At 43.5% G+C, this 144,179-nt stretch overlaps 1 protein-coding gene and 1 long non-coding RNA gene across 2 annotated transcripts; both read right to left on the minus strand.

The window, feature by feature from the left end:
* Nucleotides 1–1,369: 1,369 nt before the first annotated feature.
* DKK2 (dickkopf WNT signaling pathway inhibitor 2) lies at nt 1,370–58,784 on the minus strand. The gene is made up of 4 exons (XM_083456845.1): nt 57,582–58,784; nt 9,862–10,012; nt 8,225–8,374; nt 1,370–4,696 (listed from the first exon to the last, which is right to left on the minus strand). The coding sequence occupies exons 1-4, from the start codon at nt 57,840–57,842 to the stop codon at nt 4,446–4,448; spliced, it is 813 nt and encodes a 270-aa protein (XP_083312971.1). The 5' UTR covers nt 57,843–58,784; the 3' UTR covers nt 1,370–4,445.
* An 11,301-nt stretch (nt 58,785–70,085) lies between these two features.
* Nucleotides 70,086–75,444, minus strand: LOC310685145. The gene is made up of 2 exons (XR_014515097.1): nt 75,377–75,444; nt 70,086–70,229 (listed from the first exon to the last, which is right to left on the minus strand). It is a non-coding gene; the product is annotated as an uncharacterized lncRNA (long non-coding RNA).
* Between the last annotated feature and the right edge of the window lie 68,735 nt (nt 75,445–144,179).

Genomic DNA, 144,179 nt, shown 5'->3' on the forward strand with positions numbered 1-144,179 from the left:
CCTGTCCCACTTTCCAGCCATCTGAGAAATGGCAACAGGACAAAGCCTCTGATAATGATTGTACTTTTTGACCAAACTTACGTGGGAGAAGGCAATTCTTCCAAGTTGCCCACTCCCAGAGTTTATGACTTTATATAGCTAGGGACTCAATTCACTGAATCGTGATTGGAAATGCCAGTGCAATTTGAATGGTGTCAGTTACACCCTCTGAAAAACAGGCCCCAGACAAAACGTATCTGCATTTTATAAATTTGATGAATATTGTTTGCACAGTCTATTGCTCACCATACAGCTGTCTTGTAATATTTCCCTTTGTCTCATCTTCATCAAATTAGTTACTGTAGAAATCAGTCTGTGTTGGGGATGATCTTCCCAAACCAAATAGTATATGTTTTGCATTTTTTTTTAAAGTTAAACACAGCTTTTATGAAACTTGGGGGTTCAGTTTGAGGGAGGGAGGATGATGCCTGACATAGAGAGAAGATAAGTCTCAATGATCTGATTGTGAGTTGTTTGAAGTGTGCAGCCTGTGGGCTAAATCCTGATGGGTCTTGCTCTTGTGGGTTGAAGTCAGAAAGAAATAAGGCCCCTTTTTCTTCAGAATCAGATGCATTCCATATGGCAATACTAAGGGGGGCAAAGATAAGGGGGGTTGTTTGTACAAATATTTTGCACAAATATTTCCCTGGCCTTGATGTTAAAACATGCTTAAATTCTGAGCCCAGGGGTACACTTAAAAAGATGGTAAACAATAAATGATGTTTTCTTATTTGCAACTGGGGTTATCTGAAGGAAGTCCATGTTTGTTTGGGAATTAACAACAGCAGTAGGACGCGTATTACTCCTGTCCACTCTTCTCTGTTGGCAAGAGGAATTTCACAAGCAACGAAAGCTTCAGCCTTCCAGCTCAGACTTCCTATTTAGATGGGGCGGCCACGTTTCTAGGTGGGGCATTTGAGGGAGGGAGGTGGGAAGGATGTGAGGGCCAGATCAGAGAAAGGAAAAGGCCCTCACTCCTCCTCCATGCAGAGAGTATGTTAAAAATCTGCTGACTGGCATAATTTGCTCCTCAGTGGGAGAGAAATTGGATTAAAACAAAAGAAAACCAGAAGAGGACAGAGGAGAGGAAGGCTGTTCCTATCATTTCACTTCCACCCTGCCAAAACCAGCTCAGTAAGTCATTGGATTTGTCCACTTTCAGTTCTTCCTCCCCAACCGGCAACCCCATTTTAGGCTGACAGCTCAAGTGATCTTTGTTTTTTAATTGTTTCAGCAGTGGAAGAGGACTCTGTGGGTACAGGGAGGGCCTCAGGTGCTGCATTGGCAACGGCCCGAATGTGAGGAAATGAGCAAAAAATACAAAGACAAATGTGGGCAAAGGGACATTTTAATATATTTAATCTTTTTATACATTTCTTTCTAAATTACAAAGTCGACAAGTTGCAAGTATAGTTTGCTGCAAAAAGCTTTCTGTACGAAATATCTTCTATAAGAAAATACATCTCATTAAACATTTCCTGTAAATAAATTACTTCAGATGCTAGTTCTTGCAGGAGAATTATGGGAAGGACATGCAGAAGCCATCAGATAACGCTTAAATGAGTGGGAGCTTTACTTTGGCTGCACTGAGGGACACCGACTCCTTCCTGTAGTCTCACAGAGGCAAAAGGATTTCAGATACGCACTTCCATCCCTTAAGGGAGGTCAGAAATGAAAATGTCTTATTGAAACTGTACATTTTTCCAGCCTTAGTCTTGTTTTCATTGCAGTAGAGCCGTGGCAGAAACCTGTAGTTCTCCATGTGGTGCAGTGGGGAGGAAATTGGGGATTTCTACCCCTAGGCAGCACAGAGACAATGGTAAGAGAGGTGGAAGAGGTTTCCCACCTCTCGATTAAAGTAAGCCAATTACAGTTTCCTGTACTCAGCCTTAAAATAAGTCCCAGTGAGATACAGAATTAAGCCTTTGCTTTTTGGAGTTTACATAGTCCTTTGTAAATAATATTATTATTTAGAAAAATATAACCATGGGCATACTAATCTTAGTTAGTTTCCTCCTGTTCTTAGCTACTGATATGTTGCTATCAACAGGCAAACTACATGTTTTACACAAATGCTAGAAATGAAGACCTAGCTGTTTTTCAATGAAAAACAGAACCAGAAGGCTGAATTTTCGAATGAAGTTGTGCATGGAAAGAGAGAGGTCAATCTGCCATTTTCCCACCACTGTTTTCTCACTCAGTATGCTCCCCAAGCCGCTGGTCCTCCAAATGTTGCTGGACTTCAACACCCATCAGCCCCAGACAGCATGGCCAAGGGTCAAGGAGGATGGCCACTGGTAGTCCAGTAGCACTAGGCAGGCCACAGGTTCCTTGCCCTTGCCTGAGACAGTGTACATTATCCTGAATATTGTGCAGTGGTGTTGATACTAAGGCCTGAGGTCAAAGGGCTGGACCCAGGATATATATGCACTATGCTCTTAAAACTATTTCATTGGCATGGCTTTCTTTGAAGTCCATCAAAGTAGAATCTTAGAATAATTTTCAGCACTCTCCCTAAAGGACAGTTAGTGAAGAAGCCACAGCAAATGGACTGGTTCAAATCCAGTTTCTATTTGTAGTGTAGACACATGCTCCTAGATAATTTTAGGTACCTTCCAACCCTGTGGTTTGATCATGACATGATAAATCATTCTCCTTATTCACAAATATATGAGAGTTACTTTAAAAAAAAAATAGAGATAAAGAAAATGTAGCATAAGGCTTGCGTTTACTGAGAAATTTTGATACTGGTTACAAATAGACCATAATTTTCATGGCACATTGTCATAAGGTGGCTACAGGAAGCCAGAAAAATATGGCTTATGGAAAGTGAGATAGCCAGGGAACCCCTTTTTCATTAGACTGCTTCAGATACTTCATTTTCACATAGATACGATCAATCACACTGCTGTTTCAAATGGCACATGGTAGCAGGAAAAACTCAGTCTAACACACACAGACACACAGACACACACACACACCCCACTTCTGAGTAGCATTTAAAAAAGGAATACCATTCTCTTCTCCAATCAACAATATTTCCTGGAGAGTGATCCTACCCCTTTTCAAGGCTCCAATGCTTACACAAATAACACATTTGAAAAATAAATGAGTATAGTAAAAGAAAATGCAAGAGTGTTAGAAGGGTGGTGGTAGAATGACTGAATAGGTCACCATTCATCTTTGTCAGTCCATTAATACTGTGGCGGTGATAGTGAACACTGGTATCCACTACAGTCAATGGGAATCCAGTAGCAAGTGATAATATCCACATTCCAAATATTTGCAAGTCTGAGTTGTTATATTGTATCATGTGATGTCTTTTGCTGATCACACTTTGGGCCTCCATGTCCATCTTGTTTTCTTTTCATTTCTCCCCTGTTGCAGCTGGCATAGGATGCTTCCATTTTAATGACTCCAAGCCATGGAAAATCTGTACTGAAAGCCCTGTTAATGCTGTTATTTAGTAGTACACACAGTCAATGGACGCTGGATGCCTCCGCCAGAGGCAAAGCTGAAAAATAGTTCACAATACAACCCACAATTCCCCACTATTTACAGCTAGCAGCTCAGCATACAATTCTGCTCAGAATGCATTCATGGACACTTTGCTTTTTTCTCTGTTAGCCCCCTGTGTGCTAGCAGTAAACTGAGACAAAAAGAAGCCATTGGCTATGAAGATGAAATTATTTGGGTGTTGTGGTCCAAATGCTTAACAGTATGCAAATCGAAAACATCATCCCTGCTTTATTACCTCTGTTCAGGGCAGATTTTGCCAAGCACGTGTGTTGTGTGTGTGTGTGCGTGTGTGAAATGAATGAGATTTTCCCATTTGCACTGCAGTCTTCCATATGTAGCCCTTGTTTGGCAGGAGAAGATTTCTCATTCAAGTGACAGCCTTGGGTTGTTCATGGGTAATGTTAACAGATAAAGACATGTATGGTAATTTTCCCCTTGGCCTCTGATAGCTTCAGTTTACTAACATGGTTTTTTGTTCAGTACCCAAGAAGGTGCCGATAGAAAAGTCATTTGGCAAAGCACTGCTTTGTGTTGTAAATATGTCATATAGCAATATTTTACAATCATAATGGGGGGGAACCTAACCACAACCAATGTGGAGAATTCACAAAGCCATACGTCAAACATGAGTTAAATGTCAAATGTCTTTTCCACAAATGTCTGGCAGCATTGGCAGAGAGGCACCACGTCACAAATCAAAGGCCAGCTGCCACCGTATTCACCTCCAGGGCAGAAATATAATTCAGTTTGGGGTGTTGTTTCTTCCCACGACAATGGACACTTTGGCAATTTGTTTCTTATTTACAATCCTTGCATTCTACGATGCTGCAATGTGTACATTTTGCCAGTTCTTCACGGCCTGTGAATGACAGTCTCCCAGTCCACCATCAGATCTTCTGGCACACGTGAAGCCTCGCTTTGGAAGAGTAAGTGGCGTCTTTCCAGATTTTGCATGACAGCCCTTTGGCACAGTCACATCGCTGGAAAATCTCCAAGCCGTGGGACCCCTTCTTGCGTTGCTTGGTGCACACTTCCCCCTGGTGCAAGACGGGCTTGCAAATTTTGGTCCAGAAATGGCGAGCACAACAAAAGCCCTCAGTGCAGTCGGAAGACCTTAAGCAGGAGTCTCCTTCGTGGCCTAAAGAAAGCAACTGAATAGTTAATATACAGGGAAGAGCATGGAAAGGAATCAAACGTGGGCTTTCTAAAAAAAAACCTCACAACACAATACAGTTTAGGGAGAAACAATGCCAGAAGTGGGACCTGCAATGAAATTTTGTGCTGTAGGCTTACCCACCAATGGGAAGGCTCTAATTTGGATGACTTTAAAGAGGATTAGACAAATTCGTGGCTTCTGGCATGAATAAGTAAGTGTGTCTAGGACTGCAACCTACTAGTCCAGTCCTATGTATGTAGGTCACTAATTATTATTATTATTATTATTATTATTATTATTATTATTATATTTATATTTATATTTATTTATTTATACCCCGCCCATCTGGCTGGGTTTCCCCAGCCACTCTGGGCATCTCCCAACCAAATATTAAAAATAGATTAACAACTTTCCTAAACAGGGCTGCCTTCGGATGTTTTCTAAAAGTCAGATAGTTGTTTATTTTCTTGACATCTTTTGGGAGGGCGTTCCACAGGGTGGGTGCCACTACCGAGAAGGCCCCCTGCCTGGTTCCCTGTAACTTGGCTTCTCACAGTGAGGGAACCGCCAGAAGGCCATCGGAACCGGACCTCAGTGTCCGGGCAGAACAATGGGGGTGGAAACGCTCCTTCAGGTATACTGGGCCGAGGCCATTTAGGGCTTTAAAGGTCAACACCAACACTTTGAATTGTGCTTGGAAACATACTGGGAGCCAATGTAGGTGTTTCAGGACCAGTGTTATATGGTCTCGGCAGCCGCCCCCAGTCACCAGTCTAGCTGCCGCATTCTGGATTAGTTGTAGTTTCCGAGTCACCTTCAAAGGTAGCCCCATGTAGAGCGCATTGCAGTAGTCTAAGCAGGAGATAACGAGAGCATGCACCACTCTGGTGAGACAGTCCACGGGCAGGTAGGGTGTCAGCCTGCGTACCAGATGGAGCTGGTAGACCTGCACCTCCATGGACAGCTGTGAGTCCTAAATGACTCCCAGGCTACACACCTGGTCCTTCAGGGGCACAGTTACCCCATTCAGGACCAGGGAGTCCTCCATACCCACCCACCTCCTGTCCCCCAAAACAGTACTTCTGTCTTGTCGGGATTCAACCTCAATCTGTTAGCCACCATCCATCCTCCAACCACCTCCAGACACTCACACAGGACCTTCACTGCCTTCACTGGTTCTGATTTGAAAGAGAGGTAGAACTTTCTTCAGTGGGGCCTATCCAGGTAAGTGTGCTTAGGACTGCAGCTTTGATCAATTAAAAAGGAACTCATTTTTTCCAGTCATATTTATGAAGGAAACTCATTGCTGAACGTATGTATTGCTATCGCTGTATATGAGCATCTGATTAATTCAGTACGCTAGAATGGAGTAGTTCTGCATCCTGTGAAACTAAAGATTACGAAATGCACATTGCAAAACATTCACATGGCATTTTGGGGTTTTGAGAAATATGTTATAACCCACCCCGAACATTGTTTTTGCCATGGAAGTATGGGATATAAAGAGTTGTAGCCAAAGTTAGTTCTACTGAGAGATGACGCATTGAAACTACTAGACGTGACTGAGGTTCACTAATTTCAATGAATCTTCTTGGAATTGGATTATCGTTGGATGCAACACTCATAAACAAGCAAACAAGCTTCCATTGCCAAGGCACGGGACTTCATAAAAGTGGGGAGGCTTCTTCTTTCAAATCAGGTGGCCACACAAAGTTAAGATCTGTCTCTGCAGCGGCACTCCTTGGGCTGTTCCAAGTCATCGCCCTCTTGCTTGGTGTGGGTTGTCTTGTTTATGTACCAAAGAGGTGCATTACAAATGTGTCATTTGATCCTTTCAAGCAATGTGCTGCACGACTTTTCCACAGTAAATACCGTTTACTGAAAAGGGGGGAGTGGGAGCATGCTGTTTTAATTCTTAAAAGTACACAGAGGAACAGAACGAAAACATGGGGAAAAGGGAAGGGAGAGAGAAAGAAAAAAAAATCCTAGCCTAAACAAAAGGCTGCAAATAGTTACATAGGTGGCTATAACTGCAATCATATGCTCACTTTTCAGGACATAAGCCCTGTAGGATGCAGCAGGGCTCTCTTCTGAATAAATGCATTTGCATTGCAGGACTGCACTTTTAGGTCATTGTGGACACATTTCCAACCACCCAAATTCTGTGGTGTGCACTCACCCTTCCTTGGCTCCTCTTAGACACTAACCAGTTTATTACAGTATAAGCTTTCATACTCAAAGGTTGTGTTGCAGTACAACACAAGCTGTTACTAAGGATTTGAGCAATGGGTTCTTTTTGGCTTGGCTAACTCCTAAACAGCATCTTAAAAAGCAGAGACATCACCTTGCCAACAAAGGTCCGTATAGTTAAAGCTATGGTTTTCCCAGTAGTGATGTATGGAAGTGAGAGCTGGACCATAAAGAAGGCTGATCGCTGAAGAATTGATGCTTTTGAATTATGGTGCTGGAGGAGATTCTTGAGAGTCCCATGGACTGCAAGAAGATCAAACCTCTCCATTCTTAAGGAAATCAGCCCTGAGTGATCACTGGAAGGACAGATCCTGAAGCTGAGGCTCCAATACTTTGGCCACCTCATGAGAAGAGAAGACTCCCTGGAAAAGACCCTGATGTTGGGAATGATGGAGGGCACAGGGAGAAGGGGACGACAAAGGACAAGATGGTTGGACAGTGTTCTCGAGTTTGACCAAACTGCGGGAGGCAGTGGAAGACAGGAGTGCCTGGCGTGCTCTGGTCCATGGGGTCACGAAGAGTCGGACACGACTAAACAACCACCCCTAAAAAGTAGTTCACCATTGTTCGTGTTCTTCCAATGGCATTTTTTAAATCCCTTTCTTTAAATTGATTTGTTTCTAACCTGCTTTCGGTCTTACCGTGCAATATAGTTTTTACTAATCTTTGAATTATTGCTTCTCATTGCATTCATTGTCTTTAATAATTTCGTAAGCAGCTAGAATTTTTTTGATAAATGATAAAAATGCTTCAAATAATTAAATAGAATATATGAGCAAGTGCCCAAGACCATTCATGGAGTGTGATTTGAACTCAAAGCTACGCTGGTTCACCTGCTCAAGGGAACCCATTGCCAACTGATGTCATGCCCTCACCCTGATGCTCCTCCTCCATGTTTATTGGTTTGTTTACCTGCTGTCTCTGAGTGAGTGAACAGTGACAAGAGAAAGGTAGAAGAGGGGGAGCCAATATTTGCCTTCCCACAGAGGAAGAGGCTGCAGCTCAGTGGTAGAGCTGGAAAAGGCTCAGGTTGGAAACCTTGCAGACCCGCTACTAGATAGGACAACACTGAGCTCAGTGGACCAGTGATCTGACTTGGTATCAGTCCCAGAGGATTAGTCCCAGAGGAAGAGGGCAAACAAAATGGGAAGCCAGGTACAGCCATACTGCATTCTCTAATGACAATGTCAAACATTTCACAGCAGAAAATCTTTCAGAAGACCATCTCCTCAAGGCAGTTTATGGACAACACGGCCTTACCCTTTGTGTGTGTCAGCTTGGTCTGCCCTTTCCCAAGATTCTGCCATCCCAAGTCCTTAGTGGGATAATGATTATTTTTCTTGTTGCGAGGTACTTCCAAGGCTGGGATGTGGGGAGTAAGAATGCTCTCAGTTACTGGTATACAAATACCTAGAAAGATGAACAGAATGAGTTACAATGGAAGGGCTCTTGGGGGGATAATATGGCAGAGGGCAATTTTCACAGAATGACACAGAGAAGAGCCTCTTTGCTGAAAGAAAGCACACTTATTTATTTTCCTATACTGTCATTTATTTATTTTTTAAATGACAGTATAGGAATCATAAAATATCAGGGTTACACCATTAAAACCCTACAGATAACCATTAAAGTGGATGGCTTGCTAAATAAATAAATAGCTAGCTAGCTAGCTAGCTGCAAAGGCATAAAAAAGTCCTCAAGAGACGCCTGAAAGTCAAAAGTGAGGATGCCTGTTGAATCTCTGCTGGAAGAGTATTCCACAGCATGAGACGGGTGGCACTAAATCCCCAACTTAAGTCCAGTCAGGTCTCTTTAACATGGCAGACTTATTTAGTGTTAATGTTGTCTGAAACACCTGGAGGGCACCACGTTGACTACCCTTGGTATGGTAGATCGTTTTGTATTCGGTATTTCCGCAGTGCTTCACCCAGTCTTGTAAATGCTGGCCAGTATTAAATTTTCCCATCTGGCAGTTGGGGGTATTGAGAGGCTTGCCTAAGGCAACCTCATGAGTTTGTGACTGAGATGAGGTTTTAATTGTTAATAATAATAATTCATTTAAATGCTGCCCATCTGACTGGGTTTCCTCAGCCACTCTGGGAGGCTTCTAACAATTATAAAACTACAGTAAAGCATCAAACATTAGGTCTACAGGATCTGTCTATTGATTCACCTAACAATCAATACATAGGTACTTATATTTGGTATTTCAAATTTGACAAGCTAACCTTTTTTAAAAAAATTAAAAGGTTAATTTTACTTTGTTTTACCGTTGGCAAATCAACAGGGCTCGTCCCTTCACTAAGTCCGTCTCCAGTTTGAGAGAACATGCTTTCTTGCCTCCTTGCTGCTGAGAACCCTGCCTTAACAGGGTTTCTAATACAGAGGAGATTAGCCAAATGCACTTAACAAGTCCCATTCAGACCTTCATGTTAAATAAGTGAAGGTCAGGGATGAAGGAGACTCACCTGTCAGTACTGGGGGCAGGGTTGATGCATTCACCCCATCCCTTCCCACTTTAGCCCTCACATGCGCAGGTTGAGCACCTGAAGAGCGCTTATATCTACGATTGTTAGATGAATCCACAGACAGATCATGTAGACACATGTATTTCAAGTACACTTAATTAGTATATTGATTGTAAAATCCGATATTGATCATTTTTATTGTTTATGTAGAGAGTTATGCAGAAATTCTGGTTTAATATGCTGGCTATTTGCCATAATCAACACTGACTGCCCGATTGATCCTGTAGACATCTGTTTTTGTGGTTCTAGACTTCCCTACTTATTGACTGTGCAGTTCTAGAGTATGTGAGTTGAGCGTCGACTGACAGTTAATACATTGAGCCATTCATGTTGTTAAAAGGGCGTCAAAGTGGTACATATAGTAGATACCATTGTTGCAGCGGTTCCCAGGGCAGCACATGCCGTCTCTGTGACAACGCTTCTTTTTCCTCCTACAAATCATGCAGGCAGACGTCGCTTGATGGGGACTGTGGCAGTATTTCCCAACTTCACACTCCTTGTCATTGGTGCAAGGGTAAGCCTGGGTGGTAGGAAGAAAAGAATGCAGTGATTCATTAATAATACCTTGCCAAATATAAAATGGAACAAATGAAGAAACAAGTTAGAGTACAACCCAGGGTAATTCCAGATGTGAAACTTGAATGGCATTCAAACTGTAAAAGTTTAAAGGCACTCCAAGTCCTCGATTTATGACCCTGTAATCTTTATTGGTCATAACTGATGGCACAAAAACTTGCAGTCCAAAAGTATCCTATGTATTAGAAGACTATCAGAGATATGGAAGTTGCATTGGATCAGAAAGCCATTCAGGGCCAGATGGATTGCTGTTTTACTGAAAATATGTACCCACAAATATTTTTGGTGTCCCTTTGTGTTTCTCCAACCAATGGAAGGCAGACAACTTGGGCTGAAAGCATCTTGTCAAGTGGCAAGACTCATTTGCTCTCAGAATTAGTCACCAGTTAATAAATCCATTTAAACCAGAACATGACAACAGGGAATTCAGAGTCCTGTCCTTAAACACACACACACACACACACACACACACACCATGCTCTTCAAATGGAATAAACAGTACAAATTTCACATGTTTCTAACTATTTGATTCAAACTCAAATCTCATGGCTTGCTTTGATAATTTGTACATGGAGGGTAAACAGAGAGTGTCAAGTGGTTTTTCAGAGAATAAGACATATAAGGAAGAAAATCATTCCAGGTTACATACATGGACAGGTGTTGCAAATGTAAGTTGTGTTGGTCATTTCATATTGCTTATATTTTAAAGATAAAACATTACCCCTATGTACAGTACATTTGAACAGATTTCTTTGTATGCATGAAGGCATGGGATGCACGTGAAATACACAGCAGGATCAAAGTGATTCCTACTACATTGGCCCTAAAGGCAGGAAAAAAGAAAGTTAATTGTACATGTCCCACTGAAACTAAGTTGTGGTGATAAGGGACTTTAGAATGATATGCCACACTTTCCTAGCAACTATGAAGCCTTATGCTGTATGTAGTCCTCAGAAGCAAGTCCTCATGCCTTCAACCAGGATTACTCCAAGGAAAGTGTGTGTGAATTTTCAGCCTTTGTTCAGCTTGTAGAGCATTTGGCTTCCAGCAATAATTTTATCCCAAAGACTCCTGGCCACTTATGCTGCCTAGCTTTCCAGGAACAAAGCAGGATCCAGGAGAACCTTAGGATTTGAACCTGCTGTGACAGAGGGAGCACCTCCAGTGGTGGAGCAAGCCGATTGGGCGCCTGGAGTGGTGTGCATCCAGGGGCGGGGCCAGCCACCCGTGGGGTGGGGCAAGCTGGGGCAGGACACTCCGTGGGGCCTCTGAGGAGTCTGCCTGCCTCCTCCCACTCAGCCACCCTACTGCTGGGAGGGAGGCAGTGGGTGGACCCTTTGGGGCAGCGCAGAGTCTGTGGGCACCCATGCCACACGTCACTCCCAGGAGAGACATGTGGCTTGGGCGTGTTGCAGGCCCTACGGTGAGTGCCACCCGGCATTTTGTCACCACCCCCCTCAGAGGTAACACCCAGGATGGACCGTTCCCACCGCACCCCCTTCCTCCGCCCCTGAGCACCCCACCCTGTGCAAACATAACAACAATACATTCACAGGCTTTAGAATTTCCCATCAGCTTCATTTGTGTCTTGATTCAGCTTCAGATCATTTAGCCTCGTCTATTCATCATCATTTTCAGACAGAGGATTAAGATAACAATACCTGAGTATTCAGATAAAGCAATACAGAGCAACTGGTGACTAAACTATTTTATGGCAATATCCACATGCATGGAATGTGAAATTTACTATTTATTTGCCAGCAGGAAGTTAGCAAGGAGCCATCTTACAGTTTTTCCACAAATCTTTAATATCTGGATAAATTAACAGAGCTCCCATTATACAGCATGCCTATCATTCAAAAGACCATAAGTAATCAGGTTTCTCTTTCGTGTATTTGACATGGTTGATCCTAGCTGGCCCTGATCTATGTTTAGAAACAAATGACAAACCACAAAAGCTTTGTATTCAAAGATGAGTACTTAAAAGCTACTAACGTTGCGTTGAAAATGTTATTAATCAGTTAAGTTCCAGCGTTTTACCCTCTTCGGTTTCTGTACATGGAAATGCCTCCTAATGTTCTCACATAAATCTCCTCCTCTACCAACGAGCCCCATTTTGGCAAAACATTATAAAGTTGAAACACTTATCTGAATTTATTACAGTGTCTTTGATCTAGAAAATTTGGCAATGAGAACCAGTGGGCTTGTGAGAATCCCAGCAGGGTGCTTCTTAATTTGAAGAGAGCAGGAAACACTATGAGGAGAGTGTAAGAGACACCCAGAAAATTCATTGTATATATATATATATATATATTAAAAATAGAGTGTTTTTAAAAGATAATCTAATTACCATAGTTTCTTGGGTTGTTGGCAAGGTCTTGTCATTAACTCAAGAAGCTGAAAAGACTAGATGGATAGATTTTTTAAAAAAATGTGTGTGTGAATGAAAGAAAAATATCGGGGAGGGAGCCTTAACTTTACATTACAGATTTCATTGGTTTGTGTCACTTTATGACCCCCCTCCACTCTCTTAACAGGGTGGAGTTTGATCTATATTCCAACAATCTGCCTGTAGATGCTGGATTTAAGAGAACCAGCTGTTCTTTGGTGGTGTCTCAAACTACTGGGAATATATTAATTTCTCATGAAGCATCTTGATATTCTCATGCAGCAAAAGGAACCACTCCACATACAAGAGCTCAGCCATCAAAAGCTATAAATCGTGAAAAATTCTGTCCGTCTGTCCATCCCCCAATAACCATAAATGAGCAAGCACTGCCCTGTTATTGTCTGCTGGGTTCACATAGCTAACTTTATGGCTGGAAATGTACCAAAGAGAAAGCCCCACTGAATTTGAGAAGATTTTCTTCTTACTAAGATCACACTGCAAATTGTGTGGCAATATTGGGAAAGGGCTCTCTGTGACTATATAAACTTAATTCTATCGAATATTTAGCACCATCCTGTTGTTTTGGTTTTTGTTGTGCTCTTTAAACTCTATTCCTGTATTACTCACATGTAGGGCATTTCCATGGTGACTATGGAGCAAGGCAGCACTTTGAGCCCTGTCCCCAATATAGAAACTTCTTTCTGCCAGTGGAGTGTGCTTGTCTGCTGAGAAATGCCAACACGTGAAGACCCACTTGCTCCTGTGTAGGGACTCCACACAAACAAGACACCCATGCCATACCTTTCAACACAGGTGTCAACAAGGTGGCAAACCAGGGCACTGTCTTCCGGGACTGTGCTCCCATGTGAGCCACATGACCTGGGTGAGATTGTGGGGGGCCCCCTGAGCAGGTTTGTGAGAAACTGCAGCTTTGAAGTGGACAGTTAGTGAGTTGGCAAGAAGCCAAGTTAAGCAAGGCTACGTGAGAAAGTCTGCTTGGAGAAAGGGGAGCCTAGCAACAGGTGATGATTGGCTAAAAGTTTTCCCTTATAAGCAGCATGACACAGTAGTTTGGTGTTGGAGTTCAGAGGTTGGTGTGTCGAGTTTGAATCGAGTCTGTGTATATAGTAACTTGTACAAAGCTGTGCTATACTCTGTATATAATAAAAGCAAATACAAATCAAGTTACCGGTCAGCAAGTTATGTTCCTGAGTCATCATCCTGGACTACACAGACTAAGCAGCAGGTAGCAGAGAGTTTTGGTTGAGATCCATCAACAGGTGAGATGGGGAGGCTGAGCAGCTGTGGAGGAAGCTGCTTGGGTGTCTGGGGTGGGGCAAGAGCGGGGTGAGCTGCCCATAGGGGCGGGGTGCACCGCGGGGCCTCCGAGGGGTCTGCCTGCCTCCTCCCACTCAGTTGCCCTACGGCTGGGCAGCGGGCGGACCATTTGGGCAGTGCGGAACCTGCGCGTGCCCAAGCCACCATGTCTCTCCCAAGAGAAACGCGTGGCTCGGGTGTGCTGCAGGCCCCATGGTGACTGCCGCCCAGTATTTTGTCACCCCCCTCTGTGGTGACACATGGGGTGGACCGCACCCACCGCACCCCCCTTTCTCCACCCCTGCCCCTAAGATGGAAAGAATATAAAGTCTCTACCAGAGAAGAATGGCAAATTAAATTGTTGGACTATGCCGAAATGGCAAAACTGACCGCTGTAAGCAGTTGAAAACACTAGCAGTATTGCAACAACACTTGTACTGTAATGAGAGATATGACTATAAAGGAGTATGGATTATTGAAAAAAGATGCAGTAGAAAAGGTTTAACAACAGAAACCATGGAGGGGAAGGTGGGAAGTCCAGAGATTCGGAGGGATCTTTTAATTGTGGATATGTTGTGGTATTATTATAATTTTAATTTGTATATAATAATAATAATAATAATAATAATAATAATAATAATAATAATAGTTTGTGCCCCCCCCCCAAAAAGCACTTTTTTGGAGCAAGTTTGTGGTGCCCAAAATGGCTGCCATGCTCTCACATGAAAAAGAGGGAGGATGTCCCGGTTTTCCTAGGACAGTTGAGCAGTATGCCATGCAACCAGATAAGACTATAAGAAGGGCCATGCTACATTGCCTTGCTGGTCCTGTGTTGCACCTTCCTTGAATGTTTCTGACTAGCTGGATGAATTCTGATCACATCACTTGATTGCCTGAATGGAGCACAGAGACAGGATGTAAGCGTGGATAAGAACTAGCCTTCTGTACAAGGGTAAAATTCACATTTATTTATCCACCCATTTTTCCTCTTGTCCACCACTGTCATGTCGACCCCAGAAGGTTACCCAGAAGAGTGCATGGCCCTTGGGCAGAAAGAGGTTTCCCACCACTGCTGTGCAGTCAGAATTAGAAAGATCAGAAAGATGGCAGGCCTGTTCTTGACATGGCAAGACTATCCCCTGTGGCAGACCTTTCCCGTTCAGGTCACTTGACATAAACCTTCTGAAAATATCTATGGAAAGATAAAGACACCAGGCAGAAAGATAAATATTTGTGAGGGAGATGTGTTAGGAAATCAACTCTCTTAAAGTGGTGGGTTACAAGTTCTGCTAGTGGGAACACATAAGCTTTTGAGCTTCGTGGAGATCTTTTCCAACAAATCCAACTGTTGTTATTGCTAGTATTTGGAAATGGAAAATAGATTGGTTCATTTTACCACAGACTGGCTGCTGCTTGCATCCAGGACTTCTGGCTTTGCCTTATGACTTTATAATTTCCCTGGGGTATCCTTATGGTTCATTCAAAGCCCTTGATATTGCAAGCACAACTTAAGATGCTATTGCTAGAGGCCCCTTCTTCATTTTATGTCTAGGTCTCTTCATGACTTGGCTGGCACACAATATTCCTTGAGGAATGATCCAAAGAGTACATGCCATGGCACAGAATGAGAGAAAAACTCCCCAGAGACTCCCTGGAAAGCTTTTACTTCGTATCTGTATTTTAAAACAATCAGATGTTGGAGTCTTGTCTCCCTTGCTAGAACATGAGGAGTGTTTGTGACATACTTCAATTATAAAGAGCTTGCAGTGAAAGAAAGCGTATTTGCAAGAACAGTGAATTCAGGGTGAAGTCACAGAGCTCCCCACCCACCCATTCACCATAACCCAGCCAAAAAGTCAGAATCATGTGAGCTGTGTAAAGGCTTCCTCATGGATTAGATTACAAGTTATCCCCATAGGGGCAGACTTTGGTCTTTCAAATTTCAGCGGCGCCCTGTGTGAGGCCAAAATTTGACGCCCCCTGCCTCTTACATTCTGTTCTGCTCAATCCACTACATCATAGTTGCAATGCACAGTGCAGCAGAACTGGTCACACTGCCCTAAATTCGCCTCTGATCCCCACTTAGGTCACCATCCTATACTCATGGAGTAAGTCCCAATGAGAAGACAGGAGTGCCTGGCGTGCTCTGGTCCATGGGGCCACGAAGAGTCGGACATGACTAAACGACTAAACAACAACAAGTCCCAATGAATTCAATGCTATTTATCTCAGAGTAGACATACAGTCGTACCTTGGATCCCAAATGCCTTGTGAGTCGAACTTTTTGGTTCCCGAATGCCGCAAACCCAGAAGTGAGTGTTCTGATTTGCGAATGTTCTCCGGAACCCAAACGTCCGCCACGGCTTCCGCAGCTTCCGATTGGTTGTAAGAGCTTCCTGCAGCCAATCAGAAGCCGCACCTTGGTTTCTGAACGTTTTGGAAGTCAAACAGACTTCTGGAACGGATTCCGTTCGACTTCTGAGATACCACTGTATGGGACTGCACTCTTACCCCAAGACAGCCATGTACACATCGCTAAAAAAGAGGAAATGTGTCACCAAAAACAATAAGAAGAAAGAGGACACAGATTCGTTTTGGAGGTCCGTTCTTAACCTGAAACTGTTCTTAACCTGAGGTACAACTTTAGCTAATGGGGCCTCCCGCTGCTGCACGATTTCTGTTCTCATCCTGAAGCAAAGTTCTTAACCCGAGGTACTATTTCTGGGTTAGCGGAGTCTGTAACCTGAAGCGTCTATATCCCAAGGTACCACTGTACAGGATTACCTTCAGACGGCTCAGGGGTCAGATAACTCCATACCCTCCAACATTTCTCCAATGAAAATAGGGATATCCTAAGGAAAAGTGGGACATTTTGGGATCAAATCAGAAACTGGGGTGGTTTCTCTAAATCAGGGATGCCCCTGGAAAATAGGGACACTTGGAAGACCTGGCAGCTTATTAATCAGTTTTCTTAAAGGAATATAAAGTAATAAGGAATTTGCCTCTTATTATAGGAAAAAGTAGGGAGTGTGCTTAATGGTTTCTGGAGACTGGAGGTGACATGTTGACAAAGTACCAAGTGAAAATGAGTCTGTTGATCTCAGTTTTGCCTGTGGTGGACATTTATTCCTCTCACAAGACCACATTGCTTCTGATAAAACTCAGCTATTTCCTGGTTTTCGTACAGGGAAATAACATAGTTACTGAGCCACAAAAGAACTGACTGGAAACCACTGTGGTTTGTCTAACTCTTATTAGCGGTACGTGATAATTACTTGAATGCCCATGTCTAGTACTATGACTTAATTCCAAAGGACAATCAGGATGACAATCAAGAGGAGTGCTCCTCTTGCCGTGGGTTGCCTAAATAAATCCTCCCAGGAGAGAATTCATGGCCAGGAGAAAAACGAGAGGAAAAGCAAACAGGAGCGAAATTATGTGTCCCTTAGATTCTGCAGAGCTGATCACAATTTTTGGGATGCATTTTCAGAGTATGTCTGTACAGCGCATGTTGTTAGAAGCATCAACTCCCACCACCATCATTGTCACCGACAGTCACATAATGCTCTGTTAATACCCACTGTGACAAGAAGACTTTATCACTTAATTTTATGTCATGTCTGAGTGCTTCACCAAAGAGTCACTGAAAGATGAAGCTTGTCTGTGCACTTTGTTCCCCATCCAGGTTTTGTTTCTTTTAATAATCTTACTGGTCTTTCATCTCTGCTTTCCCCCTCTCCCACCCATCCCCCATCTGCTAGTTAGCTTTTTAGTTTAATCTCTGAGTGGTTATTTATCATCTGGCCTAGAGTTAGATCTGGCATTTTGAACAGTCAGCATGCCGCTTTGGGAGAACATAAGAATGAAAGGACAGCTCTGCTGGATCAAACCAAAGACCTACCTAGTTCAGCATTCTGTTTCCCACAGTGTCAGCCAGATGCCTCTGGAGAATCCATACACAGGGCTCAAAGTCAGTAGCCCTGATGTTGTTCCCCAGTGACTAGCGTTGGAGAAGTATACAAAATGAGGACTAATAGTCACGGAACAGTAGTAAGGTAAAGGTAAAGGGACCCCTGCCCATTAGGTCCAGTCATGGCCGACTCTGGGGTTGCGGCGCTCATCTCGCTTTATTGGCCAAGGGAGCCAGTGTACAGCTTCCAGGTCATGTGGCCAGCATGACTAAGCCGCTTCTGGCGAACCAGAGCAGCGCACGGAAACGCCGTTTACCTTCCTGCTGGAGTGGTACCTATTTATCTACTTGCACTTTGACGTGCTTTCGAATTGCTAGGTGGGCAGGAACAGGGACCGAGCAACGGGAGCTCACCCCGTCACGGGGATTCGAACCGCCAACCTTCTGATCAGCAAGTCCTAGGCTCTGTGGTTTAACCCACAACACCACTCGCGTCCCTACGGAACAGTAGAACTCCCGTGAAATATCAGGTCAAGCCATCAAGTCAGCATCAGTTCCAGGTTTTGCAGAATACAGTGGTACCTCAGTTTACATATGCTTCAGGTTACATACGCTTCAGGTTACAGACTCCGCTAACCCAGAAATAGTACCTCATGTTAAGAACTTTGCTTCAGGATGAGAACAGAAATTGTGCTCCGGCAGAGCGGCGGCAGCAGGAGGCCCCACTAGCTAAAGTGGTGCTTCAGGTTAAGAACAGTTTCAGGTTAAGAGCGGACCTCCGGAACGAATTAAGTACTTAACCTGAGGTACCACTTAGGCAAGATGCTCTCAGTGGGGCTCAAGCCCTGTATACCCCCATCCACCTGTCTTTACAATGAAAGCTGGGACAGCTCAGTTGGTAGAGCATGAGATTCCTGCATTGCAGAGCATTAGACTAGGTGGCCCTTGCAATCCCTTCCAACTCTACAATTCTATGTTTGACATAATTTGTTATTTGGCTACTTTGTCCAGTTCTGAGTGCCTCACTTTAAAAAGGATATAGCAACATGGAATGGATCCTGAAGATGGCGATGAAGATAGCAGAACTGAAAACAAATCCTATGAGGAAAAATGTGGGGTTTTTGTTTTTTAAGGAACACGGTGTCCTTAGTCTGGAAAGGAGAAGCTAGAGAAAGGATACGATAGCACAAAGACCTGTCCTCATTTACCTCCAGAAGGCAATACTCAGTGTTTGCTGTTGAGCTCAGGTTCCGCTTACAGGCTTCTCATAGGTATCTGGGGACTCCGCTACATTAGTCAAAAAACAGCATTTTAAATGCTTTATATACATGCAACACCAGATGGTGCTGTAGAGCACAAAATTTTTCTATGCAATTTCACATAGGGGTTTTTTTCTTTTGTTATAAAGATTTAATTTAATTTATGACAATTTATGCTGGACAAGATGGGTCACTGCCTTCATCCAGCAGGCTCTTCTTATGATCATATGTAATGGGCTTAAAGTTACACAAGGGTAAATTTCAGCTGAATATTTGGAGGAAATGGCTTGACAATAAGAGGGGATGGAACCTATGGTGGAACCTATTACCTAAAGGGGTGATGGGCTCACCCTTGCACAAGGCTTTCAAGCAGAGGCAAGGCCACAGTCTGCTGGAGATGCTTTAGTTCCGGATTTCCTGCAATGAGCAGACTGCTGCAGTGGTGGCTGGTGCCCATGGAGACTGGTGGGGTGGAGGGCAAGGAGGGCAACACTAATTCGGTTTTTTTTCCACCATCCTCCCTGCTGAATTCTACAAGGAGCAACACTGAGACTTAGGGAAGGAAGCTGCTAGGCATGGCCACCTCCCCCCCCCACACACACACCTTGGCTGATTGTAAGAAGGCAGGAAAGTAGGTACTGGCTGAGGGCAGACTGAAGTCAGTAGGGCAGTGCCCCATTTCCCCTCATGGGCCAGCCTCTACTAGACTCTTGGACAAGATTGCCTAAAAGGCCTTGGACAGCTCAAAGTTTTTATAATGTGAAATCTTTTTCAGCCTGGGGCCCATATTTCTCTCTAGACAACCTCCCAGTAATAGTAATAGTAATTTATTATTTGTACCCCACCTATCTGGCTGGGTTTCCCCAGCCACTCTGGGCAGCTTCCAACAAAGATTAAAAATACATTAAAATGTCACACATTAAAAACTTCTCTGAATAGGGCTGCCTTCAGATGTCTTCTAAATGTCAGGTAGTTGTTTATCTCTTTGACATCTGATGGGAGGGTGTTCCACAAGGCAGGTGCCACTACCAAGACGGCCCTCTGCCTGGTTCCCTGTGGCTTAGCTTCTCGCAGTGATGGAACTGCCAGAAGGCCCTCGGCGCTGGACCTCAATGTCCGGGCAGAAAGATGGTGGTGGAGACACTACTTCAGGTATACTGGGCCCAGGGTTGCATGGTAGTGGTGGGCAAGACCAGAGGCAAAAGCAGGTGGAACAACAAATGTGGATTTTGTGTGTGTGTGTGCAGTAGCCAGTATTGTACATGCCTGGACACACCCATATACATCCACCATCCAGACAAGCAAGCAGCATGATCAAAGGGCATATTCCAGTCAGGCAAAAACTCTTGGGGTGCAAACCAGCACTAATGAGAGGTGTGGCCTGGGGAGATTTCATGCCCTCCAACATCCCACTGATCAAAATTGGGGTGCTCGTTTTTGTGTGTTCCTTAGATCTTGTGGGAGCACGCAAGAACAAAAACCAACCATATTTTGGTCCAATGCTCTGGTGTGAGCCAGCTGATTCACACAAAAGTATGAGACCAAGATATGAGCATTGTTTGGTCTGGCACTCTGGTGTGAGCCAGCTGACTTGTGATAGAGCAGCAGACCAAAATTAGGACATTCCAGGATCCAATCAGAAGCCAGGATGGCTTCTGTAATTCTGGGGTGTCCTGCTCAAATCAAGGAGGTTGAGGGGTATGAGATTTCCGAGGGGCAGCTAGAAAGGCTTCGTGAGCCGCACTCAAGCCCTGTCCTGAGGTTCCCTAGCCTTCCTAAACCCTTTTAATGAAGAGGTGAAGCTCAACAATCTTCTACAGCAAAACGAAGAATAGCAAGATCACAATGTTGATGTTACACTATACTGGCACTGCTTATGTTCTCCCACTCTGTGGTCTGCAGCGCTGCATTTCACTTTTCAACACTACAAAATCTTTCCTCAGACACCTTTATTTAGCTAGGCATAGATAGATGGAAGAAACAGAAATCTAAATGAAACCACAACGGCCTTTGTCCCTGCTTCTCAACAAGAGGAACTCACAAAATGCATTCCAGGCTAGTTGTACACATGGGAGATTGTTGTCACATAATCAAGTCTGGTGGTGAAGCTTTTTGGCAAGGTAATGAAGGTGGAATGGGAACATGAGAATGTAGTTTGGAGAAATCACAGCTAGATAAGTGAAACTCTGAAATTAAAGAGCAGCAAAACTGACACACACATGTTTATCGGCGCTCTGTGCAGCATACTACACAATTCTACCCATTGATTCCTATTGCAGCCCTGCTAGGCTGGGAGATGGTGACTGGCTCATAGTTCACTGTGCTTCATGGCTGAGAGTCGGACACTAGACCAGGGGTAGGAAACCTTTTTCACCCCAAGGGCCTCATTCCCTTCTGAACGACATACCAGGGGCCAGTGCTGGGTGGGGCCAGAGACAGAAGTGAATGGAGCAATAAATATATATTTTACGTCTGTACAAGTTGGAATACTGGTCTGTCTGCCTCAGTTTCTTTACTGGCTAGAAGTGGCTTATCTAGGGTTTCAGAAATGAGTTTTTCAAAGCCTTACATGCAGAGGTTGGGGACATTCTGTCTGCAGAACATGTGTTCTGCTGCTGAGCTACAGCCCTTCTTAGCCCAAGGTAGCCCACATTGGGATATAAATGCAATAATTAAAAGCAGGTCATTTTAATTTTATGTTAATAATGCTAATTATAATAATTATTTTTGCATTTCAGTTGCCATGGTTTTATTAGATATTGTCTTGGGTTTTTTTTATTAGTGTTTTTAAGTGCAACATTTTACTGGGTTGCTTTAAGTATTACTGCCTGTCCTTAGGCGCCAGGGTGTTTCAAATACATTCAATGAATTAAAATGTGGAAATACTGCCCGATGTCGCATTCTGATCTCGACTGCAATGGCTCTTTTTTCAGTACACTTCAGCCTCTGGTCTTTTACAATAGCCTTTTGATCTGCTTCAGCCTACTGGCTTCCTCAAAACAATATTCCTTGAAAGTTCTGTTTGGGAACCTTGTCTTCCCTCTTGGGTGTCTTTGAAACTAGTCAACGTTCAGTCATTTCTTCTTTAAAAAAGCACAAAATCCTCTGGGTTTGGCACAACATCAGACCAAGGGTTGTTCCTTTGTAGAATAAATATCCGTTGTTGTTGTTTTGTTTTCACACTGGTCACTCTTATTGTCCGGTGGGTGGCCCAATTGTCCATTCATCCTTTTGTGCTTATTTACCACCCCTCAGACAACACTGCCTGAAAGAACTCAACTGCCGCATTTTTCAAAACCAAGGAAAGGTTATTGTGATGCAATTTCATTCAAATGTGCTGCTTTATGGATCCCCAAGGAAACAACAGATCAGAGAAGGCGAGATCAGCCTCTTTCCATTCTGTACCAGTTTTATGTAGCTCGACAAGTCCATTCCATCTACTTCTTTTTCAGATTGTTAAAAAAAAAAAACCAACCCACAACACCACCTTACATTTTATTTGCCTTTCCCTAATTTTTCCATTCTTTCCTTAAATATGTATTTTTGTATTCTTTTCGGTGTGTTTGCCCATAAAAGATGTCTTACTGTATGCATTTTTCTGTAAAATATATGTGTTGTATCCAATGCCAGTAATACTCAGAACAGACCCATTGAAATGAATGACTTACTTAGGTTTTTTCGTTTCGGTTGGTTAACTTGGGCTGGACTTAGTTGGGTAAAAACCCTAGCATTTTATGTGTGTTTCCTTAAACTAAAAATGCCCTGTAGAATTCAGAAAGTAATTGACAGCTGGCTTCTGATACACATACAAGCCCAGGACCTGTGAATTTGGTCACTCGCTTTTAAATGCAGAGTGAACTATATTTCTCCCTCCATTTCTTACAACAATCTCTTGTGAGGGAAAGTGTATATAGATCACCTGTGTAAGGCAATAAATAAAAGATTTGGCTGGATCCTTAGATCTAAAGTGCAGAGCTAAATACACTTTCCAGCAAGAGAGAGACCCCAGCTGAGTTTTAGCATCACAAAAGCAAGCAGTAGTATAGCATGAGGAAAGCAGGTTGTTAGGCCTTTTAAATATCCTGTTTAGTCCGCAACCAGAGCTTCCCCATTTCTACTCCTCTTTTCATTGAATAGACCAATTTTAAAATGCTTACTGTGAATCCTGCCACCTACAGAGGCTCCTGTATGGAGAGGCAGGAATTTTTTATCAATTTCCCCTTGCCCTGAAGCCCCTCATAACTATCTGTTTTGGATGATTCCTCAACCCTCTAGAGGAGCTTTTCAGAAGATCCAACCTAATATCCTTTCCTCTGAACCAACAGCTCACACAAATTGTACTCTTTTGTACTATATGCAGCATTGCACATTCTATAAATGACCACACTATATTGCAGTATCTGCACAAGAGTAGATGCTCAATAAAATTATCTGTTAATAGAAAGGGTCTAGGCTGTGCATCTGTGATAGTGTACACTATAACATACATCTAATATACCTCTTTGTCCTGGCTTTTGACACTTGAGATGTATATTTTTTAGAAACCACCTTATTTCTGTAAGTTGTTTTAAACTGTTTTTAATATTGTGTTGTAAAGTTGTGTTTTAATGTCATAACCTGCCTGGGACCTCAGGGTGAAAGGCAGTTAATAAATTAAATTATCATCATCCTCTACATTATTCATGGTTTTTTGTGCAAATGTCTATATTCCCATGGTATGAAAATCTACTGAATATAAAAATGATAATTATCATGGACTAAATGGCTGAGATCAGCAGCAGTGTTGAGCTGGAACCCACGTGGTTTTCAACAATTTCAGTAAGAAGCGAATTGAAGATATTCATTGTATTTTATTTTTTTAAGGAATCCTGACCATATGGGGGGAGAAACCAGTGACCAAATTCCAGTCTCCTTCCAACCCTTCCTCTGCTGACTATTAATTCTGCATTACAAAAGGGGCAAAAGGTCATAAAAGTTGATGCAACTGATTATGAACTCTCTTGCCAGTTCTGAAAATTGTCAAGGAACGCAAACCCCAGAGACACATTGACTTCTCGCTTTCAGTGCCCAAGGCACAAGTGCAGCCGACAGCTTCCTTCCAAACTCTGCTAATTCCAAATTTCACACTCTTGGGATAGTTGAATGAACGGGAATGCCTGCTACAAAGTCAGACTTCCTAATACAGGAAACGGCTGCTGCTGAGAGGCACGTCTGTAAATCCTTCTTCGGCACTGAGTGTCAGATATCACGATTCATTAGTAATGATTTGTTATATTGTAAGACATCCGTCTCACTTTGTATGTGTAACAAAGCGAGTGAAACACTGATTGCTCTGGGGGCAGGGGGGCAGAACCCACATTCGCTTCATTGATAAAGTACCTGAAGGTCTCTGCTCTTTGATATTCAGGGAAGGTCCTCAAAACTCAATGCTCCTATCACAACCGCAGGCTAAGGCAACACATGGTCCAAAGGCTTAGAAGCATAGAAGCATTATAACTGTATAGTTAGAAGGGACCCCTCTTCCAACCCCCTGCAAAGCAAGAATCTCAACTAAAGTATCCATGACTGATGTCCATCCAACCTTTAGCTGATTAACAATCTACGGCCTTTGGTATATGTTTGTGGGAGAGAGGTGTTATTGTTTTTGTTTTGACTATTTATTTGTGCCTTTACCTTGTATTTTTGTGTTATGAACTACCCTGAGATCTTGCGAGGAAGGTTGTATATAAATCTAATCAATAAAAACAATAAACATAAATAAAGCCTCTGCTTAAAAACCTCCATCTTGCTCCTTCTTCCACATGACAACCCTTTAGATGTTTGAAAATGGCTATCATTCTCCTCTCAGTCTCGTCTTTTCCAGGCTAGACAAACCCAACTCCTTCAAGCATTCCTCATAGGGCTTGGTTTCCAGACCCTTCATCAGCTTGGTCACCCTCCCCTGTACACGTTCCAGCTTGTCAATATCCTTCTTAAATTGTGGTCACAAGTATTCCAGGTGTGGGCTGACCAAGGCAGAAAGAATAGAGTGGAACTATCACTTCTCTGGATCTGGACACTATACAGGACACTTACTGTTGATGCAGCCTAGAATAGCTGTTGACTTGTGTTAAGCTTGTGGTCCACAAAGACCCCAAGATCCTTTTTGCATGTACTACTAGCAAGCCAGGTGTCCCTCATTTGTCTAAGTGTCACCTTTCACTGCTTTCATACATCAACCAGCTTGCAAGCTAGATGCTCCAAAGGGATGGGACAGGAAGAGAGCTGTATCTCAGTAATAGAACATCTGCTTTGCATGCAGAAGGTCTTAGGTTCAATTCCTGGCAGTGATAGAGAATTATCCCACCCCACATCCATGATACAGTGGAGGAACCCAAAACAAACCAGTGAGAACTGAGCAGGATCAGTGGACATAGAATGGTGGCTGATAAATTGTAGAAAAATTGTATATGCTAATGTATATGTATAGGGACAAACTTAAAGTTTTGCATCCTCTTCCCTTATATTTAAATTAGATTTGGAACAGGCAGCCTTTCAAAAAGAAGGCACCTTTAAATAGAGGACAGTCCTCTGCAGAATAGGACTAATAATAACAATAACAAAATAATAATAATAATAATAATAATAATAATAATAATAATAATAATAAAATTATTTATACCCCGCCCATCTGGCTGCGTTTCCCCGGCCACTCTGGGCAGCTTCCAACAAAATATTAAAATACAATAGTCTATTAAACATTAAAAGCTTCCCTAAACAGGGCTGCCTTCACTCTGTTTGGTCATTGTTTCTGGTCACTCTTTTCACTGTACTGTGGAGACATGTCCCATATCTCATTCCCTGATGCAGAATCTCTTTGTTTAGATCTAGAGACCCATTACAACAATCTAGCTGGTGTAACGAACATTCCTCTCAGATATTTTCACTTTAGCCTCATATTTTATGCACGCAGAGACACTGAAAATGCTCATTGGTTACACATTCATTGAGGAATGCACAGTAGTATCCTTATCTGTTAGATCGCATACAGTTTAAGAAGAGCTTTGGGAAAGCTCAAAAGAAAAGCAACAAACAATGGCTTTCATGAGAATCCATTAGACTCAAATCTTGCTTCCAAACAATGATGAGGCTATCCACAGCTGTTGGATACTTGCAGAAACTCTGGGAAATAATTTGTTCTATAGAGTCAGGCCAGCACTTATATTGCCTATCCTGGTGGGAGGGAAATGATACAAATGAATGGAAAAGTTGTAGTGGACCGACAAAAGGACCTCACCTTGCCAAAATCAAAACTATGTTATTAACTGACTTAGCACTGGAAAAAGCTAAAGAGTCATGGTCTGGACCTAACAGAGCCAGTTGCATTGGCTTCCATAGGGTAAGTTAATGAGTTCTAGCAATACAAGCAAAGCCCATTCGTGTGGATAACAGCTTACAGCCCTAAAAATGTAAAGAACACCAACCATATTTCAAACCTGGAAGCATTAATTTGCTAGAAAGGGATAGACTTGGAAATGTTCAGTTCAAAAGCAAGCATTGTCATTTGGGGGCTTAGAATCATTGGGAGTCTTTTAATTAACAAAAATGGGCAGTGAATTACATCTATGGGGTGGAGGGGGCAATGGTCAGTGATTAAATCTTCCAGAATAAAGTATCTCTTGCTCTGTCCTGTTACATAGAGCAGTTCTGATAGAGAACAAAGCAGTAACAATTACATATTTTTATGATACTTCATGATCTCACACTCCTTTATATGCTTATCCCCCCCCTCCCCATCTTGTGATGATGTTAGATACAGTGGTACCTCGGGTTACAGACGCTTCAGGTTACAGACTCCGCTAACCCAGAAATAGTACCTCGGGTTAAGAACTTTGCTTCAGGATGAGAACAGAAATCGTGCTCCAGCGGCATGGCGGCAGCTGGAGGCCCCATTAGCTAAAGTGGTGCTTCAGGTTAAGAACAGTTTCAGGTTAAGAACGGACCTTCGGAACGAATTAAGTATTTAACCCGAGGTACCACTGTATATGGCTGATCGCCGAAAAATTGATGCTTTTGAATTATGGTGCTGGAGGAGACTCTTGAGAGTCCCATGGACTGCAAGAATATCAAATGCATCCATCCTTAAGGAAATCAGCCCTGAGTGCTCACTGGAAGGACAGATCGTGAAGCTGAGGCTCCAATACTCTAGCCACCTCATGAGAAGAGAAGACTCCCTGGAAAAGACCCTGATGTTGGGAAAGATGGAGGGCACAAGGAGAAGGGGACGACAGAGGACGAGATGTTTGGACAGTGTTCTCAAAGCTACAAACATGAGTCTGACCAAACTGCGGGAGGCAGTGGAAGACAGGAGTGCCTGGCGTGTTCTGGTCCATGGGGTCACGAAGAGTCGGACAAGATTAAACGACTAAACAACAACAACCACCGCTGTATATATGAAAGGAAAAGAGGTGGTGTTTAAGGTTCAGCTATGCTCAGATCCTGAACCTGAAGTCTCCTGAGATGAGAAGCAAACGTAGATGCACCCTGCCACAGAGCTCCACATTGCTAGTTACTCGGACAATCCAATAGATCTGAATATTTTGGTCCCAGGTCTGGAGGTCTTGGGTTCTTGGGTTCTTATGTTGCAGGAGCAAGAGGAGATGACAAGCCAGGTAGGAATGCCAGAGCTGCTACCTTAGCTGCTCCTCAGGTTCCTCAGGAGGAAATGGAATCACATGGAAACACCTGCATAGATCAGGGCCTGAGAGAGAGCAGGGAAGGGGGTGGAGCCTCCACCAATATAAGGGTGAGCTGCATCATTATTGAAGCAACAGCTCTCATCATAGATCCAAGCTCCTGCTTGACCTGTGGAAATGGATAGGTGGCAATTGTATTCCAGCCTAGATGACAGCTGGCATGAGTCCAACTTTACAGAGGACACCTTTCTCTCTCACTGAAGGGATTTCCAGTCTAAGCCTGGTTTCCAAATAAAGACCCCTAAGAACCCAATGAATGGAGAGCAGGGGCACTGAAGTTGCCTATCAACTTGGCAGCAGACTAAGCAGATGGACAGGACACCAGAACACCATTGTATTTCTGTTTAAAGTATAGTAATCATTTCTACATTTGCATCTATATATGCAAATCAACATATGCAAATTATTATGCAAATCTTTGTCCTTTGGTCCACCTCATTTTGGATGATGCCTTTCTTCTTTGGTGACTAAGTGGTCACCTAATCTGGATATAAATACCTTCAAATCCAGGCCAGTCTCCTATGTCTCTGCTTGATCAGATCTACTTTGATATCTCTCTAGCTTTGCCTGAAGTTGTTAAGCTATTTTTAATGAAATTTGCCAAACTCTACACTTCCAACGTGGGTGGCCATACGTTCAGATTTCCCTGGACATTTAAGCAATTTTCACCTGGACAGTGTTTATGAGGGTCAAATACCGGCTATGTCCAGGGAATTCTGGACATATGGCCACCCATGTTCAAGCCCTGATACTTTGTAGGTGAGGACACCACAGACTAAAACTGTGACTTGATCCACAGGGAAAATGGAATCCATGAGCCATTGAAAACTGTTCTCTTGCATGTTCTCCACAGCTTGGCTTGAATGGATTAACAACTTTGTTGTTGTTGTTGTTATTGCCAGATATGTTGTAATGGCAGCTCTAAATTTTGGTGTGGGACAACTTCTATGTCCTTGTTATCCAGGAGGTGTAAAAGCTTACATCCAGGAGGTGTAAAAGCTTAGGGGGTTTCCCCCTAATAAAGTACATATTGCACATGAAGTGGGGGAAAATACCCTTCTTCTATTTGCCATAAGAGCTTCCTTTCTGGGTTTGTTCACTAGGGGTGCACACCACATTTGGACAAATCTTGAATCTTCAGACAAATTCAGGGCTGGTCCAAACCAAAGCAGGCTTTTCCCAAGCACCCTGCAGGGGTCTGTGAAGCAATTTTGGATGCTTCAGAGGATTAGACATCGAGAAGACTGCTGCCAGAACAGAAATCTTTCTCCCCAAGGCTGCCATATAAGAAAAATGGCAGGGTTAAGGAGAGGAAGAACAGGGAGCTCTTTTGTGACTGGTGCCAAATCAGGGTCTGAACTGAATTTTGTGGTCTGTGCACACCCCTGCTGCTTAGCACATATCCCAAAAGAGCTTGTGCTGAATGGAGGTGGGAAGCTGAGTAGGGCAGAATCTCAACCTTATGTGCACCATGTCAAATTGGCAATACATTCTTCCATCCATGCCCTGCATATTAAATGCAGATTTTATTTCATCATCGCCCCAACCACATGTGCTTGGAAATAATCCCCATTGACTTGAATAGGATTTACTTCCAAGTAAGTGGGATGAGGATCACAGCCGTAGGATTTTTCCCCCCATTTCATTTCCTTCTCTCTGTTCGAAGCCATTTTCTATGTATTTTTTCCCTTTTATGAGCTACCAAATTACATAAGACCAAATGTACCTATTTAGTGAAAATGGTTTCCATTAGTTTGTAACTTTAGCCAAACATTGTTTTCTTTTGAAGGAAGATAATGGAGAACAGGTGGGGATGTTTAGCATCAGGCTGCTGTTTCTAGTATTACATATCATCTGGGAGTCACCGGCAATCTCTGAAAGCTGTCAGGGCTGCTCGAGAACAAGTATGATCCAGAGCACATTCCATACATAAAAAGCCTTTTTGAAAATTTAAGTAGGTGAGACAGGAGAAAACTAGCTGGTTGGCAAAAGGATTTTAAAGTGTCCTTGGTCAAGGTCAGGCCTTCCTTCTGTACTTAAACTGGTCTCCAGTTCTGCAGAAGCATCTCAACATCCTTTCAGAGATGTAACTAAAATAGATCACTTCATCTTTTGCAACATTGAATTTAGAAACGTGACCAATATCCATGCTACCAATGTGAATGTAGCTAGATTGATGGTCTCCGAAGAGGAAGATCATTTGAAAAAGGTGACTGCAAATAAAATCATCTCCTTGAATGCTTTAAGAAGACTAATCCATCAAGCCCAGGGAGAGGTGTGTGTGCCATTTCAGCCATGAATGGCATCTTTGTTTTCACTATGCTGCTAGTATCCCTTGCTGTCAGCTTTTGGCAGCTTCAAGTAATTGTCCAGCATAACCCATTTTTCATTTCACTTTTAACTTATATACTTACTGTCTTTCTGTTTTGCTAAACACAAGGCAGTTTACAAGCGGGAGGTATGCAACAAAGATCGCACACCTTATAACAATCTGATCCAATACAAATAAGTCATAATAAAAAAAAAATATGAATTGAAAATAAGCAACTTATATTGAACAGAGTAATATTCAACAACCCAATGGACTATAATAGTACACAATAAAAAATAACCCTCAAAATATTAGCAAATACAAATTAAACAGAAATTCATTCTCAACCACTTCAATAAATCATTACTAAACTATAACCAATTAAAATAACAAGTCACAATACATAAAATATGTTAAAAAAAAAACCACCCACCAGGGCTAACACCTGCCCTAGATCCCACCCACACACCATAAGATGGCCCGGTCTTTGAGCCATGTTTTAAATTTTTCCACAATTCCCCCAATGTAGCATAACTCCAAGGCACTGTGAGGAATAAAAAGGTGGCTTGTAGCCATTTGCTGCTGACTCCTTGCTGCTAAGATCTGAGTGCGCAGCTGATAAGACCCAGGATACTAGTCAGTTTGCAGAGCCCAAGCAATTCCATATATTAAAGTGTTGTGCTGGTGCTGGAATAGTTACAGCCCATCGGAAATGCTTCTATGCTGGCTCAACGTACTATTTAAGCTGCTTGCCTAAAAATGCATTGTGCTAAGAAGATTGGAAAATGCCTTATTCCAGAGCAGCCCATTTCTTAATGGAGCCCAGTATTGCCACCCTGACTGACGGTGGATCTGCAAAGACTTGGGCTGAAACCTTTCTCATCAGCTGCTACTTGATCCTCTTCACTGGAGATGCCAGGCGTTGAATCTAGGGTTTTTGCCATACAAGACATGTATTTTATGATTGATCTCCAGAAAAACTTGAAAGCCCCTCTGACCTTCCTGGTGTTTCTGGGAATTATTTCTGAAAACAACAGCTTTAGGACCATTACTTTTCAAGCTATAGCACGATGTCTTTTTAAAAGGAAATTTTTCTGTGTCAGTATTGTAAACTGCAAAGCCACAGTTGCGAGAAATATTTTGAGCATTGGTAGAACACGAGGCATGGAAAATTACAACCCTGATGTTTAATCTACAGAGCATCCATCATGAAAAGTGGGCCATCAATATATACAATGCATAGGCATGATTATAGCTCTTTAGCCTCAATATTGTATAAAGACTTTGGTGTTTTTCTTTAAAAATTACTGTATAAAGATTTAGTTCAGCTGGTTTTGTTCATCATATGACATATTATGGCATATGATTAATCATTAAAATTCTTGGTTGCTACCATTACTTGATGAAAAGTCAGCATGAAAATGTAGGTGGGAGTTAAATATTAGGCAAAACATATTGTGAAATCTGTAAACCAGTGATTCCCTGTGTGCTAGTGCACTCTAGCCATAAGAAGGACTGAAATGTGCTTTAGGTACTTTTAATTACCATGTTAAATATGCCCACCACTTTCTGCTCCTTGGAGTCGGGAGATCTCCCCACATGCCCCACATGCCCTTTCTCATGGCCAAGATGGGAAATTCCAAGGAGGAACTGGTGATGCAGCCCTGGTGCCCTGATACTATAACAGTCAAGTTCTGGTTGCTGAAAAGCTTCAGAAAAGGTCAACCAAAATGATCAAGGGGTTGCACCAAAGACCCAGCTCCTGCCAACCTAGCAGTTCGAAAGCATGCCAGTGCAAGTAGATAAATAGGTACCACTGCAGCGGGAAGGTAAACGGTGTTTACGTGCGCTCTGGCTTCCATCAAGTTGTCCCATTGTGCCAGAAGCGATTTAGTCCTGCTGGCTACATGACCTGGAAAGCTGCCTGTGGACAAACGCCAGCTCCCTCAGCCTGAAAGCAAGATGAGCTCCGCAACCCCATAGTCACCTTTGATTGGACTTAACTGTCCAGGGGTCTTTTTCCTTTACGAAAAGGTTTAGAATGCTTAGGGCTTTTCAGTTCAGGAAAAAAGGTTAAGTGGAGGGACAGACGTAATAGAGGTATATATAAGTATGTGTGGTAGTGCAGAATTAGACTAGGAGACATTTAGTTCCCTCCCTCCCAATACTAGAACCTCAGGCCATCCAAGAAAGACTGAATGGTGGGAGATTCAAGACAATGAATGGGAAGTACAGTTTTTCATATAATGTATAGTGAACCTGTGGAGTTGGCTACCATGGCATGTGGTGATAGCCACCAAATTAGTTGGCATTTGAGGGGAATGAGGCATGTTTGAGGAAAGGCATAAGGCTATATACTACCTCAATGATTGGAAATAGCATGTCTCTGAATACCAGTTGTGGAGAACAAGTTCAGGAGAGATGTTTTGCCCTTTGCTTCCCAGAGGCATCTTGTTAGCTTATATCACCCCATCCTCAACACTTGCAAAGATCCCTACACAAACAAGCCTGCTGTGTGCATTAGTGCATGTGAGAACCTTAGAAATGGTTGATGCTACCAGATGGGTTGGAGCCCATCACCTCTTAAAGAAGAGTGAGAAGAAAGAGGGCTGAATTCAGTCTTTCCACCCTCTGAACATGGTATTGATGCTACAGAAGCTGACAGCACTGACCACCAGGTTTGTGTATGTATGTGTATCCATTTATGAGGCACTGGCCTGCCATTAAGCAAAGTGAGGTGACGACTTCGGGAGACAGATTTCAAGGGCAGTGGAAGCCGCAACCAAGCTGTTCTCCCTAATCCTCTCTGTTGGAGGACAGAAGTGTCCTGTCCTTTTGCCCTCCAAAAGCTAGCCTGCTGCCCCAGGTGTTGTGAAGGATGCTTCCAGTGTCATATGATTAGACTCCCCATCTGGTCAGCTTCTGTATGTGGACTGGGAAGGGAACACCATCTTATCCTTTGCCTCAGGGAGTAAAAAGTCTCAGGCTAGCCCTGATGATCGAGGGACTGCATGAACAATATCCAGATGTTGGGTGCAAGCAACTGAATCATCTGAAACATATGCACAGCACTGTTCTGTGTGATCAGTTACCAACCCAGCATAGAAGTTGTATGCAAAAGCTTGCTTCACTTATTCAGACAGACCAACTTTAGCAATTGCTTCCACCAGTGCACTGATTATTATTCCACAACTTCTCATGAGTGCTTTCACAAAGGCAATCTTAGAACAATGCTAGTCTCGCCGCATTTCCTTTTAATCAAGCAGAATTACTAATGGCAGGAATGCCAATATTAAACGCTAAGACCACAGTCCAGCCAATGTTAACCTTTTACATGGCAGTTCTATGAGTAGATAAGTCCTACTGTGTTCAATGGGACTTACTCTCAAGTAATGGGGTATAGGATTGTGCTATTGATTACCTTTACCTGTTTCTATTTTAGTTATAAGCTGCATGGAGTCCCTGACAGGGAAAAGGGTGGGATATAAATAATTACAATTCTAATTATATTTATACCTGGGGAGCATTTTCCGCCATTGCTTGAAAACTGTGAGAGGCTGGGCACCACCCATATTTTGAGGGAGGCTCTAGACTTGGGTTTCCTGCAAAGAGCATCCTAGATAGTCTTCAAAGCTCTCTACAACTCCAACAATTCTATGGTTGTAAGCCCAGTCACCTTCAATGGCATACATGTGCTTTTTATTTGGAAGCAGCAACTCAGCTGTCTCCAGCAATCCAGCAGCATTCCTGGAACAGAATGCCCCATGTGAACAATGCTGCATCACAGGGAAAAAAGGTCAACTTTGCCAAGGCAAAGTTCTTGTGATAGTTAATTGCACAACATGGGACAAAGCCATGGCTAGAGAAGGTCGATGCCATAACAAAGCTGATAGCACCACTTAACACAACAGAACTAAAACGCTTCCTGGACAAGGTGAACTATCTAGGTAAGGGATGATGAGCATCAGGCCCAGGGGGGGAACATAGTTCTCTGTCTGGCCCTTGGTACTTTCCCCAGGTCATATCCAGAGGTGGATTTAGGGCAGTGCAACCAGTTCCACCACATTGAGTGCCAAGTCTAGGGAGTGCCACGAGGCATCACAACTATGACGTTAGCAGTGGCATAGCAAGGTCAGGTGGTACCCGGTGCAGAAAATTTCTTGCCACCCCCCCACCCCCCACACACACATTGAAATTACAGTGGTACCTCTGGTTACGAACTTAATTCATTCCAGAGGTCTGTTCTTAACCTGAAACTGTTCTTAACCTGAGGTACCAATTTAGATAATAGGGTCTCCTGATGCCACCGGCACACAATTTCTGTTCTCATCCTGAGGTAAAGTTCTTAACCCGAGGTATTACTTCCGGGTTAGCGGAGTCTGTAACCCGAAGTTTTTGTAACCCGAGGTGTTTGTAACCCACGGTACCACTGTATTAAAAGAAGGAAAAATAAGTTACTTACAGTTGCAAGTGTTGTTTTCTGGTTTATTTACTTAACATTTTGTGATGGGAATTTCTTATTTTAAAAACACATATTGCCATTTTGTCACCCCCTTCAGTGATGACCCCCAGGACAACCTGCACCCACTACACCACACTTCCTACACCACTGGTCATAGAGAACTGAGCAGAACAGAAGGTGAGAGGCGGGAGGGACATGGTGCCAAATTCTGTCCTTGCACAGGGTGTGCCTGAAATTTGAAGGACCAAAGTCTGCCCCTGCCATACCCCTTCCCCAGCCACTCTCCCTCCCCTAGACTGCACATCTCACGGGCCTTGCTTCACACCCTCCTTGGGTGGCTTTGCATGGATGGTATTTGCCCTGGAATCCTGGTAGTGACTCTAGCTTGTCTGAATGGCAGGTCAAGGGGGGCGGGGACTAGCCTTCTGTACAACAGTAAAATCTCAATCCATTGATCTGCCACTTTTGCCTCTATCGCTGCCCACCACTGGCATGCATTCCCTAGAAAGGGGCCCAGAAGGGAATGTGGTCCATGTCAATATATGCAAGGAAACACCATGGAGTTGTGTCTATATTAAGATGCTGGCATTAACCTTCTCTGACATTACCTGCTGCAGCACAACCTTTCTTCTCTTTGGCCATCTAGATGAATTAATGACTAACAGAATTCCAGTAAGTGCAACCATTTTACCACTTTTGCCATATTACTGCTGCGGCAGCGAAGGCAGTACAGACTGCAAAGAAAATCCCGAGGCAGAACGAGCTACATATTGGTCTTCTAAGCTATGGGCCAACACCACTGATAACAACAGGATGTATCCCAGCAGAAATGAGAATAGGAAGTCAAATCAGAACAATCCTAGAAAAGAATTTGATTCCAAAGTGATCTGGTCTAGAAGCTGTCAGCTTACCGAGTTAAGAGAGGTCATTAACATTTCTATGACTGGTGCCATTCATTGTGAGAGCTACCATGTTTAGAGTCAGCAGAGAGTTTCTGTCAAAGGACATAGACGAAAAGATATGAAAAATCCAGATCATATTCTGTTGAGAATGAACATGGAATACTTAACAGAAACTGTAGATATTGTCTTATTGCAAGAGGAGGCAATCACTAAATGCAGAAGCATCACCTGAAAACCCAAGTCCATCATCTGGGCCTGCTTGCACCATCTTATAAGGCTGACCACAATGATACTACTCAGAGTGACACGCACTCTGTATGAGTTATTTACCAACTTTTGAGATAAGTTACTACCTGGACTACTAAACATTTCAACATGGTCAACGGTGGTTTCTACATGTGTTGTAGAAGATTATGAGAGGCACATGGGGCTTGCCAACCTGGGAAGGTAGCCCATCTATGAGAAGGAAAACTCTGATCCTAAACCTCAGCTGCCTGGTGGGATATCTTTGGGCGAAGAAAAGGCTAAGGAGTAAACCCTACAGAAAGCTGGAGTCCCTAAGACAGTTGGATGTGCCTTGTATGCCTCCTTCCAGCAACTCATGCAGCCAAGCTGGTGCCAAACGTACTGCTCTGCTTTCCTTTGGACCGCATCAGTGAAGCCAAGAGTGTGGTCTTGTTGTCTAGGTAGCCCAGGACCTCAATACACTTTGCCCAGGATTGCACCCCAAGGAGGTCGCTTTATTGCTGCTAACACAGCATTCTGACTTCATCCATTGCCTCTTGACAGATTAATGCCAACAACAATGTTATTATTACTGTTAAGTGTCCTCAGCAGCACTATTTGGCAGAAAGGCAGGATACAAATTTAACTGATAAATAGATAAACTAGGTGGAAGAAATTAGCCTTTCCCAATCCACAATTTTGTTGAGGTTCCAATAGACATACACAGATAGTTTTACTGCTATTTTTGGGTTCAAATGCATTGCACCAATTACTATTAATTTATTAGACTTAGTAATGACTTTATCTGACTTTTGGATCTGAAGGCAAAAATAACACTATTCAAATACAAGACAAAAAAAATCTAAAATTTAAAACACAGTTAGTAAGTAGTACTACCTTGAGGTTATTGCTTTTTGCAAAGGCTGTCCCTGAATCTGACATGGAACTTTTAGTCCACTCAGCAGACAAAAATCTGGATTCAATTTTCAAATGCAAGACCACTTAATTAGGCACTTCAGACAACAAAACAACAACAAACAAACAAACAACTTTAGAATGCCTTTGCTGACGTCGGGGTAGAAGCCTTTTTCAGCTTCGGCCATTATTATTTATTTTGATGTTGGTTTTAGTTCTAGGCTGGTGATGGGAAATGTTTGGGGTCTGATTTATAAGCTGTCTTATTTCTAAGACAAAGAAAGCAATAAATTCAGGAAAAACTAATCTTCTGTTCACAGAGATACTATCTGGAATGACAGTTCCTTGTTCTGACCCAAGCAGATGGATAACATTTTAAGGAGAACACATCGATTCAGATGTTCCAGGCAAGTTCCACCCCACCGAAATTCCAATACACAATTTGTGCTGGTCTCAGATAAAAGTCCATGTATCAGGAGTTTTCTGATACAGGTTTACATAATAATAAAATGAAACAAAACTGTGTTGGCTGAATGCTACCTTTCTACAGTAGGTAGGGACAGGAGCCTTATTCTCTTTAGAAAAACGAACAGCCTTTTTGCTTACTGTGTGTGTTCTAGCTGGTGTTTGTTTCTCTGTTATTTTCAGCATGTGCACCCCCTAGCTGACATAGTGAAAATGTGCAAGTACTAGACAATAATTTTAAATCCCACAAGGATTTGAACCAGGCTGGTCACTGTCATTAAAACAAAAAAAAGACTAGCTCCTTCTGTACATTCAGTCAAGGGGATATTAGAAAACACGCCTCTTCCATGCAGCGATTTGTTAGTGGACATGATTGAAATTTAGAAAGATAAGACTGCCTGCTCATTTTTATAGGACACTATTAAAATCCACAAAGAGCATTGCTAACATTTTCATTAGTGGAGCAATTCGTCGTGATTAGTTTCCCTTGATTTTTAAACAGACCAAGTGACGCCAGTACATTCCTCTTCCTCAACCCTGAGATGATCTTACCTTCTTCCCAGTTCTCTGCTAATATTTTTTCTATCTCCGCAGCCAGAAGCAGGCCAGCAACACACCACTATGATCTACATCAGGAGTGGACAGATTGTGGCCCTAGGATTGCTAGCAACTATTGGCTTAACTGCATGCAGCCCTTGACCTCATTTCAAAAGCCCACTGCAAATGATTAAATCGGACCTATGCTATGAATTCCCTGACCCACTCACAGCAACTTGATGGTCAGAGAGGAGAGGGGGGTGGCAGAGAGGAAGCAAAAAAGGTGGATCCGTCTGGCCCCTCCCATTGTTGAATTCAGCCCCTAACAGATGATCCCCTAAGAAATGTGATTAGCAGTTATCTAGCCTGAATATAGTTCTGACTTATACGGCATTGGGCCAGTATAGTCCACTCAGATGATGTATTCGTTGCCACCCTAATGGAACTGCACGTCTGTGGGAAAAGGCTATTGTGTGTAAGAACTTCTGCAACACATTTTCCTTTGGGTATCTATGAGCAAAACCAGCACAGGTCATTAATAAAACTAGCAATCCCAACAGTGCCCAACCAGGTGAGTAAAAACAAAACAATAATTTAAATAACTACTGAAGGTGTTCCCACTGAATGGTGTCTAGGCCTGTCTTTGGGATGCTGGTCTGAAGCCAGCAGAACATTTGTTATGGTTTAAAGCATTTAATTGAATAATAACTGCATTTTAATGGGTATTTTCTGTTTGTTCCTTAATCCGTTGTTACCATAAGGCTCTTGGGTTATGAATTAAAATGTATTTCCCATACTTCCACATGAATATTTATTTCTGGCCCGGAAAACGAAGCAACCCTCAGAGATCAGCCATTGAACACATTTTAACAGGCAGAAGGAGGCTAGTGATCAAATCCTTGGCTATACCCCAGGCAGCGTTGCAGAACTCCCTGCTTGTACAGACACACAGAGAGGTCAGCCGATGCCCTAAGATGAGAAGTTCTTTTTGTACTCTGGGACAGAGGAACCCGAAGCCCAGCAGGAACCTTCAAAGCAACGTAGGAGGCATGGTGCATTGTATGTGTGTGATAGAAACCATGAGCTACAATCATCAAATGCAGGCAAAGGCTGTGGGTCTTGCCACATTTGTTACAATTTGCAACACTATTATTGTCTATCTCACCAGGGGACTGTTTCTAGCATCCAAGAAGGTCCCCTTAGGGGATTTTTTTTGACTCCCCCGACTGTTCTGCCCTGTTTTGGAAGCAGTTAGAAGCAATGTAAGAAAGCAACAGAGGAAGCCTTGGGAGAGATGCTTGGAGAGGTTGGGTTTTTCTCTTTTTTTCAATGAAGTATTTCTGTAAATAAAAGCTGGAAGGAAAAATGCCATGGGGCTGGAAATCTGCAGCTGGGATGTTGGCGGGGGGAGGGGGAGAGGGATTCTAGGGTGGAATGGCGATTATTAGTTTCTTTGGGGAGGGGGAGAAGAAGAAATTAACATATGTATTTATCGTGACTCCAGCTGGAAGGGAAGGGCATTGTAGAAAATGATTTTTTTAAAAGAAAAATCATTATTAAATATATTTATTAAATCACAACTTGTAACAGGAAACTGCAGCTGTGGGAGGGAATGAAAAGAATGGGTTTTTTCCTCCTTCTTCAGACCATATGCAAGCATTTGCTTTCACCCGGTATAGGAAGCCAGACCTTTCTGATTCAACATCAAAGTGGACAAAAGGTCTACTTCAAATCTATAGTAACCTTTTATTAGCATTCTTAAACTTCCTGCATGCTTGCTCTAGCAGCTTTAAGTAAAAAAACATGGAATAATAGGCCTGAAAGGGAACTCGGACCATTTAGTCCTGGCTCAAGACAGCAACGCCTCCTCCCCCAGAATCCCCTTGTCTCCCACAAGGAACCCATGTAATCCAGGCCATAATGAACCGTGGATACAGGGATAAACTTGGTGCACACAACATAGAGGATCCCCGATGAATTGGACCAAAGGTCCAGTGACCCCAACATCCTTCTTCCCACAGATGCCTATGCGAAGCTTGCAAGCAGGACTTGCATAGGAACTTAGAACTTGCAAAGTACTGTATTTTTTGCTCTATAAGACGCACTTTTTCCCTCCTAAAAAGTAAGGGGAAATGTGTGTGCATCTTATGGAGCGAATGCAGGCTGCGCAGCTATCCCAGAAGCCAGAACAGCAAGAGGGATCGCTGCGCAGTGAAAGCAGCGATCCCTCTTGCTGTTCTGGCTTCTGGGATTCAGAATATTTTTTTTTCTTGTTTTCCTCCTCCAAAAACTAGGTGCATTTTATGGTCTGGTGCGTCTTATGAAAAATACCATAAGTCCTTATCAAAGTAAGACCATTAGTCGCCCCAGCTTACCACTGTCTGTGCTGACTGGGAGAAGCTCTCCAGGGTTTTGGACAGAGCACATTCCCAGTCTGACCTGGAGGTGTAGGGAATGGAACATGGGACCTTCATCATGCAATGCATGTGGCTTCTCCACTGAGCTACAGCTTGCAAGGTATCTGAGAAGTGGCCTCTCTCCCTACATCCCATCTTGGTTGTTCAGATATGTGGCTATAGATCTGTTGGCAATGCCACATGCCTCTGTGGTAAAGCATGCGGTGACTCAAGCTCATGCTTTTATTGCTGTGCCACCAGTTCTCCGGAATTCACTTCCCTTACTACTGAAGCAAGCCCCAATGTTGTCACATTTTCAACATTTGCTAAAAACCTTCACGATCATAGAATCACAGAGCTGTAGAGTTATCTGATTTCTCATTTTCATATATATGTATGGTTCTAGTTGTATGGTTTTATGCACCACTTTGATATTGTTTTATAAATTGATATATAAATATTGCTACAAATAAATAAATTAGCCATTGATCCTCTATGAAGTTGTCTGATCCCTCTTTTATAAAGCCAATCAAGATGGTGGGCACCGCCACATCTCGTGGCAGCAGACCCGATAGTTTAACTGTCTGAAAAAGTACTTCTTCTCGTCTGTCCTGAATTTCTCATCACTGGATAACCCTGGGTTATATAATACTGGAGTATTATATGAGAGAGGGAGAATATGCAGGGTCATTCAATGAAGCTGAATCCCGAGTCTGCTCCCAAGGCAGTCGTGATGAGGTCAACTATGCCTTTCTGATTTTGAGCGTGTTTCATTGGTGTGGTTGAAATTGCTGTATCCCTGTCAAGAGTCTCTTTAAACAAAGAACTCTGTCCCCACAGATGTGTTGTTAAGAGACTACCCAGCACAAAATAAACATATTACTCAGGCTCTAATCTCTTCAAGGCTCCCTAAGAATGTATTAAAAATAGAGGAGAGGCCCTCCCCACCTAACTTTCTGGCTCTGGGGATCATTTTGGGCAACATTCCCCACGAAGCAGACATACTTCCACATGAGTTGAGATTGGGAACAATACTGAGGCCTGCATGCTTCCTTCACACCCCATTCCTCCCACATATCATTCCTCATGCATGGAAGATAATTCCCAAATCCCTCAATAATGTGAGGGCTGTCCTCATGCACTGAAACCTCAATAGCCCCATTCATATGCAAGGCCAGTGCTACTGTGAGGCAAACTGAGGCAATTTCCTCAAACAGTGGAGACAGAAGGCAGCCAGTTAGCACCCTACACACCCCAACTCACCGGCCAATGCCCTTGTCAGCCATTTGCCTTGCTGCCACTCCTACCCTACAAGGTTCCAGTGGGTCAGAGCTGCAGCAACAGCCTTTCATGATAGCAACACGACTGCTGCTTACCAGGAGGACAAATTGCGGCCTGGTGGTGCATTTACAGCTGTGCAGAAATGTTGTTAGAGTGCCAGATTGGTTCCACTGGTGTGAGCCCTCACTTTGCCTCCTCACCTGTCTTGGGAAGTGACCGTGACACTGCTGCCAGAAGCTCTGGCTGTGGCTCAGTCCCACCAGGTGAGCCACTCCTTTTGTATATGGATGCATAGATTGGCAGGAGCCAATCTGGATGAAGATATGAAGCATGGAAGGGGAAAAGTTCTCTGTTAGTGGGCAGTCCAGGTCTATAACCAGAGCAACTTGTTCCTTCCAAACAAGCCTACTTGGTTGGAGAAGAAGAAAGAAAGAGAGAAAAGAGAATGGCACTGGCTTCGGCCCTAGCCACTACTGGCCCTCAGAATTTATTCCTGGGCTGAGGAACACAGCCCTTGACAGAGAAATGGTTTCACACCCCTAGCTTGATGCACACACGCTGTAGCTTTTGCACATAATATTTGCCCAACCGAGCTCCATGTAAAATGCTTCTATAACTTGTATACATATAGGCTCTGTTCAGAACTTCCAATCCACCTGTGAAGGTTGGGGATAGAGATTCCTTTCATTCATATCCATGTAGATATTGAGTGAACTGGTTCTCTCTCTACCAGAGTTGATCTGGATAACATGGGTGTCCTGCATCAAGTGTTGCCCATGTTGTGATGCCCATGACAGTTACTGGGTATTCCAGATGTGGCACAAGAAGGTTGGAAACCCCTGATGTATTGTATTGTTTGGGGAAACCCAGCCAGATGGGCAGGGTAGAAATAAATAATAATAATAATAATAATAATAATAATAATAATAATAATAATTGCTTTTCGTTTTATTTTCCAATGTTTAGTTTGACTTGTAGATTCAGTCCACTGCTTAGTGAATTGCTAAGTTCTGCTTTTTATCTCAGTTTTTGTTTTATCCTATTTGTTTTGTTTCTGGGTTCCATTCAGCAGAAAGCCCAGGCGTACATGCAAAAATGAATGAATGAATGAATGACATTATTAATGCATGTACTGAGACCAATGACTCCCAGTGGCCTAAAGCAAGATTTTGGTTTCAACACCCCCCCCCCCAAAAAAAAAAATGTAGGGGAGGAACAAGTGTGCTCACAATTGTGGATCCAGCATCTCTGGCACCTCATACTAACCCCACTGGATTTGTTCTGCTCTGGAACTTCTGAATGGAACCCCTGAGTAGAGTTGATCTCTGCCAAAGTAGATTTGCACATTAAATTCAATGCAGACTGCAAGCCCCATTTGGGGCAAGAATCTGCGTCTTGAATTCAATCCATGGCTGCCAGGAACCTTCCTCGGCTGCCCCAGCTAAAGTCGGGGCTGTAAAGAAAGAAGGAGAGAATTGGGAATACACTTAGAATTCTGCCCGTTATTATGGAGAAAGCCTCACATTGCAGATATTCAACAGAGGATGTAAAAATGTTCCATTTTTAGACTTTTGCATCAAAGCAGCAGTGTTTCGGAGTGCATGTGTGCCAAATTACAGCTTTCTGTCTGATGGGGAAATGCTCCAGCAATTTACTGATACCCTCTGGGTCAGTAAGTGAGTGAAGCTCAAATGTCTTAATAATACATGATATACCAGGTTCATCTGACAGCCGTTGTTTTCTATAGAGAGGATCCCTCTATATTTTACTGCTGACCTTCTGCCCTTCCTATCAGGCAGCCAAAATGCTGATTGCTGAAAGGTGAGCGGCAGAAATGCCGCGCAACAAAAGAGGGAAAATCAAAACCAGAATTTTGGCCCTAGTTAAGTCTGCATCTAACACACACACACACACACACAGAGAGAGAGAGAGAGAGAGAGAGAGAGAGAGAGAGAGAGAGAGAGAGCTCTTCTCATTCTGAATTTAGGGAGTCTCACCTCACACACTGCTACTACCACTAGCACCATATTCCTGGTCAATGGTAAATCGCTTAGATGCTTTTCTGGGGAACAACGCGGTGCCTGAGCTTCTGGAAGGGCAAAATCAAAACAGACACGCAGAGCTGCCGGTCTGAATTGGCACGGCTCTCCCAGCTGCAGAACACATGGGGCACCAGTTTGTCTTCTAAACGTCGGCGAGGCCAGGAAGGGATTCATTAAAGAAAAGAAAAAGGCACAATTCTGCTTGTAACATCCTTGCATCCCTGTCCAGTTTTATATAGAAAGCATTAGATCAGTGTAGGAATAAAGGATTATGGGTTGCTGGTGAAAGGGTTGTTTCATGCAGATGAAATGCATCCTGCCCAGCAGTTGTCTCTCAGATTGTCAGTGCAGTGCTGATCTCATTGCTACTGAATGATGGCTACAGGCCTCAGACTGGCAATCGTCTGGAATACACGTATAAAGCATCACAGTAATCTATATAAAAATTCCTGGGAATGTATGAATGACTCTGCATAAAGTGACACGGAATGGAGAGCTTAAGGAAAGCACGGCACAGAGACAGACAGGTTGTAAGCAGCAATCCCTTCTCATAGCGCAGCACTGGAACAGTAACAGCAGATTGCAATGGGGGAAATGCCATAGGTCAGTGGTAAAGCCTCTACATTTTATGCAGAAGGTTCCAGGTTCAAGCCCTGGCATCTCCAGGTAGGGCTGGGAATGGCCCTCACCTAGAGAGCCTCTGCCAGTATTGAGTAGACAATATGGAGCTAGATGGATCAATGGGTCTAGCTGAATGTAAGGCAGGTTTCTATGTTCCTAATGGAGTCAAAAGAGCTTGTGAAAGCACCCCAAGTGGCAGGGTCATGTCTCAGAAGGAAACTTTTCTCAAAACCCCTACTCTGCTTTTTATGTATGCTTGCTGCTTTTTGTTTTGTTTGTATTACCTGCTTTATTTTGATAGAATCTGGGGTGTTTTTTTGGTTTTTTTAAAGAAAGATCCTGTTCCCAATAAGTTGTCTTGCAGGTTATAATAATCATAATTACTTGGTCACTCGTACTTTTAAATCTGAAACACCAATTGAGACTAAAGTTCACTTTCAATTTGTTGCAGCTGCTGTGGTGAGGACCCCTTTGGAAGAAAAAAATATTATAATTTCAAGAGGATTCTTCTGGTTAAAAAGCCATTTCCTTACAAGGGAAGTTCTGGAAGATAGCAAAGGTGGGGGGGAAACAAGCCCAGAATTTTACAAGCACTCCTAAAAAGCATTTTGGAAGCATTATATTAATTCAAACAATTGCAAAAAAACACGCACCCAAAAAAAACATTTTTACTGAGTTAAGGAGCCCTTCCAATGAAACTTTTAATATCGAGTGAATTTTTAACTTAGCTTTTGACAGACAGCTGTTCTGCTTCAGTGAACACTTTACCCTTAACAAAACGCACATGAGGTAAAATGTATCACTCGGATTTGCTCTGGGAACCATAGAAAGGAAGGCGGGTGGCCAGTTTTGCTTTGTAGCTGTCTGGAAGCTACTTCAGTGGGGGGTGGGGGACAACCCATGGTTTCCCTACAAATGTACACCCTATACATAGCCCAGCACAAGCTCTCTCTGAACAGTGCTATGCTAATTGAACTGTTTCTTTGTAAATAATGCTTGTTACAAATGGAGTCCCCAGATCCTTCGTGACCAGATCCTGATCTCTACTGTTTCATTTGTTATTGGCACGCATCCCCCAAAAACCTTGGATGAAAAAGCATTCAGCCCATGAGTGAATAGTAAACTGTTGTATGTCATCTACTTGAGGCTCAGCATCTGGGGGCTTCCCATTGGTTACTGCAGTCATGTGGTGTAACATCTGCTCCCAGACTGGCTGAAGAACTTCCAGCACACTAAATAAATACTCATGCCAAAATGTGTGCGTGTGGTGGGAGAGAGCTTCTTCTTCTTCTTTTGCAAGACATCTGGGATTTCTGTACACCTGAAGGCCTCCTTCCATATGTTCACACATAACTAATAATATTATCCTACAATAATGGTACAGTGCATATATTTATGAAATGATTTCTCAGGGCTTGCAGAGTTGCTTTGTTTCCTAGGAGAGTCATCTGCCTGCCATGCCTGCTTAATGTCCCATACAAAACCCTCATCTCATTTATACACTTTCTCCTCCACCACCACCACAAAATATACATTTTCCCTCTTTTTGCAAGATCTCTTTATTCAGTACTCCATAAACCCTCATTTCCTCAGTTGGGTACTAATTCTCTAAAAGAAGTAGCAGGAGCTGAGCAGTTTCTTTAACATGTTGTCTTCTTCTTAGATGTGAATTCTCAAATCAGTTTTGTCATAATAATTTTCTGGAGAACCTTTAGCAAGAACAAAGTATTTTCTGGATGGATAACTGTTTGCAAAAGAGCTAGAGACAGGACAACAGATTGTTGGGAAAGATTGAGGGCACAAGGAGAAGGGGACGACAGAGGACGAGATGGTTGGACAGTGTTCTTGAAGCTACCAGCATGAGTTTGACCAAACTGCGGGAGGCAGTGGAAGACAGGAGTGCCTGGTGTGCTCTAGTCCATGGGGTCACAAGAGTCGGTCACAACTAAACGACTAAACAACAACAACAACAACAACATGGCTATCTATACTTTGGTCACCATGCATCTACTCAGTGTTGCAAGTTCTAGATGTTGCCAGTTCTGGAACAATATGGACAGTGCAAATGAGTGCTTACATCACAACTGGGGAACGTTGTTTGTGCTGAGTGCCATATTCCCTTCCAGGGGCCATATGCTGGTGGTGGGTGGAGTTAGAATCAAAAGTTGGTTGAGAAACCAGTGTTTATTTGCTTGCACATCTCTCTCCCTCTCGGGCAAAAGGCATTATCAGAGTTCAAAGACACATTTTAGCCAAAACACTAGATGCAAAGCAAGGCAGGTCAGGGGTATGGCTGAAGATAGGCTGCGAGCTAAGGAGAATCCTAGAGGTCAGATAGAGAGGCCTAGAGGGCCACATTTGGCTCTTAGACCTGAGATGCCCCATCCCTGGTTTATATGATCCATAATGGTGGTGGTGCCAAAGCACTTTCAGCTCCCAGGAGGGGGTGGGAAACTCCAACCAAATACATGTTGACCCATCAACCTCCAGCATTAGGAGGCATCTGCATGTGCAAGTCAAGAGGTGCACCTTAGGAGGTGCTGCAACAATGCTTACCAGCAAGACCAGCATCCATATCTGACATCATAGGGCAGTTGTCATTGCCTGGAAGTCAAAACAGCAAAACAGCAAAGACAGCTGGACCTAGACACCCTTTCAATGTATGCAATGTTCCTAGCCTAACAATATTTCTGGGGCATTGTGAGAAATTAGAAAGGGTAGCCAGAGACCCAGCTAAGAGCTGACTTTCCATCATCCTGTTTTGCTGAATGGCCAACCAGATGGCTCTGGCCTGTTCTCCCTAAACTAGTATTCAGAGGCATGTTGCCTGGAATGCTCCCACCACAGCCACATAAGAACATCAGAGGAGCAGGCTCACCATAGTACACCTTGCCCAGTGCCCTCTTCATAGTGAACAGAGGAAGCTGCCTTATATTGGGTCAGACCATTGGCCCATCTAGCTCAATATTGCCTAGACTAAGTATTGTAGATGCTGCACAGCATCTTTCAAAGAAGGATCTCTCCCAGTCATACTCGGAGATGCTGAGGAATGGACCTTTTACCTGCAAAGCAGATGCTCTACCATGGAGCTGTGGTCCCTCAATCAGGTGTCAATTCTGGAAGCAACATTCTACTAAAGAGAGATGTACAGGGAACTTTCCCCCTACAAAACGCTATTGACCCATGGGAAAAGTCAATCAGTGCCACAGCCAATGGGTGGGCAAAGTGGGTGGGGTTTGCAGCATGGCAGGATTCTATAGGGCTCTCTCTCTCCCCCTCCCTCTGCTATCTATCTCTCCCTCTTTCCTTGTCTGTAGCTCCCCCTCTCTCGCTCAGCATTATAAGATATGAGGAACAGTCACAAAACTAATCTATGCAATCAAAGCTTGAAGGCTGTGGTTGTCTATGCCTGTCCCATCACCCGCCCACCCATCCCATTGTGGAATTGCATTCTAAATACGAAGGGCCGTTATACAGGGGAAATCATTATCATACCAATGCTTTCCTAGCTTCTCTGTATTACTGGTTTGAATTACAAGATCGTCCAATCAAGGATGCTCTTATCCTGGTGGGTTTTTGTACATGGCTCAGCCAAGTAGGACTCTGATCTCGACTACAGGCTGGGGCTTATTATAGTAGAGATAATAAAATACATTATGGTATTTTCCCCTCTTTCAAGTTGCCATATTAAAAATGCAATAAATCAAAGGAGCCTCCACATGACAAGATGAAATCCCTGGAAGGAAAAGCAAATAGGAACACCAACAGTAAGCAAGGAAGCTTCATCATAATAAACACTTAAGACTTTATAAAGCAAAGCACAATGGCAAATAGCTCTCACTGCTCGTCCAGAACTGCAATTGCTTCTGGTTTGCATAGCGAAATTTTGCTGAGGTCCCATGGTTAAGGATTTGGAATTCTCTGGTTTACTAATTATTTAAGATACTGTGGTTACATGTTTGGTGTTCAAGAGGGCCTATTATGGCTGTGCCTTCAGGATACTGTGGTCAATTATTCAGTGTTGTACAGTTTTATTTGCCCACTGGTATGAAACTTCAGCTAGGGATTCTTCGCGGGATGTGACAAGCTCAGTTTTAATGGTATGCTCCAGCCCAGGGGGGAAATTGTACACAAAGGACGCAAACAGAAATGTTCTGGTTTGGATTTAAATTTTTCACCCACGGAGCTTCCTTAGAAATCCGAGTGAATAAATAATAATTGCAACGATAATCAAGTGATTGATAAATGTAAAAGAAGATCTCAGATTATACCCCATCAAAAAACTGTATCACATATTTTCTTGGTTTTTACCTAACACTGTCAATGTCTACAGAGAACTAGCTCTAAGAAGCCAAGATGGGCAAGGGACAGGTGAGTGGTTTCATTTCTTCAAGGAGCTTGTCTGCCTCCTCATGCCACAATCATTGAAAGTGATCCAGTACAGATGGAACAGACAATACTTTGGATGGTTCTGCTGGTTGCCTCCAAATCTGTCCAAATCTGACCTCCAAGAGTGTCAGAGCAATGTTCTCTTTGCCAGGTGACAAAAGCCCATTCACCACTCAGAAATGCTCTTCTGGACAACTACTTGCAGATATAACAGCTGTGAAGAAGTTAGTTTTCTCTGCCACCAACACATGGTAGGCACACTGGTGCAATCTCATCCATTTTTGGTCAGTTTTTGGACCAAGATTTACACCACCTGTGCTCTAACTGCTGATCCTACTGTCTTATCTCACATAGGACACTAGAGTACCAAGGTGACTTACATGCTCCAAAGCAATGACAAGGGCACTCAGGACCAATTATGTCAATGGCTCTTCCCATCTCACCCTTCCAGAGTGAGAGAAGAGGCTCAATGGGAACACCAGGCAGGTCATACCTCCAGAGGAAATACCTCCAGAGCATTCAGGAATCCGTTGGATTCCATCATTCTCCCAGGGTGGAGCGTCTCAATAAATGTCCCACCATTGAAGAGTGGAATAGCTGTGTTCAGCCCAGACCTCAAATTTAGAATTGATTGCTATAATTTAAATAGAAATACGATGTGTATCACTCTAGTGAGGAATACTGTGATCAGGTGATCTGTGAGCCTGTTCAGTCTGCTGTCCAGGTGCTGATCTTAAGACCGCTGCTCTCCCATCTTCTGGTTCTGTATTATTAAACTAGGCCTAAATCAGACTGTTGCCTGTAAAGAAAAACAGGTACCTGACTTCAAATGCAGTCCTCCATAATATCAGAAGATGGGGATGTGATTTAATGCACATAATGAATGTACAAGCAGAAGTTCTGGTCCCTTCCCACCAGGACTGCCTGAGGTGAAGCCTTCACACTTCCACCTATAGAAGCTGACCAGATTGGAAGCTCAATTATGCTTCGGTTGCAATGAGACAGTGTCCTCAACTGTATCCAAGCTTCGAGAGTGAAGGGCATGGCAGGTGGCATGCACACAATCTCAACAACCTGAAGCAAATGCCTCATTTGCCCAATGGTGGTGCCAGCATTTCTCTCCCAGCTTGGGTAGCGTCCACTATCAAACTTGGTAGCATGAAAAGGGACTTTTGAGGACAGGTGGCAGAGGTAACAGAAGCAAACCAGGGGGTGCAACACTCCCCACCCTTTGGGCATATTAATCATATCCTGCACACTCTGGTTGTGCAAGGACACAGGATGTTGCCGCGAGCCACATCAGTCCATTGGTCCAGCTTACTCTAACCAGCTTTGGCTCTGCAGGATTTCAGAAAGGAGTCTCTCTCCTGGGACCTCGTACCACTGAGCAAAGGTCATTTCCCAGAGTGACTGGGACAGAGTTACACTGGAACACATTATGCTATCCTGCTGACACACAGGTTTCAGGCATTGCAGGGGGTTGGAATAGATGAGCCTTTGAGTCCCTTTCAACTCTATGATTCTAAGTTTTGTGACTAAGGAATCAGTGCCCAGGCTGGCACTTCCTCAGGACAACCTGATGGTTCTCTGTTGTCAGGAATCAGGAGGGGTATGCTTTGAAAACCTTAACCGGATTCTGGCAAAAAATTCAAAGCACTGTGTAATGGAGCACACCGCTTGCCAGGAAAAAGAAGAACCACAAGTCCAGTCTCTAGACCAGCTGTGCAAAAACTCAGGCCTTTTCCTCCCCCAAAAATAGGCATGGCCCAAGCACATGTTATTTTTCAAGGTGTATGCCTGGATTGCAAAGTTTACACCTAAAAATGTAACGTATGGATATGACAAGCAGGAGTTTGAAAACTCTTGCATCATACAGATACACCTTCTAGAAAGCCACAGTTGAGTGCAGCTCCCGGTTGTGTATACACTTGGTGGGAAACGCATTTGTTTCATTGCACACGGTATGAAATGGCCCCCACACGTTTGTGTGCAAGAGGAATGCAAACGGTAATAGAATGCACTACAGACTATGGCCTGCTCTGGTGTGGATTAGCAGCAGCAAATCACATGGAAAAACTGCTGTTCTGGACACACTCTTTCCACGTCTACTCAGAAGGAAGCCCCATTGACTTCAATGGGGCTTACTTCCAAGAAGTATGCACATAAGATTGAATCCTTTATTTATGAGGTATTTTGAAGGCAAATTGATTAATCGGCTTAACCCAACACACATTGAACACTGTTCTTTTGTGTAGCCTAGAATCATTTTTAATGTGCAGGGCAGAATCATTTCAACTGCACTCCATTAATTTACAATGGGATCGCTTTTGGTAGCTTTCTAATAGCTACAAGTAGCAAACAAAGCCACTTTATCTCATTCATTTTGTGCATTTGCCTCTTTTTCCAAAGTCTCTCTCTCTCTCTCTCTCTCTCTCTTTATGAAAGGAGGCAACCATCTTAGAAACTAATCATATCAAAGAAATAAAATGTCATAAAGGAAAAGGAAAAGAAAGCGGGCAGAGAGAGAGAATGAAAAAAAAGGAAGCCTTGTTCTTTTAACAAACAGAGTTTTGTGTTCCTCCAAACAATATTTTGTAGTCTAAACAAGTCAGGGAGAAGTACTAATCTAATAAAGGTTCATTTAAAACAAAAAATATTTGACTGTTATGTGCTAATTATTTAGGATATATGAAACCACTCTTCTTAAAGGCAAGACTTCTAGCTTTGAAATCGTTAAGGCCATCAAAGCAAATGATCAGCTGAAGAAGAAAACCATTATCAGTTCATAAAAGGATAATGACTGCAGATACTTGCAGGGCTAAACATACTGGCCACAATTTGAAGGATTGTCAAGCCATACAAGGATGGCACCCAGGAATACTTAAGGCTGCACCCCCAAAACACAGATCCCAGCCACAGTATATTAAGATCTGGTCTTTATAGCAGAGATTAAATAGTTGCTCGTATAATAAACACTTTCGCTACTCCTTGGCTCCTCCAAACTAGTCTTTTTAGTCTGTCTACAAAACTTACTTCCCATAACTCTGTAGGTGACAATGAATTTCCTGTGTCCCACCACAGGCTCTCCCTCTTGCCATGGGCAACTCTGGAAATGTCATTTGCATAAGAGCCTGCTGGGTGGCTCACCTAGTCTAGCATCGTGTTCTCACAGTAGCTGTGAGAAACCCACATGCAAGATTTCAGGACAAGAAAACTTCATGCTCCTGTGGTTTCCAGCAACTGGTATTCAGACGTATTGCTGCCCCAACTGTGGAGACAGAGCATAACCATCATGGCTAATAGCCTTTGATAGCCCTCTCCACCAATTTCTCTAATCCTTGTTTAAATCCCTCTAGGTTTCTGTGCATCACTCCCTCTGCGGGAGCAAGTTCATAGTTTTAACTATGCGATGTGTAAAGACATATTTTCTTTTCACTGTCCTGAACAGGCCCAAGCAGAGTTTGTCTGAGGCCCGGGGCAGGAGTCTTGTTAGAATAAGGTTATAAACTCTTGGCATGATGGTGTAAGTCCAAAAGGCTCCTGGCAGGAGCCCCCACCCAGTTTAATTCTCCAAGGCCTGGGGGCAAGTATACCTGGCTGCCCCTGGCACACACTCTGCATGGGCCTGACCCTGAATCTTCCAACATTCAACTACTTTGAATGCCCATGATTTCTAGTGTTATGAGAGAGGAAGAAAAACTCTTCTCTACTCACTTTCTTCATGCCATGCAGAATTTTAAAAACTTCCATCACGTCACCTCCTAACTAAAATAAATCCCAAATGGTGCAACCTTTCTTCATAGAGTTGCTCCATCCCATTAACAGTTTTGTCCACCTTTTTCTGAACCTTCCAGGCTTCAGAACTATGACTTTGAGGAAATGAACCCAACTGATTTCAGCACAACTTACTTTCAAGTAAGTGGTCTGTGTGATTAGGAAAGTCATGTTAACAAGGCATAATAAAATTGATGCATTGTATAATCATTCTAAGGCCCCTACTGCTTTCTGCTCTGTTGCCTTAGGTTGTTTCATAGCAGAGATAAAGGGATAGCTTACATGTTTAGCAGAAACAAATGGTTATGTTCTTTTCGGACTGTGTGGTTTCAGGCTTCAGGATAATGTCTAAATGCTCTCTCTGCACACTGAAAAGCAGCATGTCAAAGAGAAAATTCCCTGCACATAGAAAGACAGAAAAGCAAGGAGAAAGTGGAATGAGCTTTTCTACTGGAATGCTATGTTTGTAGGTCTGGGGGGGGGGGGTATTCATTGGAGGAGAAGCTTTCAAGTTTTTCCATTGTGCCTTCCGAGAATAAAATTTTGCTCGTGCCACACCAACTTTTTCATTGATAAGAAATACGCTGGGAAACCAAAAGAAACAACTCCTAACCATGCTTGATTTACAACACAGAACACAACCACTTTATAATATGATCATGGGACATCCAGGAAGGATAAAACAATGCAGCTATATAAGAACATGAATCATTCCCAAAATATAAACGAGCCACTTAGATATGTACTGTAAGTATATAAGAACTCAATGAGTTTGACTGTCCTTGAATCTTCCCGCCGTGCTTGCCATCCTCTCCTGCCACACCAGAGTGATACGCCACACCCAGCGGCAGATGTTGGGCTTTCAAATTTCAGCAGCGCCCTGTGAGGTGTCAAAATTTGGTGCCCTCTTGCCTTCCATTCTAAGTTATTGTTACAGTGCCTCCTGCAGCACCCTCTCGCCTCAGCGCCCAATGCAAGCGTTCCAGTCGTGCTCCCCAAATCTGCATCTGCCACACCTCTGAGAACCACTGATCTAAGAAATGCCTTGCCAAATGAGGCTTATCAGTCTCCATCACCCTGCCGCTTCAGGCAGCATAACTGCCTAATTGTGCTGGCTCAGTTCTGCTGCATTTGTGCTGTGCTGGGATTGGATACTATTCATTTTTTTAAAAAAAAATTGAGTGTATACATTTTAGTGATTGTATCTAGGGCTTGCCGATCAGAAGGTTGACGGTTCAAATCCCTGCTACGGGGTGAGCTCCCATTGCTCTATCCCTGCTCCTGCCAACCTAGCAGTTCGAAAGCACGGAGTGCAAGTAGATAAATAGGTACTGCTCCGGCAGGAAGGTAAACGGCATTTCCGTGCACTGCTCTGGTTTGCCAGAAGAAGCTCAGTCATGCTAGCGACAGGACCCGGAAGCTGTACACCGGCTCCCTTGGCCAATAAAGCGAGATGAGCGCCGCAACCCCCGAGTCATCTGCAATTGGACATAATGGTCAGGGATCCCTTTACCTTTAACCTCACTGAGTCTCCCTTGAGAAATAGGCAATACAGTTTTAAAAGAAAGAAAGAAATGAAATGAATCATACCCGACCCGAAGCCTTTTGTGGAAGAGTCCAGACTTTGCCACTTGCTTTTGTTGGGTGAACTGACCCCAGTTTACATCAATGATAGGGAGATCCAATACAATTTGCTAGAATCTTTGTTCACTGTGTGAAACCCCAGTTCCAAAACAACACTGACTTGAATAGTGTTTCCTTAGGAGCGGAACGCCTTTGAAATTATCATATAAATCATAACGTTTGGCAATTGTCATGTACTAAAGTTTTCTTGCATGGCATTATTTTAAACCCAACGGCTGTGGATGCTGTACATTAAAGGCGACTTTCGCATCATCTTTTTAAACCCAGCCACCCTGGTTGCTGCATAAAGACCTTCTTAGGCAATTGTACACAGGGGTGAAGTTGTGAGATGATAAAAATATCAGCAACTGCAACAAGCAAGGAATCTCAACTTGAAAGGAAAAGATGCTACAGTACTATGGTTTTCACTTATCATCTAAATGGAAGCCCTTCAAGGATCTCTCAAGCAGATCAAGGATGTTTGTATATTCCCCCCACCCCATGATTCAGCTACTCAACCTACACGTTAAAACTCTCTTGATAGTTAATCAGCTTCTCCTCAGGCTGTTTTACTCTCACTGTCCCATGATGGACTAAGGAGTGCAACCAGTCAATTTCCCTTAATTTAGTGGACCTCTTGTATTGTTAAATGCATTCTTCCTTTCCATTGTCTGCATTTATAACTATTTCAAAATAAAATTCCAGGCAAAAGCAAATGGTTAAAGGGTTTACAGGAGTTCATTGAAGGCAAGGCTTTTGCCATCCTCCTCATTTTAGTAGCAAATGAGTTTTCCACTGCTGTTGTGGAACTTCATCAAACTGCATGTCATGTTGTTCTGGGTCTTTTTATTTGACCCTTTAAAATCGTGTTCAGTGGCATCCCAGACACTGACTTTCATAGAATGAAAAGTCAGTGAATAAACAGAATGAAAAGCAACCTTGGCCGTAGCTCTTACTTCTGTCCCAACTACTTTGCTATAGTGGGTATTTATTTGTTATTATGCACACTGTAAATAATGTACAGGGTGCATAACATTTCTTCATTGAAGGGGACTGGAATAGAGGACCCTCATGGTACCTTCCAACCTTACAGTTCTATGATTCTAAGTGAGGGTAAGGCTAAGATGGAACTTTAGAGAGGGCTTGGCTCAAAATTAATTACCAGTGAAGAGCTTAAAGGGAATGAGTGATATTTTAGGTAGACCTTGAATGGCAGGATTTTCAGGTAGCAAAGCTAGAATTTTCTTTTGTCTGGCCCTGAAGATTCTGGGCAGATGGACTGAGTCATGCTGGATCAATGGACTGACTCTGTATAATACCGCTTACAATATTCATAAGTCATTTGCTGAATGTAAAGGAGATCGATCCAACCACATGGGGCAGCATGGTATAAGGCATGGAGACTGAAATGGAAGAGGAAAAGGGAGGGGATGGCTCTATGACTTTGTGATGGAATAAGCAAGACCCTCTTTATTTTATTGGGGGTTTTGTTTTAAAAAAACACACTTTATTGGAAACCCCACTGGGAGAAAATCCTATCAATATAGTGCATATTATTAGGTACAAGATCAAACTATTTTTGCAATACCTGTGTTTTCTACCTTATCCACCAATGAAGCAGAACCCTTGCGAAGCAAATGATCACAAATACATGGTGAAAACTTCATTCACTGATCTAGTGTAACTGTCTGTAGTCTGGGCTAAATTCCAGCATTGTTTTCCGACATTCTCAATGGGTAAAAACAAACAAACAAGCCAGAATGCTCATTAATTCTCCCATTAGCTGGCATTACAATCCTTCATGGCAGAAGTGCCTGTCTCCACTTACTATCCATCTTAAATCCAAGGCTGGTGGAAGTTTCCTTCCTTGAGGATGCCACTTTGTCAATTACACTCAGTTGTGAATGGCAGGACATGTTTCATACCATCCCATTAAAATGTAATCTGCTGTAACATCTTTTGTTAACATCTTTAACTCTGTTTGCAGTTAACAGAATGGAGGAAAGGGGTCAAGATTCAAACAATGAATCTGTGATTCACCCCCTCCCCAAATATTATATATTTTCCTACCTTGTAACCACATATTCCATCATAAACTGTTACCGTACATCCTATTATTCAGAAGGTACTGTTAAAATGTTAGGAGAGCCGGTCACTTGGTCAGCAAACTTTTCTTTTAAAAAGCCTGTTAAGGATCAAAAGGGACAGTACCCAGTGCCCCTTTCATTGTTGACTGAATCTTAGCTGCTGCACTGTCTGTCTCCTTGTGGCTCATATCAAACAGTCTTACCTTAGCAGCCAAACACTGTCCGGGCAGATCACCAACAATACACAAATTTCTATGCCCTTTGCTTTTTTTGTGGAATGCAGAACACCAAAGCTCTTCAAGTCAGGAGGCAAGGGGAGAAATCCCATGACTCAATAATATCCCTAATAATCCCCTGAGTATTGGGAAGATGGGACAGGAGGAAAAGAAACCTTATTGTCAGGCAAACTTGGATGGGTTACCACCCAGTTAGCACCTCCTCTGTGCTTACCACACCAGGTATGACCAAAAACAATGCCAACTTACATTATGAACATCTAAGGGCCAAAACAGACGTGGCGCAAGAGATCCATTATCAGATCTCCACACTTAAAAAGTAAATAAATTAAAAACAGCTATTGGGGTGTGTGCGCAAATTGCACCAGGGCTTAGAGAGGTGGAACCAGTAGCAGCTATTATGGAGGGGAGCAGTTTCGGATCACAGATCTCCAGAGTTACCTTCGTTTTGACTCCCAAACCCTGGCTAGCAACTGATCTGGTGGTGTGGGGACACTTCAGTAGTGGAATGGAAGTTAGAGTTGCAGCTCCTGTCTCACCCCACCCCCCAGATAAACTAGAAACCAGTCTTCTTTCCACAGCTACTAATGTCTCTCTTACTGTGAGTGTATGTGGTGGAGATTTGTTCTGTCAAGGAGCTGAATTTGATTCCTGGGCTCTCCAGCTATTGACCTCTATTATGAGAGTGAGCATTGATGCCCTTATTCTCACTTAGGAGAGCAACAACTATTCTCCTATAATTGGAGACACATTTATATCCTTACCCTTAAGCGCTTAGCACTCAGTCCCACTGATTTCAATCAAGCCGGCTTAGGATCATCGTCTTACAATGTTCTGATTTCATGCTCAACTTTGCAATTTTGCACCTCTGCCAACTGGATGCACTAATGTCACACAACAAATAGCAAAACAATGAAAAATTATCATTCTTCCTAGTAGCGCCCACTGTTTCTACTACTGTGCAAAATGTAATACATCTCACATTTCCTCCATGGAGCATAAGGCAACATTCATGAGTCCCACTCGCCTCCATTTTATCTTCACAACACCCCTGCGAAGTGTACTATTTGTGCACACACACAACAGAGAGAAAACACTGTGATAGGGCTCGGCAATCATTACTCTGTTGCCATGTTTTTATTTCTTTATCTTTGGGCTGCATGCAGTGCAAGTCCTACGCAGAGTAGGCCCATTCAAATCAGCCAAGTACCTTAAGTCCATTAATTTCAGTGGGTCTACTCTGAGTAAGACCAGCATTCGGCTACAACCCACTGCTAGCTAGAGATCCCAAGACAAGAGACCCTCCATGTTCAGGAGCAGTCTATCTCTGAATGCTGTGGACGGACCTGAGAAGGGAAGGAGCTCCCCCTAAACCTGAAACTTGTGTTTGTTTGTTTGTTTGATTGATTGATTGATTGACTGATTGATTTTAAGAAAAGAGGGTTAGAGCTAAGTTCCTGGAGCATCATGTGGGCTGATACAGAGCAGTTTGGTTGCAAGCAGAGGAGCGGGCTGCGCAAACCGGATGGGAAAGGAGAAAGGCAGGGATGGTATCCGAGAGAGAGAGAGAGAGAGAGAGAGAGAAAGAAAGAAAGAAAGAAAGAAAGAAAGAGAATTAGGCAGGGATGGCTTCCTACCTCTCCTTGCCGGTGATAATGCTTCAGCCCCTTGCCCCCCTGGCCCAAGATTTTGCCCTTCTTGCTGCTCCCGAGAGCCAATCCTTGGTGGAAGGTGGTCGACCTGTTGGTGGTCGCCTGCGTCGGCGTCTCGCCCATTAGGGTGGACTTGATAGAGTTCACCTTGGTGCCGTCTAGCTGGGAGCTCTCCACCACCAGGAGCGCGGCCAGGAAGAGTAGAGGGCGCGACGTGGAGAACTGATTCCAGCTCAGCATGATCATCTCCCCTCGCCCCAGAAAGGAAGGCTGACGCTTCTTTTCCGGGGTTTGGGGTGGGTGGGGTGTGGGTCTTGGTCTTGGCTTGACTGGTGCGTTTTATATAGATATTTCAAAGCACCTTCTGCTTCTTCTTCTTCTATTAGATCGCGATGTTCTTCTCATTCACGGAAGCGCAGGCGATGCACATCAAAGCCCCCCAGATGGCATTTTGGAAAAGACTCCGAGGAGCCTGGCGCGAGAAGCGCTCCCTGGAGGGGGCGGGCTGGCGGGCGGCTCGGTCCTTGCGGCAGCGGCTGCGCTTCTGGAGAAGGAGTGAGCGAAAGGAAGGCAGTCGCTGCTCGCCGCCCGCCTGCTCCGCCTCTAGCTGCTGCCGGAGCAGCCCGCGGGGCGAACTCCAAGGCGACCCGCTCCCGGTCGAGGCAAGGCTGGATGGCTGGCCGGGCGGGCGGGCTTAGCGCCCTCTCGCTCGCGCTTCCGTCGGGGGAAAAGGGACACACGCTCGCCTCCTTCGCGCTTGCAGTTAGCTGGTCCCGGACATCCCGAGGGGAGGTCAGGCGAAAGTCCTGGGTGGGTGGCTGGGGGAGAAGGACCCAGCGCGCCTAGCCGGGCAGAAGTGGATTCAAGCGCCTCGTCCGTCCCGTCGGTCCGCGCTCCAGCCAGGTCCCCGGCAACTCGCCTAGCTCTCCTCCTACCCCCTTCGCTTTTATAGCTTCCCCCGGCGCAGTTTTCCCTCCGCCCCCCAAAAGCCGAGCCGAGTTGACAGGGAGGGAAGCTGACTCATACGCCCTCCTCTCTCCCACTCCCCACATCTCCTCCCAAGTCCCACCCGGCGCCTTCCTCCTGCTCCTCCTCCTCCTCTCGAGCCCTCGGAGTACAGAAGGAATAAATAAAACGGTCTGCCCTGTCTCTGTCCGTGTCTAAAGTACCTTCCCGCCTTCGCACTCATCTCTGATGCGGTCTTTCTTCCCCCTACCCGGGAAAAAAAACCCCTTTCTTTTCATAGTAAGAGGGCTTTTAGGGAGGTTAGAGCCCTCGTTTTCTTTTGGAAATGGAACCCCCCCCGCCTCTAAGAAATGTTGGGGACCGGTCAGGATTGCCAGGCGTCAGGAGGCACAGAACGCTTCCTCGCTTTGCACTCAGAGCTCTGTGCGAGACCGGAAGCCTGCAAACCTTTGACACAACGTTTTGTTCAGTTGGGTTTTGTCGCCGGCGAACACACTGCACAGTTAGCTCCGGAATCCGAAACGGATTGGGTGGGGGTGAGGATTTTTCTAGTTACGCTTAAACTGTTAGGCGTCTGGGGGCACCTGAGAAACTCATAGGTTTCCCTGGCGCATTTCATAGTATATATACCTTCTTCTTAGGCGATCACTCGTCATATATAGATATGAAGGAAAATGTGTGTGAGAGAGAGAGAGAAAGAGAGAGAGAGAGAGAGAGAGAGAGAGAGAGAGAGAGAGAGAGAGAGAGCTCTGTCTAAGTCAGACCAGACCTCCATGAAATACAAATGATATAAGTATATGCTATTATTCTGCAACCTTTAAAATATATCCAACGGGGCAGTTCACATCAGCAGGACTTGGCAGTATTGCTCGCATTACACCTGATATTGCAAAGGGCATATTTCGATATCAACCACCAACCGAGGCTCGCCAGTGCTACATGCCGGGCCAAGTGCGCTCTGGCCCTGCGAAGCTGTTGCTGCGATCAAATCTGCTGGCCACCCAACTCCTTGTAGCTGCTTCCTGCTGCAACAGAACCGACGGGACTGGGTCTTGTCCCTGACGCCAGAGGAGACCCTTGGCTTTTATTTCTGGGTGCAGCCAAGCTGAGCCTCTCTCCCCACCTCCACCCATTGCCTGAAAAATAACCCACCACCTATGATTTCGAATCCATCAAAATATTTCCCCTGTTCTTGGCTGAGCTGAAATTCAAAACGCTTCCATTCTTTGCTTCGGCGGGCTTGTATGGATCAGGTTGAGGAGTCCTTGTTAGAAAGTTATCTCAGTGCCCCATGGGCATTTATTTAATATATCCCCGATCTGCATTGCAGGGGGTTGGACTAGATTACCCTCGGATCCCTTTCACCTCTACAATTCTATGATTCTTTGAGCTCTTACTCAAGGGGAGCTCTCCTGTCCAGGCGGGGAGGGCTCTCTGCATGTGCTCAGAGAAGCACACTTCTCTCTCAGAGCCTGGACGATCTCATGCTACAGCACCCTTCTAATTTTGGTACTTAAAAAAAATAAAATAAACCCCGGTCCCCTCCACCTCTTGCTTCGCGAAACTTCTTGTCTGATAAAGTTCTGGAAAGCTTTCTGTGGCATCTTTGGCTGGTGAACTTCGGGTTTTGGAGTTTCCGCTTGCTTCACGTGTACCACGGTTGGGTCCAAGGCAGCAAGAGATACTGGATCTCTGAAAGTCGAGGACACCTTTGCCTTGAGCTATAACGCTGCGCTCCTCTTCCATCCGGTAAGCAGCTGTAGAGTAGAGTAATAGTCCCAACAAATATAATAGACTCCGCAGTCCAAGGGGGTTGAGGTCAGAAGGACCATTGGACTGACCTGTCTGCTTGCTGTTGCCGTAAGTTCTTTCCTCTTCCTCTCTCTCAAAATATATTTATAGGCAGCGATGGTGGAGTGGTTAAGACTGTCGGACGAGGATCTGGGAAACGAGGGTTCAAATCCCATAGAGCTCCCTGTGTGTCCTTGGGCTAGTCACTGCCTGTCAGGTCGACCTACCTCAAAGGGTTGTTGTGGGGATAAAATGCGGAGGAGGAGAACCATGTACACCACCTTGAGCTCCTTAGAGGAAAAGATGAGATATACACGCAATAAATCAATAAGAATATATGTTCTAAGAGATGACTGTCCTTGCGATAAGGAGTGGGATGGGATCCGGAGGGGGGGGGGCAGCCTTCAGCCTTCACCTGCTTTCTTTTTTACTAGATCCCCCAAATGGAGCCAGGTGCAAGACACATCCATTGGGACGAACATATTCTGAGCCGAGGAATATGAGCTGCAGAACTGAGCGGAGTTCAAGTCCTTCTTCCACGCAAAGATCCGCTCCAGCTTTCTTCATTTCAGTCCTTTCTTTTAAAGGGGGGGGGTGTGATTTTGTCGTGGCCCTTTGCTAAACAACAAGGCTCATAAATCCTTCCCGGTCTACTTCAGATCACCCAGAGAAGGAGCGGAGAGGCTGCATTTTCTGGTCAATTTCCTTCCTCCCTGTGTAAAGAGGCGCCAAGGGTGCAACCTTATAGGTGCCTTGCTCAGAAGCGAGTGGATATCCTCCTAACCCCACTTACCTGAGAGAAAGCCTCATTTTCAACAGGACTTACTTCTGAGTAGGCACAGCTAGGACTGGGCTGTATACCACGGGCATTGGAGTTCTCCTCCGGATTCGCCTGGTTCAGGAAAGTGACAGCATAGGAATCCTCTTGATCCAGGAAATCTCGATCTAAGGAGGATATAAGGACACACACACACACAACCTCGCAGGACGGTGCTTTTGAGGTTGCCCCGTGGTCCCGAACATTAGCTTTCAACGGTTTCCCCCATTCCTGGGCGCAAGAAATTCCCATTTGTTATCAACCAGAAGCAGCAAATCTGAATCAAGTTTCTCCTCCCCATGGGATCTGCCCGGGATGGATCTGCTTCTGAGTAAACACGCATGGGATCGGGCAACAAGCCCTTGTCCAGAGAAGGATGAGAGCGTACCTACTCAGAAAGATGGTGCACGGAGTTCAACGGGGCTTACTCCCAAGAAAATGGGTATTGGTTTACAGCATAAAAGCAGCGAGAAGAAAGTTCTATTAAATTTACGGGACGTATTTCGCAGGAGATAAGCAGGGGGTCGGACTAGATGAACCCTGAGATACCTTCCACTCTATAATTCTTTAATTCTATGAAAACGACCCAATCCCCTTTTGCGGGGGGGGGGGGGGGGACATTTAGACACCCTTTGAGGTAGTCCCATGGACTGATGGTTTACACATGTCAGACAGACTAGGTTTAAGTGCTTATATGGTCATGGTGTTTACTCCCAGGAAAGAGGACTGAGGGGCGCGATCCTTCTGCAAAGATTTATGCGGAACGTGGCGCTCCGGAGTTCCTGCCCCGAAACACAGTCAAAAATTTCTACTTATCTGGGAGTTTATGCTTCTCTGTGTATAGGCGCCTCTCACACAACCAGCACCTTGTGAAGATGAAAAGGAAATGTTTCATCTGCCTAGAAGAGGGCTGATAACTTGACGGGCTCTTTCCAGCGGAGACCGGCAGGAAGGAAGATAGCCAGGCAGAGAACCGAGCGCTGATGTACAAACAAGGGACATCTCGACGTTTTTCTTTGATGGGGTTTCGGAGTAAATTCCGCTGAAGTCACTGGGATTTACTTCCAAGTCTTCCTGCTGTGATCGAGTGGAAAAGATTTCGACTGGCAGAAAACGTTCACACGGAGGGGCTGGGGAAATGTAATCTTCCTCAAGGCGGGGGTGGGAGATTTTCCAGCAGCCTTTGCCAACCTGGTGCCCTCCACATGTCTGGCACTGCAGCTTTCATCAGTCCCAGCTAGCACAGCTGGGGAGTACTGAGAACATGTGTCCCCACTCCCTCCGGCAGTCTCAAGTAGTACAAATCCATACACTCTCCCTGTAACCAAGAAATCTGCTGCCCCCCATTATTCTGCTTCCTGTGTAAACCAGAAGAAGAATAGATTTGTCCAGTAGGAAGGGACCCCGAGGGATCAAGTCCTGCCTGGAAACCACTGTGGAAGGACGTGTGGATCCAGAACTGGCCTCCACAGTCATTTACGGACTCACTGTTAAAACCGTGTTTATGGAAGACAATATTACTCTGCTACCAGTGATTGCCAAAGAAAGAAAGAAAGAATGGAGGAATCTCAACTTGATCATACATGACAGATGGCCATCCAACCTCTGCTTGAAAACCTCCAAGGAAGGAGAATCCACAACATCCAGAGGGAGTCCGTTCCACTGTCAAACAGCTCTTACTTTCAGAAAGTTATTCCTGATGTTTCTCTTGACTTTCCTTTTTTGTAACTTGAATTGATTGGTTCGGATGCTAGCCTCTGGAGCAGGAGCAACCAAGTTTGCTCCATCGTCCATGAGAAAGCCCTTCAGGGTATCAGATCTCTTCTCAGTCTCCTCTTTACCAGGCGAAAGATAGCAAATTTCTTGCCCCAGAAAGTGGAGTAATGGCCAGGAATGATGGACTCATCATTCCAGCAACATCTGGAAGATCAAATGTTCCCTACACCTTTGCATATATTTCATCTCCCACTCCACACACACACCGCCCCCCCCCAAAAAAAGTTCTTTGATACCGTTGCTAAAAAAAACAACCCCTACGCTACTGGGTATCAATAACAGCATAGTAGTATCAATGACAGCTGCAAACTAAGCAACACTACAGCCCAACAGTCTGTTCAGCATCCTCAGCTTTTGCAGCTGAAGTCAGGGCCCTGCCCTTCCAGACCAGCTGCAGAAAGTCCTGCAACGCAAGGGAGCAGGTCTTCCAGGACACACAGCCAAAATGGCCTCTGAAGCCCTGCAGAGCTGCAGCCAATCAGTGTAGCAGACTGAGTGGCGTAAGGCAACTTCCTCTAATTATTCAAAGTTCCTTGGCTTCATAGTGAAGGACAAGGATGTTTGATTCATATTTGACAGATGTATTTATTTACAGAAAAGGGAGTATCAGCTAAAGTTTGCTTAGTTAGTAGTAAACAGTGTACTTGGCCTGGGAAGATCGAGAAACATTTTCATAACAACTTGGCTTAGATATATGCAAATCTATTCACTAGTTTTAGGCTTTTGTGAAATCTAAACCACACCAAAATGCGAGTGATGGTTTCAATATTCTACATGGTTGCTGTTGCTGTTCTCATCATTCTTATATTCTGCATGGAGATGTTAAATTTCAAGGTGGGGAGGTTATGACAGGTCACAAATACCCTTTTGGCATCACAGAATCACAGCAGGGGGCACATGGAAGTGATCAATAAAATATTTAAAATTTAAAAAGAAATTGGAAAATTGGGGGAGAAACCTCTTTGGGCATCATTGTTTTAACTTAATGCTATGACAGCAGCAATTCAATTTAATTAAAAGCAACTTCTTTTTTAATGGACAGATTTGAGGAGGGCCTCAGAGGGTCACAGGAAAAACTCCACAGGATCACAGACCTCTGGGATACAGCAAGTTCCCAGACATGGAGAAAGAGTGACGGCCATGGACACTGTCTAAGAACTGAGGGTAGTGGGTTGGGTCTTAAGAAAAGATGAAAGTTGGCTGTCAGCAATGGCAAGCGCTCCATAGCTAGCCATAATATCACCTAATGTCTCATATATGTTGAGTGGAAGTGAGTGGGACTGGAGTGGAGCTCCTGAAAGGAAGGAAGGCTGATCCACTTTCCACCACCAAAGGAGCCTTCTCATCAAAACTGAGCAAAGCCACTCAAAATATGCCTTGCAAATAGGAAATAAGAGTACCATTCTATTTTGCTTTGGTCAGACGACACCAGAAACACTGTGTCCAATTCTGAGCACCACAATTTCTGGGCACAAGGATGCTGACAAGCTGAAACGTGTGCAGAGGAGGGTAACCAAGATGATCAAGGGTCTGAGAAACCAAGCCTTGTGAAAAACGGTTGAAGGATCTGGATATGTTTAGCCTCGAAAAGAGAAGACGGAGAAGAGATATGATAGCCATCCTCAAATATCTCAAAGGCTGTCACATGGAAGAGGGGGAAAGTTTGTTTTCTCCTGCTCTGGCCAATGGCTCAATCTATAAGAAAGGAGATTCCGACTAAACATCAGAAATAACTTTCTGACAATAAGAGCTGTTTGACAGTGGAACGGTCTCCTTTGGGAAGTTATGGACTCTCCTTCCTTGGAGGTTTTTAAGCAAAGGTTGGACGGCCACCTGTCATGGATGCTTTAACTGAGACTTCTGCATTGCAGGGGATTGGACTAGATGCCTCTTGCGGTCCCTTCCAACTCTACAATTCTGTGAATCTATTAAATATCTGCCGGAAGAGGTTGTCCATAAAGCAGTGTCCAAAACATGCTATCCCATTTTATTTACACTGTTTCTGGACTTAAAGACTGTGAATTCCTTTTATCTCATTCATTCACTCTATCTACTCTCTTCAGACAAAGACTTCAGCTCCGAGAAGCTGTGGAAGTGGAACCCCAATAGTGAATTTTAATCACTTGCCCTAGTGCCCTCCATAGGCACCTACATTCTTCTGCACTCAGATCTAAATGATGCAGCAGATTAAGTAGCTTCCCAAGAGTCCTTGAGCCTTAAAATTCCTTTTCCTCCAGAAAGGATTTCCTGCCCTGCTCTGGAGGGTGAATTCCTCTGAAGAGCATCTGACCGTCTGTAAGAAACATCTTACAAAGTAATGCTTTCTAAGTAATTCTGAAGGTGGGGTGGCATTCTAAATTTCTAAGACAGTGTGAGGGATTGGATCAGAAGGAAGACCGACATTATTGGATGCTACATGGAAACAATTGAAAACTTTAGCAGCAAATCCTAGCCAGATGCAGGCTGTGCTGAGAAGGAGGTGGAATGGGGTCAGAAAAGGCCTCAGAGCTGAGTACAGGTAAATTGGCGTTTGTCACACACATAAGGGACGCGGGTGGTGCTGTGGTCTAAACCACACAGCCTAGGGCTTGCTGATCAGAAGGTCGGCGGTTTGAAACCCCGCGACGGGGTGAGCTCCCATTGTTCAGCCCCAGCTCCTGCCCACCTTGCAGTTCGAAAGCACATCAAAGTGCAAGTAGATAAATAGGTACCACTCCGGCGGGAAGGTAAACAGCGTTTCCGTGAGCTGCTCTGGTTTGCCAGAAGTGGCTTAGTCATGCTGGCCACATGACCCAGAAGCTGTCTGCAGACAAACGCTGGCTCCCTCGGCCTATAGAGCGAGATGAGTGCCGCAACCCCAGAGTAGTCCGCGACTGGACCTAATGGTCAGGGGTACCTTTACCTTTACACACACATATAGTGTAGAAAGAGTTGGACTCAGGTCTGAAAGGACTAATCCCTGTGCAATCATCGCATTCTCCTCCTGCATGTGCAGGCCAGGCTCAGGTGAGACAGAGATAGTCTCTGAACTATAGGCTGCACTTCAGACCGCAGATGGGAAATACCATTTCTGAATTATTGTTACATTAAACAACTTCCTGCATGTAGGAAATGAGCATGTCAGGGAGAAGAATTCAGTATAGTCTTCCCCTTGATATGTTAGATTTTTACTTATAAAGAGTTGCATTGGGGTGTTTTTCCTTTCTGGGGAACATTCAAAAATTGAATGCCTCCTACGCAGCCTGAAGTGGAGCACTCTATTGCAGGGGTGAGGAAACTTATTCAGGCCAAGGGAACTTTGCAAGGGCCACATGTCTGTGGTCAGATGGGACATGTCTTTTATTATAATAGGCTTTGCTTTAGCAAGACAGATACTTCTGTACATGTACAATAACATACATCTCTTTATCTTCTATCCAGGCAAGTAAGATGCAACAACTCAGTTCAAGGACATATTTCAGATGGGGATGGGCAAATCTGCCAATTTCAACTTATCTCAATGTCTCATTTTTTCCTCCCCAACCTAAAGTGTGTGTTCTTATATGTTATTTTCACCAATATATGCTTTATATGCACAAGTTACTCATGTATATGGTTTTTGCTCACATTAGCTGGCCTGAGAACTGCACTACAACATTGAGAGAAGTGTGAATCTCAAAGGATGGCTGTGTTTTGGTTCCTGGATGGTTTCAAAAAAAATTGTGAATTAGATCAGTGAACTGAATCAAATCCTTCCCCTAATTCCAGACAGGCAAATACTAGGGGAGGATAAAAAGCAGGACTGGTTAGGAGTGTGGCCTTGGAGAGAGAGGGTGTTGTCCTGGAAAGTTCTGAGGGCCAGATACAGTGGACAGTCACCTACCCCAGGTCTGAAGTTCCCTGCCCCTGCCCAGCATACCACCATAGGACTTCAGCATCTCACTCATCTTCATGGGAGGGTGTATCCAAACATCATAGTCATAATAGACCCATTGAAATCAATGGTCCAGTCATTTAAGCAGGCCAACTCAGAGTATGACTAATGTTGGTGATCTTTCTGTTGATTCACTCTGGTTTAGGCTGCATTACCATTAGGAAGTCAGATCATTTAAATGCAACCATACCTGACTTACACAAGCATGAGGTCATTTTTTTCCTTCAGATCCTGCATATTTCCCCCTTTAAATAAACAACATTACCTGCTCTTAAAAAATGAAATCTGTTTTTCATTCTCTGTGAAGTTTCAGAGACAATGACTGAATGAAAGACGTTGTATGAAAAAATAAAGGTGTATTGTTCAGTGATTCTGAAGCTTTTTTTTTACAATTTTCCTTTCCAGCTGCAATGAATTTCTGACATCCCATTCAGCAACTCTTATAAGCCATATATAGTAAGAGCTCATCCCTTGACGTATTCTCCCCAAAGTGCTCCCTTCGCAGTTTTATTTAATTACCAATTGAAAAATATATTGTAGGTCATAAAGACATTCCCCGGTTGTCCATAATAACAGTGGACCAAGCAAAGTGTGTGAAGAGAGTATGAAGTCCTGGTTACTTATAGGGAAGAGGAAGGAAATTTCTATGTGACTAGCAAAGCTGGAATGAAGTTTGGGGAAGGGGGATGCCCAGCTCCATCACCTGTGCCTCCTTGCTGAGCCTCATTGCCTCTGCAGCCAGACCAAACTACCATTAGGACTCCCACTTCTTTATTCGCATTCTGAGATGCAGAGTATTTAACAGCAGCCCAAGAAACATCTGCTTTTGGATCTGTTGTGCTTGCCTCCCCATTTTTCCTACTGCACCCATGTCAGATACGTTTCCATTTATGGCTCATACGAAATGGCTTCCTTAACCAACAGTCTTCTGAATCAGGCCACATTACTCACTCTGCAGTCTATGAAAAAGATTGTCAATTTCCTGATTCTCCCTGATGTGTGTCACTCGGTTACGGGCACGGATATTGATTTGTCATTAGGACAACTCCCACAAAAAATGGGATGATTAGGACAGTTGAGGCAGCATAGTTCTCTTGCCATCATTCCTGCTCACAAACCAGGAATTTCTGACAAATACAATCAACGACACTTGTTCCACACACAAAAGCAATTATTTGCCTCAAAGATGTTGTGTCTAACAAAACGGTAACATTACTTCAAACATTTAAAGGCAAGGCTTCATGATGTCATTCTACTAACAGGAGTAATGCATTGACTGACTATGCATCATAACCATAGTGCAATCCATAAGCAATTTAGGCTGCCATACTTATGCTGAAGTTTGTCCATTCTATAAGCCAGCTAAGCATGAGTGCACTAAACATTAGTTTTAAATGCTAACTTGGAAATGGAAGCTTTGTTGTTGCTGCTGTTGGGACTCATTTAGGATCACAGTGTTTTCAAGAGTGGGTAATCTTTTTTTTGCTTTTAGGGTAGTTTACCTTCAAGGGAAAGTAGCCAGGGGACACAAAGTAGTTGTGGGTGTGTCAAAAGTTGGCAAGCACCCCATGTCTCCTTCATCCAGCCATTACATGCACTCATATTCACAGTCCCATCCATCCATCCAACCATGGGTGATGTGGGTGGCACTGAGCCTCTTGGGCTTGCCGATCAGAAAGTTGGCGGTTCAAATCCCCATGACGAGGTGAGCTCCTGTTGCTCTGTCCCAGGTCCTGCTGACCTAGCAGTTTGAAAGCATGCCAGTGCAAGTCAATAAATAGGTACCTCTGTGGCTGGAAGGTAAATGGCATTTCCATGCTCACTGGTTTCTGTCATGGTGTTCCATTGTGCCAGAAGCTGTTTAGTCATGCTGGCCACATGACATGGAAAGCTGTCTGTGGACAAATGCCAGCTCCCTTGGCCTGAAAGCAAGTTGAGAGCCACACCCCATAGTTGCCTTTGATTGGATGTAACTGGCCGGGGGTCCTTTACCTTTTTACCATCCATCCGTCCATCCATCCATCCATCTACATTCACACAAATACAGAGCCATATATTACAAAACTCCCCAGTTCATCATCATCACACAAAGCACAGTAAAAAAAAAAAAGGAAGCATCTTCTCTCTTTCTCTCCCTCAATCTCTCTCTTCACCACCCTCTTCCCTTTCTCCATTTCTCTTTTTCATGCTAATTCACACACACATTCATAGAGTCATAGAATTGTAGAGTTGGAAGGGACCATTGGGGTTATCTAGCTAAATCCCCTGCAATGCAGGAATCTGGGGCTTGAACCCACACCCCTGAGATTAAGAGTCTCATGCTCTATTGACTGAACGTCATCCATTTCCATCCCACACTTTCTTTCCCTCCCATTCACATAATCACATAATTCCCATTCTCCTTTCCTTCCATGATGGGTGAGGGAATCAAAGCTTCATTTCCCCCCAACCTAGCAAGGAAATAAAGTGAGATGCTAGGGCAAGAACAGAATGATATGTTTCTCCACTGGCATCCTAGGAGCAGAAAAAGAGGCTTCTCTTTCTCTAAGCTTAGCAGGGAAGAAAAGCGATCTGCTGGAGCAAGAACAAGGCAATCTATTTCTCCATAGGCAGCTCAGTTGCCATGTCGGCTGGTACTTGATCAAAGGGAGATTTGGAAGATGCTGGAAGGGAGGGCATTGGGGGCACACAGAGTAAGTCAAGGGCTGAATGTGGCACATGGTGTGCTGTTGCCCACCCTGAGTCTTCATTGTATTGAAGGGAATGGACTGAACCGAACCATGGAGTTTTCTGAATCGAGTTGCTTATGGATTTCAATTCCTGCACACTTGACTTAATAAACATGCATAGCATCAGGGCATTAGCCGCTTCTGACTTCAATGCAACTAGAAGGCTGTAGTGCTAGTAATTTGCCTACCAGAGTAGCTCTTCTTCAGATACCACCCAACCTACAGAGTAGGTGGATTGCATTAGCAGAACCTTCATACATATTGGGCTCCAGTTCATATTAAAGGTGCAGGGTGCCAGCAGAAACATAGATGAGCTGAAGGTTTTCTTCAGTGCCTACCACATGTAAAGGAAACATGTTGGAACTGTGTGTGAATGAGACCTGTATCGTGGCATAACCCGGCCAAGCAAGAAGATGGATCTCCTAACATCATTCAGCCAACAGCCTGAGAGTAATGAACATTAAAGATCTAGGCAGGAGGCCTAAAGAGTCAAGCTGTGATTTGGATCCTGAGAGGACAATATTATTGCAATATCTCTCTTGTGTTCTTCCTTTACACTTCCTTCGCCTTTTCTGCATTTCTGCATGCTTTCTTCTAGTACATCTTTCCATGTTTTCTTGCTCATTGCTCTTCACAGTCCTCTGAAAGAATAAAACAAACGAGACATCAGGGAAGGCTGTCTGAATTGCCTGTTTGGGGAAATGACCCATATGAGCTGGGAGAAAGGGACCAATTTACATCAGTCTAGAAAGATGTGGTTTAGGAGCAAATTGAAGTGTTACTAGAAGTTTTAGAGCAAATTATATATATATATATATATCCTGGAAGTCAAGTCCAAATGAAGAAAACAGAAGGGAGCATAAACTCTGGCAAGTTAAATGAAGGGGTGGGGGGAAACCTATAAAAAAGCTGGTCAAGAGGGAATTTTTTGGTGTAACCAGCTAAAAAAAGACATAAAAATGAACAATACGATTTTTTCTTCTTAAATAAAAGAAAGCTGAATGCAGGAAACTTGCCAGAGAGTCAATGAGACTAGTAGAACACTCTACTACCACTCTACCACTCTAGAAGAAAAGGAAAACAAGTTTTTTCTGCGTAGGATACCAGTATGTTTATATCCTATTTTTCTGTTATATTTACAGAACTTATGCCTGATCATTTCTACATCTGTGCTAGTCACCATGCTAATTTAAGAGCAGTTAACTAAACTTGTCACCAAAATGAAATATTAAATATTATGAGTGGTATATAAGGCTTGCACAAGCTACCTTCCCTTTATTTTCCCAAATTCTTTGCTCCCATGGTACTATTCCTCCCACACCTCCATGTTCTTTCTTTAGGATCCCTGTGTAGGTTGTTGTGAGGATAAAAATGGTGGGAGACAACTACATATGCTACCTTGAGCAACTTGGGGGTGGGGGGGAATGTGAATGCAATAGATAAATAAATAATAAAATCCTGCTACCTCGGATAACTGAGCTTGCACTTGGCAGAGAACATTCACTTGATATTCTACAACTTCATATTGGTAAACTTGACTTCTGCCACAGGCACCAAACAAAGCATTATGGATTTTGGGAAATGCAAAGGCTATCAGCAAAGAAACTGCAAAGCAATACCCTTGCAATATACATCTGATGTGATTTTCACAATGCTTCCCAAACAGTTAAACCAACGTTCCCCAACCTGGTAGATACTGTCCAGATGTTTTGAACTACAACTCCCATGATCCCTGACCATTGACCGTGATGGCTGGTGGTGATGGGATCTGGAGTCCAAAACCTTTGCAAGGCCCCAGGATGGAAGGCTTAAGTTGAACACTTAAATTTCTAAAACCCAGAAGCCCCAAAAAGAACAAGAGAAGTTTTGAATGTCAACTTTTAAAAGAGAAAACAACATCGAAGAGTCCCATGGCCTCCGATTCGACCAAGTGGGCTTTAGTCCACAAACTCTTATGCCTCAATGAATATGTTAGTCTTTAAGATGCCAAAGGACTCTATTGTTTTTGCTATAATAGACTAACATAGCTATGCTTCTGTAAATCACGTTAAAGTTGTTTCATGGAAGTCTAACTTCTTATGGCAAACAAAGACATCCAGTAATTCATTTGAGTGGAAGACCGGGGGAAGGGAAGCCTGTAAGTAAGGTATCATACCATGATATATGCCAACATTATGAAATACAAATGAGGAAATATGCTTTCTGTTTCGCCAACCCACCAATTTCCCTCTACACTATGGCAATTGCCCCTAAACCAAGCAAAGCAAATGCTTATTAGTTCTGTTTCCACCCAACACCACAGTATGTTGAAAACACAAATTCTAGGCAGGAGAACTGTCATAAAAAAATGGTCTCCAGCCCAAACCCAGAGATTTGGTCAGTTTTTGCCTGTCGTCCCTGGAAAATGCTGATTGATTATGATGGTTGGTTCTGATAGCTTCAGTTCCAACTGCCAACAAACACCTCTTCTGATATGAAAGAACCTGAGGTCAGTGAACAAAGAAAGGAGTGTGAGCAGCAACTCAGTAAATTATTATCATCAATATTATAAGCAATAACTATACATTTATGGATCACCTTGTATACGTGCATCAAAACGATTTACAAATATAGAAGTTGGGTGCCACGCCACTCTCTGCGAAGCGATAGCAAGGTTCCAGGGGGTTCCAGGTGAATACCTAGAGTTTGTGCACCTTTGGAGAATTGAAGGTGTGGTGTGAAGGCTGTCATAACTTTAAGAAATAGGATTTATTCACATATTTGTACCTTCAGCCTGCATGGAGGGAGTCCAGATCTTACAGCATCGTCATTTTGAGAGGGACTTGTTCTCCACAGCAGTTCTGCACTGGATTGCAAGGCATCTCTCCCAGCCAGCCTTCAGCCGGTCTGCCCAAGATGAATCCCTTCCTTTTGTTCTCCCCCTTTCCTTCCCAACACACCTTGCTCTAAAGACTCTCTTTTCCCACACGCCCTATCACCATGGCAACTTCTGCCTGCCCAGGCCCAAGATTCCTCTTAGATAGGGTGTCAACACCTTTTGTCATGTTAATGTATCTATCCAGGACTTTTAAAAAGTCAGAACTTGCCAGAACACAGTTCTGGCACCTCTCAGGTGGGTGCTCTTGCAATTCTAAGAGAATGAGGGAGGTGTTCACGGTGGTAAGTTCCAGGACCTCTTTTTCTATAAAAATAGCACTGCCTCTATCCCAGGTGAGGCACTTGCTTAGAAAGAAGCTCAGCTTGTATTTTTCCACTGGCCTCCAATCTTCCCTTCAATACTATAGATAATCAAAATCCTACCATTTATTAATTTCTAGGATTTATGGAGGTTCCCCCATCTATAACTCTCTCTCTCTCTCTCTCTCTCTCTCTCTCTCTCTCTCTCTCTCCCCTCCCCCCCACTCTCTATATATATCTGAAGACAGGTTTTAAAACAATACAAAATGAACATCTAAGGCAGAGACCTTTTCATCCAGCTGGAAAAGCTTGTTGAAACAGAAAAATGTCCTTGATTGTTTCCAGAGTATATATCCATATATTCATCATATTTCAGAACACCTCCTCACTTTTCTACAAACATGCACTCTCGTAACAAAGACAGCAATTGTCTTCCTCTTTCTGCGCTGCTGTTTGAAAGCACATCCTCTATGAATCCAATCCACTGTGTTTTTAATTCCCTTTCAGAAATGCCTAAAGAAACCTGAATTTACTTTCCAAGATTTAATTAGCCAGTTCCTCTGTATTGTATGTGTGTGTATACACACACACACAAGCTGAAAAAAGGCTGGGAAACACAAATGAAGAATGTGTGGGTTTTGGCTGAGAGATTAGCCATGCTTTAGTAATCTAGTGTGCCAAACTGTTTCTTATTAATGGATCATGCAAGCTCTCCCCAGCAGCCCCCACCCCACCAAGTCTGCCACTTTCCCAACATATCAATAGCAAATGTTCTGTGAAACGCAACTTTTTCTGATGGAGCCCACCCTGACTTTTATTGTGTGATCTTAAGCCGCCATCAAACGTTAATATCAGACGGAGAGGAGGCTTTCTGTTGCTGTTAAAGGAAACAATTCTCTTTCTTTTCTAAAACACACACACACACACAAACTTAGAACATACAGTTTAACTAGTGCTTTCCCCCCTGGGGGCACTGGAGGGTATGCAGTACCAGCACCTTTTTTTCTAGACGAAAAGCACTGAGTTTAACACAAAAAGTAGTTAGATTTGTTCTGGGAAAGAGCACAAAAGGATATTGTGCAAGGCCTGGGGACAAGCCCCTCATTGCTGCAGCACTTTGCCGTAGACAGTTGTTGTCTTCATTGAAACACATATGGTTTCCCCCCAGTATAAGCAAAGTAGGATTTATTCAAGTTCTACCCAGAGGAGACCCACTGCAATTAGTGAACGTAATCTAATACAGTGGACGCTCGGGCTGCAAACGTCATCCGTGCGGGAGGCATGTTCACAACCCTGAGGACACTGAGGTCCAGCTCCGAGGGCCTTCTGGCGGTTCCCTCACTGCGAGAGGCCAAGTTACAGGGAACCAGGCAGAGGGCCTTCTCAGTAGTGGCGCCCGGCCTGTGGAACGCCCTCCCATCAGATGTCAAAGCGATAAACAACTACCTGACATTCAGAAGACATCTGAAGGCAGCCCTGTTCAGGGAAGTTTTTAATATGTGACATATTAGTGTATTTTTCATCTTTGTTGGAAGCCGCCCAGAGTGGCTGGGGAAACCCAGCCAGATGGGCGGGGTACAAATAATAAATTATTATTATTATTATTATTATTATTATTATTATTACCCGCAGCAGTACGTCTGCACACACGCGGGTTGCAATTCGGTGCTTCTGCACATACACAAAGCACGATTTAGCACTTCTGCACATGCGCAACTGCCGAAACCTGGAAGTAACCCGTTCCGGTACTTCCAAAGAAACGCAACCTGAAGTGTCTGTAACCCGAGGTATGACTGTAATGTGCATTAGCTTCACTTAGTCTACTCTGAGTAGGACTACAGTTGAATATCACACACATTCATACTGAAATGTTTGGAGGTGGCACGCAGAAATAGCATCTAGAAGCACTTCTCACTGGCTACTAATTTACTCTTGCGTTAAACAACTTGGTTCCTTAAGGACTGCTTGACTCCTTATGACTCCTTATGCCCTGCCTTGATTGCTGAGGTCTTCTGGTGGGGCACTTTTGGTAGTCTCACTTGACCCTGTAGTTCAGCTGGCCTTTACTAGGACCAAGCTTTCAGTGTGGCATGCTCTGCCCTGTGGAACTCCTTGCCAATAGAAGCTTTGCTGTCTGATAACACGTTGCCTTCTCTTTTGTGTTAAAGCAAAAGTGGGGAAGCTTTGACCCTCCAGGTGCTCTTGGACTACAAATCGGGCTACTATTTTGCCTCAGTCGTTGGCTATAGTTGCTAGGGCTGATGAGAATTATACTCAGTGATATCTGGACAGCCAAAGGTCCTCCGGCATAAAATAATAAGTACCCATTTTCACTATACATTTAAAGCAGCATCATACCACTTTAAAAGGTCATTGCTTCTCCCAAAGAATCCTGCCAACTGTAGTTTGTTCAGGATGCTGAGAGTCATGGTTGTTTTTATTAATATGCATTTATTATAGGTTGTGTTTTTTTAACATACTGATTTTAATAAACTTGTGTTTTAGTTGGCTGTAAATCACATTAATGTTCTTGAATAATTGGTGGCAAATATATATGGATAGATTACTTCCACAGTGCAATTAAGAGGAACAGAAAATGTGCAAATCTTACCCATTTCCTTTTCCTTGTTCAGATAGCTAGGTAATACACCAGACAGGAATTAGCTGCCGACATCCCACCAAAAAACAAATTAGGAATGTCTGCCTACTATGATAAATCCCGACCGCCTCCTTGAGAAATCTTAACTGAAATGTTTGTGACAAGTGCGGGGGAAAACGGATTGCAAGGTATAACATCCAAGCGACTGTCAAAGACCATGGTTAATCAGACTGGCAACTTTAAAGTAAAATGGGGTTCAAAAGGGATTTGCTTAGCAGAGGCTAATGGTTTTTCTAAAGGAATGATCTGAATGACATGGTGTACCCTGACATTCCCAGTAGGAGGGCCATCATGTGTTCTACTTTACAGAGGCCATCATCTATTTTGAGGACTGTTTGAGGACAGCATCCTGCTTAAAGGGCTTCCTAGCCCAGGTTCAGTTTAAAGATAGGTTAAGGGAGACCAGAAGATGCCCATGAACAGCAGAATGATGAAGCACTCCGATCACCAGGTCAGTCTTCCGGTCTATGCCATTTTATTCCTATTTAAATTACAGGAATTATTTCAGAAATCACACCCATCTATACACATACACATGCAGATGGCATGCAAAACTGTGTCCATTTCCTCTTTTTTGCCCTAATCGTCCATCAGACCTGTCCAGTTGAACAACCATTTTTCATTGCATCCCCTCTTAACTATCTTCTGGCAGGTCCAGTGATGTTGACTGTTTTTATGAATGGCTTGGCTCTGAGAGAGCTGACTTCCCAAGCCTGGAAGGAAACGTAATTTAGTATCCAGCTGCTTATGGCTTCTTCATTCATGCTCCCAGAAAGAGATGGCAGGAGTGGTACCCTAGCGGGTTGGAATCATTCCATTAAGGACTCATGAAAGAGCTTATTGCTGCAGAACAATGGTTGCCAACATGTGACCATCCATATGTTGTTGGGCTGCAACTCCCATAATCCCTGAGCATTTGCCATGCTGGTTGGGGCTGATGGCAGTAAGAGTTCAACAATGAAGGGCACCATATTGGCCACATTGGTTGTTGGAGGAGGAAACAGCTTATAATCATGAAATGAAAATGGTGCTATGAAACACCTCCCAGGGACCAGGGCAAATCATTTTGTGGGACAAATATGACCCACTAATCACTAGCTAGCCATGCTTTATTTGGATTGGGTTATACTTATCAGATTTCTTAACTTTATTCATTTTGGTTTACAAGGAAGCAACAGAACAGTACAATGTAGCATGAAAGAAAACCCAGGCTCCTTATTTAAAAGTAACTAAAATAATCTAAAATTCTGTCATCAAACAAATTACCAAATCTCTCTACATACTGTAAGCGGGTTCTTCAAATTTGCTTATTACTTTATTGGTTGGTTGGTTGGTTGTGTATTTATAATATGGTGCCTCAGTGAAAGTCATTCCACTCTGCTTGGTTGCTCAGCAGCACTTCTGCCCCTATGGGCTAGTTTTTAACATTAACAAAAATAACCCTTAAGTTGCAGACTGAATGATCCCTGCTGTGGCAGTTCCAACATTCCTGTGGGGTTTTTGCAGATTAGGAAGTGCAGGCAGCCAGGAAGGCTTCAGTGAGACTGAGGAAATGTTTGCTGGAAAGGGGAAAAAACACCACCAGCTTTTTCCTTGTGCATGATAAAGTAAGTGAAACCCTGAATCCATTGGAAATTTAAAGAAATCCTCAATTGTCCTGAGAATGAGGCAGGATAATGGAAGCCTTTTTCCTGGAGTAGAGGGAACCTTTTGAGAAAATGGTAGGACAGATTTCAGCACAGCAGTAGCCCCAGCCAGTATGGCCAATGGTCAGGGATGAATGGAGCTGAAGTCCAATAGCATTTGGAGGCCCAAAGGTTCCCCTGTCCTGAGATAGAGCCTATATAGCTCAGTCGGTAGAGCATGAGACTCTTAATCTCAGGGTGATGGGTTTGAGCCCCACATTGGGCAAAAACATTCCTTCATTGTAGGGGGTTGGACTTGATGACCCTTGTAGCCCCTTCCAAATCTACAATTCTATGAGTCTATGACTGTAAACAATTAGTGCTTCCTCCCCACTAGCAGAGAGGAAAAACTATGAACATACAGTTGCATATTTTTAGACTGCACACACATGAAGATGCTGGCACATGTTGGATATGGGGGGGGGGGGAGCTATGTCTGATTGACTCAAGATGTTCCTTTCTCCCTTCTTTATTACCTGTTGGTATATAACAATATTTCCTAAAAGTTATCTATCAGCTGCATATGCTTGGACTGCTAGCAGAAGTTTTGAGCCAGAGCCCGCATTCCAAACACCCCAGAGCAGAAACGATCTGATAGAAGCAATCTAATGGGGCTGTTTAGATCTTGTTCTTGCATTTCATCCATCACTGCTGGCTGCCTTACAAATGCTTCTAGGCCCAGGAAGACACATCCCATGCATGCATAATTAACACGGACTTTCAGACAAATGAGTCGAAGTCTACCTGGTTGGAAGTACCCATCCATTTCCATCTGAAGCCCATTATCTCCCATTTTCAAAGCATCTCATCATATGGAGGCCCTGTGGAATGATCTTGAGCATCTGAGCAGAGCAGCTGCCCAGTCATTTCTCAAAGTTAAATGTGCAACTGCCCTGATTGTATAGACAAGAAAAGAAATTGGGTCCAATTTTCACAGCAGAAGAGGTGTGAGGGTGGATCACTGCCATCAGGTAACCAGTATAAACCTCCAAAATCTTGGAAGTGGAGAGGGAGCAGACCTGGTCCAGATAAGGATCTGCTGGATCCTAAACCTGTCCAGGTACCAGCAATGGGCCTGATCTAGGTTCATTTGCTGCACTAGCCTGGAGATGGCACAGCAAAGAATGAGGGGGAAAACATTCTGGTTGGCACTAGCAACAGAGTTTCGAATGTGGTGGTAGCTCTGCCACTTCACTCCACTTCTACCAGTTGGAAGTTAGAATTGCTTCTAAAGTTACGTAATTGCTCCATTAGCAGAGACGAAGCAAAATAAGCTGCAACAACAGACGTATGGAGGATTCTCACCCATCACCCTTTCTGCTGCTACTCATTGTGTGTAAACAGAGGGAATTGCCATCCTCATGTCTAGTTTGACTTTCAGTATCATTTATATATAGTATTTATTTTCTGATGAATTGGTTGTGGCCCACTGTGACACCAACAGAAGTGCCTTTTATAAGGAGGTGTGCAGCTGCAAGGATAGTAGATTTACTCTAAAGTTGAAAATCATAAGACGGTGCCTGAGAATTATGAGACAGCTTTTGAAAACACATCAAAATAATGTGATTCAGCTTTGCTCTACAGCCATGAAGACTGAAGACTTGTGTTGCTTTAAAGAAAGAAAGAAATGAAATGACATTTTACAGGATTGTAATTTAAAGCAGGCTTAGGGGGTCTTTTTCCTAACAAGGGCCATTAAGCCACATTAAAATCAATTGGGGGCCACACAGTCAGTCAGGGCCTGGCTGGCTTTGATGTACACCATTGACAGGGTCAGCTGGTTCATTTTGCATCTTCAAAGCTCTCCTCAGGCTTTCACTGCCCTCCCTCCCTATCATCCCATCCACCTTGTGCCGTCTCTCTCCTTCCCACCTCAAGCAGGGCTCGGGGCAATCCAGGCATTAGAACGAGCAAATTGGGCTGGCTGACATTGGACCAACCCACATTTTCAAAGGCATTTCCATCCTCCCACCCAGCCTTTTATTTGGATTTCAGTCATGGAGGGGGAGTACACATGGTTGGGTGTTGTTACCCATTATAGAGGTGAGTACCTTTAGGCAGTGGTGACCAATATGCCCTCCTCTAGCCAAGCCTTTCCAGGTTGAAAAGTTGGTGGGGGAGGGAGCAAACATTGGCTTCTCTAAGAAGAGTTTGGATTTGATATCCTGCTTTATCACTACCCGAAGGAGTCTCAAAGTGGCTAACAATCTCCTTTCCCTTCCTGCCCCACAACAAGCACTCTGTGAGGTAAGTGAGGCTGAGAGACTTCAAAGAAGTGTGACTAGCCCAAGGTCACCCAGCAGCTGCATGTGGAGGAGCGGGGATGCGAACCCGGTTCTCCAGATTACAAGACTTCTGCTCTTAACCACTACACCACACTGGCTCTCGAAGAACACACAGAGCATGTTTAGACAACAGGAACCAACACACCCTCCTCCCACCCAGCCTTCCTATGGGTTGAGGCTGGATGAGCAGAGGAAGCACGTGGTGTGACATTGGAATCTGCTGAACACCAAAAGCCAAATGGAATTAGCTGGATAGGACCCATGCAGAGCCAGCTCCACCATTAGGCATACTGAGGAGGTTGCCTCAGGTGGCAGAAGCCCTCAGGCAGCAGCTCTGCCTGCCTTGCCACCTTTGACCTGAAATTGGTGCCAAAGCCAGCACCATTTCTCCACCAGTAGCAGAGGTGGCAGGGTGGACAGAAAAGGTGGCAGTAGCAGCAAGTATGGGGGCAAGTATGGAAAAGGTGGTGGCAGCAGCAGGACAAGGCAAGGCTTCCATTCGCCTCAAGCAGTGAAACGGGATGTGCCTCCCTGGGACCCTGGGTTATAGATTCACAACGCTTAGCCTAAAATCTCTATTGTGGAGAACTGAATCTGGTCAGCAGACTGAATCCTTGTCTCCCCTACCCACTAAAAAAAAATCCTTCCAGTAGCACCTTAGAGACCAACTAAGTTTGTTATTGGTATGAGCTTTCGTGTGCATGCACACTTCTTCAGATAAGTGTGCATGCACATGAAAGCTCATACCAATAACAAACCTAGTTGGTCTCTAAGATGCTACTGGACGGAATTTTTTTTGTATTGTTTTGACTATGGCAGACCAACACAGCTACCTACCTGTAACTCCCCCACCCACTGTGGACCATGCTTGACAGGTGGGCAGTCCCCCCCCCCATCAATCACCAAAGATCATTGTCACATCAGGCGACTCATTTTTATCCACACAATTTGCAACCGAACTGTGCAGGCAAAGCTACAGCCTGTGAAGATAAATGCTGTGCATGGGACTTTGCAGACTCCAGCCATCAGCCGATCATCAAATCTTGCATAGTCTCATGAACAGCACTCTGCAAGTGCCAAGGAGCAGCTGGTCATTGCGTTTTGCAAAGGCCCATTCACGGTGCTCCTCAGCACCAAGCGGTTATAGAGCTGTACAAAATCACCGCTAAGGCACCTCCACAAGGCAGTCAGTCCCACCATTCCGCTGCCCCAGATCAGTCCTAATTCTTTTCTGCTGTTATTGTTGGCCAGTGTGGTTTTCACTCAATTTTAGACACATTGAATTTATTCCGCTCTGGCTTCAATGTGCGACAATAACATGTGACTGAATCTCTGTACCTTCCCCCTAAAATAAACAAACTGTAGATGACTAGTCCAATATGATAATAATCAGTATGGCGTGTGTCTGGGCTTTGAGCATTTGTTTTCCATGTGCATTTCCTTTAAATGTCAAATATCACATTTCTTGTAAAAAAAAGAATGCTATTTCCCAGCCTTGGGATTCCCATGGTATTGTTGCCTAATTCCTCATCCCGGAAGACACAAATAGGTATTGGTTCAGCAAGCAGCTAAGTTGCTTTTAATGCTCAGTGATGGGTCAAGTGTTGGGACTGAGCATTTGGTTGTGTACACATTACTGTTTACTCCAGCTCCAGTGCATTCCCACTGCTGGTGTCTGAGGCCAAGTACACATGCTGTTAGCCACAATCTATATCTACCTTGCAGTTTTCTGAGAAATGTTGAAGTTTGATGTGTTTTCTTTCAAAGCAGCATCCATCCAATTTGAAAATGCAAGCTGTGGTTAAGTTGGGGTGTATACATTTCAGACAGCTGTTGCACATGTGCAGATGACGGCTTCATTGAATAGAAGTTCAGGGTGGCCAGTTCAGGTGTAAAGAAACAAATCATGTGAGAACACGATGCTGGACTAGATGGGCCATTGGCTTGAACCAGAAGGCTCTTCTTATGATGTAATAATAATAATAATAATTTATTATTTATACCCCGCCCATCTGGCTGGGTTTCCCCAGCCACTCTGGGCAGCTTCCAACAAAATATTAAAATACAATAGTCTGCCAAACATCAAAAGCTTCCCTAAACAGATAATGCAATTTATTTGAAACAAGAATTCCACACACTTAGTACTGAAGTCATAATGCTTCCCAAACCAGTGGTGGGAGCACACTCAGGGCTTTTTCGGAGCCAGAACTTGCTGGAACTCAGTTGTGGCTCTCAGGTGGGTGCCATTGCCATTCCAAGAGAACGAGGGAGGTGGTCTGGCACCTCTTTTCCTAGAAAAATAGCCCTGAGCACACTGGATTAGCCAGTATTGGGTTAGATCAAGGGTTGGGAAGCCTTTGGTCCTCCAGATATGTGACTCTCCAACTCCCATGGCCAATGGTCAGGGATGATGGGAGCTGTAGTTTAACAATATCTGGAGTGGCATAGCTTCCCCAACTCTGGACTCAGAGGACCAATATTCTGAGTCAGTACATGGCAGTTCTGCATATTCATTTCATATGGGAGGTCCTGCTCAGGGCTATTCTCTTTGGGAAATGAAGGTGCTTCAGATATCTGCTGCTCCACAACAGCTAAAACAGTTCCAGTCTCAATGACATTACTTCACACTTCAGAATGTTCCTGCTATAGTCGAGGTCAAATGGCTACTTTTTCAAGGGAAGCCTTTAAGAATTAAAAATGGTTCTTCCTTACCCACAGCATATCCATGAGGCTGATGTCTGTTTTCCCTAAAAAAGGGCTTCTGCAAGGGCCAGATCAGAGAGACAGAGACAGAGACAGAGACAGAGACAGAGAAAGAGAGTGTTCTTTGCTTCTCTGCAATATGTATATGGGAACCGATATCTAAATGTACTAACTCCCTTAAGTCATATAATTCATTTATACATGGGCCCTAAGCAGGCCATTTTAAATGGAAAGGGCTGCCTTAATGGTTCGATGCTCTCCATTTCTCGCATGTTTTCGGCATAACTAATTTCTGCTCCAACTCCTGCTTGTCTCCATAGTGAATGCAATCAGAGAGATATTTATCGGTGGGGGGAGAGGCAATGATCCATTACGTAGATTAAGTCCCCACTCCCCATTGACCACTGCCTCTGTGGATCACAGCCAAGGGATAAAGCCGCAGGAATCTCCTATTTGTTTGTTTACCAGAAGCCAGATAAATTGCACACATGCACATACAGCCTCGCTTTATGGGCCAATATCCACACATGTGTGAAACAAAGAGCCATAAATATGTCAGCGGTGTGGGGCTCCCAGCCCCTCTTTTTCACAGAACGTAGTGAACATTTCCCGAAACATGCAGAAGTTTCCCATTCTTCTTCCTTCCTGATTGGTGAAGCAGTGATTGAGTAGCCTTCGTGTCAAAATCCATTACAGTCATTTGCTATGCTGACTGTGTAATTTTGGCACTATCTCCTTATGCTTGTAAGAACATCTTTTTGTAATTTCCGTGCTTTCGGTTGCCTGAAGATTTGGACTGAGTGACATTGGCAGGGTCTTAGTCTTAGACTCTAAGAATTCCCACCTTCCTCCTTTGGCCCTACTACCGACTCCTTGGAAATTGGACCCACGAATCGCACAAAAGAGAAGCAGCAGCTATTCATTCAGCTGACAGTAGAACCAGCTGACAGTCTGCTCCTGTGATCACTGAAATAGTCGTGCATGGGATGGAGTGAAAGAGCTCCTGCCTTGCATAAGGAAACTAATACTTTAAAATACCCAAAAACTAGTATCCAATTCAGCTGATAGCAGCATTGCTGAGTCGGTGCTTCTTCGTCCAGCTCAGTGGACCAGTGCTAAATGTTTTGCAGTAAGAAGCAACATTCTGCACCGCCTCACCTGTTTCCTCAAGAATAAGCTCCTCAGATGCATATTTTCCTCCTATATTTTCATTCCTGAGTACTGGAAGGAAAGTGCTCCGGCGCAACCCTGCTGATGATCGCCAGAGCACTGGACTAGAAGGACCCACACCAGAGCACTGGACCAAAAAACCAGGACAATCTGGGATCCAAACAGAAGCTTATGTGGTCTGGGATGTCCCACTTAAAATGAGACACTTGCGGTGTATGCTGTTGTGCCTAGGGGACTGTGCCTCCTCCATTCACAAGCAAAGTCTCAGCCAATCCATGAGGATCTTACAAAGTGAAAGATCTCCCTCTCCTCCCAGGTGGTTCTGCAGTTTCAGGAGGGTTGGAAGCTTCCTGGTCCCAAGGTGGAGTCACTCAGTCATCCACCTGACTGCCAGGCTCTGTCCCGGCTGAGGTTCTGCACAGGCTTCATTCTCTTGACAGTGATGGGTTGGGTTGAGGTGGACACAAAAGAGAGAAAGTGCTTCTCTCATTCAGCTTCCATACAGGCTTCCTTCTCTTGGTGTTGGCAGTGAGATAACGACACTCGCAGCACCAGGAGAATTCAGACTTCCGGTTTTTGTCCCATTCTCCCTGATGTTTCTTGCCTTCCTCCAGTATACCATGGTGGAGTGGTTAAGTTTAATTCTAGAGAGCCATTGTGGTGCAGTGGTTAAGAGTGGTAGACTCGTAATCTGGTGAACCAAGTTCGCATCTCCGCTCCTCCACATGCAGCTGCTGGGTGACCTTGGGCCAGTTACACTTCTCTGAAGTCTCTCAGCCTCACTCACCTCACAGAGTGTTTGTTGTGGGGGAGGAAGGGAAAGGAGAATGTTAGCCACTTTGAGACTCCTTCAGGTAGTGATAAAGCAGGATATCAAATCCAAACTCTTCTTCTTTCTCTCCCCATAAAAGTCTCTTCTCTAAAATAGCTATGGCCATTTCATGGGAAGTTCTCAGCCCTGCTCACTCTACCCTTGCCGTCTTGAGGTTGCTCAGGCTGCCCCATCGCTGCTTTGTCACATCACCAAAATGCATATGAGCTAACTTCACTTCTAGCTTAACCCTCAGTGGAAAGCCAATTCCTAAAAACATACCTGCATGGAAGATGGGCAAAGACTGGGGCACATAGCACCCCCCTCCACTTGTGGGAAGGGACATAGCTCAGTGAGAGAGCAACTGCCTTTGCATGCAGAAGGTTCCAGGTTCAATCCCCAGCATCTTGAAGTAGGGCAGGGAGAGACCCTGACTGAAATCTGGCTGCCAGTGAGTGGACCCAATTCTGAGCTTGAAGGACCAGTGGTCAGACTCAGACTCAGTATATGTTAGCGTCCTATGTGCTGCCAAGCACAATATCCATGTTACTTATAGACTGCTAAGCACTGGAACAGTACAGTGGTACCTCGGGTTACAGACGCTTCAGGTTACAGATGCTTCAGCTTACAGACTCCGCTAACCCAGAAATAGTACCTCAGTTAAGAACTTTGCTTCAGGATGAGAACAGAAATCGGCGGTGGCAGCGGGAGGCCCCATTAGCTAAAGTGGTACCTCAGGTTAAGAACAGTTTCAGGTTAAGAACGGACCTCCAGAACAAATTAAGTTCTTAACCCGAGGTACCACTGTACTTGAATTATAGGGTGGGAGTGGGAAGAGATATCCCCATTTCTTTGTGGCTTGCTTCATAAGCTCCTGTTTTTAGAAAGCTGCATGACTGGCAAAAAGTGGCAGGGGGCGGCCACAAGGTAAAGCCTCTGGACCCTCTAGTTTTTGTACTAGACTAAAGTAGCAATACTGATGATCTAGCTAAATGAGTCACTTGGTTTTGTCTTGCTGTGCTCTTTTCTTTTCCACAAGACACAGATGTTGCGACTGTGACCTGCAATGGAAAAGCAGCTAAAAATCACTGCCCGCTCCCGCACAAGCTACTTGCCTCCCTTCATGTAAAATAATGGGTCCCCTGGTTTTTTTGTCGCTCCGTGGAAAACAGCTTGGGAGAAGTGATTCACATCAAAAGATGGGGCTGAGGGGAAAGGGTTAAAGGAAACCCTTCACGCCCCACACCAATCTTCCACTGCAGATTGTGGCCTTTGCAAAAAGGGATTTTGTAGGAGATAAAACAAGAAAGAGAAAATATTAGGGTGGTGGTGGAGGAGATTACATGCAACTGAGCATCCTATGTGGTTTGACCCTGGTGTGTCTGGGTTTCTTCAGAGCGAGCTTCATGCAACTGCCTTCCTCCATAAAAGGACTGTTTGGAAAGAGTCCTCTGCTTTTCTTAAAAGCTTTAACCACACTCTGCCACACATGTTCAAGTTCTGAAAAGAGAACACAAACTCCCGATGCTTGGGCAATGGATATATTTCTTCGGCTTTGATCTCTGTGCATCTAAATTTTCTGGAGTTGTTTTCAAAAGCACTTGTCCTTTGTCTCTCCTTACCCATTTGTCAAACATAATTTCAGCTCAAGGCGTGGGCCATGGACAACTAGATTTTGGGGTAATGTTCTCTTTTTTTAAAAAAAAAAAAGTCCTATTCATATTACTTGTTTGTCATGAGTTTGGTAGTGAAACTGTTCTCCATTCTTCCACATATGGGATGTGAAGTAGCCACTCTGAAGTTGGAGACATTCGGTCTACTTCTTTGGACTGTCCTAGACCTCAAAAAAGCACTTCAAAAATGTGTGGTAAATAAGATTCAGACTTCAGAGTGTCTAGTTGCACTGGACAAGACAAGCAGGACTAAAATAGTTCATTATGCAATTTCCATCCTAGATAAATCTGACAGGTGCCTTCTCTTTGCACTTCTAATTGAAAATGCTAATTATTCAATTAGCTTTGTGCATAATTTGTGTTGTGTTTATTTTAGAATGCAACCTCTCAAAATTTACATGTTTTTGAGGTCTAAAATACGGCCCTGGGCACAGCAAATCATATAATGTTTTTAAATTAATTTATCTTAGCATTTTTAAAAAGAAATAACAAAATCTAAACCAACAGCATCAACACCAAACAAACATAAATTGTGACAGAAGGATCAGCCAAGATATTGAAAGCCGCTGTCGTGAAGTGGCCATTTTGTCTGTCCCAGCCTCCATCTCAATGAGGCCCTCAGTGAGACTTCAGTTCTATTTTCTAATAATGCTTTTGTGGGCTGGGAACGGATTGTTATCTTTGAAGTCTCACAAAGGATGGCATTTTAATTGGCACCACACTCACCACAATGTAGCACGCATGTTTCTCATTTGCCTGCTGTCTTAAATCAGCTCCTATTGATAACTGAAGCATAAGGGACAAGTTGTAAAAGAAGCTGCGTTGTAGTTTTAGTCTGTCGATTTTATTCAAACAATGGTCCTCAGGTCAGTTCCGCTCTCTGAAAAAGATGAAGACTTCATGGTGGGTCATTATGAAATGATTAGGTGAGAAATTTTGTGGTAGGTTTCCCACCCACCCCTCAGACAGGAAGCAGAAATTTCTGAACCAAACCTTCCTCAGTTTGATTGGGAAAGAGTTAGACAAGCTGGAGACAGTCAAGAGCTTTTAAGAGAGTTGAAAGCTGTTACCAGGGTAATTTTGTTCTGTCCACATTTTTAAGTGAGCCAACCCAATTTATACCTCCAGATTAATGAATGGAACAGGACCATAGCTCAATGGTAGAACATTCGCTTTGCATGTAAAAGGTACCAGGTTCAATGTCTGGCACCTCAAGGAAGTGTTGGAATGGTGCAACTAGGGTTGGACCTCAGGTGAGAAGTCCAGGGTCCCACAGGGCATGGGACACCCTCCCCCCAATGGTCACCTGGAGAGCAGCAGGTAACTGGGGCAGGGGCAGACAGGCCTAGCAACATCATACGATCAAAAATGGGCATGAAAGTGCCCAGCAGGTCACACAAACATCCTTTTGGAGATGGCTCAGTGATAGAGCACATGTTTTGCATGTGAAAGGTTTCAGGTTCAATTCCTGTCATCTCCATGTAAAGCTGGGAGCATCTCATGTCTCAAGCCCAGAAAGCCATTGCCAGGCCGTGTAGACAGTGGTGAGGTTGATGGGGATGCAGGTGGCACTGTGGTCTAAACCACTGAACCTTGCTGATCAGAAGGTCAGCAGTTTGAATCTGCATGACAGGGTGAGCTCCCATTGCTCTGTCCCAGCTTCTGCCAGCCTAGCAGCTCAAAAGCATACCAGCACAAGTAGATAAATAGGTACTGCTGCGGCAGGACGGTAAACAGTGTTTCTGTGTGCTCTGGTTTCTGTCACAGTGTTCTGTTGCGCCAAAAGTTGTTTAGTCACACATGAGATAGCAAGCTGTCTGTGGACGAATGCCAGCTTTCTTGGCCTGAAAGCAAGATGAGCGCCGCACCCATAGTCGCCTCTGATTCGACTTAACCATGCAGGGCTCCTTTACCATAATATCTGTAATATTGTAATATCTGTAATATTGACAATATTCTCAAGGAAAAAACATTTCCCATTTTATTCCTATGGCCATAATGGCACTATGATGTGACTTCAGAATTTTAAGTTGCTCTGTGTACTTGTTTCTTTTTTAACCCATGTATTACCTGTGCAAAGGATATAGCAAAAGCAACAATGCCTTCCTGAGCCTGCAGAAAGACAAACTGTAATCTGACTGTTAAAGGTGACAATTTTAACAATAGCAGGAATGCAGATATTGACCCCACCTCCCCTGCTGCTAACCATTATCATTTTATGGGAAAGATTTAACCTGCCTGTACATTCCACATTCCATGCCTCTTATGTTTCTCAGAGTTCCAAAAGCTTGAGCTGCCTCCTGATAAAAACCCTCCAGACTTTGATCCAATCTTCTGTGTAATGACAAGGTGGGCGGTGAAACAGAAAAGACCTACCCACCCCCAAAAAAGTAGAGCAAACACATGGAGGTGACTTCTCTGATTGCACATTTAATGTAAGACACTCACCCCATCAGCTCAGTTTGATCATTTAATTGAAGCAACTTTCCTCCACCACAAACAGGAATCTCACCATAAGAATTTATAGCTAGCTTGAAGTGCAGTAATTGGAGAAACTGAGTATGGAACTCATTTCTTCAGGAGCTGAGAATGACCATGGATTTTACCATCCATTAAATTTAACTACTCCAAATAAAAAGTTAAAAATATCCACAATCCCAAACCTCTAACACATAATTTGCAAGTGAAGAAGAAAAAGTGTGTCTTTGTGTATTTTACACAATATCTTTGAAGCTCCCGAGACACCATGGTGATAACTGTGGGTAAAATGCTAAGACCAAACCATAGATTCTTCTTTGACATCAGCCCCAAACAAAAAAACAGCTCATCAAGGGATAAGGTTTTCCGCCATGAATTTGCTTGGCTGTCTGTATTGATAAAGACATTACAGTTATACCTTGGATTACATACGCTTCAGGTTACAGACTCCGCTAACCCAGAAATAGTGCTTCAGGTTAAGAACTTTGCTTCAGGATGAGAACAGAACTCATGCTCCAGTGGCGCAGTGGGAGGCTCCATTAGCTAAAGTGGTGCTTCAGGTTAAGAACAGTTTCATGTTAAGTATGGACCTCCGGAACGAATTAAGTACTTAACCTGAGGTACCACTGTACTTGACACACACTATTGAATCTGCAGGGTGATCAAGGGCAAACCCCTGGCCCCTTGGCACCATGCTTCATGTCTGAGCAGAGCCTATAACACATTCAGTTATATATGCATATTAGTACTGAACACACATTCAGTAACTCCACCTGCTGCAATATTCCTGATTGTGTAGACTCTGCACTGCAGAGCAAGCTGATGCACACTCAACTTGCACATCTGTAGTACATCAAGGATAGAATGCCTCTCCCTGTGTTCTTTGATCACACAAGGAGGTTTGTCTGAATTGTCCTATTGTGGTGAAGGGATCCAAGAATGCCAGGCCCCATCTAATCAGCTTACCTTTAACCAGAAAGGGGGTAGAACAAATCACTGGCATGAACAAAAGTCAAAACTAGTGGGTGGATGAGTTGGTTTCCCAACAGGATTCAACATAAATGGCTATCTAGCTTAGCATCCCTTCTTTCAAAGTGGCCAAGCAGGACATGAAGGCAATAGCCCGCAATTGGTATTCAGAGTCATAATGGGTAGATCCACGCCATAAATTTAAAGCACATCCAATGCACATTTAAAGCACATCTTCCACATCCTGGGAATGGTAGTTCGCCCCCCCCCTCACAGAGCTACAATACTTTCTGTCCAGGAGGATCCAGTTGACTAACCAGTCAAAAGTCATATGGTCCTTCAATGAGAAGCTGACACCTGCAGTTCAGTGACTCACCACAGGAGGCAGCTGCTCACTGATTGCAGCACCAATGGGTCCTTTCCAGTTGGTTAGAGGAAGTACAGTTGGAAGATGGTTGACATGTACAACTGGCTCTTTGACATGGTATTTGCTCTTTGTATAGCATTTTCATGTCTTTCTTAATGTTGTAAACTGTTTCAAGGACTTGTAATGCTGCGCAGTACAGAAATCAAATCAATAGAAATTAAATCAAATATATTTCTTCCGCACTCACTGCTAAACCTCATTTTCCTCCCTGCTGATGGTTACAATCAAATGTACCCTTTAAATGTAGTCACTATAGGATAGTTTATCATGTGAAACACATATGCTAAACAAATACTTCATCTGAATATAAGATCTGTCATTTAACACACCAGGATGAAACACTGAAAACATGGCTTTGAGCTGCCCTACTACATAAGGTATATCACCCTGTGGAGGTACATTCAGATGACATATGTGCCATGGTTTAAAACTGACATGTTAAAGTTAGCTTGTGGTGATGTAGGGCTGGCTTACATGTGATGCTTACCACATGGAGGCTGATTTAAAATCACTTCATGTGGCCACATAGTAAGCCACACTTGATGGCTTTATTGTATTTAGTTAGATATGATATCTTAATCATTATGTAGAAACAAAACCCATCAGCTGCATACACATGACATTTTATTAGAGAATCAATGGAGACTGAGTACTTCCCCCCCCCCCCCTATTCAGTTCATGCATAATCTAGATTTTTTTTGTCCCGGTTAAGAGCTTCTTGAGAAGCTAGTTTCATTGTGAAAACAAAATCTCATTGCAGATTGATTCTGCATTACCTTACAGTGTGTCTATTTTAAAACAGATTAACACAGATGGAGGCAGACCCAGTTTCTCAATGGTGTTGTGGGTGAGCCTTTACCAAGATCACAATCCCTGCTTCCTTCTTCATCCACTTGGGACATGCACAGGGAGAAAAAGAAAGAAAGAATAATATAATCAAGGGCAGGGTTTTCAAAAATGCATCAGGTAACCAAAACCACCATCATGGGCAGCAGGATCTAGAATCAATCTAGACTGAAACCAACATGTTGACGGCAAGGATGAACAATTCCAAAATGAAGAAAAACTATATATAATTTTCTGCTACGGATGTCCTAGTGTGTATGCAACCTAAGCGTCACTTAGAAGGCTGTTCAATCATCCAAAAGCCTATCTAAGCAATTGTCTTAGCTGCATGGAATGAACATTGCATGTTTGGAAGAAATTTTCCACGTACGTAAGTAGAGGATCCCACCCTACCAAGGAGGAAATTGGGCCTATAGGTCCACCTTCTGAATGCCTGAGGCAGCACTCTGTGCAAATGCCATTGCACAGAGAACATCTTCTATAAGATATATACGCGTGTGCATTCAGACCAGTAGGATAGGGTGAACAAACATCCATTCAGTGTGACATCCAGTATCGATGAAGGTGTGCATTGCTATTCATTTTTCAGTGTCAATGACACAACCAATGCATACAAGTATCCCTAGGTCATAGAATCATAGAATCATAGAGTTGGAAGAGACCACAAGGGCCATCGAGTCCAACCCCCTGCCAAGCAGGAAACACCATCAGAGCACTCCTGACATATGGTTGTCAAGCCTCTGCTTAAAGACCTCCAAAGAAGGAGACTCCACCACACTCCTTGGCAGCAAATTCCACTGTCGAACAGCTCTTACTGTCAGGAAGTTCTTCCTAATGTTTAGGTGGAATCTTCTTTCTTGTAGTTTGGATCCATTGCTCCGTGTCCGCTTCTCTGGAGCAGCAGAAAACAACCTTTCTCCCTCCTCTATGTGACATCCTTTTATATATTTGAACATGGCTATCATATCACCCCTTAACCTCCTCTTCTCCAGGCTAAACATGCCCAGCTCCCTTAGCCGTTCCTCATAAGGCATCGTTTCCAGGCCTTTGACCATTTTGGTTGCCCTCCTCTGGACACGTTCCAGTTTGTCAGTGTCCTTCTTGAACTGTGGTGCCCAGAACTGGACACAGTACTCCAGGTGAGGTCTGACCAGAGCAGAATACAGTGGCACTGTTACTTCCCTTGATCTAGATGCTATACTCCTATTGATGCAGCCCAGAATTGCATTGGCTTTTTTAGCTGCCGCATCACACTGTTGGCTCATGTCAAGTTTGTGGTCAACCAAGACTCCTAGATCCTTTTCACATGTACTGCTCTCAAGCCAGGTGTCACCCATCTTGTATTTGTGCCTCTCATTTTTTTTGCCCAAGTGCAATACTTTACATTTCTCCCTGTTAAAATTCATCTTGTTTGTTTTGGCCCAGTTCTCTAATCTTTCAAGGTCGTTTTGAAGTGTGATCCTGTCCTCTGGGGTGTTAGCCACCCCTCCCAGTTTGGTGTCATCTGCAAATTTGATCAGGATGCCCTTGAGTCCATCATCCAAGTCATTGATAAAGATGTTGAATAAGACCGGGCCCAAGACAGAACCCTGTGGCACCCCACTAGTCACTCTTCTCCAGGATGAAGAGGAACCATTGATGAGCACCCTTTTGGTTCGGTCAGTCAGCCAGTTACAAATCCACTGAGTGGTAGCATAGTCAAGACCGCATTTTACCAGCTTCTTTACAAGAATATCATGGGGCACCTTGTCAAATGCCTTGCTGAAATCAAGGTAGGCTACATCCACTGCGTTCCATTCATCTACCAGGCTTGTAATTCTGTCAAAAAGCAAGATCAGATTAGTCTGACATGACTTATTTTTCAGAAATCCATGCTGACTATTGGTGATCACAGCATTCCTTTCTAGGTGCACACAGACTGTTTGCTTAATGATCTGCTCCAGAATCTTCCCTGGTATTGATGTCAGACTGACTGGGCGGTAATTATTTGGGTCCTCTCTTTTCCCCTTTTTGAAAATAGGGACAACATTTGCCCTCCTCCAGTCTGCCGGGACTTCGCCTGTTCTCCAGGAATTCTCAAAGATGACTGCGAGTGGTTCTGAGATCACATCTGCCAGTTCTTTTAATACTCTTGGATGCAGTTCATCTGACCCTGGAGACTTGAATACATCTAGACTAGCCAAGTATTCTTGTACTATCTCCTTAGTTATTCTGGGCTGTGTTTCCTCTGCTGAATCATTTGCTCCAAATTTTTCAGGTCGGGCATTGTTTTCTTTATCGGAGAAGACTGAAGCAAAGAAGTTCATTCTGTGCTTTAGCTTTTCTGACTTTGTGTCTACACGTGCTGGCTATTTGTTTGAATTCCTCTTTGGTGGTTCCCCCCCTTTTCCATTTTTTGTACACATCCTTTTTTAATCTTAACTCAGTTAAAAGTTCTTTAGATAGCCACCCTGGCTTCTTTAGGTACCTTCCATGTTTCCGTCTCATTGGTATTGCCTGAAGTTGTGCTTTTACTATCTCCCTCTTAACAAACTCCCAGCCATCATGAACTCCCTTTCCTTTTAGTATTACTGTCCATGGGATCTCACCCAGCACTTCCCTAAGTTTTATGAAGTCGGCTTTCTTAAAGTCAAGAAATTGAGTCCTAGTGTGCTTGGCTGCTCCTTTCCGCTGTATAGTAAACTTCAGAAGAGCATGATCACTCGCGCCTAATGATCCTTCCACTTCTACCCCACTAACCAGGTCATCAACATTGGTTAGGACCAGATCTAAAATGGCTGTTCCTCTTGTTGCTTCTCCCACTTTCTGGACGATGAAGTTGTCTGCAAGGCCAGTGAGGAATCTGTTTGACCTTATGCTCTTGGCTGAGTTTGATATCCAACAAATATCTGGGTAATTGAAGTCCCCCATTACTACTATCTCCCTTCCTTTTGCATGCTTGGCCATCTGTTCCAGGAAGGCATCATCTATGTCCTCCGTTTGGCTTGGGGATCTATAGTAAACTCCCACAATGAGGTCACTGTTATTCTTCTCTCCCTTAATTTTGACCCAAATGCTCTCACTTTGGCTTTGAGGTTCTAAATCTTGGATCTCTTCACAGGTCAGGACCCAAGAGAAATAATTGGCATGGTTATCTGATTACACACTAAAACGTCAGTTAAAAACAAATTCCACCAAGATATACCATTATTATTATTATTATTATTATTATTATTATTATTATTATTAGCATCAGCATCAGCATCTCTGCAATCCAAAGAGAAACTCAGAACAACAGTTGTAACAATCCTCAAACTTTTCAGCACTTCAAATTTGATTCGGCATTTTTCTCTGGCCAATAATAATATAATCCTTTTGGACATTTAGCATTGTACATATTGACTGTTTCTTTTTGGGACTTTGGTGCTTTTTTAAATATAGATATTTCTGCAATTTTGGTCCCAAAGAGAAAAACATTTGTGAAGCTGTTTTTAATTATAACATTCAACACAACTGTTTAAAGCCAACGCTTCTAATTTACGACAGTGCCTGTTAATTTGCAACACTGAAGTTGTAGCGTTTAAGTAAACATTGCACTTCTGGATGACAGATAGCTAAACACTGAAATAAAACTTCAGAAAACAGCACTGCTTCTAGAGCTTTCAAACAGCTTCCAGAGCTTCAAAACCAAACGACTTTCAGATGGTCAGTTGCTTTTTACATATTATGTGCCCATTGACTGATAAAATAAGGGGAGATATTTTATAATTGTCATACGGAATATTCTTTAATGTCTCCAAATCCTAGAGCCAAGCGCTAGAGTCAAAACAGTCTTAGAATTGGAAGGAACTGAAAGCAAATTCAAAGTGACAATTTCAGATCTTAGTTTTGTTAAATGTGGGACACCACAAAGAAGATAAATCATTGACTTTGCAATCTATTCCATTCAAATTTCCTGGTCTGTCACAATTCTGAATCTGTTCATAATCTACCACCGTGCAACAAAATGCCTCGGGCTTTTGTTTAATTTAGGAAAAGAGGGGGTAAAATATTTTCTAGCAGTGAGTACCTGGTTGCTATCCCACAGAAATCATCTTACCTTGTTCCCAAACCAAACACTAATATACTTAGCTCATAGGATTAAGGGAATTTTGTACAATACAGCACATCCTTGTGAATGTTAAACATCCTACGAATCTCCTGGTTTTCAAGAAAGCCAGCTACAGAAACATAACAAAGGTCTGAGTGGCTGGAACATAAGAGCACACTTCACTGTAGATCAAATTGTTTTGTGCATCTAAGGGCCTCTCAAAATTTGTGTGTTGAGGGGTTTTTTTTTTGTTTTGTTTTTTTGGCAGATGTATTCTGCAACATGTTATTGACACAATAAGAGTGGTGAATTTAATGGTGCCACATTATTGCTATCCGGAGGGGCTACTGAGTGACTTAAATAGGCAAAAATAAACATTGGTTGGATTTTAGAATGAAGCTGTAGGATAATAATAATAGTAATAATTTATTATTTATACCCTGCCCATCTGGCTGGGTTTCCCCAGCCACGCTGGGCAGCTTCCAACAAAATATTAAAATACAATAGTCTGTTAAACATTAAAAACTTCCCTAAACAGGGCTGCCTTCAGATGTCTTCTGAAAGTCTGGTAGTTGTTTTTCTCTTTGACATCTGGTGGGAGGGCATTCCGTAGGGCAGGTGCCACTACCGAGAAGGCCCTCTGCCTGGTTCCCTGTAACTTGGTTTCTCACAGCAAGGAAACCACCAGAAGGCCCTCGGCACTGGTCCTCAGTGTCCGGGCAGAACAATGGGGGTGGAGACACTCCTTCAGGTATACTGGGCTGAGGCCATTTAGGACTTTAAAGGTTAGCACTAACACTTTGAATTGTGCTCGGAAACGTACTGGGAGCCAATGTAGGTCTTTCAAGACCAGTGTTATGTGGTCTCGGTGGCCACTCCCAGTCACCAGTCTAGTTGCCGCATTCTGGATTACTTGTAGTTTCCGGGTCACCTTCAAAGGTAGCCCCACGTCGAGCGCATTGCAGTAGTCCAAGCGAGAGATAACTAGAGCATGTACCACTCTGGCGAGACAGTCCGCGGGCAGGTAGGGTCTCAGTCTGCATACCAGATGGAGTTGGTATACACTGAATGGAAATGAAGCAGTGTGGCCACTGCAAAACTTTTGCTGGAGTAAACAATACTGAAAGTGAGAACATGTGTGACCACCCCAATAGCATCATGAGCCCAAATCATGATGATGCCTTTACCGCATCATCTTCTCTGACTGATCCCCACTCCTGTCAGGGCATTCTTGCAATGAGTCAGCGCCGCCATCTTGGTTCTCACCGGCCTGATCAGAGGCAGCGAGCATGGTCTCTACCTTTGCATTCCATATGACAAGTGCCTCACAATCTTTTGTGACTATGAAAAGTGCTCCAAGATATACTCTGCTCTTTTGTACCCCTCTCCAATCATGCAGATAGCTTTCAGAAGCCACTGAAGAATCTGGTTGTGCCTGCCAATTGCAGAGGGTAATTGATCAAAGCCTAGGGTCATAGCCACATGGACCAGGGGTGAGGAGATGCTCCCACTTCAGGAAAATCATGAAGCACCACCCCTCTCTGGATGTCCATCTCTTCTTTTGTGGTGATATTAGGAAAGGTATTCGGGTAATATCCCATCTAATTGCTCACCACAAAGTGTTACAACTGAGTAACTTTAAATTTATTAGGCTACCTGTAATGTATCTTTTGGCTGTTCTGCAGTAACTCCTTGTGCCTTTAGGCCCTCAAACTGTATGGCTATGGCTTGCCAATGCTGTTATCCAACTGCAGTTCAATGACTGCTGAGAGGCAACCACACAATCCGTAACTATAGAGGATATTGGAGCATTAGGAGTGCTTTCAAGAAGGAGCCTGACCACCACAGATCTAAGTCTCTCAGACACCTTGCCGTCTTGAAGCTACCTTCATTGGTTACAATTAGCCAAGAGCTCAGCTTCTCCTACCTAGCTTTATCCTGTTATTAAATGCTTTGTCTAATTCATGGTAGCTTATTTATATCTACCCAAGCACACCCTACATGTCAATCTTTATCCCCAACTCGAACTGATCGAGGACAAGGTTTAAGTCTCTCATGCCTTGAGTTTAGCCTCTGCTAACAGACCACATGGTTGCCATGTCACAAATGCACAACTATGGACAAATGTCAGCAGTGGATCTCATGAGTATGCATCAATTTCCATGGCCGATTTCTTTTCAAGATGTCACACAACTTTCAGTGAGATACCGTTGCTACTGGTTGACACAGAAAACAACACAGCCACCCCTGATCACTGTTCATTTTGTTGTCTAATAAAAAATATCTTACTGACGTCAATGGCTGTTTGCCCCAGGAAGAACTCTGAAAAGAAGTTTAAAAGCTGGTTTATTATAACTGGGAAAGGTGCCACTGACATCCGCAAAGGAATGGGGACATGCTCCAGAAAATAAAATGCAGCCTCTGGTGCTCTGAATCTGTTTTGTTTTATTCATGCTTTGAAACTATTCTTTCCCCCTACTACAGAGATGCACTACAGTGAATTCCCAGGTCTGTGTTGCCTTGAATTAACAAGGAGCTTATGTACATATTGTGGTGCTACTGTGACTGACACCAGGGCCTAGGAAAGGAATCCTGCCATACCCAATGCATCCTCGGCATAAATTACCTTCCGTCAGTCCCTTCTAACCTTTGCACACTTCAATATGTGATTATGCTTTTGTTGTTTGGATCAATGGGAGAGGAAACTACTGTACAGTGGTACCTCGGGTTACAAACACTATGGGTTATAGACTCTACTAACCTGGAAGTAGTACCTCGGGTTAAGAACTTTACCTCAGGATGAGAACAGAAATCGTGCGCCAGTGGCGCAGCAGCAGGAGGCCCCATTAGCTAAACTAGTACCTCAGGTTAAGAATGTTTTCAGGTTAAGAACGGACCTCTGGAATGAATTAAGTTCATAACCAGAGGTACCACTGTATTGCAGAAAATATAATACTGATTCTTAGATAAGGGGGAAGCAATGAGAGAGCAGGAAAGGAGGAGAAGCCAATACATGTGGACTCATCTACCTTCTTCAGCTCTCAGTTGTCAATCTTGCTCCTTGATGCTTCAGATGTTGTCTGTCTTCATTTCTTTCTGCTCAAGAACACTGCAGGAGCTTTCATATCAGTCTATCTATCACAAAAATAAAAGGGTTCTTTTTAAGGTGCCAAGCTGCTCTTAGATTGGGGGATCGTACCTTGGGAATGCCACAGAGGCTAGACAATGGGTACCACACACAGCCAGCTTCTATTCTATTGCAGACGTATCACTGGGCTACAGTGAGACACCTTCAGAGTGGCCTCCACTTCAAAATGTTGCATGTCTTTTCAGTTCACTGCAAACTTTAACAATAAAGTTTTAATAAGGATTTAGTAAATAATAATCTACAATATTCATTCATGAAACTGCACACACTTACTTATGTAGCATGTACTAGCTATAGATGTTTAGGCTTAAATCCAATGTTATTGATACTCTGAGTCAGAGACGGAAAGACCTGTCAGCTTTGTTTTTCTAAGTATCTCATTTTTTTCAATATGGAATGCAGTTCTTCACATTTCTCCAGCAATTGGCAAAAGCTATCTTTTTTTATTCAGCATTGTAAATGCGAATTTCTCCTAATAAACACATTTATGTAAACAGTTTTGATTAATACACACATTTTTGCAAACACATTATCTTAACATGATGCATTTTTGTATGTTATTTTAATCTATTCATTTTAATGCACACTTTCCCCTAAAGCTTTTGTAAACATTGTTTGGTTAGACACCTGCATCACAAAATTCAAATGTGTGAATTAAAAAAAAAAAAAGGCTGTGTTTTGGTTCTCAAAGTGCTCCAGAAAGTGTGAATTTGATAGATATATATTCAACTGTAAAGTCTGTAAGTCTACTCAACGTAGATTTGTTGACATTAATAGACATTACTAACAGCTCCATTAATTCCAATGAGTCTGCTCTTTGTAAAGGATTATTGGCTGCAACTCTCGATACACATTAAGAAAACACATGTCTCTCTTATTGCATTTCATCTGCAATCAACCTGAATATAATAGCAAATATTTAAACAGTGGACAATTTCAAGCATTTCTTTTTAACCTGCTTTCAAGCAATTCTTTTGAACCTCCACTTTTCCAGTTCCCAGGAAGAAAATAAAGCTGTATGGCTGATTTTATTCCCCCCCCCCACCTCCACCGCCTCATTGTCTCAAGGTCATTCAGAAGACGTTCACATTGACCCGCAGTTAGGAACAAATGATTTAATATTGGGCTACAATACTCTGGCAGAAGTGGTAGGAATTGCAGAATGAAAGTGTGGTACAAATGAAATTCCATCCCTGCCTCCTGGAGGGCGTAGAGATTCCATCCTCCTGGAGCCTGCTCCCATTTATGCTCCCCCCACCAAGTTCGGGGAAAAATCCCATTAGAATCCACATTCCACAAATATATCAAAGTGATATTAATACATTCTTCACATGACTGGTGGGAAGTGGGGAGGGGAGTCTAGAGAGGAACAGTCATATTTATTGCCTTTCGAAAATGAGACACCAGATAAAACGTTATCTGAAAATATGGAGCCGCACAGGGACATTTTGTGCCTCTGGCATGCTAGATTTCATTTGCATCTTTAGCCAACTAACATCAAGTCACACAGGGGACATAGCTTTATGGGAAGGTTGCAGCTCAGTGGAAGAACAGATGCTTAGCAGGTAAAAGGTCCCAACTACAAACCCAGCATCTCCAAGTGGAACTGGATAGGAGTGAAGCTCCTTTCCAAGAACCAGGACATTCACACAGTCCTGGTAAGCCATAGTTAGGCTTATCATGTTGTGTGAAACAAGCCACAGGTAATTGTTAACCTAAGTCTGCAAAACAGACAAGAGAAATAGAAAGCCATGCAGTTTTTCTCCTCGCCTGCTTTTTGATCTGCGAACCTATACACACTAACCTGGGAGAGAGTAAGTCCTACTGAAGTCAATAGGACTTACTTCAGAGTAGGCCGTATGCATATGACTGCAAAAGAGAAAAGATGGCCAAAAAGAGAAAGCAAAGTTTCATTTTCTTTTCTTCTGGCTATTTGAAAGGACAGCTTCCAAAGTCTTGCCATTTGGTGACCTCCCAAAAGGAGGCAAATTCAAGGCAACATGTTCTTTACATCAGACTCTGGGCAAAGAGGCAGGGGTGAGGCTGGGATGGTCAATATTTGGTCTGGAATCATACCATTGACATCTGCTAGAAAACTTCAGTAATAGCTGTTAGAACACTGCAGCCCCAAATGATTTTTGGAAGTGTCTTTGGGCAATCTGATGCAGGTGTGGGAGAACACTTTTATCCTGGAGCCAAAATGGAAAACTGAAAAAGAATTAGTGACTGTAGCTAACTGGAAGAACTAGAGCAGGGGGTAGGAAATCCTTGGCCCTCCAGATGTTGCTGAACTACAATGCCCTCAGCCCCAGACAGCATGGCCAAGAAGAAGAAAAAGAAACATTGACTTCTCTAAGAAGAGTTTGGATTTGATATCCCGCTTTATCACTACCCTAAGGAGTCTCAAAGCAGCTCACAATCTCCTTTCCCTTCCTCCCCACAACAAACACTCTGTGAGGTGAGTGGGGCTGAGGGACTTCAGAGGAGTGTGACTAGCCCAAGGTCATCCAGCAGCTGCATGTGGAGGAGCGGGGCAGGAACCCAGTTCACCAGATTACGAGTCCACCACTCCGAACCACTGCACCACCCTGGGTCAAGATGATGGGAGTCCAGCTACATTTGGAGAGCCATAGGTTCACTATTCTGTGTCTAGAGCAGGGTTTCCCAAACTTGGGCCTCCTGCTGTTGTTGGACTACAACTCCCATCATCCCTAGCTAGCAGGACCAGTGGTCAGGAATAGTAGTCCAAAAACAGCTAGAGATCCAAGTTTGGGAAACTCTGGTCTAGATTCAGAGAAGTATATTTTGCTTCTGCCTTCTGAACATCACCCATTACAGTGGTACCTCGGGTTACAGATGCTTCAGGTTACGGACACTTCAGATTACAGACTCTGCTAACCCAGAAATAGTACCTCGGGTTAAGAACTTTGCTTCAGGATGAGAACAGAAATCATGCTCCAGCGGCGCAGCAGCAGCATGAGGCCCAATTAGCTAAAGTGGTACCTCAGGTTAAGAACAGTTTCAAGTTAAGAACGGACCTCCAGAACGAATTAAGTTCTTAACCCGATGTACCACTGTAGTCCATTACCCATGAAATGTGTCTTCCGTTAAAAAGGAACTTAATCAATCATAGAATCATAGAATCATTTTCCCATGTAAGCAAACAATTAAATGAAAAATGAAAATGAAAAAAAAACTTCTATGAAATGTAAATTACATTTTCCCTTGTTCTGGGCATTGTAGTTGTTCTGGATTTCTTCATTTTATGAAACAACAGCCCTGAAATTTGATTCAAATACATGTCAGTCAGGCAAAAAAAAAAAAAATCTATTAAAATATGTGTAGCCGTTTAATCTAATTATTCTTCTCTGGCAGAACTGTAACCCACTCTCTAATTCATATTATTTTTATTTAAACAACATGTTGACTCAGGAAAAAAAAATCCTAAACTGTATTTGCATATTTAAGCATCTGGATACTACGTCCCTTTTTATTTGGCTTAGGCCAGGCTATCTAAATTACTGAAAAACATAAACCTTCAGTGATACAAAATGTTTATAACAATATAACTGGACTGAGAATAAGATGGGGGGAGGAACGCCTCCTGTGTGTTAACAATATAAAAAATTTGCTACAGAAGATGTGAGCCACAGAAACAATGACTGATCAGACTGAGAATAAGGATGGATAATATTAGCTTTGAATTTGAAAAATAGCCGAAAATGCAGAGACATGAATGAGGATGATTATCTCTAGACATCTGGAACATCGAAAGTCCCCTATATACGTATGTGTGTGTATATATGTGTGTGTGTGTGTATGGAATATATAATTGGTGGTATTGTTTTTATTGTAATTTGGACTGATTTGATTTAATTTTTCATTAATTGGAAGATTGGTACAGTACTGAAAATGAATAAAATTTTAACAAAAAAAAAAACAAAAATCCCAAAATGTTTATAACAACTGCTTTATTTTCTGCTATAGAAAACAATCAGTATGGTATTTTTATGAGCAGGGAATAATAACAAATGCAAAAGCAAATTGTGTGCTATGGTGATGTCATTAGGACACCAGGAAAAATGTAAGGAGCTATTTCAGTGACAGATGAGCCCCAGACTATGCATACAACATTTAACCATTATAAAAATGAAAACAGAAAAGACAGACAGCTTTGTTGTGGTTAAAAACAGTGACTATCTCAGAAGGTGGTGGACTTTCCTTCCTTGGAGGTTTCTAAGCAGACGTTGGATGGTCATCTGTCATGGATGCTTTGGCTGAGATTCCTGCATTGCAGGGGTTGGACAATATGATCCTTGGAGATATCTTCCAACTCCACAATTCTATGGTCCTATGATTACATAAAACTAGAAAGAAGTTACATTCAGAATGCAGTAGTTAAAGTGTGAAATAAAGGCAGGGGGCCCCTTGTCATAAGACAAAATTATTTTGGAGTTAAAAAAAAGCAATGGGTATTGAGGTACACTGATTCAGTTGTGGATTGCAGGGTGTTTCCTTAAATTTAGTAATAAAAGGGGGGGGGAATGTTTCATTTGATTCCTGCTGTCTTTGAGTACTTGTGAATTAGAAATTCCATATAAGGCATATGAAGAAATGACAACATATTCAGAAGATTAATCAAATTTAAAAGTTAATTAAACTGGGTTTTTTAAAAAAAAACAAAAACAAAATCTGAATAAGTCACTTTCTAAAGTTTACAGAATTCTCATGAATCTTGAAATGCATGAAATAACATCTCCAAAGTAAAATGCCAGATAATAAAATGAAGTTACATTTGCAGGGCTCTCTTGTTTATTCAATAGAAGGTAAAAAATAACAATACATATATCTACACAAATAAAAAATCTAAAAACTATATTGAATTAATACCAGTTTTTGTGATGGAATCAAGTAGTTGGCACTTTCTTACATATATGGTGGGACTGTACATATGTCCAGGGTTATTAGAACAATGTTGTAAAAGGCTATGAGTACATATGATATTCCATTGTGATTGAAAGCTATATTATCAGGTTCCTTAAATAATTCTTAAGAGTGGATCGTAAATATTTGGCGAGGTTGAAGGTTTCTCCATGATTCTACTAATATATATAGATATAGATATAGATATATGTTGAAATGTTTCTCAAGAGTAGAAAAAGACATGCTATGACATGCTATTCTGATGAAGCAACTGCCTTTTTTCAAGCACTTCTGAAATGACATTTGTAATCAAGCAGGGACAATAAATAATGTTTTTCTGGAATAGCAATAAGCCAGAGGAAAATGTTGGGCGAAAAGTATTCACCTAGTTTTAAGCTGTAACTAGGTGGAGACCGTTTTTCTTTTAATTGGCCTAGCATCAGTTTTGTGTTATTCTATCTTCTCTAAGTTAAAATACAATAATAAATTGAAAACATTACCCTAGCTACATAGAGCCAGTTTCTCTTGAGTAATATCTCCGGAGCTGGCACATTTAAGTGACACGAGCACATAAAATTCAAATAACACGACCACATGGCGAGGTAGGCCATATGGGTCCCAACCACAAAATTGGCACCTTGGGTGTGGAGTCAATGGGGATAAACCCAAACCATCGCTCCCCCACCCATGTGGTTTGGCTATTTAAACATTATCCCAGCTGTATGGGAGTCACTCATGAACAGCAGCTCCCATGAGGCTAGAGTAATGCTTGAAGAGCCCCACAGTTAAGTCACAATAAAGTGATGAGAAATGTGTCATATGTTTTAAAGTTCTTCCTTTATTCGTTAATTTTCATCAAGTGACTTCAAACAACTCAAACCAAATGTTGGCTTGATTCATAGGGTAAGTAATTCAAGGGCTTTTCAAAGACCTCCTTCTCATAAGGTTCTTTTTTAGTTAATTAAAATACATACAATATGGCATTTAAGAGTGGAAAGTGTGTGTGTGTGTGTGAGAGAGAGAGAGAGAGAGAGAGAGAGAGAGAGAAGTGGAGGCAGGAGGCAGACATACGGACAGGATGGTGATTGGTCAATTTGATGGGCAGGGGTTGTTTGAGGGAGGGGGCTTCCCATTCCACCCTATACTTCTTCATATACCACCCCTATAACTTTTGAACTCGACAGTCCCCTTGTGGTTCTGTTGCTGTGGATAGAAGGTCTTCTCCTAGGTTGGTGGAACAAGTGCTCACTGCTCACTCCTTCCCCTCTTCTCGCCTTTCTCTTTCTTCAGTGCTGACGCCAAGGAAGAACATTGTAAAGGGGAAGGTGCACAGAGCCAGTCTACTGTCTCTAGTTCATCATTTTCATCATATAGTGGTACCTCGGGTTAACAACTTACCGTATTTTTTGCTCTATAAGACTCACTTTTTCCCTCCTAAAAAGTAAGGGGAAATGTGTGTGCGTCTTATGGAGCGAATGCAGGCTGCACAGCTATCCCAGAAGCCAGAACAGCAAGAGGGATAGTTGCTTTCGCTGTGCAGTGATCCCTCTTGCTGTTCTGGCTTCTGGGATTCAGAATATTTTTTTTCTTGTTTTCCTTCTCCAAAAACTAGGTGCGTCTTATGGTCTGGTGCGTCTTATAGAGCGAAAAATACGGTAATTCGTTCTGGAGGTCCGTTCTCAACCTGAAACTGTTCTTAACCTGAGGTATCACTTGAGCTAAAGGGGCCTCCTGCTGCCACTGCGCCACCGCCACACGATTTCTTGTCTCATCCTGAAGCAAAGTTCTTAACCTGAGGTAATATTTCTGGGTTAGCGGGGTCTGTAACCTGAAGTGTCGGTAACCCCAGGTACCACAGTACTTGAAGCATGACAAAGAACCACACAAAATGAAGAATTAGCTTTTATATGGATTAGATAGGTATCCATCTATCTAAGGTAATATATAATGTTGCACCGAATATGCCAAATATGGTTAACTAGTAGGGAGTGCCCAGAAATTTGTAGAAACAATATATATATTGTTTCTGCAAATATATATATATACTGTATATATATGATTAATTTCTAAATATGAGCACTTGTGCATGCACACACACTGTTGTTCAGCACTAGAATAGATGCTTTGTATGCAAAAGATCCCAGTTTCAATCCTCTGCATCTCCTGGTAGGACTGGGAAAGACAGCTGTCTGAAACCATTGAGAGCCATTGTCAGTCACTGTAGATTCCTGAGCTAGATAGACCACTTAGCATAGGCAGCTTCCTGTATGCTTTCCCAACATATCCACCAGTAAATCCCAGACCACATTTATTTAACTGTTGGCATTCACTGGATTGTTAATCTTCTTAAAATGTATCTGGGATTGTCTTAGACATTCGCAGTAAGGCAGATAGCTGGAGTTGTAATCATGACTCTATTATAACACAAGAAAGTTCCAAAGCAAACAAGATCAATTCATACAATTTTGGAGCTTGGTCTCCAAAGCTAAATTTATCATTCTTTTAATTTATTGGAACATCTTGTGACTTGTAGCTCAGCTTCGCATTGAATTGTATTTTTATGTCCATCAGATAAACAGTTGCTCCCCCCCCCCCGACATTTGTTTCTTGTGTGCAGGATGAAAGGAAATGAGGGTATTATTGGATAACTGAAACCTTTAATTTTAAAATGAATGTTGACCTAGAATTTTCAGGTAGGCATCATGAACTGACTGTAGAAACACTAGTATTGCAGTTCTCAGAAAGGAAACCTATCTCAGAGGAATGATTGCTGAATTTATAGGATGCACACTTAGTAGGGGTGGGGAAAATATTCACAGATAGAGGACTCTCATCATATTTCTTAACAGCAAGAATAATTATATGGGGGAATTATATGGGTGAAATGTGCTACGCATGTATACATACAAATACTTACATGTCATGCATGAAAAAAATAATATAGCAAGGAAACTGCCCATTGGGTGGTTTGTAATTACTATTAATATATTAATAAAAATGAAAAGGGAAGAGCCATAGTTCAGCGGTACAGCATCTACTTTGCGTGCAGAAGGGCTCAGGTTTAACTCCCCACATCTCCATGTCAAGACTGGAGCATACCCTGTCTGAACCTTTGAGAACCATATGAACTAAAATCTTTAAATATTGAAGAATTGTCGTGCTTAATAAAGCTCTCCTTCTGACAGCCCTGGAATCAAATCTGTGATTTCCTTGGCAGAAAATCAATACGATCAATGTGCTTTGTCATTTCCAAAATGCATCTATCTATCTATCTATCTATCTATCTAATCTATCATCTATATAATTAAATTATCATTGGAATGATTTAAAATGGAAAACAAAAACATAATGGATGGCATGGAATTCAGGGGGTGGACAATGACTGAAAACAAGAATATAAAAAACAGGGTGACCCAGATATTTCCAGTTGCATTTGACAGCCTTTCAAAAGTGTGAACTTTCTTCTTCTTCTTCTTCTTCTTCTTCTTCTTCTTCTTCTTCTTCTTCTTCTTCTTCTTCTTCTTCTTCTTCTTCTTCTTCTTCTCAGGTTTGTCTCAAAACACTTAAAAATTTCAATTTCACTTACAGACCGCTTGACTCAAACTATAGGCTTTCATGCCCAGGACATCTGCTTTGATGGCTGTGTTGTTGTTTTCCTAGTCTTTGCTATTTATGTTACCGAGGAGCATAAGTTGGTGAAGGAACACACAGCACGTATAGGAGTGCTGTGATTCTGCTACTCTTAGAGCAGCAAAGTGAGTACAGCTGGGAGGGCGTCAGCTGGAGTCTATTCTGCCTTTTGCTGTAAAAACAAAATTTGTCAGTTAAGTGCAGAACTCAGATGGGTACGTATGCAGAAAGAGAGGCCCCAAGATCCTAGACACAAATGTTTGTGCAACTTCACACCTCACTTGGCGTCCTTCTTTAGCAGGGCTGCAGCTGCAACATTGACTCCTACAAACCACTTTCAGCTGACTGTTGATTCTGCAGGAATCTATAGCAATGCAACACAAACATGAAGTTTGCAGAACTCCTGGCAGGCTTTTTGTAAAAGGGAAAAGGAAAGGGGGAAAGCAAAGAAAAAGAAGTCAGCTTTGATTTGAAGAGTTTGAGATTTGAGTGTTGTTGGAAATGGGGGGAATGACTGCTCCCCACATCAAATGGGGGGCACCTTTTGCGTGGTCGCTCACAGCCCCCCGGATCCCAGTGCGGCTCCTGGTACTATGGGCTGGCTTCGCCCTCCCCAGGCTGGATAGCTGGAGGTCTCCTCCTACCTCAGTCAATCACCCAATCCTGCCTGGGGAGGCGTTGCCAGGGGATTGGCCAGGCAGGGGGAGGGACCTCCCTGCCCACACAACAGAAGGTGAATCTTACCTTCTTACCTGTGAAGTGTCAGTTGGCTCCAGAGCTTCTCCCACCCGGCCCTCACTCGGTTAAGCCTTCTTTTGCAGGTTAACCTCTTCTCCACAGGTACACGGGCACTACTACATCATGGTCACTGTTGAAGGGCCAGAAAGGAATTTTCCTGCATTGGCAGGTTTTGCCTTCCCCGTAGCAAAACATCACAACTTTGGTGGTTTCAGGCCTTGGGCGGAATCCTTCAGTCTATCTTCCTAAATGGGGGGGGGGTGAAGCGGTGACCCACGCCCCCCTTGCAGCAGTGACCCCAGGGTTCCCCGTTAAAGGGATCTTGAGGGGAGGCATTGGCCATATGCTGAGAGGTTGTCATTGCTCTCCCCTGCAACAGCGACAAAACAGGGGGCGGGCTCTCTGCTTATATGTTCTCCAGAGCCAGCCCAATCCCCACACATTCTGGATAACCCTGATGTCTCCCAGATCCCTGGTTGGGGACTGCGAAGGCTAAATGCCCAAGGCCTGAGCCAAGGTCTCCCTACATCTGAAACTTAATAAAGTTCTGGCCAATTTTAATTCCATAGCACGTCTTGAGTCATTATTCCACTCGGGGGTCGCCTGGGGTTGGGGGGGGAAGTAAGAACCATTGAAAACAATGGGATTTACTTTTCCAGCAAAAATGCCTAGAATTAAAGTCCAGGAAGAGGTATAATCAACTTAGAGCTGGATATTCATTTCACACAGTGCCCCCTCCCCCAGCTGAATTTTGGTTTTGCAGAGATGGTCATCCATTTTTGGTACACACATTGCTATATCATAACCCCAATCCATAATCAACAGGATAATTCTGATGCTTGCCCAGAGTTCCACCCGCAATATTGGCTTCCACATTCATTTCAATGAAGTGAGATGATCTGTGCACACTTTTCTTCAACCATTTCTAAATCTATTTTGAATGACACACTGGATTATATTCAGCACCCAGTAATGCACACCAATTCTGTCATTAACTCCAAAGGAAAGCTGTGTGAAAACAATTTTTTGCCCTTCGGTTCATTATAGAGTCAGGTGGCCACTTAAGCGTTGCCAAAAAAGAGGAAATTTCTCATGTATCAAAAACAAGGGCACAGATTTGCATAAAATTAACATGTGCTAATTTATTTGTGTGAATGCAAAATTACAAAGAATTACTACAATTTGAACAGAAGTATCTGTACATTTCACTATAGAGGGAAAGTCTGCAACTAGGTGACCTGTTTGGGTGAATATTTTTGATGAGCAGCTTAAGGCCTCTGATTTCCCTTCTGATATTTCTTTAAACCATACGTGAGCTAGACAGCACTGCAAACAGAGGACCATTCTCTAAAGAAGGACACATGGCTGCTCTATTATGAAATGCAGTGCTCCAAGAACTTCTTCATTTTTAGCACACACACAAACACTAAAAGAGCTATCAAAGGACATTGTAGTGTTTATTGGGTTAACGCAACACAGCCTTTCAAACTGGGAGGCGTCAGCTCAGTTTCAAAGACACATAACAAAAGGCTGCAGAGTTGTGCTAACTTTTGAACTACCAGTGTTGATTGTGGCTTCAGAGTTGAGATCCAAAGCAGCTGTACCGTCTGAAGCAGATTCAAGTGTTAGTGGGACACACAACCTTGTGCAAATAAGCCTTTGAATGAAACATTCAGAACACTTTCTGCACTATATCAAAAGACTGATCCACACAACCACTTGAGAGAGGATACTTGTAAATCCACAGCCCAGCTTGCATCACGATCACCTCTTATCGAACACCCAGAAAACCATCCGCTAACATTCTCTGTGTTATTCAGATGAGTAAGGCAATCAGCATCATAGAGACATCACATTGGAAGTCACTATGCTCAGTTCAAAATTGTGTGGAATTGGATTGGCTTGGCTTGGCTTGCCTTGCCTTGCCAAGTTAGGAACTCCATGAAAATTGCAACCATCATCTTGTGTGGGAAAGAAGGTGGTCTTTAGGACTTGTCTTTGGGGCACTCTGTTACAAAATCATGTGAACTTAGATCTTGATTGCAAAATCGTTAAAATTGCGATGGCCACAAAAATTAATACAACACTTTCTTTAGAATCCCTACCTCTTGATATGGGAGTCTTGCTTTCCCCCCTGAAAGACTATAGAATTTAATTCACTTTCATTTGTATGCAGTAAACACTGACACCCAGTGGGATGTTAGCTAAATGACTACTGTCTATTTTTATCAAGTTTCTGCTTCAGGGAATAGACTAAGGGTGGATACGCAGGTGCTTGCAATATGTCAAAGGACTGGTTCAGCCATCTGACCTGGCAAACCCATAGAGAGGAGCAGGCACCTGCTTCAGAAATAACACACCTTGAGCGATGGGAATGACCCTGCGTAAGGGTTAGGGATTTGTGCAACGTTCACCTAATTTCCACCGTCCTTCATATCAGTCGACATGTGACTACGTATGCCAAATCTGAGCTAATATACAGTGACATATGCATAGCCATGGGTACATGCATCCATCACGTAAGAGTCCTGCTGGATCACACCAAAAGGCTCATGTATTCCAGCACCCTGTCATCACAGTGACCAACTCATTCCCCATGGAAAGTCCAGAAGCAGGAATTAAACCCAATAGCACTCTCACTCCCACTTGCACTCCCCAACCACTGGCCTTCACAGGTATACCACCTCTGATACAGGAGGCAGCAAACGGTTATGACAGCCACATCACCTCTAGATTTGTCCAACCCCCTTTTTAAAGCCATCCAAGTTGGTGGCCATTGTTACCCCTTATGGTAGCAAGTTCTGCAACTTAACAATGAAGTGCTTACTTTATATTTCTTGAGTTTTGCAGCATTCCATTTCATTGGACAATCCTGGGTTCCAGCATAATGAGAAAGGGAGAAAAACATATCTCTATTCGCTTTCGCCACATCCTGTATAATTTTATACATCTTTAGTATGTTGTCTCTCACTCGCCTTTTTCTGAACTAAAAAGCCCCAAAGGTTGTACGTTTCCTCATAGGTGAGTTGCTCCAGCCCCATAATCATTTTGGTTGCCCTTTTCTGAACCTTTCCAGCTCTACAATACCCTTTTCAGATGTAGAATTGTACACAGTACAGTGGAACCTCGGGTTAAGAACTTAATTCGTTCCGGAGGTCCGTTCTTAGCCTGAAACTGTTCTTAACCTGAAGTACCACTTTAGCTAATGGGGCCTCCAGTTGCTGCTGCCACGTCGCCGCTGCACGATTTCTGTTCTCATCCTGAAGCAAAGTTCTTAACCCGAGGCACTATTTCTGGGTTAGCAGAGTCTGTAACCTGAAGTGTCTGTAACCTGAAGCGTCTGTAACCCGAGGTACTACTGTATTCCAAATGCAGATGTGCCATAGATTTGTATAATAGCATTCTAAAACTGGCTTTAAATATGGGCCTTTTCAAGCTCTTTCCTAATGATCCTGAATGTGGAATTTACTTTTGCTCCCCTCACAGATGCTGCACACTGAATCAACATCTTCATGGCACTACAATCCACCACAATCCAAATATCTCTTTCCTGGTAAGTCACTGCTAATTCTGACTTCCTAAATATGTATGTGAAGTTGTTTGCCCCAATGGCTATTACTTATATTGCTCATACAGTGGTACCTCGGGTTAAGTACTTAATTCGTTCTGGAGGCCCGTTCTTAACTTGAAACTGTTCTTAACCTGAAGCACCACTTTAGCTAATGGGGCCTCCTGCTGCCGTCGCGCTGCCAGAGCAAGATTTCTGAAGCAAAGTTCTTAACCTGAAGCACTATTTCTGGGTTAGTGGAGTCTGTAACAGAAGCGTATGTAACCTGAGGTACCACTGCATTTGCCATTTCAACGCCTAAGTTCAATTCCACTTTTCACTATATGAAAGAATTTGCTGCCAGACTGAACGTCAGAACTAGTCCCTTGTCTTCACTTACATTCCCCAAAGAATGTTATTCTCCATTATGCGTGCAGGTGACCAAGGGAGAATGCTATTTCTGGTGCCTCACACAAAGGGATGGGGATATGGATTCTGTCTGGAAACCTGATATCTTTAGGTATTACTCTTGAAAGTGATCCCTTCCCACGTGTATGAGTGATAAGATTTAACATGGTTAGGACTTTGGCCGGTAAGTGAACACGTGAATGTATCCCAAAGTCATTGCCTATTTAAAGATGGCAGCTAAAATTCAAACTCATTGTCATCTGCCCACATGAGCAGCTTTTTATTTATGTCCATTGGCTTAAGGATGCTTATGATGATATATTTATGTATCCCTGCTTGGAAAGCTGATTCAGGTCAGCTTCCTCAAATTTTTGGGATGACAGACGTAGACTCTCTGCTGTCTAAATATATAGAATGGTCTAGTTTTTGCATATATTTACATCTTCACATCTAAATAGTGCCACCTCTTAAAACCAAATTAATCCTAGATATTAACCCCAATTTATCTACAGTGGAACTCCAACTTATGTACGGCTCTACTTACGTACAATTCCAGTTACGACCTTCAGTAGGTGCTTCAATTTATGAACTTTCCTCTAGATATGAACAGAGGCCTTGCCAGCATCCCAGAGCCTGGCTGGCCAGCTGTGGAGCAGCGCTGAGGCCCCTGCTGCCGGGGAGAGGGCCCCCATCCCACTCCCAAAGCTGTGGAAGAGGTGCCGCCTGCAAGAGGCACAGCAGGGCGCACTGCAGCCCCAAACCCAGCCGAGGAACTAACCTGAAGAAGTCCAGAGAAGAACCTGTCCTGGCAAGAAAAAAAGTGACCCTGGCCAAAGTGAATCAGCTCTTTACTGACCCTTGCCCCACCCCCAGCTTGTAGCCAAGTAAGCCCACCCATCCTCAGTGCACGTAAGGAAAAAAAATGTTAATTTTTTTTCATCTACAATACTGTCTTATTTATTTTATAGTAGAGTACATTGATTATTGCCTTCATTTTATGGATCTATGGTCTCGTTAGATAGTAAAATCCATGTTAAATTGCTGTTTTAGGGGGTGTTTTTCATCGTCTAGAAGGGATCAATTCATTTCTCCATTACTTTCTATGGAAAAGTGGTTCCTCTACTTATGTACAGTTCTAGTTACGACCGGACCTCCAGAACGGATTATGGTTGTAAGTATAGGTTCCACTGTATTTGAGTTCCTAACAACATAGCTCTCTGTATATTTACTCTTACAGCTAGTTGAGTATGAACAGGAGTGTAGTCTGACTCAATAGGAAGTACCATGTTATCTTAAATAATGTAATAAAAGTATCATTATAGGTCAAGAAATGGATATGGAGGAAGTTCTACCATAATGTTTTGATGAAAGCAGCTTCTCTTTCTGGGACCTTCTGAATTCAAGGCATGTAAGCTACCACAAGTGTCTTCCAACAACAGAATAATCAGGGTCCTCTCCACAAACCATAAAATGACCAGAGACCCACCTAGGTGATAACTTGTCAGCATAAACTATACAATATTCCATGTCCTACTACCACACAAATAGTAAGAAGCAAGTTTATGACTGTACAAAACAGGGAACCAACAAACAGCTTTCTGTATATCACCACATCTAGAGAACCAGTATTTTCCAAAACCACAGAAGACACATCACACAGCATATTTATTTTCTATATTGAGAATCAGACAGTTTTTGTGTGTGTTTTTTAAAAGTGAAACCAACATTTGTACTCATAATATTATCTCTGAACAGATTTGACTAGCATGGGAATGGTGGGATGAGATGGCAGTTGATATGGAAAAAGACAAGAAATTAGCTATCCAGCATATAACTAAATTGCTCTGGCTTAAAAAAAAAATACAATGAATTCACTTTCTTACATGTATCACATTTTCTGATTTTTTGCTGGTAATCTAATTATTGTAATTCCTGGAGCTCTTTCATGTTCCACAAGAACTATGGAATTCAAATTGCTTGAATTTGCATTTCAAGTCATTCTACATTTAGCTTTGCATAGGAAAATGTCCTCAGGCATTTGGACTTAATTATGACAATTTTAAGTTAACCATTAGCAATGCCTGCTTGACAGAACAACCCTATGCATGTCTTCTTAGCATAAAGCCCCATTGAATTCAAGAGGCTTGACTTCCAGGTAAGCTTGTCTAGCATTGCATCCCCAAATTAGCTGATATCAGGGCCTATGGCCATTCCCATTCTTTCTGAAGGCATCTTGGGTCCAATTCATTAAATATGCTTCAGTCACACCTTCTTAGCTTAAGCACTAGCATACCTGTCAACATTTCATAGTTGAAAATAGAGACGTGCTTGATGTTTGTTACAGTCCTATTCTCATATTGCAGATGACTTAGTGTGCCCCATCCCCTTCACAATTGCACATAGTTATGGAGAAGGGGCATAACTCAGTGATAGAGCACATGCTTTGCATTCAAAAGATTCCAGGTACAATCCCCAGGATCTCCAGATAGGACTGGAACCAATCAGTGTAGACAATGCTTATTTCAATGGACCAACGAAATGTCAGCTGTCTGTGCTCTTCGCTGACAGTTGTATTGATTCAGTCTTCCGCAATACCGTCTTATCTACTTATTTAGAAGCCAAGAAGATGATAGTTCTTCTGGTTAGGTATATATGAGTAAAAAGTAATTGTCCTTAAAACCCACTGTTTGTAAAGGGCCTCAGCAACCACAGTGTGAAATGGCAGGCTGACTATTCATGCCTATCAGTTTATCTACATGTGCACATATATCCACTCAGACAAAGATATAACTTCCAGACACTAGGGCTGCCATACATCCGGGTTTTCCCCAACATATCAGGGAATAGTTTTTTTAAAAAGTATGGCAAGTCGGGCTATTTTTATGGGGGGGGGGATCTTTAAAAATAAAAGAAAAAGCCCAAATTTTTGGAAAGGCAGATGTTCGCCCAAAAAGTTGTCCAGATTTTCAGTTTGGAGACTATGGCAGCCCTACCACAGACCCTAGCAATTCACACTAACAGGATTTTTAGACAAGGTATCCCCCCAAGACAAACTATGGGTTGTTATTTATGATTGATTGGTACCCAAGGATTGTCCCTGATAAATACGAATAGTGGGAAACATACAACATATGAACGAGGCAATCAGACTTTGAACGTCAAAAATTTCTGCACTTGTATCTGGATGATGAAATCCATTGCCTTGATTGTGTAGGCAATGGATGCATTGGGGCTGACATATCCAGCATAAACAGGTTCTCCTGCAAAAAGTGGCAAGGTTTTGTGTCCAGATAATATGGAGGGCCATGGCTCAGTGGTCAAACATCTGCTTTACATGCAGAAGGTCTCAGGTTCAGTCCCCAGGATCTTAAAGTAGAGCTGGGAGAGATCCCTGTCTGAAACCCTGGAGAGCCATGTTGCCAATACTGATCTAGATGAACCAGTGTTCTGATTCAGAATAAGACACCTTCCTGTGTTCATATTCAGTTTATCAAGCATTTTTACCTCCAAAATAGTGTCTTACCCCTTCGTATCTGCCCAGTTCTCCCCTCCCTTTGATTCCAACAGGTTTTGCACAATGATCCTGATTCATAAGCAGCCCTAAACAGCTTGAATTTGGCAATTACAGTCCTCCGCATGGGTTCCAAGAAGTCTGAAAGGAGAAATGAATATCTGAAAGTGAAGAAAGCCTTCTGAAACTTTTATTATTATTATTATTTGAGGGAGCTTTGAACTTCCATTAAATAGTGGTCTGGTTAATGTTTGTGCATAAAGATTGGAGGAGGGGGGCTGCTGGAGGAGGTTCAATTGGTTAACATGACCTGGCTTCTACATCTCAGCAATATAGCCATATATCCTGGAGCGCCAGTGGAGATAATTAGAAATCCAAAGAGTTGGCTGATAGAAAGAAATGATGCAAATGAAGATAAGGTTGTCTTCCTTGGCGCACCAGGGATCTTTCAGTATTAAAGTGAAGTAATTCAATAGTGTCAAGAGCAACCCCTACTACCGTAAATGTTAAAAATCTCCTGGAAAGATTTTTCAGCATCATGACCTGACACTTCTTTGGAACTGAGCGCCGCTATTGGCAAAAGAGGTCTTGCTTTAGCCTCTGCATGGGAAAAGCGATCTCATTCCTGCGTTAAAAGTGCTGTCGGAAACACAAGCAACCTACAGCGGTGAAACCTGCCACTTCCATTTGGTAACAATAGACCAGACATCGATTTTTCCTCTTATCAGAGGCCTCTGGTCCATAAGGATTACTGGCGCCTACTGAATTTTCTCCAGGGATATAATGAAAAACATCTGTGCTATTACTTAACAGCAAATCAATAAATTAAATCAAAGTTTTTGTTCCTTCTTTCTGCTCACCATTAAAGACATATTTTGCCATTCTCTCCCCCCCCCCCTTCTGTTCATTTTAATAACTTACATTTTGCTCACAAGTCTCGCTATCAGTCACTCAGAGGCGACATTGCAGGGAGGGACTCTTGAGTGAGGTTCAAATATTTGCCCAGGGATAGAGTCAAGATTTAACTGCAAAAAAGAAAGAAAGAAAGAAAGAAAGAAAGAAAGAAAGAAAGAAAGGGTGTTTTAAAAAATCTTTTCACTGTAGATACCAGATACCTTGAAAGCAAGGGTTGCCAACCATTTTGGGGCTCATGTGCGTAGTTGGAATTTTGGAAAGATGCCATGGGTATCACTGTTTCTGGGTGCTTTTCTGTGCCCTCTCATAGATCACTTCCCCCTGACAGATAGAAAGACAGAAAGCACACAAAGAGACACCTAGAGAGTCTTTGTTTTTCCAAAGAGTATAGATAAAAGCCCGATCCGACTGAATGAAAATGGATCCTCATGAATTGGCATGATTTGGCAAAGGATCCCTCCCAAACCATCACTAAATAAAGCCTACATGGTGGATTGGGTCTGCTGCAGCCTACAGTGGTGGATTGTTCCGGTATCTGAAAAGCAGTGAACCAAGGCACAGGTTTCCATGGATCTCCATGTATTTACATAAGATGACAATGAAACCTCCAACAATAAGAGGCAACTTGATGGCAGTTTTGGAGGGATCCATTGTAAAAGTTTTGAGGATCCATGCCTTGAATTCACATTTTTGCATCCTGGCTGGAAAGGACTGGATCCATAATTTTGACCATTCAAACAGTGGAGAAAGATGCGATCTGATGGCCAGACTCCCAGCTCAGTCCCCTTCCAATTGGCAGTGGCCAATCTGAGCCTTTAAGGCCCATAGAGCTGAATGAGGAAGTGGGAAAGCCCATAGAGCATCACTTTTCAAATTTCCTTCTCTGTGTATCTTGGGGAGTGAGGAATAGCCATCTCATGAGCAAGGGGGTAGTAGGCAAGGCTCAGAGCCTTTGTGAGTGCCAGGAGGATTCCTCAAATGCACCGTGTTGGCAACTTCAGAGCTATAGCAATATGCACAAGACATTTTTAAAACAAAGAAATTGATTTAAAGGGCTATTGATTAGATGTTATATGAAACAGGGGAACATCAATAAATTCCGACTTTTAGACGAAGTAAACTCCAGAGTGTCCACATTGTTTGAACAGCAAACCTGAACACGTTTTTTCATGGGAAAGTCTGTTTATGGGGGATTTGTCAGTCCCAATTCATACAAACAGGCAGTGGCACTCACTGCTTTTTTCTTTCCTTTTTTCTAAACTACTTTTATGGAACCCATGCATTGCATTAGTAAAGAGGATAATTAAATATTTCATTAAAAGCTAGCCTTTGAACTGTTCCTTAATGGGGAAAAGTGCATTATGTAGTTTCTCATATGATGATTAATATTGCTTATACTAGCCATTTTGTTTCCCTCCCGGGGGGCGGGGAGAGAATCACCATCCAAGGGACATCTGGTAAGCAGAAAGGGATGGGGCAAAATTTGTTCAGGAAGAGGTGAATAGAGCGATGGGTGCTTTCCAACTGGAGAGTAAATTCAGGATCCAACATAGAAAGCTCTATACAAAAAACAGCCAAGGCATCAAAAGCAAATGTGCTTGAGCTGAATCCTTCATAACCTAAGATACAGAGATGCTCAGTCTGTCCAAAGCATGCTTTTATTATGTTCCTTGTCTTTTCCCATGAAAAATCATGCCATATTTATTTGTTAGCTCTTGCTTTTTTTGGTGGAAAAACGCTAACAGGAAGCAGCAATACGACAAACAAACAGGGTCTAAACACGCACACAACCTGTATCCTGAGATGAACCCACATGTTAAGACAAAACATTTCTATTCACTGATAGTTATGTGCCACATTATGGGAAATAGAAATATAGATGGAAAACATCTGGGTTCATAGTAATTACTGATGTGCATAACCTTATAAAATTGCTTAATGACACCTCTGTTGTAATGTTATTATTTACGTAACCCAAGCCATTTTGCTATTTTAGGGGTTGGGAATTAAACTGCAGATAAACACATTTGAGGCAAAAGGATAGAAGTCGAGAGGTATCAGAAGTTGGAAGTCAAGTTAACAGACAATCACTTCACTCCAGCAATTTTACTTGTGGTGCAAACCAGGTATTATATTGTGGCATGCATGCAACCACTCAGCAAGCTAATAATCTGTATTGTTCTATCAAGAGGCTCTCCTTGGTCTCAAATGTCACATTTGGGGGCAAGAGGGTAGTGGACAGACAGCTTTAGGTTTGCCTGGAGGAAGCTAATTGAAACCCATTTCAGTTTGGCTTCAGTACTGAAGCAGCCTTGGTTGCCCCAATTGATTACATTTATCAGGAGAGGACAAAGAAAATGCATCCTCGTTGGTTCTCCTTGATCTAGCTATGGCTTATGACTATGGTCTCCTCCTGGGTTGGCTCTGCAAATCAGGAATTGGAGGTACTACATTACAATGGTTCTCCTCCTATCTGTAAGGTCATGATCCTGTTCAGGGGCTTTACTGCCACTGCACTTTGACTTAGAAGGAGGTACACTACCAAATCACTGGATTTGCCTTATTACATAGTCAATGCACACCCCAACAATCGAGTATAAATGGTTCCTCCTTTTGCCACAGTCCTACCATATGTGTTAAAAGAAATCCAAAATCAGCCAGTAAAGGAGGAAAGAAACACTGGGGGGGGGGGGCAGCAATAAAAATGGTGATGAAACAATATTAAAACTATACCAAAATGAAAACCATCAATTGCACATCAAAGACCTTAGGAAGGTTCCTGGAAAAGGTAATCATTGTGTTTCTTCCTTTTTTTTCTTGCTGTGGAACTAATATGATTTTAAAAAGCAATAGCCCTCAAAACTCATTAAAAATAAAGCCACCTAGCTATGGTTGTTGTTTTTTAAAAAAAATGTAAATATCTGCAGTAAGGTATTATACATGGATTACCATCCACCATATAATTACATTATGGTTTCTTTAAAAATAAACAAGTGTTTCCTATCCTAATGCATAATAATAGCATTATTTGCTGCTTTGTTTCGCCGTCTGACTGTTTTAACAACCCACTTGATATAGTTTGGGGAAAGGAAGCATAGATTTTTTGAACCTGTATAATCTGCAAAGCATATCCACTAAAGTGGCCTTCCCCCACCTTTGGCCTTCCGGATGTTGCTGGACTGCAACTCTCATCTTTCCTGACCATTCGCCATGCTGGCTGGAGCTGATGGAAGCCAAAGTCCAATAACATCTGGAGGTCACCTGGTTGGGGAAAATTGCAGTAGAATTTGGAAGCAGCCTTAAAGTTCAAAGCACAGGTACTCAAAATATAGAAATTCAGCATGCCTGCATTTGCCAGCATTCAATGCAGGAATTACCCTTTCCCTTTCTCTTCTGTTGGAACTTGCTTTGTAGGGAGCACGGATCGGAAGGGTTCCAGACTCTGTTAACTTATAGGCCTGTTGTTAACTATTTGCAGGATTCAATCAGGAAGGATAGATCATGCCTCCTTCATGCTTACGATCCGGTCATCAAATCCAAAGGGCTGTGAACCAGTTAAGTTTGATTGTTTCTTTGCTGTTCTATGTATCCAAAGCAAGTTGAGGATATTTCCAATCGCTTACATAGAGAATGGATTTGTTGCTGTAGAGCAGCCATGTCCAACTTGAAGTTGACTGTGATCCACGATCCAATATAAAAACTGGCAGTGATCTACCACCCAGGGATGGGTGCAGGGTGGGTGGGTGCTGGCTGCTTCCCCCGAGGGGGCAGGGATGGGTGCAGGGTGGGCGAGCACATGCCTATGGGGTGGAGATGGGCGCACACGCAGTGTCAAAACAACCCCTCCCACGAGAGCAGCTGAGGAGGAGGCAGTACTGAAGAAATGAACCTATGCTGCCAAATCTCGTAGTAGACCAGTATAAAGTAAGCAGCAGATAAGCGGCACACAAAATCCTATCAAACCATTCCATGTTCTAAATCTTATATTAATAATCCAAAAATTGAGAGAGCTATGTGTCCAATTGTGACACAACCCTTGAGCGCAACATCGCCAACACTTCGTTTGATCAAACTTACCTTTGTTGATATCTACAGGAGCCTGGCTAAAGGAACTTTAGAGACTGAATCTTCCTTTTGGACACAATTTGAATGAGTTTTCTGTTTGTGGCTTCTGTAGGAGATCTTGTACATAGCTCTCTCAATTTTTGGATTATTAATATAAGATTTAGAACGTAGAATGGTTTGGTAGCATTTTGTGGGCCGCTTATGTGCTGCTAACTTTATACTGGTCTACTACAAGGTGACAGCAGTCACGAAATTAAAAGACGCCTGCTCCTTGGGAGAAAAGCAATGACAAACCTAGACAGCATCTTAAAAAGTAGAGACATCACCTTGCCAACAAAGGTCGGTATAGTAAAAGCTATGGTTTTCCTAGTAGTGATGTATGGAAGTGAGAGCTGGACCATAAAGAAGGCTGATCGCCGAAGAATTGATGCTTTTGAATTATGGTGCTGGAGGAGACTCTTGAGAGTCCCATGGACTGCAAGAAGATCAAACGTATCCATTCTTAAGGAAATCAGCCCTGAGTGCTCACTGGAAGGACAAATCCTGAAGCTGAGGCTCCAATACTTTGGCCACCTCATGAGAAGAGAAGACTCCCTGGAAAAGACCCTGGTGTTGGGAAAGATGGAGGGCACAAGGAGAAGGGGACAACAGAGGATGAGATGGTTGGATGGTGTTCTTGAAGCTACCAGCATGAATTTGATCAAACTGCAGGAGGCAGTGGAGGACAGAAGTGCCTGGCGTACTCTGGTCCATGGGGTCACGAACAGTCGGACACAACTAAACAACTAAACAACAACAACAACTACAAGGAGGAGGCAGTGGCTGCCCAGGCATGTCTTCAGTGGAGGGCAGGTAGAGATCAACCAGAATTCATGCCAGGATCTACTGGTCGATTGAGTTCAATGTGTTGGACATGTCTGCTATAGAGCACTAGCAAATTGCTGTTTGTGTACAAATATTGTATGGTATATTCAGAGAAATTTGCACCAGAATGCTGATGAATTTTCATGATGAACAACAACCCTCAGCTAATAGACTGCAAGTGAGAGAATGACAGGTTTGCCCATCCCTACTTATATTACATCATCGTGTAAGGATCTCTGGTGTATGACTGGGACATAATGTCATTTGAGCACAGGCTACTATTGGAGAACCTTTAACTAAAGAAGACTGTAGCTCTTTATACCTGAGGCCTCACACATGCAAAATGGATGAGCTGCCAAAATGAGATACAGAAGCTTGCCAGATTTCAAAGCTGGATTCTTATCCATAAGAAACTCTAGCAGGACAGTTTCCGAAACTCTTCCAAACCACCTTGAAGTAGGGAATTGTAAATTAAGCTACTGACATTAGAAATAAAATAGCTCCTGACATTTACATGGAGCCTAGATTTACATTCTCTATATTTTCCTCCCCAAACATACCACGGATGTCTTGCCTGCATAGCCTTTTCATGCCAAAGAATTCCACAGGATGTTAGACTGGAGGTAGAGAAAGGAAGTCAAAGAATGAATGGGCTCCTCATTGTCATTCCTATGAACCAGGGGTCCCCAAACTTTTTGGATCAGTGGGCACATTTTGTGAGAGTTCTGGGAGCACCAGTCACAAAATAGCTGCTTTGGGTGATGTGGCATAAGACAAAATTAGCCAACCACCAAAAAAAACCTATATGCTTGCCATGGGAAGTCAGCTATGTGCAGCTGGTCCTGGTTGTGAAGATCACAGAATATTGTTCACACAGAGAGGGGGGGGGGAGGGAGAGAGAGAGGGAGGGAAGGAGGGAGGGAGGGATGTTGTTGCTCTCTAATAACAACAGGGGAGATTCTTCAGTACCAGGAAAAATATACATGCTGGCCACACCACACTCTCGTTTCACAAAAATCACCTAGAAGTTACCTGTACATTTTGCCCTGTAGCTCTCTTTCTAGAAGGGCTAGAGACTTCATTTTTAAAACAAATGAAAGCTTAGAGTCTGGAGCACCTTTGCAGAAACAGTGATAAAAGCTTTCATGGGCACCACGGCACCCATGGTGTACAAGCTAAGCAATGTGTGCAAAAATGCATATACTGGGGTGAAGTGTTCAGAAAAATAAATTACTGAAAAATTCATTAAAATGGGTTGCATTTGAGGAAATTGCTGGGCAAAAATGTTTTACACATAAAATTGGTTGGCTTGCAGTTTATGTATATGTAGCAGGCTAAAAACAGCTTGGAAGCTGGAGCTAACCCAGCACACATCATCTGCCTCATTCACACACCACTAGGATTGCTTACAAGGGCAAAATAAAACTCACAAGGAAAAAGGTTCTTTACGTGCAGTTACTTCATATTCACAAGGATTCTAATGGTGTGTATTAGGAAAAATTCACACTAAATTTCTGGTGAATTTTCATGGGGACTTTTTGCGCAGTGGCTCTCCAGGATTTCCGACAAGACTCTTGGAAATGCCAGGGGTTGATCTTAGGACCTTCTGCATGCAAGACAGATGCTTGACCATACTTAAGATCTCCCCCTCCTATTATATTCATACTGTATTGTACATTTTCTTTGTAGCCTTCTCTCCATAAAAGCAGGTGGTACCCGACATGAAACAGTTTGTGGTTCACAAATACTGACTGCGATGATCTCTTGGGTGGGCTGTCTGTCTGCTTCTGACATGGAAAAATCCCAAAGACCAGTTCCATGTGGGTCAACACTTGCTTGGACAGCAAGACAGCGGAAATGAGTCATGCAGCAATTGAACTGATCCCCCCTCCTTCCCGCTCGCAAGCATCTGTTCTACACGTGTTGGACAGATTCTCTTTGTCTCTTGTCCAGCAACATGTGTGTGAACTCTACTTCCCCCAGAGAGTGGAGGGATAGAGGAGGAATCAGTATAGAGAATTGTAGGAAGAAAATAAAAGATTACATCTTGTCAAAACATAGCTTGCTCTGCTCTTGAAATGTTGCCCTCATGAAGACAGTTGCAGCAAACAGTTAGATGACTGTAACTCTAATACACGTTTATTACTCCTAGTTGTGTCTTTTAACTGATAGAGTGATGGAGAAATATCATCACTCTCTATTGCAAGTTGTCCAACAGTGAAGCATTGATGTGTCTAACAGGGCTAAACAAAACTTCAACGGAGGGATTTAGACAAAATACATTTTCTTTGGTTGTGTTCCCTGGTATGTTGCTTGTGTGATGGAACAATAACTGGCAGCTGGCAGCAAAATCACCCACATGTATTTTTTATTTTTATAAATAATACTTATTTGGAAATTCCAAAATTTCAGCTATATTGTACTAGACTATCACAATATTCAATAAAATATTTCCAGTTTTTAACAAAAGCACACAGTCTCTTCCCCTGCCTTTCACAATTGTACAACTTTGAATTTTTCAATAGACATAACATACCACTCAGTTGCTGCTGGAATTTCCCGTATTTCCAGTACAATCTACTACATATTTTGGAAAGTGGTTTGTTTCTTTGTTATGCATTTGGACACCTCTTAAGATATTGTTACCAAATTGTGCATGCTGATATCTGTAAGGAATGGATTTTTTTCTATGTTTGGATACAGTTGGGTGCCATTTTGAATCAAGATGGTCGTCTTAAACTTTCAAAACTGCTCTGATTTTAACCACAGATTTCAGAACTCCGCTGATTTCTGTCTGCACTATTTTTGCTTCTTAGAATTCCCGAGCAATGCTGGGTAAGAAGCTGTTACTATATCAATTCTTTTTTAAAATCTGCACTTTATCTTTAGTGCATATCAATAAGCAATACATTGTTGCCCAACATTCATACAAATGTATACTTCATTTAATGCTACTATCTATTTCCCCAGAAGACAGGCCTACAAACAATATCCATGGTCGTGATTTTAATTCTTCCAGCTGCTATGATCACATAAATGGCTACTGACCACAGCTGGTTCAAAACTAAAGAGCAGGATTGGATCACACAGAGATGTAAGGAAAAGGTAAATATGTACAGCTGATTTATGAAGAAAGAAATATGACACATTTTGGCCTGGTGTTCCTTATTTTACTTTTGTTGAATTAGGCTCAGTGGCATATGACCGAAATATATGTTATAGACTCATCTCCCAGCACTTGGACATTTTTAAGACTTCTCCTTATTACAATTTTTAAAGATTGATCAATTGCATCGGAATTGATACTGAGTTGAGTAATACAACAAAACAAGTCACTCAGGGTAGATTTATTATGCCACAGTAATATAAAATGGGGTGGGGAAAGCTAGCCTACTTAATAAAAGGTAAAGGTAAAGGTACCCCTGCCCGTACGGGCCAGTCTTGACAGACTCTAGGGTTGTGCGCCCATCTCACTCAAGAGGCCGGGGGCCAGCGCTGTCTGGAGACACTTCCGGGTCACGTGGCCAGTGTGACATCGCTGTTTTGGCGAGCCAGAGCTGCACACGGAAACGCCGTTTACCTTCCCGCTAGTAAGCGGTCCCTATTTATCTGCTTCCACCTGGGAGTGCTTTCGAACTGCTAGGTTGGCAGGCGCTGGAACCGAACGACGGGAGCGCACCCTGCCGCAGGGATTCGAACCGCCGACCTTTCGATTGGCAAGCCCTAGGCACTGAGGCTTTAACCCACAGCGCCACCCGCGTCCTGGAGCCTACTTAATACTGCAGTACTAATCCAGAACTACATAACCTTTCATTCTAAAGCAAGAGGAATGGTTAAGCCATGAGCAGTGGAGAGTCCAAGTTCAATTCTGGGACCTGGATTAGATTGCAGGGTACATTCCAGATTCCCCAGTCTGCCCTGATTTAGCAGAACCAGTTTATTCCAGGATCTACAAAGTAGAACACAGCAGTTGTGACCTATTCAGTTCTTAATGTGGTGCATAATGGTGACAACTGGAGGAGTTGAAGCCTTGTGGAAGGCAATAATATTACAATAGCATTGCACTTATTTACAAGGGGGGCCGCATCACCAGTGCTGATGTAACGAAGACTGAGTGAATGTCCCAACAAATCCCAAGGGCTAATATCTGAATACTTCTGCATTATTGCGAATGTCTTCACACGGTAAGGATTCAATCTCCTCCATACCAAGCACTGTGGTCTAATTGATTTGTCAATCAGTCTTTTACATATTAACACCCTTTACCTTCAGGATGGGAATTGTGACACCTTTCTACCTCACAGGATGTTTCCACCAATAAAAATATTCAAAAATAATTTGAGGACTGAGACACTGCCATCAGGGCAGCTGTGCAAATACTTTTGTTAGACCCCATACTCTTCAACAAAGACCACCCAATAGGATTGTATGGGTAACTGCCATAGGCCACTGTTCACCTGAAGTTAATTGAGTAAAGACAAACTAGGTCATTTTCTTCCACAAGGAATCCCCTGCATTCCCCACCCTCCTTCCTACCCAACTTTCTTCTCCCCACCAAAAACTCTGTTATTTTTTCATTTCTTGCTGATCACACATCCAACATTCTGATACTGTACACAATGGAAATTCTCTTGGCTTTCTGGAACTCATTATAGGTTTGATACTTTCCTACAATATCAAAAGGCACGAAACAATGGAGGAGGGGGGCCTTTCCAGCTGTCGCCTTGAGTTTGCAATTCAGTGTTGAATGTTAGGAAGGAATTGCATTTGGTGAATATCACTTTCAGACTATGCAGAGCAACACTTCATTATCCTTAGGTCAACCCTCAGGTGTCTGTCTATGCCACTGAGTTGTCCCTCATGTAATGTTAGCATCGGTAACCCTGTCAAAAATATATTAAGCTTTATTGAGGTCAGAAACCGCACAAATGAAAACTCTGACCATTTTTGATATCTTTACAGGGTGATACAAATGTGTTTTGGTGGAAAGGAACCCATTGGCCAAGAATACACTAAATATCTAGCCTGCAGCGAAACTAGCAAGATGCATTAGTGTGGAGAGAAGCCAGGTAGCACAGCTTACAGACAGCATCAGTTCATTGTTGGGATATGAACTTGTTGCAGGCCATTAATCAGGTTGGTACGCTGGGATCTCTCAAACACAATTATGTGATGTATGCAGAAACATAATATATTTCCACTGCAGTAACGTCAGATTGGCTCTGTGACTGAAGCTTGGAATGTAGCCATTTCCTTCTGCTTCAGAGTAAATTGCAGCTTAGCTAAAGTTTATGCCATACTCTGTTAGCTAAAATACTTTCTTGCTTTTTTTTTAAGGTAGATAATAGATTTGCAAAAATGTAGCCTTTGACTGATCTGTTACAGCCACTGGAACAGCTTTCAAATTTACCTGCCAGATCGGTAGGATACTCTTTGGAAGAAAAGAGTGTCTGGTGTTCTTTTTAAAAAGAAGAAAGGTAGCAGGCCCTTCCCACTGGCAACCAGATTGCCCAAATGTCCAGTTCTGTTGGGTGGGGTGTTGCATTGGGACAGCACACACACAGGAATGTGAAGAGACTAGAAGAGGAGCTTGCTGCGATGCTGCTGTTCTCCTCCCATTCTGCCTGCTCATTTTTTCTCTGGGTTACCAAAGGGTACTGTCAGGGAACTGCCATCGGCAGGACAGGAGGTGCCAAGGCTCTCTGAGGTAGAGAGAGACTTGACACCTGAAGAGGGAACCAGTAGGGGGCGAACAGGAACGTCAAGGGAAGGAGAGTCGGAGGAATGGCTCAGAGATGCTTCCAGTGAAAACAGTGGGGAAGTCTCAGGACCGCCTATAGGAACACCCGTTCCTCGGCGGAAACTGTCACGCAGAGAGTCCAGAAGACGTGTTTCCGTTAAGGAGCTTTTATGTTGGAAACGTTTCCGAAAGCAGCCACTTTCGGATTCTGCTAGCGACTGACGCAGCCATGCTGGAGGGGCTCCGTCACAGGCAGAGGTTTGAGAAGCTGTTCAAACTCTGAGGGATTGCAATTTACACACAAGCAGCTCTTCATCCCATCACAGCAATCCGAAAGTCATCGACAGCTAGCTTGTGCCAGGGAGAGGCATCATGAGCGAACCAGCAGGAACCGGAGGGGCAGCTGGAGGAGGTCCAAGCCTGGAGGAAAGGTATAGGACGTTGGAAATCCAGCTTGCCTTGCAGACGGCGAGGCTGGAAGAAAGGAGGGCTCAGGATGCAGGGAGGGGGAGGGAGAAAGCCACCCCACTCAACAGAAAGATGCCAGGATTGGTGCAGAAATTTGGGGGGGACCCCAGGAACTACCATGCCTTTAGGACAGAGATGCAATATGCTCTCAATCTGCAATCCGATGACTTCCCTGATGAGGAATCGCGAGTGGCTTTTGTAATTAGCCACCTCGAATCAGGGGCGAAGGACTGGGTTAGACCCTTGATGGCAGCAAATAATGAGATCCTAAAGGACGCGATGAAGTTTTCTCGTGCCATGGACCTGATGTTTTCCAGTGACATTGAGCAGGGAGGGGTGCGAAGGCAGTTAATGGCTTGCAAACAGGGAAACCGGACTGTCCGTGAGTACTGGACTGAGTTCACTATGTTGATTCATCGATTGGGGTGGGACCTGGCTTCTGAGCCCATTCAAATGCTTTTCGAAGAGGGTCTGTCTTCGTCCTTGAAAGATGAACTTTCCCGGAACCCCAGAGCAGAGTCTATGGACCAGCTGACTAAAGCCGCGCTAGCCATTGGAGCGCGCCAGGAAGCGAGGGCTTTGGAGAAGCGGGAGGGGAAAGGAGAACGTTGGAGGGAGCTCCGCATTCCAGACATTCCAGAGCAGCCTTTCCCGCCGGCAGAGCCGATGGAAGTGGGAACAGCGCGTGCGCGCACAGTTTCAAACATCGGTGAAGGGCGGAAGAAAGAGGGAAAGGGCGGGAAAAAATGCTATCTCTGCCAACAGCCAGGACACTTTGCCAGAGTCTGTCCACGGAGAAAGGAATGGCAAGGCATGGCAGGAGCTGTTGGGGGAGAGGAGGAGGAAAGCACAGAGCAAGTAAAAGCCAACGCCTGGCTGCCGTCGGGGCACAGCAGCCAGGCTCAAAAGCAGTGAGAGTGCCCGCACCAGAACCTCCCAGGCCTGCTCTAGTGATAGAGGTGTTGCTAGAGCTGCCAAATGGACACCCCCTACAGATCAAGGCCCTGCTGGATTCAGGCAGCTCCTGTAATTTCATGAGTAAGGAGTTCGCAGCTGAGCACCAGATACAAACCCTCCCCTTAAGTAAACCCCTGCAGGTAACCACAATTGACGGCAGAGAGCTGTTGGGAGGAGAAGTGAACCAACAGACAGTTCCCATGATAATGAGGGTGGCAAGACACACCGAGAGGATAGCGTTTAATGTGGCCACATTGGGAGGAGCTCCCATTATTTTGGGGATGAGCTGGCTGGCACTTCACGATCCTCTAGTGGGATGGCACCAGAGGGTGGTCTCCTTTGGGTCGGCGCATTGCCTGGAACACTGCAAGCAGGGGAAGGATCCAGGGGGAGCCAAGATCACCTTAGCTGGGATGGAGGTAATGAAGCAAGGGGAGGTGCCTCCGCAATATGCAGATCTGAGCAACGTATTCAGCGAAAGAGAAGCGGACAAACTGCCGCCGCATAGACCCTTTGACTGTCAAATCAACCTACTCCCGGGGGCTCAACTCCCAGTGGGCAAGCTGTACGCCATGTCAGACAGGGAGATGCAGGAGCTGAGGGAGTTCATTGACAAAAACCTGAAGAGGGGTTTCATCAGAGAGTCCCGAGCGGTGGGGGGCAGCCCAGTGTTTTTTGTGGACAAAAAAAACACAGATAAGCCGAGACTTGTAGTGGATTTCAGGGCCCTAAACGCCGTGTCGGAACCCCTGGCCTTTCCTATGCCCCGAATTGATGACATTCTGACCAGGGTGAGGAAGGGGAAGATTTTTACAAAACTGGACCTGCGGGGGGCGTATAATCTGATACGAATAAGGAAGGGGGATGAATGGAAGACCACCATGTTCACCCCTTTGGGAGCATTTGAATACCTCGTAATGCCCTTCGGTCTCCAAGCCGGCTCCGCATGTTTTCAAGCTTTCATCAACCACGTCCTGGGGCCGTTGCTCTACAAGAATTGTGTGGCCTTTTTGGATGACGTGTTGGTGTATTCGGAAAATGAAGAGCAGCATGTGAGGGACGTGAGAGAAGTGTTGGGCCGGCTGCAAGCCAATCAGCTGTGGGTGAAACTGGAGAAGTGCCAGTTTCATGCCAAGGAGGTGGAATTCCTGGGGTACCGCCTGTCAGACCAAGGATTGGCCATGGATCCAGGCAAGGTCCAGGCGGTGCTGGAATGGAAGACACCGAAAACCAAGAAGGATGTGCAAAGATTCCTGGGGTTTGGGAACTTTTATCGGAAGTTCATCAAGAATTTTGCACACTTGACGGCGCCCATCACCGACTGCCTCAGTAGCAAGAAGAAATTTGTTTGGACGGCGGAGGCGGAGAGAGCTTTTGAAGAACTGAAAAGGGCTTTCGCTTCGGAAGAACAACTTCTGCATGTGGACCTACAGAAGCCCATGAGGGTGGAGACAGACGCGTCAGACAGAGCGGTGGGGGCTGTGCTTCTTCAGCCGGGAAGAAATACGTCGGAGTGGAGACCGTGTGCCTTTTTCTCGAGGAAGCTGAATAAGTCCGAGCGGAACTACACGGTGTATGACAGAGAACTACTTGCCATTCACGAGGCGTTCCGGAGGTGGAGACATTTATTGATTGGGGCACAACACAAGGTGCAAGTGTGCACCGACCACAAGAATTTGGAGTATTGGAGAACAGCTCGAGTACTCAACCAACGGCAAGTGAGATGGGCACAGGAATTTTCCAAATTCCACTTTGAGATTTGTTATGTACCAGGCCCAGAGAACGTCAGGGCGGACGCTCTCTCACGCAAACCAGAGTACTTGGAAGGGGAGGGGGCAAGCGAAGAAAGACATGTCATTCCTGAGGACCGCTGGGTGTGTGGGGCGGCGCTGGTGGGGAGACGAGAGCTGGTAGAAGAAACGGAAACTGACGAATATGCCCAAAATAAGCTCAGAGGCCTCAGGGGAGAGGGTGAGAGCCCGGAGGGTTTTGAAGAAAGAAATGGGGCATTGTATTACAAAGGGGCACTGTATATACCAGAAGGTGAATTGAGAGGGAGGGTACTCAAGCAGTTGCATGATAGTCCCACGGCGGGACATTTTGGACAACACAAGACCATGTGGATGGTCACCAGGGAGTTTTGGTGGCCCAAGGTGAGGGAAGATGTAAAGGAGTATGTAAGAGGGTGTGACCAATGCCAGAGAGCCAAGGGGGAAAGAAGGGCGCCGGCAGGGTTATTGGAACCACTACCCACGCCAGAACGGCCTTGGGAGGCGGTATCAATAGATTTTATGACGGATCTGCCCAAATCCAAAGGGAAGACGGCCATCATGGTAGTAGTGGACCTGTTAACTAAGATGTGCCACTTTGTAGCATGTTCACATGCAGTCACAGCGGAAGAAACAGCGAAGTTGTTTGTAGAACACGTCTTCCGGCTGCATGGCGCCCCCTTGAGGGTTGTCTCGGACCGCGGGAAACAATTTACTTCCAGGTTCTGGAGGAAGCTCATGAGCTTGCTGCACGTGGAAGTCAATTTTTCGACGGCCCGGCATCCTGAAACCAACGGGCAGGCGGAAAGAGCAAATGGCATCCTCCAACAATATCTGAGGTGCTATGTCAATGACAGAGGGAATGATTGGGTCGAAAAGCTGGCGCTGGCAGAATTTGCCTACAACAATGCGGAGCATGTGTCCACAGGGATGAGCCCCTTTTTGGCCAATTACGGGTGTCACCCCAGGGCATTCCCGGGGGAGGGGGGCGAGAGATGGAGCGTCCCAGCGGCCGAACATTTTGTAGAAGAGATGGAAGCGATCCATCGTCAGCTTCAGCTCAACTTAGAAAGGGCCAAGGCTCAATATAAGAAGCAGGCAGACAAGAACAGGAGGGAAGGTGAAACCATAAGGGTGGGGGATCAGGTGTGGTTGTCCGCCCAAGGGTTGCCGTTCAAAGGGGGTTGTAAGAAATTAAGACCCAAGAGATTGGGACCCTTTGAGGTCATTCAGCAGGTCAACCCAGTGGCTTTCAAACTCCGGTTACCCAACCACATGAAATTGCATCCAGTGTTCCACAGGTCATTACTGTCACCGTACAAGGGGGGAGGTGAAGAGGAGCACACCAGGGGACCGGTCTTGGAAGAGAGGGAAAGCAGTAACCATGTAGCGGAAATCCTCGATTCCAGGTGGAAGGGCAATCAGGTGGAGTATTTAGTGGCGTGGGAAGGGGAACCGGAGTCAGAAAACACCTGGGTGACTGCAGAGGAGGTCAATGACGAGGTTTTAACAGAAACGTTCCACCAAAGATTCCCGCGGAAACCACAGCCGGTAGCAAGGTTTAGAAGGGAGTATTTCGGCACCACAGACGAGGAAGAGGAACTGGAAGGATTCGCGGAGTCGGAGTTGGAAGAAGGAACGGACTCAGATGACGAGGAGTACCGAGAGACTAGGAACCACAACGAGTGGAGAAAGGTGTTCGAAACTTCAGACGATGAGGAAGGTTCTTTCCGGGGTTTTACCTCCTCACAACCCGTAGGGGAGGAGACGGGAGGGGGTGAAGGGGGCCCTGGAGGGGAGGTGGATGTCAGGGAACTGCCATCGGCAGGACAGGAGGTGCCAAGGCTCTCTGAGGTAGAGAGAGACTTGACACCTGAAGAGGGAACCAGTAGGGGGCGAACAGGAACGTCAAGGGAAGGAGAGTCGGAGGAATGGCTCAGAGATGCTTCCAGTGAAAACAGTGGGGAAGTCTCAGGACCGCCTATAGGAACACCCGTTCCTCGGCGGAAACTGTCACGCAGAGAGTCCAGAAGACGTGTTTCCGTTAAGGAGCTTTTATGTTGGAAACGTTTCCGAAAGCAGCCACTTTCGGATTCTGCTAGCGACTGACGCAGCCATGCTGGAGGGGCTCCGTCACAGGCAGAGGTTTGAGAAGCTGTTCAAACTCTGAGGGATTGCAATTTACACACAAGCAGCTCTTCATCCCATCACAGGTACCAATGAGAGAGTCATACAGAAAAACCATTTCACTCTTTCCTCAGAAACTCAAACAAGCATTTACACTGAGGCTTGAGTGATGACGCACATTGATTCAAACAGAGTCCATTAATTGATTAAAAGATGGCAATCAGACAGATATTTCTTTGTTTAAATTTACTTTTTTTGAAGTAACTTGTCACTTGTCTTTTTTCGACAGTGAGCTGAAAGCATTAAAAACATCACCCAACACATTAAAGGCCATATCCAACATACTCAATCTAGACTTCTTGTGCTAGTGGATGACAGAGCTTCAAGGTTATTGTGTTTTTAATACTCTGTTGGGAGCCGCCCAGATTGGCTGGGGCATACAAATGTTGTTGTTGTTGTTGTTGTGCAGCAAAGGAATCCATTTCAGCAGTTGCAGTAGTAGATGGTTCTTGTGGTGCTATCCACTGCACAACAGTCTTTGGTAATGTACTTGTGTTTTCCCTTGTGCAACAAGTATACAACTAAGTGACTTTAACTTAGCACTACCCATTTCCTATAAAATTATAAATAAAAAAATCTTTCAAATAACAGAAATCATCAGTCATGGAAGAAAAGAACTAAAATAATAAAAGAGAGATAGAGATAGATTTTTTAACCAGATAACAGCTCTATGTTGGACTACAAGTTGTAGTCTGGTAGCACTAACCACCCTTGCTCTAGTCTAGAGATGGAGACACTTTTGAGCCGCCGCCCCCCCCCCCCAGGTCTTGTTGGACTCCCATTGACCCAAGCCAGTATGGCCAATGGTTAGGGATGATGGACAGTGTAGACTAGCAACTTCTGGAGACCCATAGGTCTGTCCATTGAAACTCTTGTCCCTCTAAGAAAGAAAGAAAGAAAGAAAGAAAGAAAGAAAGAAAGAAAGAAAGAAAGAAAGCTAATGTGCATTCAGTGCTTGATGCAGGCACCCTTTGGGGCGCTAGATACACACAACATCATCTTCATGTCTCCTACTATCTGTCAATGGAAAGCACAGTTTCTGGAACAGTTAAAATGGGAATGCTAAATTCAGCTTTAAGTGGGGGTTGTGGGGTGATAATTTAATGAGGAGAATGCCATGTGGATGCTAAACAACAACAAGAACCCTTCCATGCATGTGCAGAACCTCTGCCATCCCCAATATACTACAATGTGGGAATGCCTTGCATGCCTGCAACTGCTTTTAGTAAAATGTGCCCCATAAGGATGCGTGTGTATGCTGATGGGCATGGAATAAGACAACTGCAGCTGTATGATCCAAGAAAAAAATCAAGTAAATCCTCCTATTTTGCAATCGAAGGAGAATAAATCCTAAAGCAAAACTAACTAAGCCCAGCTAGCTTTAGCTTTTGATGTTGCCAGATCAAGCATTTCCCACTCCCCCGTTTTTGGTTTGTTCAGAATCAAAAAGAACATCCTGATAATAAGTTTGTTGGCTTTTTATGATTCCCCCCCCCCCCTTGATTTCCTGTGTGAACATTAATGCAATTAAGAAGGCAGCATCTGAAACTTAAGCTCTTCTTTCTGCAATTGCACATTTATGAAGAAATAAAAGTTCTTAGGGCAGAACGATGAAGTTGGAATAAAGCCATACAAGCCATGACAGCACTGACCTTGTCTCTAACTAATTTCAAAGCTCCCTGGCATGCTCATCACTTTGAAGAGGTAGTTGGCTCAGTCTGACTAGTGGCAGGGCCTTCCTGGATCTTGTGCTGACTGTGACTGTTTTAACCAACGTACCATTTCAGGACACATTCATCACAAAACTCAGCTGAATTTCTGATGCAATTCTGAGAAATGTGCTCTTGCACATCTTGTGTTTTCAAATTCATGCAAGATCCGCACATCACTTGAACGTCAGATCTCAGGAAGCTCCAAACGTGTTATAGTTCAAAACTGAACTTTCGTATCACACTTCAAAGTGGAACTCTTAAACTCTTGAACATTGTGGTGGCTGGCTTTCAGTAGGTATAAGAGAGAGATGTACAGCCAACAGAAAAAGAGACACAGACAGACAGACAGACAGACAGACAGACAGACAGAGGTGTGTACAGCCTACACACACATACACACACACACACACACACAGAGTATATGAATATATATATGCTTGCATTTTTTATACTACTGTCTTTGAAACTCTCAACTTGCCTTGAGATTCATTACATGAAGACAATGGCAAATATTTATAAAGAAGTTTTGATATAGTAACTGTTTGAATTTGCTGTCAAAAGGCCATTAGTGTAGGATATTATTGGCAATAGTATTATTGCTGTACAATTTCATTAGCATACATATATATATATATATATATATATATATATATATATATATATATTATATTTGTGGGCTTAAAAAAAATAAAATAGAAGGCACCTACAGGGCTCTTTTGGGGTAGTCATTTTCTAAAATAAGCAATGAAAGCAATCATTTATTGGATCCAGAATTTGGGAACATGGAACATGTAATGGGAATTTCCTGCACTTGCCCAATCCATAAGGCCTCTTCATTGGTGAGTTTAGGGGGCTTTCAGTAAAGGCCTAGGCTGTGGTTAGTTAGCTGCAGTCAAAGGAGGGGAATGGAAAAAAGTTGATGGAAGCACCTTTTGCATGTGGAAGCGCCAGTCGTTCAAGCTATACACCAGATTTTGAGAGATTTCCTCCTCCCACTGCATCCCACGCTGTTTCGGTTTCCCAGCTTTTAGGAGAGATTTTTCAGAGCAGCAGTAGATAAGAGCAGGCAGGCAAGTCCCTTTGAATGAGCCACCTTCCATTCACACGACTTTGGACCCAACCCAATAAGTTCCTTATTTATTGGGGACATTTATATACTGCCTTTCGACCATCATGTAACTCAAGGCTCTGTTCATGGCATTTCTAGGTCATCTCTCAATCAGGCACAGACCGGGTCCTTGTTGGAAGTGCAACAGCAGGGATCATTCAGTGTGTAACTTAAAAGTTAATTCTGTTAGTGTTTATTATTTATTTATTTCACAACATTTATACATTGCAATATATATATATATATATATATATGCTTTCGTAGATTTTCACGGGTACAGGAATGCAGGTTTTGGTGTCCTCGGGTGTCTTCCCGTGTAAAAGTTGGGGTGTCTAGGCGACGTTTCGACGAGGTCTCACTCGTCATCTTCAGGCTGGTGCTTTCGGCTTCTTGTTACTGGAACAGAGCAGGATCTCAGTGTTTGAGTTCCTATAAATACTGTTGAGGAGGTGTGGTGTATAGCCTCCAATGTTCTGGGCAGAGAGGAGGTTCCCAGGCTAGTGTGCCTTTTCTTCTTTTGTTCCTTAATTACTTGAGGGATATCTTGAGTGATTTCTTGAGTGATTTCCTGAATCCCACTTAGGTGGGTCATTAGGTGTGGATTAGTTGCTAAAGCCTTCGTGTCTTGAACTCTTGAACTTTGTGAAGAGTTTTTCTGAGAAGATGGCTGTACTGCACTTGGTTGTGCTCTGGCTTGGCTTCGTGTATAGGGGCGAGCTGTGGTTTTGTGGCCTGTGCCAGCCAGATCTGTGTAGGGATTGCAGGGGGGTGCAGCATCCGGAGGTGCCACCCTGGTTTGGCTACTGGATGGTGTCTGTAATTTATCTGTGGAGAGGGTCTGGGTTTGGGTCTGGTGTGGTTGATTGGTGATGGCGTTCTGTGTGCCTCTGGATCTGGTGTCAGATTTTGTGGGGAGGGCTAATTTCCAGATGTCTGGCAAGCGGGATGTGTCGTCACGCTTGTTCATGTTGTGAGGGTGTTTCTCTATCTCGATGGCTTCCATGATTATTCTCTTGTGGTGATGTTCCATGTTAAAGAGCAATTTGGAATCTGCAAAATTAATTTCGTGTCCTGTTTCTTTCATGTGTTGGAAAAGAGAGGAAGTTTTTTCTTCTTTTTTGACGGCATTCTTGTGTTCTGCGATCCGTGCATTTATTCGTCTGTTTGTTTGTCCAATGTACGTGGCTGGGCAGACTTTGCAGGGTATTTCATAGACCCCTTGGTTTTCCAACTGAATTTTATCCTTGGGGTTTCTGAGGATATTGGCTATTTTTTGGTTGGTGCAAAAGGCTGTTTTGATATTGTGTTTATGGAGGATTTTGCTAATTTTATCTGTAGTGCCCTTGATATAAGGAAGGAGGGCTATGCCATTGTTTTCTTCTGTGTCTTGTTTTCTTCTGTGTCTTGTTTCTAAGCTGCACCCCCCTGCAATCCCTACACAGATCTGGCTGGCACAGGCCACAAAACCACAGCTCGCCCCTATACACGAAGCCAAGCCAGAGCACAACCAAGTGCAGTACAGCCATCTTCTCAGAAAAACTCTTCACAAAGTTCAAGAGTTCAAGACACGAAGGCTTTAGCAACTAATCCACACCTAATGACCCACCTAAGTGGGATTCAGGAAATCACTCAAGAAATCACTCAAGATATCCCTCAAGTAATTAAGGAACAAAAGAAGAAAAGGCACACTAGCCTGGGAACCTCCTCTCTGCCCAGAACATTGGAGGCTATACACCACACCTCCTCAACAGTATTTATAGGAACTCAAACACTGAGATCCTGCTCTGTTCCAGTAACAAGAAGCCGAAAGCACCAGCCTGAAGATGACGAGTGAGACCTCGTCGAAACGTCGCCTAGACACCCCAACTTTTACACGGGAAGACACCCGAGGACACCAAAACCTGCATATATATATATATATATATATATATATATATATAATATGTTGCTTAGCAACCAGGTTGTGTGACAAGATGTATGCTAAAGTAGCAGGTACCCTTATTGGCTGTGCATTTCTGTGGGAGGTGGGAGGTTTTCCTCCGTATGATTGGGTATATGAAATAGGCCTGAAGTAAGAAAGACAAAACCACTCTGTCCTCTGCTTTCTTCTTAAATTATACACTAGTTCCATTTTTCCTCGAGAAATCATTATCAGGATTTCTTTTCTATCTGGACTTGGTCTGCATTATTTGAGTATGCTAGCCATCCTAATCTGCCAAAATGGCCGCATCACTCCCGTGCACTCAGACTATGCCCCTGGATTTGTTACAAAAGTGTGCAGGATTGGGGGAAAGTGGTTTAAGGGAATGTTTTAAGGGGAGGTAAGGTGTTGAAGGAAATGTAAAGTCTCCACCCCCAACTGCACGTCCAAGAGCACTCCTTTCCCAGAATTTGTCAGGCTGGTCTTGCTTAGCTAACAATATGTGATGGGATCAAAAACTCAAAAAACATATTATTGCAGGTCTGCACTATACCAAGCAAAGTCAAGATGTATTTGAACTGATACATTCTCTTGTGTGTACAGCCAAACCACAAGATCAAAAACCTGTGATTCCACAGCCCAGTAATGAATGATATGGGCTATTTACTGGATGATATTTTCCCCATTGTAGCAGCAAGATACTCCATTGGAAAACATCTGGTCACATTACAGTGCAATGGTATTTCATGATAATGAGGTCTATCAATCATCGCTATGATCACCCTACGTGAAATACTCGAATGTTGCCTTAGAAAACTAAGCATGATGCTGTTGCTTCATTACTTGGAGCAATTATCCTGACTCCTGACTAAAAAAAACCCAAAAAGATGTTTCTGTAAAGAAATTTGAATAACTGAAGTGAACATTTTTGTTCAGATTACTGTGAAAGGCTGGAAACTTCACCATGTTACACACATGGGCAAAAATGCAACACCATACAAATGGAAAGTAAGTAGGTCTGAAAGCATATCACACAATTTTATTCAGAGTTCAATATAGATTTATAATTGTCACCATAGCCCAATTCAGCCAATGTAAAAGGAGATTGCATAGAGGCAATACAAATAGTTTGGCATTGTTCAACAGAATGGTATTGTAAAGATAATGGGTTGAATCCAAAGCAGCATTAGTGAGATTCCACTGATACAACCACAGTTCTGTTTCCTCTAACCACTCCAAAAATATCTTCCCTGGAGGGTTCCCAAACCCCCAGAGCTGATTTTGAGGGCCCACTGACAGTTTCAGGGGAGAAAGGAGGAAGGGGATGTCCTCTGTGTCTCGTGGGCTAGTGGAACAAGGGCATTGGATGCCACCAAATATAAGCCATGCCTTGCCGTGTGGTGAATAATAATCCGCACTGCCTGATGGTTTTCAAGCTTTTGGTCTGCTTTAGAGACAGAAATGTCGGGGAAAGGGAACTAGCTATAGCTCCTCCAGAGTCTGATAAGACAATTCAGGCTTACTTAGATCAAGGGTCATCTTCACATAGATTGATATTAATATATAGTCTGTAAGCAAATTTTCCTTGCAATACCCACCTAATGGACAAACCAATGAGTGTGTGCCAGGGAGGATGGCAAATTTCACACCACAGATGGACCAGCAGGGTTCAGAAAAAGAAGAGTGATAGCCCCATGTAGGCAGTTCTGTGTCTGTTCACACAACTGCTTAGGGACTTCCTGGCGGCTGCCTCTGCCATCTACCATCCACAGGCAGAAAACCTCCTACAATCAATGTGCTTAAAGTATTTGTACATGTTTTGTTTTTCCTTGTTTTTAATCATTTTATGATAGGGAGTGTGTAAAATGCACAATGTGTCCTGTAGTATATTGTTTCCCCTCACTTTCATATTTTTTGCTAGTTTTCTTTGGTCAGGAACAATTAATTTCCCTGTCCTTTTTCATTCCTGCACACACATCTGCAATCACTATCCCATTGTGGTAATTCCGCATGGTTCAAAGTGTATTTGTGTGTGTGTACTGCACCTATTTTACTGCATCTATAGGAAAATGGTGGGTCACATTGCTGTTTCCATCTCAAGTGGCTCTTTACCAGGACAAAGCTGTTGACTAGATGATCCTTGGGCCATCCTTGCACAGCATTTCTGCTCTATGGCTGTCCCTGTTACCAATCTAATAAAAGAAGAGACTCAAGAGCTTTAAAAAAAATACCAAAATGTGATGCTGCTGCTACTGATATCAAGCCACCTTGTAAGGGAAATATAAGGGGTATAAATAAATATCTTGTATTAACAACAACAACAACCCCCAAGTACTGAAGGGGAGGCTGCTGATGGCATACTGAGGAGGGATCCCTCTCCAGCAATCATGGACAGACCTCCATGGCATATGGTTGACCCAGCCAAAAGGAAGACTTTTTTAAAAAATGACTACAGCATATGATCATCAACAGCCTCTATTGCTGACTGGTATCTTTGCTCATGTAGGCTGTGGTTCTGCACACTAATACTCAGTGATATGGTGAATGAAGTCCATGGGAAGCTGGGCCAGCTCACACCACTGCAAATCAGCCTCAGTGAGTTTCACACGCGTTTCTGTTAACCGAGGCATAATGCCTAAAGGGCTCCATCATGGAGCCAGATTGAGTTCCAGCCCACAATGATGTAACTTTTTGCATGCACCTCAGAACATGGCTTGAAAATCAACCTGGCAACACGACTGAGCAGCCAGGAAGCCTGTTCATTGCACACCCAGCTGTAATGACTATTGAATTCACCATACTGCCAAGGTCAATTTTTCGGTGTGTTAATTGACTCTTCATTCCAAATGTGTGCTTATTGAGTTGCAACTCTGCAGATACAAATCAATCTGCTTCATCTGCATTCACAGTAATGAGGTGCATGTGGTGATGCATACTGGACAATTCTGCTCTGATCTCCTGACAAACAAGGCACACAACAAGATTTGTGGAAACAAAAGCAGGAAGAACTCTACTTGTGCTTTCTGCACATGCATATGATACAGAGAGAATATTATTCCACTACACACACTGCATGGAAAGTGGCTATTTATAATGTGACAGACAAGCCAGGCTCACCTTTTGCATTCAGGAAAAGGCAAAGATTCCCATGGATTGTCTGATGAAAGGGGTTGAATGTTGAAACTAAGGCCAGATGGAACACTGTCCTTATCCCATTCAGATCTTGGTGGAAAATGGTCTTTTGCCAAACAAATAAAAGCAAGAAAGAAAGACTAATTATACCAGCATTCGTAGGACACCTTGCCAAAATTACACATTGGCCTTGGCCTTATTTGGCATGGAAAGGATCGGAAGAAGCATCAGAGCAGTTTTATTTAAGCTTGGCACAAGTAGCAAAGTTCATAGGAATGGCTGCTATGTTTAGCAAATGCAGGCTGCTGTTAAAAAACACAATTTAAGGGTCCCACATTAAGCCATTAAATCCCAGGGAAACTTGTTAAGAGCTGGCACCATTTCACCTGGATGTGAGAACAGAGCATTTTTGGAGAGTGTTAGATTCTGTTGCCGTAGAGCTGAAGTCCAAAGGTTAGCATCAGTTGTGAGAGACCACCAATAAATCACTCTTAATAACCATCCTGTTCAAATAGCAGGCAGGTGAACTTCCTTTTTAAAAAAACAAATACTAATCAGAATATTTCATGGCTTGAGTTCAGAACATTTTAACATGTCAAGGTTACTCCATAGACATGACAATGGCAGGTCAATATGTTGGAGGTGGAGCATTATTTAAAATTTCACTATTGGGGCTAACTATGCTTCCTCATAAGTATTGGTTTTGCAAGTACACTGGGGGCCCCGGAAACAAGTTAAGCCAACTTCACTTTGGTGGCTTGCATGATGTCTTAGTCCACTCTTTTTCAGCCATGGTTCAAGCACTGGGATACAGTGCTGAGATGGAAGTACTGGTGTGAGGATCTAGAAGGCTGATGCTCTCCCTGGGCATCCCATGTTGAAGACAGTGGCTACACAGTCACAAACTAGTTGGCTTTCTACCTGGGAACGAAGGGACTCTTGTACCATGACCAGGAACAGCTCACAGTAAGTCCTATGGCTTGCAGTTGGGCATCATACCTCTTCTCACATATCAGCACAATGCTGATAATATGGGTGGAAACCCATATTATTATGAACATACAAAACAGCCTTATATTAAGTCAAACTACTGTTTGGGTAGGGACGCGGGTGGCGCTGTGGGTTAAACCACAGAGCCTAGGACTTGCCGATCAGAAGGTTGGCGGTGCAAATCCCCGCAACAGGGTGAGCTCCCGTTGCTTAGTCCCTGCTCCTGCCAACCTAGCAGTTCAAAAGCACGTCAAAGTGCAAGCAGATAAATAGGTACCACTCCGGCAGGAAGGTAAACGGCATTTCAGTGCGCTGCTCTGGTTCTCCAAAAGCAGCTTAGTCATGCTGGCCACATGACCCGGAAGCTGTACGCCGGCTCCCTCAGCCGATAAAGCGAGATGAGCGCCGCAACCCCAGAGTCAGCCACGCCTGGACCTGATGGTCAGGTGTCGCTTTACCTTTACCTTATTGTTTGACTGGCAGCTGTTCCCAAATCTAAGGCAGAGGTTTATTCCCAGGTCTGCTCTCTGACATCCCTTTAATTCAGGGATGGTGAATCTGTAGCACTTCAGATGTTTTTGGGCTATAATTCCTATTATCTCTAACCTTTGGCCATGATTGCTGGGGCTTATGGGAACTGAGCTTTAGCAACATCTGGAGGGCCACAGGTTCCTCATCCCTGCTTTGACTGGAGACTGAACCTGTGTCCTTGCATGTGAAAAGTATCTGCTCTGATACAGAGCTGTGGCCCTTCATAAAGTTAATATTTTCCTTCTGTGTGAATGTATCTTATGCTATCAGTCCTTCAAGTCTGGTGTTGTCTGCCTTGGTTCTTTCCTCATCATAACTGCAGTTGCCACAGAGGTTGACCTCCATCCCTCATGCAGGCAGCACATCAATTCTATTACTGAGCAATGAGTTGTCCTTACTGTACAGCTGTTCTTCCATGATCCACACTCTGCCACTGTGTCCTCATCATGTCTGACCTGCACTGATCTTAGTGCTACTGACAGGCTCACGTAGAAGCATAGCCTTATGTTGTTCTGAAGCATCTGCAAGATTGTGTGTTTGATCTATGTATGGGTTTTATTTTGAGTGATTTTACTGGAATGTTACTGCGTGGTTCCTGGAACTGTACACAAGCGAGACAGAAAACAAATGACGGAGTCACAATTCCTCCTTCCACATTTACAGCTATGCATGCTTGGGAGGATGGATCATGGCCTATTGAACCCAAATAAATGAATAGACCATTTTTTAAAAGTTAGCCTTTCTGTGCTTAAGCCACGTTCTAAAAGAAACAAAGAAAGATCGCTCTAAACAACGCTGTTGGTAGCAGGTGCTGTTTTACGTACATAGATGGATTTTGACCAGCTGTTTGAATTTGCTCTCTTGACTGCCTTTTGGTGGAAAAATGTGTAGCCAATAAAAACAAAAGCCGTAGAATCTTAATAGCTGAGTGTTTTATAGAAACCATGAAATATGGTTTATCTGGAATATCTTGACAAACCAAATCCTAGTTGGGTTACCTCAGTAAGGAACTGGTAATTTTTCAGCTTGCTACAGAGAACTTATACACTGTAGATTTTCACTAGGGATAGCTGGATACATTGTTTTGGAACCCAACCAATTCATACATTAGCCCAAACACAAACCAATCCTTTCCATATTTCAGAATCTATTTTCAAGTCGTTTCCTTCAGCAGTCCCATTCCACACCATTTCTCACATTCTCACAGTGGCTTTTTTAGAGGAGTTTTTTTTGGGGGGGAGCAGGAAAATATAGTAGATGAGGGATGAGCAAAACTGTCAATGTTGCTTTCTCATTTTTCTAGTCATCAGTTCAGCATAGTTCTGCATCAGTTTGTGATTATATATATATATATAATTTGTTAGCATTTTAGCGTGCATTACTCCTAATGAACACATTTTTTGCAATAAATTTTCCCTAATAAAGCAAGTGTTTTGTATATTATTTTCACTAATGTGTAAATAGTGTTCCTCTGAAAGAGATATTGCCGAGTTTGTGGTTTAATAAAAACACCACTCTTTCACACTGTCAATGTTCCACTGGGATTTATTTGTGCCCACTAAAAACGTCTTCTTTTTCATCCCCTCTCTTTTCTTGAGCCTTCCTCGTGTAAAATTATAACACATTTAGATGAAGGATCATAGCACTATTAATATCTTTTTAATGCCCAATTTCATCTGATATATGCACATTTGTACACATCCTTTGGTTGGAGAACAGGACCACAGCATTCAAATTTTGAAGGGTAGTTGCAGTTCAATTGATGCATTGTATTGGGAAGTGTTAGGGACGCGGGTGGCGCTGTGGGTTAAAGCCTCAGCGCCTCGGGCTTGCCGATTGAAAGGTCGGCGGTTCGAATCCCCGTGGCGGGGTGCGCTCCCGCTGTTCGGTCCCAGCGCCTGCCAACCTAGCAGTTCGAAAGCACGTCAAGTGCAAGTAGATAAATAGGGACCGCTTACTAGCGGGAAGGTAAACGGCGTTTCCGTGTGCGGCTCTGGCTCGCCAGAGCAGCGATGTCATGCTGGCCACGTGACCCGGAAGTGTCTTCGGACAGCGCTGGCCCTTGGCCTCTTGAGTGAGATGGGCGCACAACCCTAGAGTCTGTCAAGACTGGCCCGTATGGGCAGGGGTACCTTTATTGGGAAGTGTTAATTAGTGTTAGTTAGGTAGGTTTCTCATTAAAATGCAAAGTAAACTAAATTTCTCCCCCATCCCTAGGGCAGATGACTTGTTTTGTTTTGCCCTCTACAGCCCTGAAATCTAGCCTATATCTCCTATAAATTCCATGCAGCAGGAACCATCCTCAGATCAGTCTGACACTGAGCTGATGCAGAGCTTGAAAGGGTAAAGCAAAATCGGATGACAAAAATGGCACGGATGGGCTTTGGGATATGCTTGGGATTCTACATGCTCCGGGCCTTGTGCCAAAGCTCTCTCCCACCACTCTTTCAACATGGATAGTGCCGAAAGCTTCGGAGAAACCCACCCACCTATATGTCAGTATATGACAGGGCTTTCTGATCCTTGCAGCACCATTAAGCCATGGACACAGCTGCAAAGCTGTGGGTGGGGAGACAGTTGCTCTGAACAAGGTATGTGGTAGCAGATAATGGAGACTGACCTATTATACTGAATGGGGCACTGCTCCACCAACCTCAGTCTGCCTTCCATCAGCCTCTACCTGCATGCTGTCTTTCTTAAAAACCGTTAGCAGGAGCCTGTTATTGGCTCTGGTACCACCTAAAGGTGGTCTTCCTGCCTAGTGTTCTACCAGTCCCAATGGACATCAGCCACCAGGTTCAGATATGGGTGATCATTTCTGGGTCTGGACATGGAGGGTATGCTCTCTAGCTCAGGTTCCCTTAGGTTGATGGAGCAAGGTGAGGGGGAGAAACAGTGGGAGTGGAGTCTAAGATACAAATAGAAGAAGTCCACCACTGCTGCCTATGCTAGCCTTCCATTTTTAACCTATCAGGTGAGCAGTGGGGCAACTTGAAGCCACCTGTTGTTGTTTTTTAATCTAAAAGCTTTCTTTCACTTACAAACAAAAGAAAATGACAAAGAAGCACTAAAATTATGTGTAAAATAATATCCAGCAGGAGAAGACAAAACTATTACGATATCTTCTGTGCAAGTAAGCATTTTCTTAAACTAAGGAATTCACTTATAGACTTGCCAACAAGGGGGGGGGAATGGAATAATGAAGAGTTAACATTAGTTCCCTTGCTTCCCAATTATTAGTAGTCCAACAGAAATGTAAGGAGCATTTGTCTGCCTAAGCATACATACTAGGAACTGATACAGGAGAAGGCTGCACTTGAAATATTTAGAACTGAGACTGTATAGGGCTTTAAATGACAAAATCAGCACTATATC

This window comes from Podarcis tiliguerta, assembly GCF_965153285.1.
Source record: "Podarcis tiliguerta genome assembly, chromosome: 9".
Classification (NCBI taxonomy): Eukaryota; Metazoa; Chordata; class Lepidosauria; order Squamata; family Lacertidae; genus Podarcis; species Podarcis tiliguerta.

What these genes read in the sequence shown, in the direction of transcription:
- DKK2 (XM_083456845.1), bottom strand. Translation starts at nt 57,842, where the DNA reads ATGATCATGCTGAGCTGGAATCAGTTCTCCACGTCGCGCCCTCTACTC. An exon ending in TGGGAACCGCTGCAACAATG is followed by an intron (nt 8,375 to 9,861) that starts GTATCTACTATA and finishes TCATCTTTCTAG; the next exon opens with GTATTTGTATACCAGTAACT. An exon ending in CAAGCTGACACACACAAAGG is followed by an intron (nt 4,697 to 8,224) that starts GTAAGGCCGTGT and finishes TGCTTTCTTTAG; the next exon opens with GCCACGAAGGAGACTCCTGC.